This window comes from Stegostoma tigrinum, chromosome 18, assembly GCF_030684315.1.
Source record: "Stegostoma tigrinum isolate sSteTig4 chromosome 18, sSteTig4.hap1, whole genome shotgun sequence".
Classification (NCBI taxonomy): Eukaryota; Metazoa; Chordata; class Chondrichthyes; order Orectolobiformes; family Stegostomatidae; genus Stegostoma; species Stegostoma tigrinum.
Window position 1 is genome coordinate 2,314,499 of NC_081371.1, and position 144,179 is coordinate 2,458,677.

General features: G+C 43.4%; 2 protein-coding genes across 8 annotated transcripts in view; both read right to left on the reverse strand.

Annotated features, from left to right (window-relative positions):
• The window catches only part of LOC125460913 (polycystin family receptor for egg jelly-like), a 7,800-nt gene extending 2,731 nt beyond the window's left edge, over window positions 1-5,069 (reverse strand). The window contains exon 1 of the mRNA XM_048549126.2: window positions 1-5,069. This exon is cut by the window's left edge and continues 2,731 nt beyond it. Coding sequence (XP_048405083.1) covers window positions 1-5,069 — 5,069 coding nt within the window.
• Window positions 5,070-35,972: 30,903 nt separating this feature from the next.
• ddx11 (DEAD/H (Asp-Glu-Ala-Asp/His) box helicase 11) lies at window positions 35,973-108,801 on the reverse strand. 7 transcript variants are annotated; one of them, XM_048548392.2, is made up of 27 exons: window positions 108,537-108,801; window positions 107,487-107,630; window positions 105,416-105,661; window positions 101,958-102,044; window positions 101,050-101,198; window positions 100,114-100,156; window positions 98,824-98,931; window positions 97,519-97,606; window positions 90,267-90,478; window positions 88,215-88,367; window positions 81,520-81,566; window positions 78,441-78,520; window positions 74,284-74,328; window positions 72,912-72,979; window positions 69,190-69,228; window positions 66,062-66,191; window positions 61,605-61,739; window positions 58,437-58,549; window positions 56,861-56,933; window positions 51,623-51,726; window positions 49,507-49,656; window positions 48,996-49,064; window positions 48,073-48,173; window positions 40,030-40,114; window positions 37,575-37,650; window positions 36,463-36,617; window positions 35,973-36,268 (listed from the first exon to the last, which is right to left on the reverse strand). In XM_048548392.2, the coding sequence occupies exons 2-27, from the start codon at window positions 107,625-107,627 to the stop codon at window positions 36,230-36,232; spliced, it is 2,736 nt and encodes a 911-aa protein (XP_048404349.1). In that variant the 5' UTR covers window positions 107,628-107,630; window positions 108,537-108,801; the 3' UTR covers window positions 35,973-36,229. The 7 variants fall into 7 exon arrangements, 6 of the variants coding, with proteins under 6 accessions (XP_048404349.1, XP_048404348.1, XP_048404347.1 ...); XM_048548391.1 differs by lacking the exon at window positions 108,537-108,801 and adding an exon at window positions 108,396-108,475; XM_048548390.1 differs by lacking the exon at window positions 108,537-108,801 and adding an exon at window positions 108,234-108,460.
• Between the last annotated feature and the right edge of the window lie 35,378 nt (window positions 108,802-144,179).

Sequence of the window (144,179 nt, forward strand, 5' to 3'; positions counted from 1 at the left end):
GAGAACCACAAGTGTTCCCTCTCAATCTTGCTGGACGTCTCAATGAGGAAGACATCCTTCCTCCTCAGCAAGCTTTCAGGGTCCATGACGGGGTAGGTCCTGTGCAACAGTCCGTCCCCCTTGATGGTCCCTAACCACTTCCTGCAGAAGAAATGCCAGCTCTTCTTGGTTAGCACATTTTGCACTTTCACCCTGCTGAGGTACCAGGATGGTGAGATGCCCACATTGTTGTGCCAGACCCTGATGAACGTGAGCTCACCGAGGTCATCTCCGGTGGTGAGTAGGAAGGTGTCCACACTGTTTCTCCTGAAAGTCTTGTAGTCTGGATGGTAGAGGAGATGGACTTCACTCTCCACGGATGCACCGATGAGGGTGAAGAAAACATCTGCTGTGGTTCCAGCATCAAGGCGACCCCCAGTGTAAAAGGTGACCAGGTAGCAACCATTATCACAGGGGTCATTGTCGGGAAGAACAATGATCTTTTTCTTGTCACTCGCCCGTTTCCGCCAAGCCCACCAGAGCAGGATGGCATAGATGAACAAAATGATCAGAACTGTAATCAGTGTCACCAGATTGCTTGGCAGAGTCTGAATGAGTTCACCAACTTCCAGCAGGTCAATGACTTCAGGCAACACCAGAACACTGCCAGTCAGGAACCAAGGCATCTTCACATTCAGGGCCCTGCTGCGGGTGTGCTTGTCACCTCTCTTACAGACACAGTGCACTCTCTTGTTGCTGGTGAGAGACCCAACAGTACAGCTGGAAGAATCCCACTTATCAGAATTGCCTTCGAACGTCAGGCAGTTTGCAACAAAAGCTGAGACATTGAGCCCAGCCTCAATGATTAGTTGAGGGTTCGGATACTTTGTCTCAACAGCAACAGTGATGTAGGTTTTGTTGCTTAGGTCAGTCCCATTCCTCTTGAAGAGCCCGCTTGGAATCCTGATGATGTAAGGATTGTGTGCAAAGTTGCCTCTGTTGAGATCTGGCCCTGAGCTACACTCTGGGATGGTATGTTTCTGTGCGAGAGTTGCGCGAGACAGCCCCACTCCTGAGTGGATGCTAACGGTGTAGATGGGGTCTATGTCTGCAAATAACTGCAGGAAGACCACTTGAGCTGAGCTGGAGGTCATCATGACTGTGAACTGACCCTTGACCACATCACTTCTGCCGGGGTCAACAACTAACCTGATGGGTTGATGGGATACAATGTCCCTCCTGGCCATGAAAGACTCCACTTGCTTAGGGACCAAGGTGTGCATGGTTCCATTGCTGTGCTGGAGGATCATGTCGATGCTGGAGATATCTGTAGCGATGTTCGATGCCTTCCCGAGCCACGGTAAAGGATTCTCTTCAAACTTATAAACCACGGACGAGACTGGCTGAGAGGTTACTGGGACTTTTCCCAGCTCTGGGTAAATGCAGTTCGTACAATCTGGGTCAGAACGGAAGGAGTCCTCCACTTTGTCCATGTTAACCTTCTTCACGGTTATTTCCCACTGCCTGGCCTCCATCAGGGTATCCCTTTGCCCCGGTACTTTGCGCTGAGACACGGCTTCAGTCAGGATTTTCAGGATAGGGAAGATGCTGGTGGTCACTTTCTGTTGCTCTGTGGTCAGCGGGGTTCCGCTCTCAGTGCCTTTAGTCGGAAACTGGGAGGAAAAGGCAGTCATCACGTTGGAGGCTGCAGTCAAGATGCTGCAGGACAACTGCTCAGTGTGCTCCGATGGAATCTTGTCTTCACTCGTGTAGTTCAGCAGGACAGAAGCCAGTTCCAGCAGCTTGCTAGCCGAGAGGCGCTGGGCTTGCCGGTTGACCTGGACCGCTACCTCGGCCGCCTGGAAGATTATGGCTGATACCTGGTTGATGAGCTGAGACGACGTGACTGGGATACTGGCAGAGGCATTCAGCAAGATTTTCCGCAGCTTCTGGACCCTCGGGATGTCCCTGCCCACGAAGCTGTGAGAGTTCAGCTCCGAAGCGATTCCGTACAGCAGTTTGGTGGCTTCCACATAGTGTGTCTCGTGCAGCAGGGTAGTCAGAGGTGCGGCTGTCCCTTCCACATAATTGGCCAACTGGTCCACCAGAGATTTCTGGGCTGGGTCAAGCGGAAGCTCATAGACTTTGACCCTCAGGTGCACTTTTGTGTAGGCACCGCGGCTGTCAGTCACAAGGACCACGATAACCAGCTGATGGTGACCTGAGCTGCTCCCCACTGGCAGTTCAAACGGCTGGGACTTGGGACTGAATCCGAAATACACAATGGTACCCAGGACATCATTCATCAGACTGTCGATGCTGGCAGTTGGATGGTAGGTCTTTGCAATGGCTGTGTAACTGAGGGGGAGATCACTGTCCTCGAAGCTCAAACAAGCCAGGGTGAACTTTGTGTAGAGGGCCCAGCCCTGTTTCGGGCTGATAACACAATGGCCTCCTCTCGGAACAGAATTGACATAGAAGCGATGTCGGCTGAGGCTGTAAGAGCCAGTGGAAGTCGTCACTTTCAGTTCAAGGTTATACCATCCGTCATCCAAGTGTTCTAAGGACATGGGGTTCAGTGACACATAAGGCAATGAGTTACCGGTGGAGCTATCAGTTTCCCAGTTGACCAGGATCTCTGAAATGCCGCTCCCCGAAAGCAAGCTCCAGCGGTACTTCAGTTGAATGGAACTCGGGCAATTGAAACAAGTCCCATTCAAAATGAAGCGGTCGGTAGTAATCAGGTACTCCTTACAGTTCTCAATGCAGGCTATAGACATCTCAGGCACAAAGCCAGGGAGGACAGAGATGGTTTGGTCAAAGTGGTCAGTCCTCGTGTCTTTCTGGATCACCAGCCGGAAGTAGAAGTACTTTTTGACAATGAGCGTATGGGCAGGGATGGTCAAGGTGTCAGTTCTGCCAGAGTCCCACCTCAGGGCTGGCTTCCCAGGGTGGCACTGCTGGTTCTGGGACAGCGTCATGGTGCTGTAGTCAGTGAATTTCATGGTGCAGTACCAGGAGAAGTTCAGGCCGAGGTGTGGATCAGGTGAGTCTGGGTCAGTGCTCTGGGAAGCATCCAGAGTAAAGGTATCCTCCACGCTCACCATCCTGTAAGGCCCCCCAGAAATGACAGCCAGCAGCTCACTTTTAATCACCTCCACCACCACCTGCCCAGTGTTGTTGAGAGTCGGCAGGGTGGGATCAGTGGTGTACATGGTCACGTTGAACACAAAGAGGTAGTGACCATAGTCCAAGGTGAAAGCAGGCAATTGTAGAGTGGCTGTGCTCGTCCGTACACTGGCCGGGAGGGCCACCCTCTGATCCCAGTCTGGCTGAGCATTTCTGTTCGCCATGCTGTAGATCTTCCAGGAGATGCTCACTGACCTAATGCTGTCGCAGTGCAAGCCCGAGTGGCCGTAAACTGTGAGTGGGGAGCCTCGGGGGCTCCGGATGACGGTGTCAGGGGGTGGTGGGTGCTCGATGCTGGGTACAGGGTGCTGGCACCGGGCGAGCTCGCAGAAGAGGGCTGATTGGCGGGAGGTGACTCTGTAATGGCCCAGCCTGGCCCAGAGCCTGAGGACCTTCTCGCCAACGGCCGTGCAGCTGACCTTGGCCAGGAAGCCCCTGTAGCGGCCGGGGTCGAAGGGGAGCTGCACCTGAGGGATGTGGCTGGCCGCCTGTGCCACCAGCTGCCTGTAGGTGAACAGGCTGACTGTGGAGCCGTAGGCCAGCTCAAAGCCCCAAGCACAGTGAGTGGCCGGGTGCTGCTGGGGCATGAACCAAACCACATTGGCCAGGAGGCCCACTTCAGTGGGACCGCTGTTGTACAGGAAGGGGTCCACGGTCAAATCCTCCAGGGAAGTGTAGACGGTCTCCCCTAGGTTCAGGTAGAGCTGGACGGTCAGCGTGTAATGGCTGGAGCTGGTGTAATCAATCTGATAGAGATGGCTGACTTGGTTGTCCCTGTAAAAGAGAAGGTGCCTGCTCCCGCCAGCTGGGGTGCCCACCCTGAAGTAGTAGAGAGTGTTATCTGAGCTCACATAGTAGAAGCTGGTCCCAGGCACAGAGGCGTTGGGGGTGAGGGAGACCCATTGGAGGGAGTTGCGGAAGCGCACAGAGCCCTGCTGGAAGATCACAGTGTTGGACGTGGTGCCCGGAGAATGGCTGACCTTCAGCAGCAGCTGAGCCACACACATGTCACCCCGGTGCTGCGGGCACTGGCACAGCTCGATCCCAACCGCTTTCGGGTGGTAACTCAGGCTCCAGGGCTGCTGCTGTTTGGGCTGGGCGGACAGCCGGTAACCCAGGACCCCGTACTCTGCCCTCAGCTCATGGCTAATGGTCACCGTCAATGTCTGATGGATGGGGGCCGACCGGGCACTCAGGAGGTGCATGAGGTCCGGCTTAACCTCCAGGCGAGCGGTGGAGGAGGCGTTGGGGCCATTGGCAACGCTCAGGGTGCAGTTGTGCTGACCAACCTGTGGGTATATCACCCTGCTGGCATACCGGAAACTCTGGGAGCACTCAGCCTCTTTCCCCGGGGGGTAGCTGGCACTGTCGATGTGGGCCATCTGGCCGCTGACGAGGGCGGTATCGTTGGGCACGGCCCCGGGGCACGCCAGCGTGTAACCCCAGGAGGGGCTGTTCAGATTGGAGCACCAAGCCAGCTCCAGGTCCTGGAAGGTGACCAGGGCACGGTCGGGGTAGAGGGAGAAGAGGGTGAGCCTGAGTTTGGTGCCAAGGACAGTCACATTCTGGTACAGGCAGTCACGGCAGCTGGCCGAGGTGTAGCTGACAATAATGGGAGTGTCAGGGGGCACTCGGAGAAGGACCTGTCTCCCAGACCATTGGGTGCTGGTGGCCAGGAGGCGCTGGTTGAGGGACCATGTGAGTGTGGGAGGTAAGGAGCTGGTGTTAGCCTCTGGGCTGGGTCCAAAACTCACCTCGATAGAGCTCTTCCACAGGCAGGTGTAGCGGACAGCGCTGTCCCCAGCGTGGCTCACATTAGAGGGACACTCCAGCTGAAGCGGGGGAACCGGCAGAGCCAGCGCTGGGGACAGCAGACCCAAGCCCAGCCACAGAGGCAGCATCCCCGGGCGGAGGTAGCGTTGGGCCCGGGGCGGGGGGGAACACAGCGAGAATTAACCGTCACCACTAACGCCCCTGGCGGCACACACCACCCGCCCCCCGCGGGCAGAAACCGTCCAACAACAGAACCCCCACGCACCCCCCAGGGGAAAAAATCCCGGCCCGTGCCTCAGCAACACCGAGCGCATACAGCAACCCCAGCTCAGACATCGCAACCAGGTATCACACACTCACTGATTAATCACACATTCACTGGTTAAACACACACACACTGATTACACACACACTGATTAAACACACACACTGATTAAACACACTCACTGATTACACACACACAGATTACACACACATAGATTAAACACACTGATTAAACACACACACTGATTACACTCACTGATTAAACACACACACTGATTACACACACACTGATTAAACACACACTCACACATGCACACCGTTTAAACAATTATACACTGATTAAATACACACTGATTAAACTCTGTGATTAATCACATTGATTAAACACATACACTGATTAAACACACACAGATCAAACACACACACTGATCAAACACACACACACTGATTACACACACACACAGATTAAAAACACACACACTGATTACACACACAGAGATTACACACACACACACACAGATTAAACACACACAGATCAAACCCACACACACTGATTACACACACAGACAGATTACACACACACACAGCCTGATTACACACACACACACACAGATTAAACACACACACACTGATTAAACACACAGATCAAACCCACACACACTGATCAAACACACACACACTGATTACACACACACAGATTACACACACACACACAGACTGATTACACACACACACAGATTACACACACACACACACTGATTAAACACACAGATCAAACCCACACACACTGATCAAACACATACACACTGATTACACACACACACAGATTACACACACACACACAGACTGATCAAACACACACACACACTGATTAAACACACACACTGATTAAACAAACACACACTGATCAAACACAGACACACTGATTAAACATGCGCACACGCTGATTAAACACACACTGATTAAACACACACCGACTAAACGCACACTGAATAAAACATACACTGATTAAACATACACTGACTAAACACTCTCTGATTAATCACACTGATTAAATACACACACAAAATGATTAAACACACATACACTGATTAAACACACACACTGATTACACACACACTGATTAAACACACACACTGATTACACACACACACTGATTACACACACTCACTGATTAAACTCACACTCACACATGCACACAGTTTAAACAAATATACACTGATTAAACACACACACACTGATCAAACACACACACTCACTGATCAAACACACACACACTGATCAAACACACACACACACTGATCACACACACACACACACACACACACTGATCAAACACACACACACTGATTAAACACACACAGATCAAACACACACACACACTGATCACACACACATGCACACTGATCAAACACACACATACTGATTACACACACACACTGATTAAACACACACACACACTGATTAAACACACACACACTGATTAAACACACACAGATCAAACCCACACACACTGATCAAACACACACACTGATTACACACACACACAGATTACACACACACACAGACTGATTACACACACACACAGATTACACACACACACTGATTAAACAAACACACACTGATCAAACACACACACACTGACTAAACATGCGCACACGCTGATTAAACACACACTGATTAAACACACACCGACTAAACGCACACTGAATAAAACATACACTGATTAAACATACACTGACTAAACACTCTCTGATTAATCACACTGATTAAATACACACACAAAATGATTAAACACACATACACTGATTAAACACACACTGATTACACACACACACTGATTAAACACACACACTGATTACACACACACACTGATTACACACACTCACTGATTAAACTCACACTCACACATGCACACAGTTTAAACAAATATACACTGATTAAACACACACACACTGATCAAACACACACACACTGATCAAACACACACACACTGATTAAACACACACAGATCAAACACACACACACACTGATCACACACACACGCACACTGATCAAACACACACACTGATCAAACACACACTGATTACACACACACACACTGATCAAACACACACACACACTGATCACACACACACACACACACACACACACACTGATCAAACACACACACACTGATTAAACACACACAGATCAAACACACACACACTGATCACACACACATGCACACTGATCAAACACACACATACTGATTACACACACACACTGATTAAACACACACACACACTGATTAAACACACACACACTGATTAAACACACACAGATCAAACCCACACACACTGATCAAACACACACACTGATTACACACACACACAGATTACACACACACACAGACTGATTACACACACACACAGATTACACACACACACTGATTAAACAAACACACACTGATCAAACACACACACACTGACTAAACATGCGCACACGCTGATTAAACACACACTGATTAAACACACACCGACTAAACGCACACTGAATAAAACATACACTGATTAAACATACACTGACTAAACACTCTCTGATTAATCACACTGATTAAATACACACACAAAATGATTAAACACACATACACTGATTAAACACACACACTGATTACACACACACACTGATTAAACACACACACTGATTACACACACACACACTGATTACACACACTCACTGATTAAACTCACACTCACACATGCACACAGTTTAAACAAATATACACTGATTAAACACACACACACTGATCAAACACACACACACTGATCAAACACACACACACTGATTAAACACACACAGATCAAACACACACACACACTGATCACACACACACGCACACTGATCAAACACACACACTGATCTAACACACACTGATTACACACACACACACTGATTAAACACACACACACACTGATTACACACACAGAGAGTACACACACACACACATACACACACTGACGAAACACACACACACTGATTAAACACACACACACTGATTAAACACACACAGATCAAACCCACACACACTGATCACACACACACGCACACTGATCAAACACACACACTGATCGAACACACACACTGATTACACACACACACACACTGATTAAACACACACACACACTGATTACACACACAGAGAGTACACACACACACACTGACTAAACACACACACACTGATTAAACACACACACACTGATTAAACACACACAGATCAAACCCACCCACACTGATCAAACACACACACTGATTACACACACACACAGATTACACACACACACAGACTGATTACACACACGCACACAGATTAAACACACACACACTGATTAAACACACAGATCAAACCCACACACACTGATCAAACACACACACACTGATTACACACACACACAGATTACACACACACACACAGACTGATCAAACACACACACACTGAGTAAACACACACACTGATTAAACAAACACACACTGATCAAACACACACACACTGATTAAACATGCGCACATGCTGATTAAACACACACTGATTAAACACACACCGACTAAACGCACACTGAATAAAACATACACTGATTAAACATACACTGACTAAACACTCTCTGATTAATCACACTGATTAAATACACACACAAAATGATTAAACACACATACACTGATTAAACACACACACTGATTACACACACACACACACTGATTAAACACACACACTGATTACACACACACACACTGATTACACACACTCACTGATTAAACTCACACTCACACATGCACACAGTTTAAACAAATATACACTGATTAAACACACACACACTGATTAAACACACACACTGATTAAACACACTCACTGATTACACACACACAGATTACACACACATAGATTAAACACACTCACTGATTAAACACACACACTGATTAAACACACACACTGATTAAACACACACTCACACATGCACACCGTTTAAACAATTATACACTGATTAAATACACACTGATTAAACTCTGTGATTAATCACATTGATTAAACACATACACTGATTAAACACACACAGATCAAACACACACACTGATTAAACACACACACACTGATTGAACACACACACTGATCAAACACACACACACTGATTACACACACACACAGATTACACACACACACACACACACACACATACTGATTAAACACACAGATCAAACCCACACACACTGATCAAACACATACACATTGATTACACACACACACACAGATTACACACACACACACAGACTGATCAAACACACACACACACTGATTAAACACACACACTGATTAAACAAACACACACTGATCAAACACGCACACACTGATTAAACATGCGCACATGCTGATTAAACACACACTGATTAAACACACACCGACTAAACGCACACTGAATAAAACATACACTGATTAAACATACACTGACTAAACACTCTCTGATTAATCACACTGATTAAATACACACACAAAATGATTAAACACACATACACTGATTAAACACACACACTGATCACACACACACACTGATTAAACACACACACTGATTACACACACACACACTGATTACACACACTCACTGATTAAACTCACACTCACACATGCACACAGTTTAAACAAATATACACTGATTAAACACACACACACTGATCAAACACACACACTCACTGATCAAACACACACACACTGATCAAACACACACACACACTGATCACACACACACTGATCACACACACACACACTGATCAAACACACACACACTGATTAAACACACACAGATCAAACACACACACACACACACTGATCACACACACACGCACACTGATCAAACACACACACTGATCAAACACACACACACTGATTACACACACACACACTGATTAAACACACACACACACTGATTACACACACAGAGAGTACACACACACACACACACACACTGATTAAACACACACACACTGATTAAACACACACAGATCAAACCCACACACACTGATCAAACACACACACTGATTACACACACACACAGATTACACACACACACAGACTGATTACACACACACACAGATTACACACACACACTGATTAAACAAACACACACTGATCAAACACACACACACTGACTAAACATGCGCACACGCTGATTAAACACACACTGATTAAACACACACCGACTAAACGCACACTGAATAAAACATACACTGATTAAACATACACTGACTAAACACTCTCTGATTAATCACACTGATTAAATACACACACAAAATGATTAACCACACATACACTGATTAAACACACACACTGATTACACACACACACTGATTAAACACACACACTGATCAAACACACACACACTGATTACACACACACACACACTGATTAAACACACACACACACTGATTACACACACAGAGAGTACACACACACACACACACACACACACACACACTGATTAAACACACACAGATCAAACCCACACACACTGATCAAACACACACAGATCAAACACACACACACACTGATCACACACACACACACACACTGATCAAACACACACTGATCAAACACACACACTGATTACACACACACACACTGATTAAACACACACACACACTGATTACACACACAGAGAGTACACACACACACACACACACACACACTGATTAAACACACACACACTGATTAAACACACACACAGATTACACACACACACAGACTGATTACACACACACGCACACTGATTAAACACACACACTGATCAAACACACACACACTGATTACACACACACAGATCAAACACACACACACACACTGATCACACACACACGCACACTGATCAAACACACACACTGATCAAACACACACACACTGATTACACACACACACTGATTAAACACACACACACACTGATTACACACACAGAGAGTACACACACACACACACACACTGATTAAACACACACACACTGATTAAACACACACAGATCAAACCCACACACACTGATCAAACACACACACTGATTACACACACACACAGATTACACACACACACAGACTGATTACACACACACACAGATTACACACACATACTGATTAAACAAACACACACTGATCAAACACACACACACTGATTAAACATGCGCACACGCTGATTAAACACACACTGATTAAACACACACCGACTAAACGCACACTGAATAAAACATACACTGATTAAACATACACTGACTAAACACTCTCTGATTAATCACACTGATTAAATACGCACACAAAATGATTAAACACACATACACTGATTACACACACACACTGATTAAACACACACACTGATTACACACACACACACTGATTACACACACTCACTGATTAAACTCACACTCACACATGCACACAGTTTAAACAAATATACACTGATTAAACACACACACACTGATCAAACACACACACTCACTGATCAAACACACACACACTGATCAAACACACACACACTGATTAAACACACACAGATCAAACACACACACACACTGATCACACACACACGCACACTGATCAAACACACACACTGATCAAACACACACACACTGATTACACACACACACACTGATTAAACACACACACACACTGATTACACACACAGAGAGTACACACACACACACACACACACTGATTAAACACACACACACTGATTAAACACACACAGATCAAACCCACACACACTGATCAAACACACACACTGATTACACACACACACAGATTACACACACACACAGACTGATTACACACACACACAGATTACACACACACACTGATTAAACAAACACACACTGATCAAACACACACACACTGACTAAACATGCGCACACGCTGATTAAACACACACTGATTAAACACACACCGACTAAACGCACACTGAATAAAACATACACTGATTAAACATACACTGACTAAACACTCTCTGATTAATCACACTGATTAAATACACACACAAAATGATTAACCACACATACACTGATTAAACACACACACTGATTACACACACACACTGATTAAACACACACACTGATTACACACACACACACACACTGATTACACACACTCACTGATTAAACTCACACTCACACATGCACACAGTTTAAACAAATATACACTGATTAAACACACACACACTGATCAAACACACACACTCACTGATCAAACACACACACACTGATCAAACACACACACACACTGATCACACACACACACTGATCAAACACACACACACTGATTAAACACACACAGATCAAACACACACACACACACTGATCACACACACACGCACACTGATCAAACACACACACTGATCAAACACACACACACTGATTACACACACACACACACTGATTAAACACACACACACACTGATTACACACACAGAGAGTACACACACACACACACACACACACACACACACTGATTAAACACACACAGATCAAACCCACACACACTGATCAAACACACACAGATCAAACACACACACACACTGATCACACACACACACACACACTGATCAAACACACACTGATCAAACACACACACTGATTACACACACACACACTGATTAAACACACACACACACTGATTACACACACAGAGAGTACACACACACACACACACACACACACTGATTAAACACACACACACTGATTAAACACACACACAGATTACACACACACACAGACTGATTACACACACACGCACACTGATTAAACACACACACTGATCAAACACACACACACTGATTACACACACACAGATCAAACACACACACACACACTGATCACACACACACGCACACTGATCAAACACACACACTGATCAAACACACACACACTGATTACACACACACACTGATTAAACACACACACACACTGATTACACACACAGAGAGTACACACACACACACACACACTGATTAAACACACACACACTGATTAAACACACACAGATCAAACCCACACACACTGATCAAACACACACACTGATTACACACACACACAGATTACACACACACACAGACTGATTACACACACACACAGATTACACACACATACTGATTAAACAAACACACACTGATCAAACACACACACACTGATTAAACATGCGCACACGCTGATTAAACACACACTGATTAAACACACACCGACTAAACGCACACTGAATAAAACATACACTGATTAAACATACACTGACTAAACACTCTCTGATTAATCACACTGATTAAATACGCACACAAAATGATTAAACACACATACACTGATTACACACACACACTGATTAAACACACACACTGATTACACACACACACACTGATTACACACACTCACTGATTAAACTCACACTCACACATGCACACAGTTTAAACAAATATACACTGATTAAACACACACACACTGATCAAACACACACACTCACTGATCAAACACACACACACTGATCAAACACACACACACACTGATCACACACACACACACACACACACACACACACAGATCACACACACACACTGATCAAACACACACACACTGATTAAACACACACAGATCAAACACACACACACACTGATCACACACACACGCACACTGATCAAACACACACACTGATCAAACACACACACTGATTACACACACACACACTGATTAAACACACACACACACTGATTACACACACAGAGAGTACACACACACACACACACACACACTGACTAAACACACACACACTGATTAAACACACACACAGATTACACACCCACACAGACTGATTACACACACACGCACACTGATCAAACACACACACTGATCAAACACACACACACTGATTACACACACAGAGAGTACACACACACACACACTGATTAAACACACACACACTGATTACACACACACACACACACAGATTACACACACACACAGACTGATTACACACACACACAGATTACACACACACACTGATTAAACAAACACACACTGATCAAACACACACACACTGACTAAACATGCGCACACGCTGATTAAACACACACTGATTAAACACACACCGACTAAACGCACACTGAATAAAACATACACTGATTAAACATACACCGACTAAACACTTTCTGATTAATCACACTGATTAAATACACACACAAAATGATTAAACACACATACACTGATTAAACACACACACTGATTACACACACACTGATTAAACACACACACTGATTACACACACACACACACTGATTACACACACTCACTGATTAAACTCACACTCACACATGCACACAGTTTAAACAAATATACACTGATTAAACACACACACACTGATCAAACACACACACTCACTGATCAAACACACACACACTGATCAAACACACACACACTGATTAAACACACACAGATCAAACACACACACACACTGATCACACACACACGCACACTGATCAAACACACACACTGATCAAACACACACACACTGATTACACACACACACACTGATTAAACACACACACACACTGATTACACACACACACACACACACACACACACACACACTGATTAAACACACACACACTGATTAAACACACACAGATCAAACCCACACACACTGATCAAACACACACACTGATTACACACACACACACAGATTACACACACACACAGACTGATCACACACACACACAGATTACACACACACACACACACACACACACACAGATTAAACACACACACACTGATTAAACACACAGATCAAACCCACACACACTGATCAAACACACACACACTGATTACACACACACACAGATTACACACACACACAGACTGATCAAACACACACACTGATTAAACAAACACACATTGATCAAACACACACACACTGATTAAACATGCGCACACACTGATTAAACACACACTGATTAAACACACACCGACTAAACGCACACTGAATAAAACATACACTGATTAAACATACACTGACTAAACACTCTCTGATTAATCACACTGATTAAATACGCACACAAAATGATTAAACACACATACACTGATTAAACACACACACTGATTACACACACACACTGATTACACACACTGATTACACACACACACACACTGATTACACACACTCACTGATTAAACTCACACTCACACATGCACACAGTTTAAACAAATATACACTGATTAAACACACACACACTGATCAAACACACACACTCACTGATCAAACACACACACACTGATCAAACACACACACACAGATCACACACACACACAGATCAAACACACACACACACTGATCACACACACACGCACACTGATCAAACACACACACTGATTAAACACACACACACACTGATCACACACACACAGATCAAACACACACACACTGATCAAACACACACACACGCACACAGATTAAACACACACACTGTTTAAACACACATACACACTGATTAAACACGCACTGATTACACACACACACACACACACACACTGATTAAACACACACACACACTGATTAAACACACTCTGATTGAAAACACACTCTGATTAAACACACACATCCTGTTTACACATACACACTCGCAGGTTAAATGCACTGTAGACAGGGTTGTCTCCAGACTAGACTGCAAATACTCAGCAGATCTGGCTGCATCTGTGGAGAGAGAACAATGTCAACATTTCAACTCCACTGAGCCGTCTTCAGAAAGATTAACTCTGTTTCTCTCTCCACGCTTGATGGCAGACTTGCTAAGTTTCTCTCGCACTTTCTATTTTTATTTCAGATTTCTAGTTTCTGCAGCTCTGTGTTTAATTTTACAGAAACTCTTCCCTCACATAGAACGACTCCCCTCTAACAGAAACAAGGCCACACTAGGTCGAAGGCGTCATTTCTTTGACTCCATAATTCTGTAAGACTGGGCAAATATTCCCACATATATATGTGTATATGTAGGGGTGTGTATGGGGTGTGCGTGTGTGTGTGTGTGTGTGTGTGTGTGTGTGTGTGTGTGTGTGTGTGTGAGAGAGAGAGAGAGTGGCTGTGCATGTGCGTGTGTGTGTTAGTATGCCTGTGTATGTGTACGTATGTGAGTGTGAGCGTGTATGCGGGAATATGTGTGAGTATGTGTATGAGTATTTGTGAGTGTGTGTATGTGTACATGTATGTGAGTGTGAGTGTAAGAATGTGAGTGTGTGTGAGCGTGAACGTGTGTGTATGTCTGTAAGTGTGAGTGTGTGTGTGTATTAGTGTGTGTGTATGTGTGTGTGTGAAAGTTTGTGTGTTTATGTATGTGTGTGAGTGTGTGTATATGTGTGAGTATGTGTGTGTGTTAGTGCAAGTGTGTATGTGTGTGTGTGAAAGTTTGTGTGTTTATGTATGTGTGTAAGTGCAAGTGTGTATGTGTGTGTATGTGAGTGTGCATGTGAGTGTGTGTGTGTGTGTGCGTGTAAATTGCTGGCACATCATCTAAGTGTGAGATTGGTTTAAAATGAAATCATCAGTGCCAGTCTTATATGGGATTAACCATTCAGTAAGGAGCAGCTTGATAAAGTGTTTCCCTAAGTCGAACAGTTATGTAACAGCATAAATTCTCAATGCTTATTAATCACAGGCTGAGAACCCATCAATAGAACACTCTCCATTGTTCCCTGATGTCCACATTCAGCTCAAAACATGTAAGTTCCACAAGTTGCTGTCAGCTTCAGACACACTGAACATACTGACAGCTTTATCACCATCATGGTGACAAAATCCAGGAAGTACAATATTTATATATTGCAAAGGAAGCTGCGCTCAGCTGTGCGAGAGCTGTGGTCTACAGTTGTGGTCATATTGCCTGCCGAATGGATGGCTTTTAGACAGTAAATTATTTTTACTGTTGTGCCAGTAACCCCGGCCATCTTTCAACTGCCAAATCATGGCTGTGAATGTGACCAGAAAGCCAGGTGGTTTAATGAAGCATAATTCTAAGTGGGAAATGTCTCAGTTCTGAAATGAGTCAGTGATGCTTAACTTTCGACTGCAAGCTCATTTTTAATTCATCTGTTATTTGCTGATGTTAGTTATAATTCTGAAAGCTGGATGATGGAAAAGTCCATGAAGGCAAATATCACATTGTACTTTTTTTACTGTGGGGCGGGGATGGTGGGAAGGGTGTGCGATAGCCTTGAGGTATTCTGAGGGTATTGTTTAATGGTGGACTACCATGATATGGATTAATTTTAAATACACGCAGGCTTCCGAATTTTCAATTGAAAAGCAAATGCAATTTGTAAACAGCACTGAGTTTAACTTTGCCAATTGACTGTGTCACAGTGAATTCATTGTCCCTGTTTGAGCCTGTAATGATGAATTCAGTCTTGAAGTGATATAAATTACTATTTAATTCCATCCTTTCACTAAAATTTTGAACCATTTCCCAATACCAGTTTCACAGATTACTGGAAATGACCGATTAAGGGAGCTAAAATCAACCTCAGTGAGAAGTGTAACACAAAATATGATTGAGTCTCATTCAGCACATCAACTATACCCTACAAAAACAACCATATTTATGTAGCACCTTTCATATCATTAAACATCTCCATGATTCACAGGACCATTATAAAACACGAGGAGGCATTGAAGCAGATGTTGTGTGCACATTTCTGCTAAATACTCCACCTGGCATCAAACATAATGGCTTCTCAGCATGATTCAGGACAGCATGGAATCTTATGGGGCAGGCAGGCAGGAATTCCTCAGCCTCATTGGGACCTCTGTGATCTCCAGGCCCCACATTCAAAAAGCACCTGGACAGCACATCGCGCTCTGCAGCGTAGGTGTGTCGTTAAATCCCCCTTGGCCACCCCACTAGAGGTGCCTGAGAGCCAGACAGAAACTGGTCACGGCTCAGTACTGCATCCCCACCTAACAAGGTAGCCAGGAATTATGTGGTAAGGGAGGTCAGTGCCCCTGGACAGAGCGAGAAGACCTGGCTCCAGTGAACAGAACAGAAGAATCTGCTGTGCTTTGCCGGGGTATATATATAAGTGTCTACTCAACACCAAGTCACACTCCTAGAGACACAAAGCATTGAAAGGAGCATCATCATGGAAACTATGTAGTCCTTTTTGATGGGGAAGGAAGCAGTCCAGGCCACATGATCTCTTCAAAATGGCTCAAGACATCTCTGCTGTTGTTTGGAGATGACCCAATTACAGCACTGACCCTGAGGTTAATGAATAAATGAATGAATGAATGAATGAGTGAATGAATGAATGTTTTATTGTCACATATACCTTGGGGATTACAGTGAAAAGTGTTCTGTTGCCACAATCTGGTGCAGTTTTGAGCTACAAAAGGAGAAAAAGAAAGTACTTGAATTGAATTCATCTTCATCAACCCTGTTTCCAAATACTGCCCTAAGACTTTTGCAAGGTCCACACTCTGGGTCAACACCACCAGCAGCCCCTGCTCCTTCATCACTGCAGCTGCCAATATCAGGGGTCCACACATAGGGCCTACAAAGCCAGCAGACCCCACTCCGGTCACCGCTATGCCATTCCAACCTCCCCACAACATCAGATAGATGAAAAAAAGAAGAAGAAAAGGATAACAAATGATGAAAAGGAGAGCAAAGAGAAGAATTGGGGTTTGACTGATCCATTTCCTCTTCCAGAGGAATAGTACTACTGCCAATAAGATAAATACCACTTATTCTTTGCTACTACCAGTTCTGAAGAAGTGTCACTGGGCTTGAAACAATGCCTCTGTTTCTCTCTGTCTCTCTGCAGATGCTGAGTTCCTGCAGTAATTTCTGTTTTAGATTTCCAGCATCCTCAGTTTAATTCCAGTACCATTGTATGAGGTGATCACTCCTTTTGATCACATCAGGTAATGCCGGGCAACAGAAACTAGTAGCAGGGGGATGACATTCAGCTCTTTGTGCTTGCTCTGCTGTACAATATGGTCACAGCTGATCTTCTATCTCAGTGCCACATTCCTGCATTCTCTCCATGCCCCCTGATGCCTTCCAAATCTAAAAATGTACAATTTTTAAAAAAAATCTTTCTATGATTAACAGCTATCTCCTGTGCCATTGTCCTATGATCGCTGTCAGACAATGTTAAATTCCTCACGCTGTGATATTGGCGTTTATTCAACTTCAGACTTTAACCCCTTACTGCTCATGGCTGTGCTGAGACTTGGCTATTCCATCACAGAATCCCAATAGCATGGAAACAGCCCATCAATTCCACACCACACCACCCCCTAACCCATGGCTAACCCACATAGCCCATGCAATTTAGCATGTCCAATCCACCTTGCCTGCACATCTTTGGACTGTGGGAGGTAACCGGAGCACCCGGAGGAAACACACACAGACACAGAGAGAATGTGCAAACTCCACACGCCCGAAGGTGGAATTGAACCCAGGACCCTGTCACTGTCAGGCAGTAGCGCTAACTATTGAGCCACCATGCTGCCCCATTCATTTCATATGTCTGTAGGTCTTTGGAGTTTTTTGTGTTCCATTATTTTCCTGGTTAGAGAAGGTTCAATGGGAGGGAACCTGCTACACATTATGTGAAAGGCAGTGCCACATTACCTGACTATCGGACTTGGGGCTGATATATTTCTCTGTACTACCTTGCTCTGTGGCAGCGGAAAACTAGACAGATGAGGATTCAGTGGAAATGTGGTAACAATGGGGACTTTTCCCACCTTGCATTCCTTGGGGAAAGGCCAAGGTGTGCAGTGAGAGACATCTCCATGCAAAAGGAGAGGAAGTAATTATACATTTAGAAGCCTGGAAATTATAGAGGAAGACTGAGGTCCTGAGGGAGTGCCACTAGGAGAATTTTACTGAATTTGTAACAGAGAAAGATAAAATTGAAATTTTGAGAACCGTATTCAACATTTCAGCTCTGTTACTTTGCAAACAGATGGATTGAGTTTGTGGATAACATTGTGAGATAATGCATAGCTCTTTGGAAAAATTCCAGTGATTGTGTTAGTCTGATGGAGTTTTTGTTTTGTTAAATGCTTCACGATTCACTGGCGGATTGGATTGTGCTGTGAGTGATGAAGGGTAGCTGTTAAAGGATCATAGGACACTCTGAAAGGTTTAGTCTGTGCAGATTTCACATCGCGGGTAGCCCGGATTTTAAAGCATGAGGAAAACCAGAAAACATGCATGAACTGGTCTTACCCTGGAGCACTGTTATGGAGTCATAGAGTCATACAGCACAGGAACAGACCCTTCAGTCAAACCAGTCCAGCCAAACATAAACCCAAACTGAACTGGAAGGGTCTAGGCCCGAAACGTCAGCTTTTGTGCTCCTGAGATGCTGCTTGGCCTGCTGTGTTCATCCAGCCTCACATTTTATTATCTTGGTCCCACCTGCCTGTTCTTGGCCCATATCCTTCCAAGCATTTCTTATTCATGTATTTATCCAAGTGGCTTTTAAATGTTGTAACTGGGCCCGGGACCACCACTTTCTCAGGAAGTTCATTTCACACATGAGCCACCCTCTGTGTAAAACATTTTCCCCTTGTGTCTTTTTTAAATCTCTCTCCTCTCACCTTAAAATTATACCCCCTAATCATGAAATACCCTATCCTAGGGAAAAGACGCTTACCATTAACCCTATCTACACCCCTCATATACCGCTATATCTCAAACTCCTACACTCCAGTGAAAAACATCCCAGCCTATCTAGCCTCTCCTACCCAGCAACATCCTAGTAAATCCTCTACAGTTTAATAATACCTGCCAGGGCGACCAGACCTGGACACAGTACTACAGAAGAGGCCTCACCAATGTCCAATACCACCTCAACATGACATGGAGTGTACAAAGACATGTTGGACCAGAGTGTGCATTTTCAAGTTTTATCAGTTTTTCCTTCTTCATCGGTCTCAAGAAGAAGAAGTGAAGGTTGATGGGTGGAACATTGACAGTGTTGCACATAACACACAACAGCACACTGTTGTATCAACAGTTATATTTCTGACTATGTGCATCTGTCAGTCTGAGTGTGCATGTCTAAGCGTGGGGGCTTGAAGCAAACAGGAGCCAGCTGAATGTGCATCCTGCACATGAGCCTGAGGTTCTCTAGAATGAACACAACTGCACCCAGTCCAAAGCAACGTCCTTAAATCTAAGGAGTTTTTTTTGCAGTGGGTTGCATGTGTATGGCGATGTGGGGTAGGACTGATTGGGACTTTCAGTGTTTTCCAGAGTCATTAAGTACTCCTTGCAACAGACCCTCCTGGCTGCCTACCATTGAGGACCTGTCAGGAGACACCTCAGAGTTCAGTGATGTTTATTTTGGGACTTTGGGTGTAAGGCATGATTCTGTGAGTATGGCATGACAGGCTGTTTCTCGATCAGTTTCCTGATTTTGGCTCAAGCCCCCAGATGTTAGTGAGGAGGACTGTGCTGGAAAAGGCGTGTTTCCTGTGCCTGGATCAATGCTGGAAGGCCAATCGATTTAATTCCTTTCTTTAGGCTTTGTAATAATTGTTATACCTGAGCAGCTCGCTAGGGCTTATTCTGAAGACAGTTAAGGGCCAACCTCATTTGCTGTGGGTCTGGAGTCATACTTGAGTTAATCAGGGTAAGGAGAGCAGATTTCCTTCCCTATAGATGTGGGTGTATTGACAAAACAGGAGGCTCATTATCTCTGCCAACTCATGACCAGCGTTCGCTGCAAGAAGACAATTGATGGACCAAATTTCCAAGTGAATGCCTGGATTTTACACTCAGCAGTGAGGAGATGATGCTAACTTCAGCCTGACTGGTAGCTGCTCACAGAGTATGGATAATTAATTCTTGTGATTAATTACTCAGCATAGGCTTGCTCATATCAGATATCTGAGCCAGGATGACGATCTGTGATATCTGGGAACTGGACAAGGAACGTTGGGGAAAATCTTTAACTGAGCTAAGTGAGGAACAGGCATCACCACATCACAGTGGGAATGATACTAGGAATGCTGTTTTGCAGCTAGAGCAGGGAGCTAACCCAAAATTTGCAGCAATAGTTTATGGAAATGATAGCGTCCACACTCTGTCAATGGAGTGAGGTCAATCTAGAAGGACTGAGTGACTGCACTGAATCAAAACCTTTCATCGGGGAAGCAATGTGCTCTTGTCCCTACGCAACACACTCCAATGTCTTCGCCCTCCAGGATTTTCTCCCACTACCCTGAAGGTAACACGCAGCAATAAATCTGTTCATAATCAAACTGGAGCAAAAAACTAAAGCATAATAGCAAAATCTACAAGTGATACTCACCTGGAGAGAATAGCCTGAGGAAGCATAGTACAAGTGTTGAGACCATCACTTCTTTTCATTATGTTTCTAATTTTAGGTTTGGGATCATGAGCTGGAGTTGAGAGTTGAATTTTGAACTGTCAGCAGCAACTGTCTTGAAAAGGACAGCAAACAAACTGAAGCTTGTTTTATGTGAACTGGCCTGGAGAGATAATTGCAGGTTAATTATTGTTCAAAGAATGCTGTAGATATTTCTGTACCAGGATGTATAGGTTTCAAGGGCTGGCAGCTGTTTGCATGTTGAATTGGCCAGTCGAGGGGAGCGCGGTGCTGGTCAGCCAATTACAGAGAATGTGAAAAATAGAGAAATCATTCACTGAGTTGATTTTAATTACTGTTTTGGGTAGAAGCCTGTGTGCAGAGAAGCTGTGTTTGAGTTTACAGTCTCTAGTTCTATATTCAGTTAAAGATTTGTTGCATATTCTAAGAATCACCACACATGGGAAATAAGTGAATATTCCTCAGAATCTTCTGGAATCTATTTGCATTGACTGGCAACTTTGGAATTCAAGCTAGATCCAACCCTATGTGCCTGTGATACAACATGCTGTTCAAAGATTCTATAAAAACCAAGGACTATTGTTGAAATGGTTATTGAACTGGCCAGTTGCAAATCTCCCTTTTGCTTTGTTCTATCCCTTAATTGTGTCTGCCTATGTGAGAATGCGGGCTATAATTGAAGTAGATTGGCTTTTAATATAGACCTTAATTAGATTATCTTGTTGTTTAGCTTTGTTCTGCTAAAGTTACAGTATTAATAATAAATTGCTAATTCTTGTTTAAACTATAAATTAATATTTGATTAGATTAGATTAGATTCCCAACAGTGTGGAAACAGGCCCTTCGGCCCAACAAGTGCACACCGCTCATTGAAGCACCCCACCCAGATCCATCCCCCTATAACCCACACAACCTGACTCCAAACAGCAGAGTATGTTTAAACATTTTGAGAGTGACTCCAGGCCCAAAACGATGTGATTGACTCTTAACTGCCCTCTGGGCAATTAGGGATGGGCAATAAATGCTGCCTGGTCAGTGACGCCCTCATCCGTGAATGAATAAAGGAAAAAAGATGCCACATGGCCTTCATGTCTAGATTGCGAGGTAAGTAACATTCCCATGACACCACTGTCACCCATGTGTATAAACACGAGCACAGAGCAGCTGTTATGCTGTGCTGCGCCAGGAGTGTTGGCCACAAATATTCTCTCAGTTCTGGTGTGCAATTGGTAATGTCAGTATTGAGCAGCTCCTGAACTCGGCAGTGTTACTGCTGTATATTCGTTCAACTTGAGTGCCAGTGCTGTGAGTTCTCTGCACTTGATACTGCTAACGCTGTGCAATTTGGAAACTCAATAGAGTCAGCACTGTCCATTCCCTGAACCTGATAGTATCAGCGTTGTTTGAAGTCAGGAATGTTCATGCCGTTTCGTTCGCTGAAATCAACAAGTAGCTGACCTTCTATTGATAGATCAAATGGCACAATCTGGTGACTATTGTCCTCCGGCTTTTCGATGGCAAGAATATGCTTCTTTTAAAACTACACGATAGCAATGTCAGCAAACTTTATTGCACGGCCAGCAATTCCTCATTTAGTGTCAGACTGCCCACATTCACTGAATGTTGCTTTGCCCAGGTCAGTGATGACGGGGTGAAAATGTGTTACAGGTGTGTACACCCATAGCTGTGTGTGCTTATGGAGGCCATAATCTGAGAGTACCAAAACTCTGGAATCAGCAAAATTACCCAGTTGTTCCTATCCTGTGGGGACTGAGAAAGATGACCCAGCCATTTGGCACATCGAGCCCTCTACTATTCTGTGGCATAATGGCTGATCTGTCTGTGGTCTGGACCTCCAGAAACTTTTGAGTCCCTTGCGGATCCAAAATCTCAGTTAAATGGCTGGTTCTGGGGTTGTGAGCTGCTGTGTAATAGCCAAAGTCTTCAGATTTGTCATTTCTTCTGCAGCTCGATAGAGCAAGCACCAAACTTGGAACACTTAGACGCACTTGTGTCAGTTTTGGAAAGACTCCAGAGTTCACTGGGATCAACGGCAAACAGGATCAAATTTTAAGAAACTCCAGGAAAAGCCGAAGATGATAAAATCAAGGATGGTTCATGAGATAAATTTCCTCAAGCCCAACAACGTAACCTTTGTCTTACAATCATCCAGAGCCTTGCGTCTTATTCAAACAAACCCTGTTTCAATAACTTTAACGCAACAGCCCATGTGCTTCACACATGTTCAGAGGCAGACTGTCTGTAAGCTAAAGAAGCACAGCTTTGGAGGGAGGGACCAGAAACTTCTCAGACTTAGGCTTTAAGGAGGACTGTAAAGAAGGAGAGAGTCAGAGTGTAAAGGGAGCTAATTCCAGAGCATTGGACGCAGCCAGCCTGGCTGTCAATAGTGAGTTGTACGATTCCAGAATTGGACCAGCAGGAGAGTCCTTGTGAGAGGACATTGCTGTAAGTTGTTACAGAGAGGAATGAGGCAGCACATTCTTTCACACAAAAGGATGAGGGTTTTAAATTTGACACAGCATGCTTCACCTCCAGTAAGGAAGATTCAACTGATTTTCATTGAGCTGAAGAAATAACGGCCCGACCTTCAGACCTTTGGGTTGTTGGAGTGTAGTTTGAGAGAAACACATTGGGACCCGTCCAAGTTCTGATGCAGAGACGTACGGCAATTTAAAAGTTAAAAAAAACTTCTAAAGTGCTGCCTCGAACTGTCGGTGAATGTCTCCAAATGAGCTCAGGGCGGAGATTCAGGCCAGGGGTGCAGGCTTTACCTGCGATATTTATATTTATATTGTGAATATAAATCAGTTTAATGCTGGGTCAAACTCGGTGGTCAGCAGACACGACAATTGTTGATTGGCTAGATTCAAAAACTTGTTACCTTGCTAAAAACTGCTTCCAACTGTACAGCCTTTTGATACAAACATTTCAATTGTTGCAAACTTTCAAGCTGTTGCTCACAGACACCTATTTAAATCTCTAAGCACAGAAAAAAGCCCCTGATCCTTTAAAGGGACCATGTAATGCTTTCTAGCCAAGCACTTCAAAAGTCCCAAATTCTAACTTCCTGCCTATCAATCCACAAGTACTCTACCCAACTTCACAACACCTCCCCCCTTAAGAAAATATAAACAATCATGAAAATATGGCTTCACTTTTTCTTTCTTTTTTAAAACCTTAACTCCATTATATTACTGGATCCATCACTCATTAATATGGAGTTAAAGGTTTTATTTTAATTTTATATATATAACATTGAACACTGCCATTTCCATCCTATGTGAACATTTTTCTTTTAAACTTGTGAGCATCTGCAATAATATTTTCACAAGCCACATCATGTACAATACGTAAACTAAATTCTTGTAATTTGAGAGTCCAACAAAATAATATGGTGTTCTTGCCCTTATATCTTTCCATAAATGTCAAAGGATTGTGGTCAGTATACATAAACTGCCATCCTTACCTGGTCCGGACTACATCTGACTCCAGGCCTGCAGCAACTGCCCTCTGGGCAATTAGGGATGGGCAATAAATACTGCATAGTCAGTGAATCCCTCATCCCACGAATGAATAAAGAAAAAGTAAACGTCTGTCTCTGATGCATTATTTCCAATTCAAACATTAAAATGTTGTAAGGCTATTACCAAACTCAACAGCCCTTTTTCAGAGGTTGAATATATTTTCTGGTGGATTTGAGTTTTCTTGAAAAGTAACTGTTTGGCTTTCAATGCCGCAATCGTCCTCCTGTAACAACACAGCTCCAACACCTACATCACTTGCATCAATGGCAACTTTGAAGGGATTCAAAAAAGTCTGGCGCAGTTAAAACTGGCGCTGTGGTTAACTCGGCTTTTAAATTCTCAAATACCTCCTGCCATTGTTCTGTCCACCGAAATGTTGTGTTTTTTTAACAAAACCATCAACAGTGCCACTATGTTATTAATATTTGGCACAAATTTCCTGTAGAATCTGCTCAATCCTAAAATTCGTAGCTCTTCCTTCTTCGAGGATGGTCTTGGAAATTCCTCAAAGGCCTTTGTCTTCACATTCCTTGGTGTTATCCATCTGTGTCTGATGTTGTGCCCCAAGAATATCACGCCTGCCTTTGTAAATTCTGTTTTTGCCAAGTTTATGACCAACTTTGCCTCCCGTAGTCTCTCAGTGAGAACTGCCAAACACTCCATGTGATCTTTCCACGAATGGCTAAAGATCACTACGTGGTCAATGTAGATGTCTCAATTAATCAATGCTGCAACAATTCTCTTCAAAAGCCTTTGAAAAGTGGCTGGTGCATTTTTCATTCTCAAGGAGGCGTTACTTTAAATTGATAATACCCATTTGGGCTTACAAAAGCAGAAACTTTCTTCGCTCCCTCCAGCTAAAGTACTTGCCAGTAACCGTGAAGTAAGTGCAGCTTTTTGATGTAAGTGGTCCATCCTCCTTTTACCACACAATCCTCCAGCCTTGAAATTTGGTATTTGCCAGATTTGGTCACAGCGTTGACCTTCCGATAGCCTGTACAGAATTGTTGAGTACCATTGGGTTTGGGAATCAACACAATCAGCAAACTCTACGCACTTTGACTCAGCTCAATAAAGCCTTCATGGAGCATCACTTCCACTTCCTTTTGTACCTGCGCTGCTTTTGGAGGATTAAGACTGTAGGGGTGTTGTTTTTTCATGACAGCATTCCCCAAGTCAACCTCCTGTACTATTGTATTAGTCAGCCCCATTCTGTTTCTACATAGGTTCTCATAGCACTGTTACAAGCCCTTCAATTCAGTTCTTTGTTCCTGGGGCAGATAGCTCACCACCCTGTCCCATTCCTTAAGGATTTCCTCATAATTCAATTTATTCTCAGGCACATAAAAGTCTGAATCATCTGGATTTGATTCTTCACTCTGAGTGGCAGTGACTAATCCTGTTTCTCTGGTTCCCATCCCCTGTCATAGCAACATTTCAGCATGTTCACATGACACACCGATCTGGCATCTTTACCAGACAATCACTAGACTTAACTTCTCAACCTATTAGGGACCACTAACCCTTACTTTGCAGGGATCTCCTACCATTGGTAATAGCATCAATACTTTATCCCCATGGGCAAATATATAAATTTCAGATTTCTGATCTGCTTCTTGCATCATTAGGTGCTGTGCCACCTTCAAATGTTGTCTAGCTAATTCACCGTCTCTGTTTAATCTTACTCTCACCTCAGATACATAACCCAACTGAGAGATCTCTGACTTTGCACCTATCAATGTTTCCCTAATAATTTTTAAAGGCCCTCCTACTTCGTGTCTGAATATCAATTCAAATAGAGTGAACTGAGTCGATTCATCTGGGGCATCTCTAATGGCAAACAATATAAATGCAATACCTTTATCCCAATCGTTCGGGTAATCCTGGCACTAATCCCTCAACAAGGCCTTTAGGGTCTGATGCCACCTTTCCAATGCTCCCTGGGATTCAGGATGGTATGCAGTTGATGTAAAGTGTTTGGTGCTGAAACTATCAATGGTCTCCATAAACAATTTGACAGTAAAATTGAACCCTTTGTCTGACTGAACCTCCCTGGATAGTCCACAATGGGTAAAAAAAGCAAGCAACTCCTTTACAACATTTTTGCCTTGCTATTCAACAATGGAATTGCCTCTGGAAACCTGGTAGACACATCCAATACGCTTAGCAAATATTGGGTCCCACTTGGTTTTAGGGAGGGGGCCTACACAGTCAATTATAACCCATGTAAAGGGTTCTTCAAATGCAGGATCTGGCTTCCAAGGCACTGGTTTTATTACTGTCTGTGGCTTTCCTACCATCTGACAGTTACGACAGAAATGGCAACATTCAACCACATCTTTATGTAATCCAGGCCAATAAAAATACTTCTGTATCTGAGCTTCAGTCTTCCTCACTCCTAGATGACCTCCTACAGGTAATCTGTGTGCTACCCACAATATCTCCTGTCTGTATTTTATCAGCAACACAATCTGGTGAACTTCTGCCCATTTCTCATCTGCACTAACCTGCCAAGGTCTCCATTTCTGCCTTTAGATTTTATCCTTAAGTTAACAGCATTCGGGAATACATTCTGATTCCTTTTTCGATCAGGCTTTATGATATAAATCCTTTATTGTCTCATCTTTTCTTGTAGCTCCATAAATCTGTCAGAACTAAACACCTCTTTCTGATCCTTTACCATCTCATCAAACAGGCCGTCAGCTAACTGGATCTCAACTCCTTCATCTTTCTCTTTTGTTTTCCCTTCTGGTTTTCCCTTATGGCTGTGGGATCTTGTCACCACACAGCCTGGAAAAATTCCTCGATTCGCTGGTTTTCTTTTGGCTTTTCCACTACAATGGGCATCACTCTCACCTGTGTTCCAGCAATATCGTTTCCAAGAAAAGTGTATCCCTGGAAAAGCTCATTTCTCCATCACTCCCACTATCACCTCCCCAGTCTTGATGGGACTTTCTAGCCTTATCTTACACAGGGGAACACTACTCCTCTCTCCATTTATTCCACAGAATACCACTCACTCAGGCAATATTTCAGAAGGAGTGCAAATATTTTCATCTCTTACTACTAGACACAGACTAATTCCCATATTTCTCAATATTTTAACTTCTTTACCTTCTCTGCCTGTTCCACCTGAGTAAATGTTATCAATATGGGTGAAGTCTTTGAAAAGATTGGGTGCTATCTTACTATCCAGCCCATGACTAGAGTGTGCATTCTCCTGCAGCTCCTCAACTTCTCTTGGAATTTCCTTCACTAACTCAACTAATCCCACTGGTTTATCCTCTTTTATCACATCCTTTTTCCCAGTGCTTTTCTTAAACCACCAGCGCTGTGACTTGGAGACAGCAAGAACTGCAGATGCTAGAAGCCAGGGTCAATACTGCGCGGAGCTGGAGGAACACAGAATGTCAGGCAGCATCAGAGGAGCTGGGAAGTCATTTTGGGTCAGAACCCTTCATCAGGACTGGGGAGTGGGAAGGCAGCTCAGAAACAAATAGGGGTGGTGATAGGTTGGACGCAGGGGTTGTGGAGCTTGCTCAGTGGGAAGGGTCAGGCAGATAGGTGAGAAAGAAGATGGACAGTTTGTGTCAGGTCAAGGAGGTGGGAATAAGAAGGCGGGCTGGACACGGGGTGGGGCAGGGAGGGGGAGATTTTGAAGCTGGTGAATTCCATGTTGAAGCCATTCGGCTGTAAGCTCTCGAGGGGGAATATAAGGTGTTGTTCCTCGAATTTTTGCGCGGCATCATTGTAACATTGGAGGGGTCTCAGGGTGGACATGTCACCAAGGGAGTGGGAGGGGGAGTTAAAACTGCCGGCAGCTGTAAGGTGTTGGTGATTGGATTGTACGGAGTGTAGCTTCTCCATGAATCAGTCACCGAGTCTGTGCTTGGTCTCTCGGATGTAGTGGACACCACATTGGGAGCAACAGATGCAACACAGCAGGTTAGAAGATGTACAGGTGAATCCATGTTGGATACGGAAAGATTGTTTGGGGCCTGGGATGGGGGTGAGGGGGGAGGTGTAGGGGCAAGTGTAACACCTCCTGCAGTTGCAGGGAAAGGTGCTGGGGGTGGTGGAGTTATTGGGGAGTGTGGAGTGGATGAGGAAGTTGCAGAGTGAGCGGTCTCAATGGAGACCAGACAGGCATGGGGAGGGGAAAATCTCCAGTTGTGGGGTCTGAGTGCAGGTGGCGAAGTGGCAGAGGATGATGAGTTGGATTCAGAGGTTGTTGGGGTGGTCTAGGGGGACTCTACCCCTGTTGTTGCGGGGAGGGTTCTTGAGAACAGAAGTGTGGGAAATTCAGGAGATGTGGTTGAGGGAATCATGAATCATGAGAGGGATGTTATGGTCCTTGAAGTAGGAGGACAGCTGGGATGTCTGGGAGTGGAATGCTTCATCCCAGGAGCAGATGCGATGGAGGCGGAGGAATTGGGAGTAAGGGGTCACATTTTTCAGCAGGGTGGGTGAGAGGAGGTGTAGTCAAGTTATCTGTGGAAGTCGGTGAGTTTGAAATAGATGTCAGTGCTGAATCGGTTGCCAGAGATGGAGACAGAAAGATCCAGGAAGGGGAGGGAGGTGTCAGAGATGTTTAATTGCTTGAGATGGAGATGGAGATGGACAGACCGAGTACCGACTCCAATCAACACCACCTTCCAGTCGCCGGCCATTTCAACTCTCCCTCCCACTCCCTGAGTGACATGTCCATCCTGGGCCCCCTCAAATGTCACAATTAGGCCACATGAAAATTGGAGGAGCAGCACCTTATATTCCACCTTGGGAGCTTATGGCCCAAAGGCCTCAAATTGGAATTCATCAGCATCAAAATCTCCCCACCACAGCCTCATCTCGTGTCCTCGCTAGCCCTGCCTACCAACTTGGTCTGAATTAATATTACCCACACAGTCTCTGGCCAGTTCATCCGTTTAGTCAATTTTTCAAAGGAAATGAAGAAAGCTTCTACATCTTTTCCATCAAATTTTTGTAATGTTTGGATATATTTATATATATCCCTACTAAGACTTTGCCTGTGATGGGTTTGCTCATCCTTACTATCTTCCTCACTAAGTCTCGCTTCTACCTTCACATCTGCCCTTTTAAGTTGACTTTCCTGTCTAATTGCCAACTTCTGAAATTCAAATTCTTTCTCCCTTTTTTTTTTACTTTTGTCCTGCCAAGAAACTTCTTTTCCTTTCTTTATTCTCTAATTCCAGTTGTCTCATTTGCGACTTAATTTTTTCTAAGTCCACTGCACTTCAATGTTTCTCTGATATACCCAAACACTTAGCTAACTCTGTTACAATTTATTATTATCCCTAGTTAAACCCAATTTTAGCTTGTCTGCTAATTCTAAAAGTGTCACCTTTTTCTGTCTTTCTAAATTTTCTTGGCAAATTTTCAAGCATCTTGGACCCCCAGAACCTCTTTAGCAACTTTAAGAGGCATTGCCTCACTTTTGATTTAGCCAACAACACGCATCCAAAATTAAATAGATTTTCCATTTTTCACTTAAGTTTTATTTAAAGATATAGGACACTAGTCCCCAAGTCTGTTTAAATTTGCTGGGACCTTTTGTACCCTAAATCTGTCCAAATCCCAGATAGCAAGCCCCCAATGTGCTATAAAGCAGAGATGGACCCTGCCCCCAATGTGCTATAAAGCAGAGGTGGACCCTGCCCCACCCCCAAAAACTAAAACCGAAATACCCAAAGAGGAGCACCACACTCTACAGTCTAAAAGGAGGGTGAAAACTAGTGTAACCTGTTTGTCAGCAACTTCTGGTGGTTGAATAAATGAATCCCTGACACAAGTAACAATTTATTTGTTCAAATGTGAACAAAGTAACGAAACTATTAACAAACTGAACAACCCCCTTGTAACTCCTAACTATTCCTAAATAAAGCAAGATTCTAATGGCATGCTGTTCCAATAAATAGAAGTCCCACTAGTATAAAATAGAAAAAGAATTTAGTCTGTTGAAATTAGAGCTGGGTTACGTGTCTTCCTGAATGTCCTGTGCCTTCTCCGAATATTCTTCTGTCAGGAATATTAACTAGCCGTGCCATTGTTATTTAGATGGTGCTTTCTATAAGTCATAGAGGAGGCTGCTTGAGAGCTGAGTGTCGTTAGTTCTGGTGGATGGCAGCCAGCTCTGGGGCTTTGTTCAACTGCCTCCTTCTTTTTATGTCCTTGATGACAATCAATATTTCTTACAATAGGATGGTTCAGGTCAATAACCTTTCATCATGACATTGAACCTGCCTGTGGCCACTAACTGTATATTTCAAAGGATCATTAACAAACTTTGACACTGTTGTGCTTGAAAGCAAGTAACATCATTGTTGTGTTTTGATCATGGTAAAGGAAGACGAGACACTGCTGTACTCTGGCTGTTGACACCAATTTTCTCACTTACCTGCTGTGTCCATCTGAAGAGAGAAGTTACAGAATTGAAACATTAACCCTTCCTTCCCCATGGATGCTGCCAGACCTGCTTATAAGCACTGCTCGCTGTTTTTATTTCAGATTTCAAACATTTTGTTTCACTTACAAAGAACTGGAAATAGAGAAGATTCAGCTGTAACTGAAATAATATTCTTAATGGACTGAGCTTTTTCTAAGAAAAAACTTTACAAAAGCCTTTTACCTCAAACATGTTCAACGCCTCTCTGCATGCTGAGACCCAGTTTTAGGCTTGTCCTTATCAGACTGTTGCTTTGAATTTTATATCTTTGATGCTGTCGTGGATCACAGGGTGACCAAGCAACGTTATTTGGTTAAATGTAGTTAAGAGAATGTTCAATAAAAACAATTTGCTTAATTATGAACATTTATTGAATATTAATAAAAAGAATGAAAAAGATAGGAACATTTACTAAGTAAATACAAGGAACGAAAAAGAAAGGAAAAGACAAACAATAAGCCTCAAGTCCTTCTGCCCGTCAGGGACCCCCGATCAATAGTTGGTCTGCAGGCTGAGGTTGTTCCTGGCACCGTTTGCGATCCTGATCCAAGGTGAATTCCAGCAACTTGGAACAAAACTCTCTCTGATACAGTGTTACAAACAGCAAGGCACAAGAAAAAAAACAACTACAGAAAAAATTGTTGACTGTGTCCACTTCGGCACGTACAGGAATGTTCACAAAACTCATTCAAGGTCACACAGCTGTTGAATGTCATCAACATGTTTAGCCCTTCAGCCCACTTGGAGACAGTAACGACTGTACATGCTGGAAGCTAGAGTCAATAAATGTGGAGCTGGAAAAGCACAGCAGGTCAGACAGCATTTGAGGAGCAAGGTAGTCAACATTTCAGGCTGAAACTCTTTGTCAGGGCTGGGGAGGGGAGCGCAGAAATAAAGAGAGGGTTATGGTTGGGGCCGGGGAGAGGGTAGGTGGGACGGAGTTAGGTGGATGCAGATAGGGGGTTATTGTGGCTGGTCAGTGGGAAGGGTGGAGCAGATTTAGAAGTCAGAAGATGGACAGGTTGGGGGTGGAGACATTTTGAAGCTGGTGAAGTCAATGTTCAAGCCATTGGGCTGTAAGCTCCCAAAAAGCTGCCAGTGGAGGAGGCCAAGGATGGACATGTCACCAGGGGAGTTAAAGTGGATGGCAACCAGGTCAGGTTGGTTGGTGTGTGCAGAGCGCAGGTGCTGTGAACCAGTCCCCAAGTCTGCGTTTGGTCTCCCAATATAGAGGACACCACATCGGGAGCAACAGATACAGAAGATGAGGTTAGATGAAATACATGGGAATCTCTGCCAGATTTGGAAGAATTGTTTGGGGGCCTGGAATGAAGGTGAGGGAAGGTGTAAGGGCAGATATAATAACTCCAACAGTTGCAGGGAAATGTACCGGGTGCGATGGAACAGACAAGGGAGTCTCAGATTGCATAGTCCCTGCAGGAAGTGGACAGGGGTGGGGAAATGAAATATCTTTTTGGTGGTGGGGTCTGATTGTAGGTAGTGGAAACGTCAGGGGATGATGTGTTGGATTCAGAGGGTGGTGAGATAGTATGCGAGGGCTAAGGGGATGCTATCCTTATTGTTGCTAGAGGGAAGAGAGTTTGAGGGCAGAAATGTGAGAAATAGGGGAGATGCAGTTGAGGGCATCCTTAATAACAGAGGAGGGGAAACTACAGTCCTTAAAGTGGGTAGATATCTGGGAAGGTCTTATCCTGGCAGTGGAGGCAGAGGAATTGGGAGTAGGGGATACTGGGAGGAGCGGGTGTAGCTGAGGTAATCGTGGGTTTGAAATGAATGTCAGTGGCGAGTTGGTTACTGGATATGGACAGGTCCAGGAAGGGGAGGGAGGTGTCATAGATGGTTCAGGTGAATTCGAGGGGGTGCTGGAAGGTGATGATAAAGTTGATGATGAAGTTGATGAACCGTTGGAGCATCTTGTGGGAGCACGAGGTAGCACCAATACAGAGATCAATATAGCAGAGGAAGAGGTGAGAGATGGTGCCGGTGTGGTTGTTGAATAGGGGCTCTTCCATGAATCCTACAAAGAAGTGGGCATAGCTCAGACCCATGCAGATGTCCAACACCATCCCTTTGGTTTGCAGGAAGTGGGAGGAATCGAAGGTAAAATTGTTGAGGGTGAGGACCAATTCCACCAAGTGAATGATTGTCAGTGAAGGGGGACAGTTTGGGTTTATGGGAGAGGAAGAAGTGGAAGGCTTTTATGCTATTTTCATGGGGGATAGAGGGACTGTGCGTCCGTGGTGAAGATGAGGCATTGGGGGCTAGGGAACTGTAAGTTTTGGAAAAGGTGGAGGGCGTGGGTTGTGTCCCAAATCTAGATAGGGAGTTTCTGGAACAAAGGCGAAAGAACGGAGTCAAGGTAGGAGGAGATGAGCAGGAGCAGGCAGAGACAATGGGTCAACAGCAGCAGGTGGATTTATGGATCGTGGGTTGGAGATAGAATCAGGCGGTATCAGGTTGGGAAACTATCAGGTTAAAGGCTGTGGACAAGAGCTCTCCAGAGGTGATGAGTTTGTTGATGGTCTGGAGATGTTGGCTTGGCGATCAGAGGTGGGTTCGTGATCGAGGGGATGGTAGGAGGTGGTGTCAGATTTGGCACCTAGCCTCAGTGATGTAGAAGTCAGTTTGCCATAGTACCACCGCACCCCACCCCTTGTCGGTAGGTTTAATGGTGAGGTTTGGGTTGGAGCAAAGGGATTTGCGTTCCGATGGGGAGAGGGTGGAGTGATCCAAACGAGTGACGTCATGGGGCAGTTGGAGATGAAGTGGGCAAGGGAGAGTAGGAGGTTGAGAGGGGGTGTCTAGGACGATGGAATTTGCTGGATGCGGGAGGTGGGGTCGTCAGAAGGTGGGTTGCATTCTCGTTCAAAGAAATAGGTGTGGAGGCGGAAGCAGTGGAAAAAGAGCTCAACAAGGAGGCATGCATGGAATCCGTTCACGTGTGGGCCCACGGGAATGAAGGAGAGCCCTTTGCTAAGGACTGGCCTTTCAGTTTCAGTGAGGGAGAGGTCTGGTGAATATCCTGCAGGGCTTGGGGGCCATGGCTGTTTGTTGAGCTGGAGCTAGGAGCAGGGATGGAGGTGACAGCTACAGCGAGTGTGTACATAGGAGCAGGCACACGTGCAGAAGAAGTAATGACTTGGTCAGCAGCTGTCACATGGTTGTCCCATCGCTACAGATGTACAGCCCATCGTATCCAGATGTTCTCTCTGCGCTTGTGTTTTTATTCACATATGCTATCACAGTTTGGCATTCGGTATATTGCGAGGTACCTTCAGGCTATACTCCAATGGACTGTATAAACATTCAGGGAGAAAGGAAGAAACAGAAGTACCACACAAACAAGGCCACCTCTCCCTTTATTATTGAGGTTTAGCAAAAAAATACAAACATTCTAACATATTTGGTAAACATCACTTAATAGATAAATATAAAACAGTCACATGAGAACTAGCAGCAGCAAAAAGGGATTTGAAATCAACTTCGTCTTTATACAATTAGGCAAGAATTTCATAACTAAGGGAGTGACTTGTAACAGATGGAGGGCCCCAGTAAGACTGCTGTGAACGGTGTCTCAGCCCAGCAATGGTCTCTTGTAGCTACTTAGCATCTCCACAGGTCTTCTTGACTCTGAAGAACTGTAACCCAAAGCATAAGAAATGGAAACTTGTTAAACATTTCACGTAATACTCTTATTCAAACCAAGTGATTGTATTAAAGGACTATCATTTTTGAGATTAATGTGACATCATTCACTCTCTTCACAGTTCACTGGGAGTGATAATCTCACTGTCCCAATGTAAGTTGACTGGCGTTAAATGTAACATCTCACCTTTGCAATGGCTGCAAGGGCAGGTCCAAATGAAGCTTCTGCCTGTGTGCGTGCTCTGATCCAAGTCGGCAGCTTGCTAAGTATGTTGGGCCGGGTGTAGCGATGATCCAAAAGGACAATAGCGGCATAGTCCTCGCGGTGGCGTATGGCTCGCCCTACAAACAGCACAGTGCTTAAACAACAGGAATCTTTGCTCTCGGGGGCAATTAGGGATGGGCAGTAAATGCTGGCCTGGCCAGCTACATCTCTCCAACTGAATTAAAAAAGGCTTCTTACAACCGTACTACACAACTTGCTCCACAAGCCATACATTCTGGGAACTGCGAGACAGCACAAAGCACTAAACCCTCCACAGATGAATTCTGCTCCTTTCAAGCCTGTAAACCATTTCAATTCGGCCGTTTCTAATAGTAATAGACTGCAATAGTGACTGATAAGAATCAAAAGTCAATAGATTCACTCTTCCCAATGCTTTTTTGAAGGAAAATGGGGCTATTTTTCAGGCCTAGATTGGAGAAAGTCACGATAGTACAGGGGCTGTAAAAGAGTTGAGAATGGTGGAGTAAGACTGGTAGATACAAGTATGGTCAATGCACACTTTGAAATATACCTGCCCATGCCCCACCACCCAATGGCTGCTGATGAAGGAGGAAAGCAAGAACAGATCTTCAGGGGATAGTGAATGTAACACCGCAGGGATCTGAGGCCAGGCTGGGAATCTCCTGGATAAGATCAATTATATAGTCGACAAAGGAAAGCCTGTCTTCAGAAGCTACACAGTGGATGGATGGTACTCGAGGAGGAGAGTGTGGGTCACCAGGGTGATGGTTAAAGAGGATATGAAAAGGATAAAGGAGGGGTTCAGCACTAATGTCGCAGTTAATATATCAGGATGTGTACTTAAAAATTACCATAACCCCACCGCTCCCTTTACTCAGTCTCACTGTGAACTCAATATTCCCCTCAGTCTCACCATGACCTCTCTGCACCTGTTGCTCAGTCTAAAAATTACCACAAAGTTTCATGTCTATCACCTTCACAGCAATATGGTGGTGTAAGTAACTTCTGAACTACAATCCTTAACCCTGTGTGGATGTTGCACAGACACCTACCTATTGACTGGTTAACAGCTTTCATGCAGAGGTTTTCCACGAGGAGTTTTCCTGGGGTTTTCCCATCAGTTTTTGGCTGGGGAATTAAAATACAAAAAAGTGAACAAGAAAGATACCTCACATGTTCACAGCCCTAGAGCAAATTACAAGCCATTTACCCAGTTCATAAATCATATTACAAAGTCCTGGTCTCGTCCACTCTCCACAAGCACCACTCCTGGGAGTAACCCACATTATTCCTTTCTCCTAAATCTGGATTACATTACAAGCACCAACTGAAGGCTGCCAATGTTCTAGATGGAAAACAACTGGCTGCTAAAGAAAATCCAAGATAAAGTTAGACGGTGTTATTAAATCGAAGGACAAAAGTCTGTGTTGTTACATTTGTTAAACAGAGAAAAACTGCAGTCTGCTGCTTTCAAAGAGAATTGATTATTTACAATTTGGAAAGTTATGTTGCATTTATATTGTGCCTTTCATGGCCAACTGAATCCCAAAGCCTTTTACGACAATGTGAAGAACACAGCAGTTAATGTGAGCAAGGTCTGGGAAACAAAAGTGAGATAACTAGATATTGCGCTTTATGATGTTGATGTCGGAATAGAGACGGGCCAGGACAACTAGGAAAGACTCCCTTATCCTACTTCAAAACTCAAGACCTCATTTGTCCTCTTGCATGAACATAAGACTCATGCATCTTTGACAGTCATCTCCCCAGCAGGGCCAGGCACACTTAGCTGAACTGATCGAACCAAGATAATAAAGTGTGAAGCTGGATGAACGCAGCAGGCCAAGCGGCATCTCAGTACCATAAAGCTGACGTTTCGGGACTAAATCCTTCATCAGAGCTCTGTCCAAAACGTCAGCTTTTGTGCTCCTGAGATGCTGCTTGGCCTGCTGTGTTCATCCAGCTTCACACTTTATTATCTTGGATTCTCCAGCTTCTGCAGTTCCCATTATCTCTGATCGAACAAAGACATTCCTTTTATTCTCTTGCTCCCTGTACAGTAAAGGAATGTATAGAATTCTCATAGAACTGGGAAATCCAGCAGCTTTTAAAGGGCTGCTGCAATATGAGATATACAGCAACACCCAAGGAACAAAAAAATCCACTCTCTCAGCAAATTGGAAAGGAAGTGGTGTTGTCCACGTTTGAGGATATTCCACTAACTCTCTGCCTTGCCCTGAAAGAAGGCAAGAAAGATTTGTATTGCACTGAGGATGGTTAACACTTCCACATTTACTACAAAAGCAAAATTCAGCAGATGCTGATAATGTGAAAGATAAAATGAAAATGCTGAAAATTAGCATCGCTCCATAGATGCTGCCTGACCAATTGGGAATGCTATAATTTTCAACTGTCATTCCGCATTTAATGGAGATTTTCAGAAGACCCTGTTTCGGAAGGTACATTTCCTGCAATTCCTATTCACACAGATCAAAGCAGCATGTGGATAGGCATCAGGGACAGAGTTAACAGAGCAGTGATTAGTTCCACCAGGGCTGACAAACTGAGCCGTCACATAAACATGCTTATTTGTTTTGCAAAAGGTTAGCCAGATGTCACCATTCTCCTACTGCCTCCAAAGGGATTTAATCAATCCTTTAGTCAAAGGGAATTTGCATCACAGAAGCTGCAAGACACAATGATATTTTGCACACAGCCATTTCAAATTCAATTCTCACCCACCTATCACTGGCACAAACAACAACAAGAGAAGGTAGGAATGATTCTGAATCCTAAAGGAGCCTGGCATCTAGGATGGTGTGAGTAAATGCGTTCTTCCTACAGATAGCAACAATGGAGGTACTCTAACCATGGAGTCACAGGAACTAGAGATAAAAAGAGTTTGAAGGTGGCTCTCTCTGTTACTTGTTGTTGGTGTAAGTGAACAGGCTGGTGGGAGAGTGGAGGGAATGGAAAGGGGAACACGTAGTTGAATGAAGTATTACAATAGATTTAACTCAAATGACGACTGTGGGAATGTATAAACATTGGGAGGAGAGACATAGTAGCATGTTGAGTTTCCCCGTCACAGGCCATCTTTTTAACAGGGTCCATGCTTCTAACTGAAAACACAAGTTAATGTATCAAAGTAAGATCTTGTCACATGTGCTACACCCAAAGGTCAGTCTCACTGGCTGCTAATGCTTCATCCTGGACTGTTTCTGTGCCAGTTATTAATCCATGCTGATTTGTCAGCAATTCTACTCTGAGGCAGGGTGAGGACACATGTCCCCAAAGCACCTCAGCTGGAACAGGAATAGAGCCTGTGCTCTTCATGTGATTCTGAATCATACATTAGACATTTACAGAAACACTGGGCCACACAGGTAACAAATGCAGGGCAAGACTGGATCTGTAAAAACTGAGGACATGTACAGTGTGTAGATGTCAATGTATGTAGTATCTGGATTATGAAGCAAGTTAAATACAGGGGCAGCCACAACATACCAGGGTCTTGTCCAGATAAGCCATTTTCTCCTGGAGCTCTGGCGAATTGATGTTGGGAAACGGCATTCCGACCATTACCACACACCTGTAACAAAACATAGCCGAGACATGATGGACAAAGACTGGTTCGAGGTAAATACAGATCAAGGAAACTGCTGGGAGCCTGCCATTTCCAACCTGTGTAAATAATCTTGGACGCTAAAACAATTCCAAATTGGTATTCCAAAGGGAACTAAAGTAAGATCAACAAACTTGATCAAGTGCTGCTCCTTGATCAAGGAATCCTGCAACATTTACGCACCAAATCCCATTCACCCATGGCATTTATGCTCATTCAGCTACACTGGCATTTCTCACCAGCATTTTTATGCACTTCCCCAGTCTCGCCCCTGGCCGTACCTGGAACCTCCATTAGCTTGCCAGATCTTTGTTCCTATCATTTGTTCCGATATCTTTCTGGCATGTTGCCAAATTTTGTCCAATAATATTTCTGTGAAATGGCGACATTAAGTGCACTGTAAATTCATAAGTAACTGTTTAAGACAAAATTAACAAATAGCAATGATAATTTCTAATAATAAATGTAGAGAATGATACTTTGGCAGTAAATTCCACATAGTCACTTGATAACAAGTCTGGAGTTATGCCTGAACCTGATGAGGCATTAATTAGATAGCTCTCCACACCACTGAGTTCTGATCACGCCACATTATGTCAAGGCTGTAAATGCTGGGAAACAAATGGCATGAGTTTTTCCAAGCGTTAAGGGGATTTAAGAGGCGTCAGTTAGTCTGGATCAACAGTGTACAGGAGGTGAGGAAATGGCTAATTATCCAAGAACCCCGAATTTTACTTCAAGTCATATCAGCTGGACCAAGGGACATTTATTAAATGGAGCAAAAGTCAATTTAAAGCAGATTTTCTCAGTGAGAAATGTGATTAAAACTTTCCTGGACAAGGTAGGGAAGACAGATGCATCAGGCAGACATCTGGGCAATAAGGAAGGGAATATGGGAGCAGGGTTCTCAGCCCCTCCAGTTTGTGACATTATTCAAGCGGACTATGCCTGATCTGCATCCTAGCTCCAACAACTTGCCTTGGCTTCATTTCTTTAATACCCTTGTCTAACAAACATCTATAAATCTTGGTTTGTAATTTTTATTTGGCCCCTGTTGTTGCCAGTCAGAATTCCAGAGAAGTGTTTCCTGAAACAATACTGAATGGGCTAGGTCTGAATTAAATTTATACAAACATAAGCTCAAGGAGCACAAACAGGCCACTCGGCCCTTCCAGCCTGCCCCCCACAACTCAATAAGATCATGGCTGATCTGATTTTAATCTCAACTCTATATTCCTGCATATTCCCGATAATCTTTCATGCGTTTAAAGTTTCAGCAAAGGCCTGTAGCTCGGGTTGCGGGTGAAGTTGTTGACTTGCTCACCGAGCGGTCTTGTTTTTGTTCAGATGTTTAGTCACCGTGCTAGGTGACATCATCAATGAAGCCTCCAATGAAGTGATGTTGTTCTATTCCACTTGGAATTGATACTGTCTGGTCCATTATGGTAAGTACTGTCATTTCTGGTCCTGGTCTATATGCGTTTGTATATGGGGTCCAATTCTATATGTTTGTTGATTGAAGTATGGATTGAGAACCATGCCTCCAGGAATTCCTGTGCGTGTCTATGTTTGGTTTGGATTACTATGGCTACCTTGTCCCAGTTAAACTGATGGCCCTCATTGTCTGACTGTACCGATATTAAGGAGAGTTTGTCGTGCCATTTTGCTGCTAGTTGATGTTCATGAATTCTGATGGCTATTTTTCCTTCCTGTCTGTCCAATGTAGTGTTTGTGGTAGTCGTTGCATGAAATTTTGTAAACCACGTTGGTTCTGCATATTGTGGGAATGGGGTCTTTAATCCTTGTGAGTGTTTGTTGCAGAGTGGTCGTGGGCTTGTGGACCACCATGATTCCTAGTGGTCTTAGGAACGCTGTCAGGAACTGACAAGACAACTTTGACCCTTCTAAACACCAGAGGATACAGACCTAGTCTGTCTAGCCTCTGACATCAGGCAATGTGCACATTCCAGGGATTAATCTAGTAAACCTTCTCTGAACTGTTGCTAACACATTAACATTCTCCAGAAGCAGTGGCCAGTAGTCTATAGAATACTCCAGGTGCAGTCTCACCATGCCCTAGATAACTGAAGCATTACCTCCCTATTCTTGTATTCAATCCCCCACACAATAAACCATAACATTCTATTAGCTTTCCTGGTTAACTGCTGTGCTTGCACACCAACCTTCTGTGATTCATTCACTGATCTAAGTCACCTAGATCTCACGGCATCGCAGAAGTCTGCAACTTCTAACTATTTAGATAATATACTTTATTTTCCTTCCTGCCAAAATGGACAATTTCACACTACCCTACATTGTACTGCATTTGTAGAACTTTGCCTGCTCATTTAACCTATCTGTATTCCTTTGCAGGGTCCTTATGCCCTCTGCACAATTCAGTTTCCTACCTATCTTTGTGTCATCAGCAAACTTGATTTTCATATTCTTGATCTCTTCACCCAAATCATTTACATAATTTATAAAAAAAACAGTCCAGGTCCCAGCACTGAGCCTGGTGGCACACCACACTTCACTCTTGCCAGCCTGAAAAAGACCAGCTTATCCCTACTCTCTGCTTCACGTTACCGGGCAAATCTCTATCCAAGCCAATTTGCCTACATCATGAGCTTTTATTGTCTGCAATAGCCTTTGATGTGGCACCTTACTAAATTACTTCTGGATATCAAGAAGTACAGTACTCACTTTGGAATTTACATGACCAACCAGCTTGTTTTTAGCCATTCTTCATAATCTTTTAGATCACATTAAAGACATCAATTAGATCACTCTGTAATGTTGTATACTGAAGGGAATATTGCAAGCTGGTTTTTGATGATTGGTCCATTCAGATCGATCACCCTACCCCATCTCTGTACCCTGCATTTCCCACAGCTAACCCACCCAGTCTACACATACCTGGACACTACGGGCAATTTACTATGGCCATTCCACCTAGGGAATGCGGGAGGAAACCGGAGCATCTGAAGGAAACTCATGCAGAAACAGGGAGAATGTACAAACTCCACAAAATTGCCCAAGGCTGGAATTGAACGGAAGTCCCTGACGCTGTGAGGCAGCAGTGATAACCACTAAGCCACTGTGCTGTCCTATTTAATGCTGCATCCTCTCAAAGGCTTTTTAATTTTTATTCTACTGTCCAGAAACAAATGGGAGGCGAATCAGAGCTTTATGTAACTAACATAATCATGAACATTTTCAATTCCAGTCCTCTTGAGATATTATCTTGTTTTTTAAAATCAAATTCACATTGTTCCACTAGGGCAATGGAGATTGGGACTGGCTGGGTTGCTCTTTTGGGAGCCAACACAGACACAATGGGCCAAATGGCCTTTCTGTTTTATAAAGTTCTGTGATTGTACTTTCACTTCCAACTCCCTCTTTTCATCCAGCTTCTCACCGATTAGAAAATACTCTAAGATGGCATGCTGTGCGTCAAATTAGAGCACTTCACAATTCTCCACAAGTAATTTTTGTCTGAAGACCCTTCTGAGGAAGGGTCACCGGACCCGAAATGTTAACTCCGTTTTCTCCTCCACAGATGCTGCCAGACCTGCTGAGCTTTTCCAGCAACTTTGTTTTCGTTCCTGATTTACAGCATCCACAATTCTTTTGGTTTTTATTTAGCGAGTAAATTCTGTCATTGTTTCACCAACTCAACTTGCCCCATGACAACTTTCTGACCTTTTTACGTGTCTTATTGAGTCACCCCAGGTAAATGACAGAACAGGAGATCCAAGTCTGTTGACCAACAAGTCATTTATAAACACAATGATGATGGTCAACAGAAGAGTCCGGGACTAGACAGGAGCATCCATAGAATAAAGAACAAAGAAAATTGCAGCGCAGGAACAGGCCCTTTGGCCCTCTAAGCCTGCACCGATCTAGATCCTCTATCTAAACCTGTCGCCTATTTTCCAAGGATCTGTATCCCTCTGCTCCCTGCCCATTCATGTATCTGTCTAGATACATCTTAAATGATGTTGTCGTGCCCACCTCTACACCTCCGCTGGCAACGCATTCCAGGCACCCACCACCCTCTGCGGTCTTTCTAATGCAAATAATCCTAACCTACTCAACCTCTCTTCATAGCTAGCGCCCTACATAGCAGGCAACATCCTGGTGAACCTCCTCTGCACCCTCCCCAAAGCATCCACATCCTTTTGGTAATGTGGTGACCAGAACTGTACACAGTACTCCAAATATGGTCAAACCAAAGTCCTATACAACTGTAACATGACCTGCCAACTCTTGTACTCAATACACCCTCCGACGAATGAAAGCATGCCGTACGCCTTCTTGACCACTTTATCAACCTGCGTTGCCACCTTCAGGGTACAATGGACCTGAACACCCAGATCTCTCTGTGCATCAATTTTTCCCAGGGCTTTTCCATTTACCATATAGTTCACTCATGAATCAAATCTTCCAAAATGCATCGCCTCAGTGGACAGGAAAATGTATATGAGTATTATTTGCATGGTGTTCCAGGAGGCATTTGATTAAATCCCTCACAGGGAATTAAGGAATTGGAGGGTCAGATTTCAGTCGCACATGTGATGGGAGAGTGGAACTTCAATAACAGAAACTGGACTCTACAGGGCTGAATTACTTACTTCCTTTGAAAATATGTGCAACTTGGTCTTAATATCTTAGTGGAACTATCACTGGGCTATTAATGCAGAGACCCAGGAAACATTCTGATGTCCCAGGTTCAAATCCTGCCACAGCAGATGTTGGAATTTGTTGTTCTATGTTCTATGTTCTATGAATTCAATAAACATTTGGAATTAAGAGTCTAATGATGACCATGAAACCATTTTCAGTTGTTGGAAACAAACCCATCTGGTTCACTAATGTCCTTTAGAGAAGGAAAATGCTATCCTTACCTGGTCTGGCCGACATGTGACTCCAGACCCACAGCAATGTGGTTGACTCTGAACTGCCCTCTGGGATTATGAATGGACAATAGCCAATAACACCCTCATCCCATGAATCAATTTTAAAAAATCGCGATATCAATTATCCAGAACTAAACCAATTTTATTTTACAAAGCCTTCATGAGTTTTGAGTGGGAGCCAATGCTAGTCAGTGAGCCGATGGGTGAACAGTTAAGAATAAGTATGAAGTTTTGGATGGTCTTAGGTTTCCAAAATGGAATGTGGGCGCGGCAGCCAAGAATTACTGCTGAGGCAAGGGCCAAGTTAGGTGAGGTAATGAAGCTGGAAATAGGCAATCGTCGTGATGGAACGGTGGCTCAGTGGTTAGCACTGCAGCCTCACAGCACCAGGGACCTGTGTTCGATTCCAGCCTCAGGTGACTGTCTGTGCAGAGTTTGCACATTCTCCCCGTGTCTGCATGGGTTTCCTCTGGGTGCTCCGGTTTCCTCCCACAGTCCAAAGATGTGCAGGCTAGGTGGATCGGCCATTCTAAATTACCCGTAGTGTTCAGGGGTGTGTGGGTTATAGGGGGATGGATCTGGGTGGGATATATCAAGGGGTGGTGTGGACTTGTTGGGCCGAAGGGCCTGTTTCCAAACTGTAGGTAACCTAATCTAAGCTAAACTGATTGGAAATATAAGACTGCGCACTCTTTCATGGACTTTAAAGCGTAAACATTTATTCAAACTTCAGAATTATGCAGAAGACTTTTTTCTGGTAAAACTAAAGCAGTGAATGCTGTGGGTGTTTTTCCTTGCCCGTCCCACAGATTGGACACTTTTAAGGAAACAAACTCAAGAATGTCGAGATCGGGAGAATGTCACTGGATTGCAAAAGTTTATGTATAGTGGCTAACAGAAAGATGACCTTTTATCTCATGGCTTACGCAAAGAATCCAAATATTTTCAGGGAGGCGATGACCTTGTGGTATTATTGCTGCACTGTTAATCCAGAGACCCAGGCAGTGTTTCTGGGACCCCGGTTCGAATCCCGCCACGGCAGCTGGTACAATTTGAATTCAACAAAATATCTGGAATTAAGAATCTAATGATGATCATGAATCCATTGTCGATTGTCAGAAAAACCCATCTGGTTCACTGATGTCCTTTAGAGAACGAAAACGCCATCCTTACCTGGTGTGGCCTACACATGTGACTCCAGACCCACAGCAATGTGGTTGACTCTTCATTGCCCTCCGGGAAATTAGGGATGTGCAATAACTGCTGCCTGGCCAGTAACGCCCTCATCCCATGAATGAATAAAGAAGAGAAAAATACGAAGTCTTTGCTTAAGCTTAAATTGAAGAGGCAGACCCGTGCTAATTTTATGTGTATTCCAGAATTACCATGAGACAGTGTCTGTCAATTGCTGAGTTTTACATCAAAGAATGTCATTACAGAAATTCTTGTCTCAAATTGTCCATGTTTCTGAATTCCAGACACCAAGTAAAACCTTGCAAAACTTACCTTAATCTTAAACAGGACATCAAGTGGTAGGGATGGACCAAAATGAACACACGCAAAATAATAATGATATAAATAATGGCACCAGAGACTAACCCCCATGCCCAGAAATCCATTATTGCAGGATTTAAAGATGGGTAGAGAACAATGCAGATGCCTAAAGTTGTCTCCACCTGGCGACCATTCCTTTCAATTAGACACTTACAAAGAATAGGTTTATCACACCTGATATATTTGGTGACTAAAGTGGTGGACAGGAAAATGTCTATGAATATTATTTGTATGGCCTTCCAGGAGACATTTGATTAACTCCCTCAAAAAAAAAAGCTCCTTGTTAAAAGTTGCAGCTTGTTGAAGTGAAGGCAAATTAGCTGAGTGGCAGGAGACCAAGATTAAGGTTAATAGGAACATAATCTATTGGTAGCATGGGACTGTAATTAAATGATAAAAGATGGGATAGAAAGACTCATGTGCAAGTTTATCGTTCACACAAAGGGGCATTGGGAGAATAGCTGCTAAGATTCTCTTAAGTAGTACTAATAGATAAGTGAATAGAAAGAAACTGTGATAAATGAATTTCAATATAGGCCAGTGAGTTCATCCATTTCAGACTCTAACAAGGATAAATCATACACATTCCTAATTTTTGGGAAGACAACAGTTCCTGGGTTTATGTTCTTAATTCTTGAATAACATGCCTGCTAAAGAAATGCATGTTGCACTGTTACTGAGCAAGTACAGGACTGGACTTGGCGATAACAAACTCTTTGATTAAACAACTAATTGAGTGGAAAGCTCATACCTAGTTAGTGGCTGTGTTCATGGAAGCAGCAGGTTGGGTTGGTAAAGAGTGGATTGGGGGAAGAAAGCAGGGTCTGGCCATTTCCAGGGAGATTGGCCCATCATACAGTGAGTGCTCCCTGCTGGTCACACGGTAGGGAGCACCTTCTATTAGCACTCCTTGAGATTTGTAATGAAAATACAGCAGCAGCAAGGTGACAGGTTCCTGGCCTTTCGCAGTCTGCATTAGTGTTGATCCTGATTTTAGAGGAATAACCATGATTCCTCGATGAGATGTGTGACTAAGTCTATTCTTCCCTAGCACCAAACATTGGAATAGTCAGGGTCTCATTTATAAACTCTGAGGTCAGGAAGATCTGTTGTAAAGCACTTTACGAAAAGTACGGTCTTCCCATCAGTCTCTGTAACAGACTGTCAGACCTGGTATTGTCCTGGATTCAGGCAAGTCTGTCATGATACCTCAGAGACACTAACTCTGACTGACAAGTCACTTTCTAGAGACACTTGGCAAGCCTGCTAATCTATTGCTTCACACACCAACATTCATATTAAATCCCACAATGGTTGGTCCATTCAAGCCCATTTTGGTTCACTCAGGCAGGAGGGAGGCAAAGTCCAACGCTGTACCAGCAACATTTCAAAGTGGTCTAGATAAAACCCAACTCAGAGGAACTTTGGAGCAATCAAATTATGAATTCCTACCTGCCCAGGTCATCTGAGAAGTTGATGCCTTCATTCATTTTTCCCCCAACCACAGAGAAGAGCAGGCCCCCAGTGACCAGGCCTGACGAGCGACTTGAATACTGCAGGACACCAGAAAATAAAGTAACTACTGCAGCCAAAGTTCCAAATATTAACCCCTTATCATCAATAACATGGGTCAATCTGCTTCTTCTCAGTCTTTGTTCCTGTCCAACAATATCAATGACCTGGAACCCTATTGTTATATGTGTATTGAGGGTGTTGCTCCTTTAAGAGAGCTGGTCAGGTGACCTGATAGAGGACAAGAGCTTGGGCTGTCTACAACAGGCTTTGGAACTATGAGCATCATGAATAGGGATGTTCCTGTTTAGATCTACCATTTGTCTATCTGGTATATAAAACCTGGTTCCAAAGGAAGCACCAATATAGCACTTATCACCTCAAGCAACTTGAATCATGACTGACTTTGGGACAGGTGATGGCCTAGCGTTATTATCTATTAATCCAGAAGCACAGATGGTGAGATCTGAACTCAAGAAAGAAAAGAAATCCTGAAATTAAAAGTTTAATGGTCACCATGAAACCATTGCTCATTGTTGACAAAACCCATCTGGTTCACTAATGTTCTTCAGGGAAGGAAATTTGCAACCTACCTGGACAGCTACATGTCACTCCAACCCACAGCAATGCAGTTGATGCTTAAGCAATTAGGGATGGGCAATAAATGCTGGCCCAGCCTGTGATTCCCACATCCAGTGAATGAATCTTGCCAAACAAGAATACAGACTTTTTTTTGTTTGTGCTGATTCTCACTGTGGGGTATAGATCAGCCCACTGGTACCTTGCTGAGATTGTCCAATTGTGAGTGTAAGAGTTACTGCCCAGTCTTGTCCTCAAACAGCATCTGCACTCCTGCTACACACCTGGATACATCTAGAGTATTCGGACAGCACCTGCTCCACTTGACTGGCATTTTTCGGTTCCTGGAATATCTACAGCGTCAAATTAAAGCATAAAAGTAGGTTAGGTAACAGAAATCACTTCCCAAGTCAAATATTGATCCAGCCAGAATCACAGTAATTCACATAGCAACAAGTACAGAGCAGGTCTGGTGTGATTACAAGCTAAACAATAGGTTTGAGATTCGCATTCGGTAAAGAAATTGGGGAAGTTGCTGGTCATGTTGGTGGGGGTGTGGGCTGGGGTAAAAAAAAGAGAGGAGAAATGCAGTTAAAAATCTGAGGACTGAACAATGCAAGCATGTGACACAAGGAATCATACACAAGATGCGAGGGGAGGGACATTTGTTTTCAGAAATAAAGACTTTCAAACACCCTATAAAATTCTTATCAAAAGAAAGAGATGTGGTTCCGAAATATCATCTCTCAGTTGATTAAAGCTGAAGGAACCATAAAAATGAAAGAACTGAGTTACCTTCTTTTTGGCTTCCAGCTGTGTCAGGAGACCTGTTGTTTCCCAGTGCGTGTACGCTTGTTTTTCATACTCATAGGATGGAAAGAAGCATACAATACCGCCAGGGACCACTTTACATAGATTGACCAGCACCCGGCCACATTCATCCAGCTACAAAAGAGAAGAGTTGGCATTAAAAGCAGAAGAATAATGAAGTATGGTCAACATCGTAGAGGGCAGACAAATGAATTCCAGAACTTGTCACGGAGAACAAGCTAAGCAGTATAGATCAGGGCTGTGCAGACATCCATTTAAACCAGGAACTTCAAGAAAATGCTGGGAGGCAGAACAGCCAAATCTACTAATGATGATGAACCCTGCACTGGCAGTGCCTCACCATGCCCTGGTACTCTCACACTTGCCACAGTTCTTGGGTTTGGTCAGTCGAAAGTAATCATTAAAACTGAATCTTTCTATGAGCTTTTGAAAGTGCCATCTAATTAGTCACACATTTCTACTCCTTCCCATTAGCCCTGCAAATATTTTTTTCTTCTAGTCTATATACCATATCCTTTTGAAAGTCACTATTGAATCATTAAAGGAGTTTCCAACTTATGAAAATATGATTTATGAACATTTTTACTTCTGAACAACATCTATTATTAATTTTAAGGACCCAGCACTCACTCATTCTTACAAATTGGCATTTAATACTGTCCTGTATCATGTTGAAATTTGCGTACAAATTGACTTAAAATCGTACTCAGGAATGGAAATGATACATAACCCAGGGGCTGCCTGTATACTAAATTACAGAATCCCTACGGTGTAGAAGCAGGCCACCTCAGCCCATCGGGTCCACAGTGACCCTCTGAAGAGCAGCCTACCCAGACCCACCCTTACCCTATTCCTATAAGCCATTTCCACCCAACCTACACAGTTGTAGACACTATGGGCGATTTAGCATTCCAATGACGTCCCAGTAATGTGTCTCCCAATCAGTTTCAAACACACAACTAAATTTGGAAAAGATGGTTAACCACCAATTCAAGCAACATCAGAACTTTAGGCAGAAATATAAAGAAGACTAATAAGAATTAAATTTTCAGATTCGTTTTATTCCATATTCACTGAATTAGCTAACAAGGCTTTCCAGAAATCCAGCAATCTTGTAAAGCTATTGAGAAACTGAGTGTGCCCTTACAAATTACAATGTATAACAATTAAATGACAGCTTTTACCAGTAACCATAGCAATGTACTTGGAATGCCAGCTGAGAAACAGATGATTAAGTGAAACTTCAGTTATACAAATGTATAATCAAAGAACTGACAACGTTCAGGCTTTAAATTCACAGTATTATTTGATATATGAGTTAGGAAGTCCTAAAACCTTCTAATAAACTTAACACATAGATTTATGACTTGCCTTATGGCAGCATGGAATCTGACACCAAGCCATTTACGATCAGGTAAACATACAATGGCCAATTTTCCAAAACTTGATTAAAACAAATTCAAAACTAATATTTATATAAAGTTTTACAAATGTTAAAAGTTGTGAATGTAAATCAGATTCAGGGGATATTTACTGAACAGTGTGCTATTCTATTGTCACAAACATCTTCCCAAATGTCTGAAGCTCCAGGCAGTAATTTCTGAGATCTAATTTGGCCCATCACTGAATTACAGCAGACCAAGTCTCACATGGGTGAGGGTCACAAAGAAATATATATCTGAGATGAGCTTGTCGCTACTTTGTATCACTAACCATTTACTGGAGGACCCCAAAATGAGAATCTCATCAAATTTACTGAAGGTACAAGGTGTTCAAAGTTTTCTTCTGCTTAGACACGTCGAAAATCATAAAGGCCTGTTGTTGCAATGAGTATAACCTTTCTTCACTTTGTTTTCTCTTACTTTAGCTCCTTCTTAACAGTAGTATATTACTGGTTTGCCACAACATCACACACCATGATTATAATTAATTGGGTCATTTACAGACATTGGTGAATTGGAGTTACTACAAATTGAACAAGTTCGCATTGAATATATCACAACTTTACAACACAATGCTTTACTGAGATATGCTGACTTATTTCAGATTTTGGAGACAGCTTCAGGTCTGAAATACTCACCAGCTGTGCCTTGTCCCTCTTCTGGAAAGTGAATTCAAGCTGCTGTCCTGATGGGCCACTACACAGGATTATTGGCAAAATGTTCTCTGGGGGAATCACGTGACCTAAGAGGTTTGGGAAAGAACTGTTAACTAGTAATTCTGCACTAAACATTTCAGGAAACACCAACTTGTAGATAGAGGCTGGGTGTTCATTTTGGGCAGGGGTAGCTGAGGTAACCAACCCATGACAGGCAATCAGCATCACTGAGAGGAGCAGACAGTCTGAGGAAACAGTGATAGGTGAGTTTCAGTGACAGGAGAGGACACAGTGATAAGTGTCAAAGCTCGGTTCTGGTATATACGTATTATTCTTTAAGCCGGAGGAAGTAAATGGAAAGAGTGTAATTCAATAGTAAGGCAGCACAGTCAGGTGTACTGCACCTCTTGTGGGACATGAGAAGTCAGGACACCTCATGTCCAAGGTGACCACATGTGCAGGACATGTATCTAACTGCAACTACTAGAAATTATCCTATCAGATACAGAGCGGTAGCTGGACTGATTGTCGATTACCTACAAGGCTGAGGTTGTTGTAGATAGAATGTGCAGCAAGGTGATCACAGCGTGGGTCGAGATTGCTGAGGTAAGAAGGGATTGTGTGATCACTAGGCACAGCAGAAGCACAAAGCAAACAGTGCAGGAGTTTCTGCAGACATTTCCGTGGCTGTAGGACATTCTGAAGGGGGAAGGAGAATCAGAAGTTGTGGACCAAATTGGTTCCAACGTTACAGGTTTAAAAAGAAAGGCATGGAGTCCTGAGAGCAGGGTATAGGGGGGCTACGGAATGAATAAAAAGCCAGGGCCTTAACAGTGGAGATCTCGAGCTTATTCCTCGTGTTACATGGTAGTGAGATCAGGAGCGTAGAGTAAACGAATGTGCGGCTGGACTGATCGTGTAGGAGGGAGGGATTTAGATTCTTAACATAGAAACACAGAAGATAGGGACATGAGTAGGCCATTTAACTTCTTAAGCCTGCTCCAGTATTCATCACAGATCCTCAGAGATCATCAAGCTCAATACCCTAATCCCACCACACCCCTACTCTTTTATCCTTTTCCCCACAACAGCTATATCTACCGTCGCATTGAAAATACAACGTTTTGGCCTCAAGGACTGTCATAGTGAATTCCACAGGTTCAAGAAATTCTTCCTTATCTCAGTCCTAAGAAGTTTACCTCTTATCTCTAAATTAACCCCAGTCCTGGGCTCCACCACCGTCGGGAACGTCCTTCCTGCATTCACCCACCATTCTTCTGAACTTCAGAGAATACAATCCTAACCAACTCAATTTCTCCTCATTGGTCAGTCCTGCCACCCCAGGAGTCAATTTGTGCAACCTTCACTGCACTCCCTCTGCAGCAAGGGCATCCTTCCTCAGAAAAGGAGGCCTAAGCTGCACACAACATTCCAGGTATGGCCTCACCAATGCCCTACATCACTGTAACAAACATCCTTGTTACTGCACTTGAATCCTCTTGCAATGAAGGCCAACATACCATTTGCCTTCTTTACTGCCAGCTGCACCTGCATGCTTGCTTTCAGGGCTGGTGCACAAGGACAAGCAAGTCTCATTCAACATTCACCGCTCTCAAAAAATTTACAGCCATTCAAATAATAACCTACCTTCCTTATTTGCTACCAATGTAATAACCTCATGCTTATCCACATAATCCTGCATCTGCCATGCATTTGCCCACCATCTCAGCCTGTCCAAATCAGACTACAACATCTCTGCATCCTTCTCACAGCTCACCCTTCCATCCAGCTTTGTATCATCTGCAAATATTGAGTTATTGCATTGCGTTCCCTCATCTAAACCATTAACATTGCTGAGGTTCCAGTACCAACCCCTGCATCACTCCAGTAGTCACTGTCTGCCATTTCAGAAGACTTTATTCCTACCCTTTGTTTCCTGTCTGCTAACCAATTTTCTACCTTCTGAATACACTACCCTCAATCCCTTGTGCTTTAATTTTAAACAATAATCTCTTATGAGGGCCTTCTGTCAAAAGCATTCTTAAAGTCCAAACAAACCATACCCACTTGCTCCCTATGATGGACTCTACTAGTTACATCTTCAAATAACTCCAGTAGATTTGTCAAGCATAGTTTCCCTTTTGTAATTGCATGCTGACTGTGTCTACTGTTCTACTATTGTTTTCTAAGCACTCTGCGATAAAACCCTTGAAAACACTCTAGCATCTTCCTCACTATTGACATCTGACTCACTTGTCTATAATTCATTGTTTACTCTCCATATTCCTTTTTAAATAGTGAGGTTACACTAGCTGCTCTCCAATCTGTAGGAACAGTTCCTATAGAATCTTGGAAGATTTTGCATCCATTATTTCTAAAGCCATTTCCATAAGTACTCTGGAATGTAAATTACTAGGCCCTGGATTTACTGGCCTTCAAACCCATCCATTTCTCCAAAATCTTTTTTCTACTATATAGTGTTTCAGTTCCTCCCACTCACTAAACCTCATACTCCACTATTTCTGATATGGTATTCACGTCCTCTTTTGTGAGGACAGAAGCAAAGTTCAATTTAGGTTGTCAGCCATTTCTTTGTTCCTAATGATAAATTCCCCTGCCTCTGACTGTAAGGACTTACATTAGCTTCCACCAATCTTTTTTCTCTTTACATACTTATAGAAACTTTTACAGTCAGTTTCCTGCAAGGTTACTCCCATTCCCTATTTTCCCCCTTCTTAATCCATCCATTGGCCCTTCTTTAGAGACCTTTAACCTGTTCACCATCCTCAGGTCTTCTGTATTTTTTTTGTCAATGTGTATGCCTCTTTACGCATTTAATATCAACTTCCCTGGCAGCCATGGTTTTGCCACTTTGCAATCTTTTATTCTCTTTGCAGTCTTGGGCCAGACAGGAATAAACTATGTTTTTAATTCACCCATTCATTCTTTCAATGTTTGCCATTACCTATCCACTGTGATTCCTTTCAGTAACATTTCCCAATCCATCACAGCTTGCTTACAACTCAAATTATCATAGTTTCCTTTATCAAGATTCAGGAGCCTAGTCTCAGAATCAACCTCACTTTCCAACTGGAAGAAAAATGTTATCATATTGTGGTCGCTCTTCACCAAGAGGTCTCTCACAACGACATTACCAATTATTCCTTTCTCATTGCATAAGGCCCAGTCTAAGAAGGCATTTTTTCTAGTTGGTTCTTCACCGTATTGGTCCAGATAACCATCCTGTATTACAGTCTGGGAATTCCTCCTCTATGGTGTTGAGACTCCGGTTAAGTCAATCAAGTATTTGGAGATTAAAGTCATCCATAATTACAGATGCTCCTTTACCACATCCATTTTAATTTCCTGTTTGATGCCATTCCCAACATCACCACTATAGTTTGCTGGGCTATATACCAGCACCAAAAATGTTTTTTGCCCCTTGGTATTTCTCAATTCTACCCCACAGATTCAACAGTGAGGTAAGATATGGGTTCAGGCAATCTTTTGTGTGTATCCTCTTCAGCAGTAATGCAACTCCACCGCCTTTTCCTTTTGTCTATCCCTCCCAAATACCAAGTATCCCTGGATTTTCAGTTCCCATCCCTGGTCATCCTGCAGCTATGTCTCCCTAATCCCAACTATACCATACACCTTTATTTTCAATGCTCCGTGCGTACAGCCACAAAGCTTCAAGGATTGCCTTTTTAATGCTTCTTGTCCCATTGCCACTGTCTTTTATTGTGTCCTGTTTGAGTCTGACCTTTTATTCCTCCAACTAACACTTATCTTACTCCTTTTTCTGTCTTTGTTCCTATCCTTGATCCCCTTTCCTCTGACTCCTTGCATAAGTCCTCACTCCCAACCAATTTAGTTTTCTCTCCCCTACCACTCTAGCTAAAAGCAATTCATGAGGCATTGGGGCTGATTCTGGTGAAGGTGGGTCTTATACAAACTGGACAGGTTGCATTTCAACAGAACTGGGACTGATATCCTCACAGAGGCATTCACTAGTTCAGCGGGGGAGGGTTTAAACTAGAGTGGCTAGGGATAGGAATCTGAGTGAGGAGATTAGAGTAAGGGAAGCAATGGATAGCAGCAAGTACTACAATAAAGTGTAAAATGTCAAAAAGACAAGTCTAAAGGCCTTTTCTGAAGAAGGGTCCTGACCAGAAACATCAGCTTTCCTGTTCCTTTGATGCTGACTGGCCTGTTGTGTTGCTCCAGCTCCACACATTGTTACGTCTAAAGATACTATATCTGAATGCATGGAGCATTAGTATTAAGGTAGGCAAATTAATTGTGCAAATAGTTGTGCACGGTACGGTATGATTCTGATTAGAGAGACATGGCTGTAGTGTAATCAAGATTGGAACTGAGCATTCAAGGGCATTCAATCTTTAGCAAGGATAGCCAAAAGGAAAAGGACATAAGGTGCTGTAACTAGTTAAAGGAGGAATCAGGGCAATTGTGGGGAAAAAAACGAATCGGCTCAGGAAATTTGGATGTGGAGGGCAGTGAAAATTCACCAGACTGACTCTGGGTTGGCCTGCATTTGCTGGAATATGAAGGATGAGAGGGAAACTCATTCAAACAAAAACAATTCTGACAGGGCTGGACAGGTCAAATACAAGTACGATGCTTCCCCAGGCTTGGGAATCCATAACAAGGGGTCACAGCCTCAGGGCAGAGAGGAGGCCATGTCATATGGAGGGAAGGAGAAATTTCTTTACTCAGTGGTGAGCCTGTGGAATTCTCTGTGGTAGAAGTCGCCGAACATAATGAAGAAAGAAATAGACTTCTAGAAGGAAAAGGTGTCAATGCTATGGGGAACGAGAAGGAGGATGGCACTGAGTTAAACAATCAGCCACAATCATGTTAAATACAGCATGTGTTTAAAGGGCCAAATGGCCTCCATCTGCTCTTATTTTTTGATAGTTACCCACTTTCTCTTCAAAAACCTCTATTGGGGACATTGACAGCTCAATTCCACACTTAGTTAAGATAACCCAATTAAACATAATAAAAGCATCAATTTTTGGAGTTCCACTCATATCTGAATAAGTCGTGAAACATTTGAATGAAACTGTGAAAACCATGAAGTGGAAGCTCAGAAGGTCTGGATGATGTGTCTGAACTAGCAACTGAATATATAGGTGCCGCCCTGCGAGAATGCCACTGATTAGTCACTGGTATAAAGTTGATAACGAATGAACTCACCACATGAAAACTCGAACAGCCGGTCTGCAGAAACACCCGATGCTAACAGCAGCTGGTCTTTGAATTCTTCCACCTAGCAATAATAATCAGAAACATTTGTGCATTATATGATGAGTAAGTGCTTGCCTCGCTCTACGGCTATACAAATGTCACAAAGCTCTATTAACTACTTTTGCTCATACTTTTGCAACCCCTAATACTGTGCAAATTCTCAGTCTGTCCTGAATCCTATACCCCTCAGGTGGTTTTATTAAACTATACTTTGGCTTTTCCTAGTTATCCTGCTCATTGCAGCTTTAGACGAGTTTAACACTGTATATTTTTCATGCTTTACAAAAATTCAGATAAAAATACTGGGATCAACCCTGCCTCAAATTCTTCTGCGTATCTTTTCAGTTATGCTATCATAACATTTAAAATGCTGCGATGTTGTTTCTAGTCAGATGATCCAAATTTAAATGACAGTCCTGAGCTATAAAACAGCCCAATGATTATTGCAGTAGGCTTCAGTTCATACGGAGGTGTGTGAACTTGCCCTTTGGTATAACTAAACTATTATCCATCCAAACTGTAGGCTTTTACTGTTCCAGAATATCAACTGGAAGGCCTAATACTCATTAGCTACATTTTTAAAAAATCAAAATACTTATCCTATCCTCGGTGACCATGGGAACCCCTTTTAGCTACTGCTCAATTCTATAAAATCAAACACTCTCTCCCTAACCTCTACAACTCCATAAATAATTTAAGAACTGTCTAAAACACCTTCTTGGGACAACTCAGTGGATCTGTCTAACTTTGGACTTAAAGGTCAATTTTGTCCTTGCTTCAATGTTACATAGGCTCGCAAATCAGAAACTTAAGTCAGATGTGCAGTGAGCAATATTTGATTTGATTTACTGTTGTCACATATACCAAAGTACAGTGAAAAGTTTTATTTTGTGTATAGTACAGGTAGATCATAACATACAAGGGCATGCAGATCATAGGATGATTGAGGCATACAGAGTTACCCCTGCACAGGTGTACAAAAGCAAGATCAACATTAGATTTGAAATTTGAGTCCACTCAGCAGTCTAATTTCAGTTACAATTACAGCTAATTACTGTTGCGATCAGCTAGAATGGTTTCCTTGGTGGTCTGAAACCCCTGTCTGTAGACTCTGCACAACAGTCAGTCGTGCTCAACTCACTACAGCAGTGACACAGATGTCTGAAAGGTCTTTGCACAGCAGTTTTGAAGGATTTTTCTTTAAGTAATGAAGTGTGAGGATTAAAAGAGAACGGCACACATTTCTAAAGCTGTTTTCTCCCTTGCTTCCTGAAGTTGAAAGGATATTTGCTTTATTCTTTCATGAGATCTAGGTGTTACTTTCGAGAAGGCTCCATTGGCATTTCAGCCAGGATGCTATGTTGCATATATACGACCAGAGGTGGACAACACACAAACATGATGATCAGACTTGAAGTCCACGTGTGCTCACATACACAAATGGAACAGGGTTTCTAGCAGCAATCACTGGATACCAGCCTTCTACTAATTTAAACATTACTCATTTGCATGAGGAAGCACTTACCGGTTGCATTGTGCCACCAGCGATGACCACTGCTCGACATTCCTTCACTACCTCAGCAAAGTGGATTGCTGGGTTCAACAGTAAGAACTTCAGGCTACTCTGGGACACTGTACCTACAGGACACAGACCCAAGTTCAAACATGACCCCGGCTCAAAAGAACAGTGAATCAATCAGCTCAAGCCACTAGTCCTTCACATCTGCCATCTGATTCTGTTGAAGAGGCCCCTTACACATGTTGACTTGCCTTTTCTCTATCAGTTGGTATGAACACAGCCAATGATTCCCTGCTCTGCTATCGTGAGGCAAAAGTCCTGGAAAGTGGAGAACTGGGGAAGGAAACCATGGAGAAACTGAGGATATCACACCAAGTGCACGGCCTTCTGACAGATAACATTTGAAACACATGAATCTAAAAGGCAATTGAAAAATATAGCCAAGTATTTCATGAACAGACAACCCGACTGGTGATGTTAGACAGACAGATGTAGTAGACATTTTCATGATGCAGATTACCAGAGTTTAAGATGAATGACCAGTCAAATTGCTTTTGTTGTGCTGGATGAGGTAGAGTTACAGATAAAACACCAAATCATGCCAGTGAACAGGCAGAAGTCTTCTCAATAGTGAAGCAGCACTCCCTCAGTTGTGTGCTGGTATGCAAATCTAGAACATCCTCAGAGCCTGGCTGTGGAGTTAACTTAAGTGAATCTTTGTTGGGTAAAAGTCTCGACTAAACCAATAGATGGGGTAGTACTGCCAGCTGTGGATCTCTGAGGAAAAATGTACAAAAATCCCCCAACCTATTAGACAGAATGATGAGTGTATGTTAACAGAAACATTTCATCAGCACCACACACAGTAAGAACCATTAGGAAGACAAGTGTCTTTGTGAAGGATACCAGTACAAACTAAGCAGCATCACTCAGGATTTGGAATGTCAAATATGGCTCTGTAAGTGGACTGGAGGAGAAATTGATGTGAGAAGCTGCTTGCTTTTGTGGTGCTGGGAAGGACAGGAGAAAGAAAAAGAGAATATTTTTAAAAAGGGGAATAGTGAGGAGAAAGGAGGCATGAGGAAGCAGGCTTGCAATCGTGGATTAAACGAAAAGAGAGAGTTTAGAGAGCCAAGAATTATAGTAACATTACTGTAAGTGGGATAAGAAGAAGTACAAGAAAGAGGAGCATTCAGTGAAAAAAAAATTCCCCACTGGATGACAGGCTTTCCTTTAGCTCATCTAGCAAGATGGAAGATGTTAGAGGAACCTCGCTAGAGAATGCAACATGGCAGTAATTTTGGAAACACTTGTGTTTTATACAGAGTTAAGAGTTTTTGATGTGAAAGAGTGCTTGCGCAAATAAGAAGTTCTTGGAGGCAGCTTTAGCAACGGCGAGGTGATTAGGGAAGATAGTGAGACTGTCAGCATCAAACAATAAAATTATAAAGACATCAGGCAGAAAACTGAGAATAGAATAGCAGTTAATGTCAAAAGGAAACCTAAAAGATCTATAGTTGTGAAAACTATAAACTATTATTAATGTAAAAGGTGATCCTAAGAATTTTAACCAACCTGCTCAGACATATTAATGACAACTCTGGGGCAGGTGGGAGTGGATGCTGGACTAGCCAGCAAAGCCCACCTGGAGTGAATAAATACAAAACCTGGAGAAAGGGACTCATTAGACTGCTCTGCAGAGCTAGTCAAGACTCAGTGGGCAGAATGGCCTCCTTCAGTGTTGTAATGACTCAAAGGTTATTTAGAGAATGTACTCAGTGAGGGCTAACCTAAGCAATTTCATTTCTGACCTTCAGGAATGGAAGTAATCAATATGTAATTGCTGAGAAGCCACACGAGGAATTGAGAACAGTAGTATTGAGCAATCACAATTTGCTCATGGGATGTGGGTGTCATTGGCTGGACCAGCATTTATTGCCCATCCCTAGTTGCCCTTGAGAAGTAGTGAGCTGCCTTCTTAAATTGCTGCAGTTCATGTGATGTAGACTGACCCACAATATCCTTAAGGAGGAAATTCCAGGATTTTGACCAGTAACAGTGAAGGAGCAGCAATATATTTTCAATTCAGGATGGGGAGTGGTTTGGAGGGGAACTTGTAGGTAGAGGTGTTCCAATCCTTTTTGCTGCCCTTTTCCTTCTAGATGAAAGTGGTCATGACTTTGGAAGGTGCTGTCCAAGGATGTTTGGTGAATTTCTGCGGTGCATCTTGTAGAAGATGCAGACTGTTACTACTGGATATTGGTGTTGGAGGGAGGAGCGAGTGCTTGTGGATGTGATGCCAATCATTCCGGCTGCTATGTCCTGGATGGTGAAGAACTTCTTGAGTGTTACTGGAGCTGCACACATCTATTTTCACCACACCCTGACTTGTGCCTGGTAGATGGCAGGCAGACTTTGGGGAATCTGAAAATGGAATGTAGTTTGGACAAAAAAAGGGGCTTGCAGTTACAACCACAGGAAATGCAAAAGCACCTTAACAGCCAATGCACTTTTAAATTATAATCACTACTGTTTGTAGGAAATTTAGCAGTTAATATAACAAGCCCCATGAACAGGAATGCAATTATGGCTGGACAATCTATCTCTTTGATGATTGAAGGGTAAATATTGTCCAGGATACCCAGAATAATTGCCTTGAAAACAAATGCTGGAGGTCACACCAGGTCAGGCAGCATCCACGAAGCGAGAGCAAGCTGAAGCTTCACGTCTAGATGACTTCATCAGAGCTGACGTGAAGTGTGGAGGGAGCAGCTAATCGTCGCCTCGTTCCTCTTTAAAGTGGTGTTACAGTAGGTTTTATATCCACCTGCAAGAGGCCAGAATTGAACCTCTCATCTGACAGGTGTCATATCCAATAGTGCAGCATGTCATCAGTACAGTACTAAAGCGTCAGTCTAGGATTCTTGCTCAAGTCTTGACTTTAGACTTGGATTCACGATACCGTAATCCAAGGTGAGAATACAGGTAGTGGGTCATGGCTGCAATAGGACGGACAGACAGCGGATGAGCTCCAAAATGGAGCAGAGGTGAAGTGTACTGAGCAGAAGGTAACTGAACAGTAAAAGGCAAATAACATGACTGTCTTCTCACACAGTCGAAATAAACCAAACAACGAAAGATGAGGAATTTGTAGGAGACACATCTCATGCCTACCTTGTTTCTGAATGACCACTCGTCCATCTTTGTTAGCGCTGGTGAGAGCAAAAAGAAACCCTTCAACTTGCATCATCGGAGACGCCATGACAGGCTGCTCCTGCTTGATGTCCTCTTCCCGCTCATGGAGTGTAACTACCAAATAAACAGTGGATCAAATAAATGGTCAGAAATACAAAACAGAAACTGAGCACTTTGATCCAGTTAGCAGCAGAGGCAGACATTGATTCACAGATATATTTGCCAGGATCCATCCCAACTTAATAAACTGGTTTCTCTAATCTGGATTTTAGTTTTGCCTTTCACATACCCAAACGGTTTCTTTCCTCCTGTTCTGAAGGTGCTGACTGGCATGGGGTAATTTCCACAAGACAGCTACTTTCATGTCGGGGTCTGACCCTGAAGCAGAAATCTGCTCTCAGGACTCCATACACATATACAAGGCTATAAAATATAGGAGCAGAATTCAGCCATTCAGCCCATCAAGTCGGTTCTGCCATGCGATCATGGCTAATACCACTCTATCCAGGCCTCTCGGTGTTCTATAAGTTTTACTGAGATCCTCCTTCATCCTTTAAAACTACAAATGCAGACCCCCAGAGACATAAAATCACTCCTCATGTGACAAACCCTTGACACACCCCCTGCCCGCCAAGTGAACCTGCATGATAATCTTAAGAGAATCCTGAACTAGGACTCCCAAGTCCCTTTGTGCTTCAGGTTTCTGAAGCCTTTCCCATTTAGAAAATAGTCCATGCCTCTATTGTTCCTACAACAGTGCACAACCTCACACTTTCCCACATCGCGTTCCATCTGCCACTTCTGCGCCCACTCTCCTAATCTGTTCAAGTTCTTCCACAGCTCCCCGCCTCCTCAACATTACTTGACCCTCCACCTATCTTTGTGTCATCTGCAAATTTAGCAACAATGCTCTCAGTTCCTTTGGCTGCTTCCAAGACACAATCAGACACCACAATATGATGATAGGTGACTAAAAGTTGGTTAAGCAATAAATTTCAGTGAAGCGGGGCTCAGTCGGAACAGGGAGACAAAGGAACAGGAAATAGGTGTCCAGGATCAGATGAACTTAAAAGACATCACTACAGGAAACAGGACAAACTAAATAAAGAGGCAAACTTAAGACTAGAGCAAGAGGACAGGAATCTCAAGGATTCTTTTAGTGCCAGAAGCAAAGGCAGCTAAACAGAAGACTTTAAACTTAATAACAATAAATGAACTCCTCATACTAGAGAGGGAAGCTGTGTAAAGAAGACTCTAAAAGGGTGCCAGGACTGTATTCCAGGATGGTCCTGGTGTTTTTAAAATTCACTCAGAAATAATGTTCACCTCATTGGCATTTATAGCCCTCGAGAAGGTGGTGGTGAACTGCCTTCTTGAAGCCCTACAATTCATTTGGTTTAGACACCCCCATACCCCATGTGAGGGAGGGAGTCCCAGAGTTTTGCTTCAGCAACACTGAAGGAAGGCGATCTATTTCAAAGTCAGGACGGCGAGTGGTATTGTTGCTAAGTGTCTTGTCGACAGTGCCCATTGATGCTACAGTTCGTCAGTATTTGTGGACATGCCCAAACAAGTGAGCTGCTTCATCCTGATAGTGCCAAGCCTCTGAATGTCATTGGAGCTGCATTTTCCAAGCAAGTGGGAAACATTTCATTTTACATCTGACCCGAGCCTTGCAGATTGCGGACAGGCTTTGGGGAGACGGAAGGCATGATACTTGCTGCAGGATTCCTAGCCTCTAACCCACTCTTGTAACTACTGTATTTCTGTCTAGTTCAGTTTTGTCTCTGCTTCAAGGTAACCCTCAAGATGTTGACAGTGGGGGATTCAGCCATAGCAATACCACTGAGCATCAAGGAGAAATAGTTAGAATCTCTCTTGCTGGGGATGGTAATCGTAACTAGTTAACGTAACTGCATTAGTGATCGAAAGCATGATTCTTATTTTGGGAATATGTAGATAGCACGAAAAATCCCAGGTTCAAATCCTGGATGAGACTTCCAGATCTTTATTGAAAAAGAGTTAGATATATAAATCCCCAGGGCCTGACGGGATCCATCCCAAGATACTGAAGGAGGTAAAGGAGAAGATTGCTGGGGCCTTGACAGAGACCATCATATCCTCTTTAGCCAGAGTGGAGGTCCCAGAAGACTGAAAAATAGTTCAAGTTGTCCATTTGTTTAAGAAGGGCAACAAGAATTATCCAGGAAATTATAGGTCAGTGATCCTTATATCAGTGGTAGGTAGGGAAATTATTGAGCAAGATTCTTAGGGACAGGATCTACTTGCATTTGGGGAAGAGTGGACTTATTAGGGATAGTCAGCATGGCTTTATGTGGAGGAGATCTTGTTTTACAAAACTGAGTTTTTTGAGAAAGTGATTAAGGATAGTTGATGAGGGTAAGGCAGTGAACGCTGCATACTTGGACTCTATTAAAGCATTCGACAAGGTCCCTCATAATAGGCTGGTCCAACAGCTCAAACAGCATGGAATCCATAGTGAGTGAGCAAACTGGATACAAAATTGGCTTGGTCATGGAAGACAGCGGGTAGTTGTGGAGAGGCGTTTTTCTGACTGGAGATCTTTGACCAGTGATATTCCATAAGGATCAGTACCGGGACCTATATGATTTGGATGACAATTGCAGGTGGTCTCCTTAATAAGCCTGCAGACAACATGAGAATTGGTGGAGTTGTGAATAGTGAGAATGGTTATCAAAGGATACAGCAGAATATAGATCAGCTAGAAGGATGGGCAGAAGAAACGGCAGATGCAGTTTAATCTAGGCAAGTGTGAAGTGATGTGTTTTGGGAAATCAAACGCAAGAGGAAAAGTAGACAGTAATTGGCCATTAGGGGCACTGATGCACAAAGGGATCTTGAGGTCCAGTCCGTAGCTCCCTGAAAGTTGCGACACAAGTGAACAAGGTGGTAAAGAAGGTGTATGACATGTTTGCCTTCATCAGTCCAGGCACTGAATATAAAAGCTTCTAAGTCATGTTGTAGCTGTACAAGATTTTGGTTAGGTCACATCTGGAGTATTGTATGCATTTCTGGCAACGATACATTAGGAAGAATGGGGAGGCTTTGGAGAGAGTTCAAAAAAGGTTTACCAGGATGTTGCCTGGTTTGGAGTGTATAAGCTAAAAAAGGAGAAGTTGGGCAAACTTGGATTGTTCTTTGCTACAGTATTAGAGACTGTGGGGTGACCTGATAGAAGTATATAAAATAATGAGATGAATAAATGTGGTGGATAGTCAGACTCAATTTCCCAGGGTGGAAATGTGAAATACGAGGGAGCACAGGTTCTGAGAGGGGAGAAGTTTTTTTTTTACATAGTGGGTAGTAGGTGCCTGGACTATGTTGCCAGAAGCAGTTCCAACGGCAAAGTTTAAGAGGCATTTAGACTGACATGCAGACAGGCAGGTAATAGAGGAATACAGGTAGATGGGATTAATTTAAAATGGCTTCATGGCTGGCACAGACATGATGGGCCGAAAGGTCTGTTCTGTGCTGTACTGTTCTATGTTCCATATGTGATTGCCAGTATGATCAAAAATTGGGCAGAGTGGCTACATGAGGTGCCCTGGGCCAGAAATGCATCTTGTAAATATGGGTAGGTAATATTGAAGGGCGGTATCAAAACACAACAGTAAGCTCAGAGAACAGACAATACAAGTTTGGATCCAGGTTGAAACCAGAGGATGAGAAGTTTGTTGGTGCAAAGGCTGAAGGAAGAAATCAGTGAGAAACATTCTGTTCGACTTGCGAATCCTGTAAAAATATTCATTTGATGGGAGAGAGGGCATGAATCAAGGTGAGGTACTCACAGGAGGAGAAAGTGTTAAAGGAGAAAGGGGAATACCTAGATACAAATTGGTGGTGAGGGTTACAATGTCACACCAGGGGTGGGGATGGTGGTTGGCACAGCCAGAGATGAAACTTCAGAAAGGAGCAAGACGGTGTCAGAGGGGCTTCTGTCAAAGTTAATGCAATCATCAACAATAAAAGGTCAGAGATGATTAGGAAGCCTCATTTGTTAGTGAACAGATATTCCGGAGGGTTGATTTAATATTGGTGCTACAAGATATGATTTTGGCTGAATCAGACAAGATGATCCACTTACAACAGACCGGAAGTTCATTCACAAAACAGTCACTGATAATTTCAGTTCTCAATAGTATCCAGTCAAATTTAATACATCAACAAGTATTTTTGTCATTTTTGACTGCAGTAGCTTGAATTTTAACAAACTATTGACTCAAGTCTTCTGTGGTCCTTTACTCACAGTGTATTGTAACACATAGCCTAAACTGCAAAGCATATGTAGATTGTGCATAGGAACAAACTAGTTTCAGGGCTGGAGATAAATGGCTTAGCACATCTCACTGAGAATAGAAACACCATAACCAGACACTGCAAAGTTACACACAGACCTTGTCCAGTGGGTTTCTCATTGAGCTTCTGAAGAAAATTCTCAAGAGCTGCTGTTTTGGATGCCTTTTGATCTTGTGTGTTGTTTGGTTTTGACACTGAAACCTGGTACTTCTCCACAAACCCAAAGAGCTGTGGAATGAAGGTAGCCAGTAAAATATCTGTGGTACAAACAGTGGTGCATATGGAAAAAAATACTGGAAATATAGAAACAAGTTTGTTATCTAAACGAACATCCAACACTGCTCACAACAATCTCAGAACTTCTCATGTATAGAAGGACATTTAGTGACGTTGTGGTCAAAGAGTTCAGAGGACTGGCACCCCATATAATGGCCTAATCTCTAATCTCTTTGAATACAGCACTTGCTGAATTGACCCATTTGTGATTACTATTAAGTTTAATTTATCATAGGCCAGAGATGGCACCGACTTGTACACATTTAGATCACTGAGCAGATATTGTAAAATACATTCTACCTAACACACCCAGAACAGGTTAGATATAGACAGGAAAACTCTCATGAACAGCACAAAACATGATTTCTGAATTTCAGTCATGATTCATTGCAGGGCTTTCTAATTTGACCACTTGATTTCTTTCCTAAACACAAGCAAGTGCTCACTAAAGAGGCCAAGGATTTTTCCAAAGTTGATCAGGATTGTAATAGTGAGTTTTGAGAAGATTTGTAGCTCAGGTTGAGTTTCTGGATGCGAGTTTGCTCACTGAGCTGGAAGGTTAGCTTTCAGACGTTTCATCACCATTCTAGGTAACATCATCACTGAACCTCCAATGAAGCGCTGGTGTTATGTCCCGCTTTCTATTTATCTGTTTAGGTTTCCTTGGGATAGTGATGTCATTTCCTGTTCTTTTTCTCAGGGGATGGTAGATTGGCTCCAAATCAATGTGTTTGTTGATGGAGTTCCGGTTGGAATGTCATACTTCTAGGAATTCTCGTGCATGTCTCTGTTTGGCTTGTCCTAGGATGCATGTGTTGTCCCAAATCAAAGTGGTGTCCTTCCTTATCTGTAAGGATACTAGTGATAGTGGGTCATATCTTTTTGTGGCTAGTTGATGTTCAAGTATCCTGGTGGCTAACTTTCTGCCTGTTTGTCAGTTCTTGCAAGGTATTTTGCAGATGATGTTCGTTTTGCTTGTTGTCTGTATAGAGTCTTTTAAGTTCATTAGCTGCTGTTTTAGCCCACAAACCCACTAACACACTAAAACAGCAGCTAATGAATGGTTTAGAGTCTGTCCTGCACAAGTAACTGACAAGCTGTCCAACTCTTAAGCACCCAAAAAAACTTGACCTTCTTCATGGTGGAAGCAGGGAATTGCATAATTTCTCGTGGAGGGGAGAAAAGCTTCTCTTAAAAAAACACTTCACAAAATGTGGGCTGGGTCACTAGCTGAATTTTCCTGTAGGCAGTGAACTACTTCCCTGAACTGTTGCAGTCCGTGGAGGGGTGGTAAACCCACAGTATTGTTACAATTCTGGATGGCACTGCCTGGGACTGTGGTGGAAGCAGCTTCAATCAAGGCAAAATTGAGAGCAATGGATGATTATGTAAATAGAAACAATATCCATCGGTATGGAGAAACGATAGGTGGATGACACTAAGTCACTATCCTCTTTCGGTCAGCCGGTACAGATATGATGGGCCAAATAGAATGCATTCAGTTTGGACTCAAAGTACTTTTACAACAATGCCTGGCTTGCTGAGCGTTTCAGCACTTTTTGTTTGGCTAATCTCTGTTTGGTTCCTGTAATTGTGGAAAAGCTGCTGGTTGAACTTGCTGGAATTTTGAAAATTCCTTTATGATTAAATAATACTGCAAACTGGGCTGTGTTTGCACAGGCATGTAAGCCAAGGAAGGATGGAATGTTTATGCGACTTTTACAAAATAATATTTTGCTTTTAGTTTGTTAAACATCAAAACATGGAACAACTGCCCTGTTAATTTTGCAACCACACTGATATTTTATTTCTACTTTGTCTCGTCTGTCTGATCACAGTCTGCATCAATGAATTAACCACAATTTACTATTTCAAGCAACTGTCCGTTCTCTTAAAAACATTGTAAAATATAAATTTACATGGAATACCTTGAGAAATATGCATCCTATGGTATTTTAATTCAGTTTGGAAGCTGTCAGTGGTTACTAATTCATTTAAAAACTGTTCTTCAACCAAAGAAAGGTTTGAGCACTGGTATTCATGATCAGTCCTGCATGGGCTTTTACCACTGTAAAATTTCTAAGGTTTTATTGATGTGGAGATGCCAGTGTTGGACTGGGTTGGACAAAGTCAGACGTCACACACACCAGGATCTAGTTCAACAGGTTTATTTGAAATCACAAGCTTTTGGAATGCTGCTCCTTCATCAGGTCAAGATCGCCTGACTTCCCCTGATTAAGGAGCAGCATTCCAAAAGCTTGTAATTTCAAATAAACCTGTTGGACTAGAATCGGGTCTTGTATGAAATCTGATTAAGATTTTATTCACCTACTCCCAATTGTTTATATTTCACTAGAGGAGAACAGCAAAAGATTTGCATGGCTCATAGCAGCCTTTACAGGAGAAACTACTTATGGGTTTTGCAGACAGCAGTCTGTCCAGTTCCAAATGTGTTTTTCTTTTCAGTTCAGTGCAATTGCCAGTGGATCACTGAACCAGGATTCTGTTTATATTTCAGTTTAGATATTGCTTCGATTTCTATATTTCATTTTCCCTTGAAGGCTAGTAAGGTGACAACACCATTAACATTTGACAGGTGATTATTTTATGTTGGACAACTCTGTATCACTTCCCAGTTTTATTTCCAAATTGCTTTAAGTTTAGAAAAGTACCAGCTTGTAACTACTTGTATACAAAAATCACTTGCTTTTAAAATATTTGACTTAATTCACATTGGTGGGGCTGGCTTTACTGGATAGAGAAAAGCTCCCCCTGTACTCTTCAGAGCAGGTACAGCACAAGTTAGATATAGCTGACATGAGATAATCTAGCCTAGGACCGTAAGTAAAGGATTCTAAGAAAGTGCTACGTCTGACTTTAGCAGGACTAGAGAGATGTTTAAAAAGAGACACTCCAAACTCTAAGAGCTAGGCAATAAACAGGCACTGACCTTTCGACTGAGCATGCTCTTCATATAATAGCGTTGCACCTGGTTAACAAAGAGAGCAAACTGAACAAATACGCAGCAAATTCACATGAACAGCATGTCCAAGATTCATAACAAGGGAGAGGAATGATCTTCAGTTCAGGCAGAGACCTTAGACTCAGCCACCATAAACACACAACGAACCCCCATCCAGCGACTATTTTTTCCTTCCTCACCCAAAACGGCCAATATCTTAGAATCTAACAGGGCAGGAGACCATTTGACCCTTCTCTGAAAGAGGCATCCAATTAATCCAGCCCCCCTGTTCTTTCCCAACAGCAATTCAAACACATGACCAACTCCCTTTCAATACTTTAGGAAGTTTCAAGAAGCATAGAAATTACAGGAGTGAAGTGAAAAAGGAAACTGGCAAAGAAAAAAAAGAGAAGGTAGGAAAAACAAAACTGTCTGATAAAATTAAAAGAAAATCCAAAGATGCTTTATCATACATCAAGTTGGGCCTATCAGGTCTGCAAGATAATGTGTATGAATGTAGAAGAGGTAAGCAGGGATCATGATGAGTATTTATCCTTGTCTTCACAAAGAAGAGGGATGATGCAGACATTACAGTTAAACAGGAGGAGAGTGAACTACTAGATACAATAAGCATAATGAGAAGTACATGAAGGATTGATGTACCCAAAAGAATAAATCAACAAATTTGGAAGAATTGCACCCTCGGCTGTTAAATGAAGCCAGGTACAAAACAGCAGACGCTCTGTGAATCACTTTCCGATTCTCACTAGACACCAGAGGACTGAAGTTTTGCAAACCTTGTATGACTTCAAAATAGATGTGAGGGACTAGCCAAATAATCACAGGCCAGTCAGCCTGACAATGGTGAGCAGATTACTGGAATTAGTATTGAGGCGGAACTAACTATTATTCCGAGATGGTCAGCATGGTTTTGTTAAGAGATGATTGTGTCATACTGACATAATTAAAATTTTTGAAGAAGTAACATGGAGGCTTGTTGAGGTTAGTGCAGTGAATGTTGTCTACATGGATCCATGTAAGGCATCTGACAAGGTTCCACACAGCAGACTTAAGAAAAATTAAAGCCCACAGGATATAAATGGAAATGGGAAGATGGATGCAAATTTGGTTCAGTAATAGAAAACAAAAGATAATGGTCAACAGAAAATTTTGTGCATCATAGAATCCCTGCAGGCCATTCAGCCCATCAAGTCCACATTGACTCTCCAAAGAGCAGCCTAACCAGACCCAACCGCCTTCCCTTTCCGTGTAACTCCACATTTCCTTCAGCTAATCCACCTAGCCTGCATATTATTGAACTGTGGGAGGAAATCAGAGCACCCGACAAAATCAATGACGACACAAGAATATGAATGGAAAGCAGTTTCTGGTCATGTTCCACAGGTTTCAGTTCCTTGTCTCTTGTGATATACATAATGTTTTATACTTCAGTGTGGAGGTATGATTGGGAAATTTTCAAACAACACAAAAACTGGCCAAACACTTGATAGTAAAAAGGATGGCTGTCAATTACAGGATTATATCAACAGTTTACTTGAATAAGTGGCAAAGTGGCAAATAGAATTAAATCCAGGGAAATGAACTTACGTATTTGGAAAGGGCAAACAAAGCAAGGGAATGCATGGTAAACGGGAGGATACTGGCAGGAGTACAGCAAGTGAAACAGCTTAGAATACCTGTCCATAAGTTCCAAAATGGGTAGGGTAAGGTGATAAAGGCAGCTCATGGGATACTTTAGGAGGAGGAATTGAATACAAAAGCAGGGATCTAATGCTGGATGAAGGATAATGCTAATAATGAAGGGTCTAGGCCCGAAACATCAGCTTTTGTGCTCCCGAGATGCTGCTTGGCCTGCTGTGTTCATCCAGCTTCACACTTTATTATCTAATGCTGGAATTAGTTAAGATACTGGTTAGGCCACAGATGGAGTTATGTACAGTTTTGATCAGCACATTAAAGGAAGTACACAATTGCTCTGAAGACAGTATACAGGAGGGTACAAGAACGTTGCTAGAGCATGAAAACTCCAACTATTACCAAAGACTGGATAGGCTTGGGTTGATTTGATTTCCTTACCACAGAAGAAGCTGAGGGATGAATTAATTGAGGCACAGAAATACTGAGGGCTTTGGATAGAGTGGACAGGAAGACTTTTTCTGCTGATGGAGGGGTCAGGTACCAAGGAACACAGATTTAAGGTGATGGGGAAAAGGATTAAATATTCATGAGGAGAAGTTTTTCACCCAAAGGGTGGTGAGTGTCTGGAATTCACTGCCCACTTTGGTGGTTGAGGCAGAAACCTTCAAATTATTTAAAAGGAATCTGGATCGGCACCTCAAGCACTATAACTTGTAAAGGCCAAGGATCAGGTCCTGGAAAGTGGAGTTAGAATGGGTGGCTAGTTCGTTTAGCTGCTGCAGGGTTTAAGAGCCTCTTTCCGTGGTTTCAAGGTATTACTGAATCTGCTTCTATTACTCTGTAAATCTGTAAGCTTTGTAATGTCATTTAAATGGATAAGCAGACAAACTGGAAGTGGGGACAGCTGAGGAATATGGTTCTGTGAGGGAGAAATTCCAACCAATACTGAGAGATGAGGTCCATTTTCAGATCTGATGGACAACAGAAGACCAGCTGATCCACACAGCTCATCTCATACACAGTTGGTGCTGGAGAGAGTTGGCTGTGCCTTCCTACTCAGCAGGTGTATGATAATTTGGGAGGAAAATTTTAGGAGTGAGCAAATTAGATCAATTCAAACAACACTCTGAAACCTAAACAGACCCCCAAGATCAAAGCTAGTCACATCTGGTCAGGATTAGATCCCAACTGATGGTGACAACAAACAAAATCAATCCCAAAGTAAAACGTGACTTGAAAGATGGTAAGATTAATTTTTGCAGTTTGTTACTGTGGTGGTTAATTGCTAAACGTATGAGCTGCCAATGTTCTTTAACAAAAGAGTGCAAGTTTGTTCCACAAAAGGAAGACAGAACAAAGTAAGCAGTAGTTTAGAAAGACCTCATCACCAGCAAAAAGAACAAATCAACCTTTTTCTCCACAAATATGCTTTCTAGATACTCAAACCATGGTAGGGTCACTTCTGTTTTAACTTCAATTTCTTAATTAACTGACTCTTCCCGGCTTTAATGGCCTAAAGACTTCTTTCTAGCTGCAATGATCCAATTTCTTTACAATTCTGACGCCTTGAAACGTCAACAAGAAATACTCTCACAAGCCAAAACCCACTGTGGTTTGCCGGAAATCTCTACGAATTGAAAAAATTCAATTTTCTGAACTGAACTCAATCATTAATGGCCCCTGGCCTGTTTCTTCTTGTCTGACCAAATTTTCACTTGGTAAAGACTTCATCAATTAAGACCGCGGCTATCTGGCTCGAAGCTCACGAGGTCGCACGCTTTCTTGGAAATGATGTTTTAGGTCACTTTTCCAAATTACTTTCTAACCACTTAAAAGATTGTCATTTTCAGAGAACTGAAACTAGAATCCATCTGCCTTCACATTAAAAATCTAAATTCCCAAATTATAAGAATATAATCTTTATCACACCAGTCTCAGGCAGGTTAACAGCAGGGGGCAATTGTCAATATCATCACGAGCAATAAATATGGGGCAGGAGGCACTACATTAAACTGGACCTCCATACTTCAACACACATAAAAGTGACTTACTTTAAATAGGTTGATGTTGTCAAACTGTGCACGAAAGAGGAAATCATTGATTGATTGTAACTCAGTGCCTTTGAAAAATAGACAGAAAAGCAAAAAGGATATTGAAGTCAAGGTGTATTTTCAAAAGAAAAATCAGTAATCTTATGGACTGTCCTACATGTAGAGCTGTAAACAGTACTGTTAAGGTTAAGCTGTCTAATACATATACAAAGAGGAGCCTAACTCTGATAATAAAATGGATCTGCAGCTCAATTTCATTTCTCCATATTTCCTTATTTAATAAGAAATGATCAATCTCTACCTTGGAAGCTCCCTGAACATCTACCCCTGCATTGGGCTAACAGAGTTCCAGATTTCCACACCCTTTACAATGTGGACAAAAGGGTGTTTCCTTATTTCACTCCTAATTGAAATGTTAAATAGGTATATCTTGTTCTGGATTCCTCTAATATATACCCTTTGAAATCAGTTAATCAATCATTTAAAATACCCTTTTCGTAGAATATTCTTTCACAGGAAGGGTGTTGTATGATTTTGATCCAGTTGGACCAAAGGCATGGTAAGATAATTCCAAGTCAGGATTGTGCGCGGCTTGGATGGCAACTTGCAGATAGTGGTGTCCCCACACACCCACTGCTCCTGACCTTCTACTTGGGACAGTTTGTGGATTTGGAAATTTGGTGTCAAATGGAACCTTGATCAGTTGCTCCAGCATGCTTGCTGCTGCCACTGTGCATTGGAGGTGAAGTGAACATTTAATACATGGGTACAGTTCTGATGAAGTGGTCGCCTTAATCCTGGATGTCATCAAGCTTCTCAAGTGTTGCTGGAGCTGAATTCATCTAAGAGGGAAGAATTCCACCATACTCCTGACTTAAGCCTTGGAGATGGTGGACAGTCAATGCAGAGTGAGGGGGTGAGTTACTTGCAGCAGAATTCCTAGATTTTGCCCTGCTCTTGAAACCACTGCATATAAAATGGCTGACCTAGTTCAGTCAATGGTAACCCCCAAGATGTTGATAGGGGTATCCAGTGATGGTAATTCCACTGGATGTCATGGTAATATGTTTAGACTCAGTCTTGGGCACTGCTCAACATTTCAGTGGCTTAAATTTAATACACCTATAGAACATCACTCAGCCTTCTAAACTAAGAAATGCATTGCTCAGATCTTAACAGTTTCCCCAGATAAGGTTGACCAACATTCTGGATCAAATCAAAGTCACCTTTGAGAAAAGCAATTGGCCAGAAGTAGTGATCTGCCTTAAAGCAAGACCAGAAGCACTGTATAACTGAAGGAAGGGCAGACTTTTTATATTCAAAATAAGCAGTTTAGAAAATTCCGTTGTGTTCAAAGTGGTCAGTCACCTACCACCCTGAAAAATCTTCTGCGTGTTCGGATTTTGTCCAACCTTCCCTGATTAATCACAAAATAAGAGAATTACTAAAAAGATCAAGCCCATAAAGGAAATACAAACATTTAAAAAGTGGACTATAAAGGCAGGAACCCAAATATTCAGTGGTTGGGATTCTGGGTAAATTATAAAGCTAACGGAGTGTAGGTCTCCTTCCCTGTTGGCTGGGGGGCCTTATGTAAAGTGAGTTTGGATAATCCCAACCCAAAAACTAGAAGGCATAGGCTCAAACTGACTACTATACCTTAAATTAAGCCTAACTAGTGATAAAAATCTATTATATTTCTAACGTTTATGCGATTTCTCTCTGCACAGATGGTACCAGACCTGCTGAGTTTCTCCAACATTTTCTGTTTCTATTTCAACAGCAAACAGCAGCATTTTTCTCTGGAACTGGCCTAGGATCCCCGAAGACGGCAATATTGCAGGAGGGAGCATACAGACATTCATACAAACTAAGAGCAAGAGGCCATTCACAAAGAACATGGCTGATCTGACTGTCATCGCAAGTTCACATCTCACCTGTTCTTGAGAACCTTTCAACCCCTTGTTTAATTTTAACAAGAATCTACCTTCCTCTGCCTTAAAAATATCCAAGGACTCTGCTTCCAGCACCTCTTCAAGAAGAGAGCTGCAAAGGCTCATGTCCTTCAGAAAAAGTCCAATTTTTAATGTTTTAAATGGGTAACTGATTTTCAAACAGTGACTCCTAGCTCTAGATTCTTGCATAAAAGGGAATATTCTCTCCACGTTTAACCTTCTAAACTCCAGTGGAGACAATCTTTTCACATGAGATAAACCTCCTGTTCCAGGTATGAGTTTGGCAAACCTTCTCTTGTTTGTTTCCAGTACACTTACATCCTTTCGTAAATCAGGAGGCCAATATTGTGCACTGTACTCCAGATGTAATCTCATTAGTACCCTGTATAACTGAAGCATAACCTTGTTACTTTTGTAGTCAATTCTCATGTTAAGCAATAACATTCCACCAGCAGTCTTATTACTGCCACTACTTCATAGCAGCTTTTTACGGTTCATGCACAAGGGCATCCAGATTCCTCTTCATCTCAAGTGTGTACAACCTCTCACCATTTAGATGTTCTTTGTCATTCTTCCTCCCAAAATGGATACTCAATTTGCCACACACTTGCCTGATCACATTACCCATTCATATTTTCATCAGCTCCTTATGTCCTCTTCGAACTTAATTTGCTGTCTTTGTGTCCTCACCAAATTTGACAATTATACTTTCTGTCACTTCCTCTAAGTTGTTTGCATAAGTTGTAAACAGTTGAGATCCCAGCACTGATCTTTATGGCACACTACTCATTACATGTTGCCAACCTACAAAAGATCCATTGTGTGAACTCTCTGCTTCCTGTTAGCCAGTCAATTTTGTAACTATGTCCACATGCCACATCTATGAGCTTTTATTTTCCATCTCAAAAGCTTTCTGGATATCTAAGGACAGTAATCCACTAGTTACTCTTTAGCCACAGTACATGTTACCTCCTCAAATAGCTCCAATAGAGTGGTCAAACATCATTTGGCTTTCACAAAATCATGCTGACTCTGGCTGATCACCTTATCCAAATGCCCTACTGCATCTTCTTTAACAAGTGGTTCTACCATCTTCCCTGTGATAGATGTCAAGCTAACTGGCCTGTTCTTTGCTGCTTTCTGTCTCACTCCCCTTTTGAATAAAGAATTACATTTGCTACCTTCCAATTTAACGGGATCACCTTAAAACCAAGGGAGTTTTGGAAAATCAAAACTGAAAGGACTGTAGATGCTGGAAATCAGAAACAAGAACTGAAATTGATGAAAAAACTGCCAGCAAGTCTTGCAGCATCTGTGGAGAGAAAGCAGATTTAATGTTTTGGGTCAAGCATCTCACTAGTCACTTCTTTTAAGACCCTTGGATTCAGTTCACGAAGACCCAGGCACTTGTCAGCTGCAGTTCCAACGATTTACATAGCATCACGTCTATGGTCGCAGAATCGTACAGGACTATAGAGGCTCTTCAACTGGTCCTTCAACTCTGCACTGTCCAATCTACTCCATCCCACTTTCCAGCACTTGTCCACAAACATTTTAAAGGTTATCAAGTTTCCTGTCTCTACTACTCTTCCAGACAGTGCATTCTAGATTCCCACCACTCACCAGATGAGATTATTTTTCCTCAAATCCTCTCTGAAACTCCTGCCTATCACTTTAACATTATTCCCTCTTGTTACTGACCCTTCACTATGGGGAATAGATGCTTCATATCCACCCTGACCAAACTGTCAATGTTATACAATCATGTTCCCCCCTCTGCTCGAAAGAAAACAACCCAAGCTCATCCAGTTTCTTTTAAGCTCCAACGTAATCTATCTGTTCTTATAATCAGTGTCACAACTAATGAAGGCAGACGTCCCATAATGACCCCAATAATCTGTCTTACTACTATCTAGGATCTATGAACAAACACACAATGATCCCTCCAATCCTGAGCTTCCTAGTCTTCTGCCATTCATTGAGTACTCCCTTGTCTTGTTACTTCTTCCAAAGCACATCACCTCACAGTTATCAGGGTTAAATTCCATCTGCCACTGAACTGACTGTGATGTGAATTTTTTTTTTGAGCTCCTTACTCCCTTCTATTATTATCAGTTTTATTTCTGATTCTCGGGAATGTTACTTGTGTTTTCTGTAAAATACCTGCTAAATTCATCTGCCTTTAACTTATTTCCCTTATTAATTCTCCAGTCTCACTTTCTATGGGACCAACCTCACTTTGCAACTCCTCTTCTTTAAATAGAACATAGAATAGCACAGCACAGTACAGGCCATTCGGCCCACAATGTTGTGCCAAACTTTTACCCTAAACCTAAGGCCTATCTAATCTCCACCACTACCTTATACTAATCATCCATATGCCTACCTAATTGCCACTTAAATGCCCCTAATGAGGCCATCTCCACTACCCTCTCCAGCAATGCATTCCATGTCCCGACCACACTCTGAGTAAAGAACCTATCTCTGACATTGCCTCTATATCTACCTCCACTCACTTTAAAACTATGCCCTCTAGTAATAGCTACTTCCACACTAGGAAAAAGTTGCTGGCTGTCTCCTCTATCTATACCTCTAATCATTTTGTACACTTCTCTCAAATCACCTCTCATCCTTCGTTGTTCTAAAGAGAAAAGCCCTAGCGCTCTCAACCTTTCCTCGTAAGACCTTCCCTCCATTCCAGGCAATATCCTGGTAAATCTCCTTTGCACCTTTTCCAATGCTTCCACATCTTTGCTGTAATGAGGTGGCCAGAACTGGACACAATACTCCAGATGTGAACGAACCAGGTTTTTGTATAACTGGAGCATAACTTCATGGCTCCTGAACCTAATCCCTCTATTAATGAAAGCTAACACACCATACGCATTCTTAACAACTCTATCGACCTGGGCGGCAGCTCTCAGGGAACCGTGAACATGAACCCCAAGATCCCTCTGCTCCTTCACACTGCCAAGAATCTTTCTGTTAACCCTGTATTCTGCTTTCAAGTTTGTCCTTCCAAAATGAATCATCTCACACTTTGCAGGGTTAAACTCCATCTGCCACTTCTCAGCCCAGCTCTGCATTCTATCAACGTCCCTTTGTAACCTAGAACAGCCCTCTGCACTGTCCACAATGTGATCCACCTTCGTATCATAAATATTTTTTAATATTCTGTCCTATCTCTTGACGTGCAACCTGTCTTTGCACAATTATATATATTTTTCTTTCATTCTGATTGTAATCTTTAGCATCCCTAGTTAACCACAGATGATGGGTCCATCCCTTGAAATGCTTCTTAGTCTCCTTAGTTGGACAGGTTCTTAAACAGTGCAGTGGGAGCTTTAATCTGTATCTAGCCCCATGCTGTGATTGCTCTGGGCAGAGTACATGGCTTTTTTTCCCCTGATGTGTCAATGTGTACTTTATTTGCCTTCACTATCCTGAATTATCACCCTGGGAGGCTGAAATAGAAAATGATCCAGTCCCCAGGAGTAATTTCCCTCATACTGATGTGTGCAAATCCAACAAAAGAAAATGTTTAAACCAAAGAAAAAGTACACAGAATGCTCACCTCCTAAAATGTGGACAAGTTTAGCAAGGATGTAAAGGATCTGTTTGACGTACATCAGATTTTTTGCTTTCAGTCTACTTCTGTGTGTCAGAAGAAAAACATGTTGTCAGGGCCAGAACAGTATTTCACAATGATTCCCAAGGACTAATTTCACTGGAGACAACAGGATGCTGGAACCATAATGTGAAAAGTATCTCTATTGAAAATAACTGAAAGGGATAAATACTTGTTAGGCTAGAATGTTCATGGGGCGTTGGATAGAAACTGGGTGAAAACAGTCCAGGCAGCAGTGCTACAGTCCCTATTCATCCCGATGACAATAGACAGAAAACTAAAGCAGAGTAGACACTAAATTTGCTGGGAAAAGAGAGTATAAAGACTTCAACATGAAGGGAGTTAGGCGCATCCAAAGCTAAGCAAATCAGGAAAGAATGCTGGAAAGCACAGCACACCACAGAAGGTATAAAAACAGGTAAAAGTGAAAAGAAGGACAACAAACAGCAGAGGCTAAAACAGAAGTTGCTGGAAAATCTCAGTATGACTGGAAGCATCTGTAAAGAGAAATCAAAGTTAGCATTCCAGGTCCGGTAAACCTTCCTCAAAACTCCGAAGGGACACCCGACCTGGAATGTTAACTTTGATTTCTCTTCACAGATGCTCCCAGACCTGCTGAGCTAATCTAGCAACTTCTGTTTTTGTTTCTGATTTACAGCAATCACAGCTCTTTTGGTTTTTAACCAGCAGAGGCTGTCATTTTTGTGTTTTTAGCCTCTTCTCTTAGAAATCAAAGAGAAGCAGCAGGAAGAAATAGGTTGTCAGGTCACATTACCAGCATCCAACACCCACATGATATTCGGCCCATTGAGTCCACACTGACCCTTCGAACAGCATCCCACCCAGGCCCACACCCAACCCTATCACGATTACCCCACATTTCCTGTGGCTAATCACCTAACCTACACAATCCTGGACATTATGAGCAATTTAGCATGGCCAAGCCACTTAGCCTGCACATCTTTGGACTGTGGGAGGAAGCTGGAGCACCCGGAGGAAACCCATGCAGATACAGGAAAAATATGCAAACTCCACACAGACAGACAGTCGCTTGAGGGGGGAATTGAACCTGGGTTCCTGGCACTGAGGCAGCAGTGCTAACCACTGAGCCACCATAACACTCCTGGGCTGTGGAGCCATATCCCTTAGAATCAAGAATTCTGAACATTCATCCAGAATTCAGATTTTGAGCCCTTATATTTACCAACAGTTTTTTGGAGTTGGGTTTAAACACTTTCATTCCTGGCACAGATACAGCAATGCTACTCCTCTGTAAAGTCCTCATTAGGTTGGAACTGGTGCATAACAGCAAAGTAGATCTCACGCTAAAACTGCACAATACCCTGGTCAGCTACTAGCTTGGAGGCCAAACATGAACTCAGCAAGAAAGTCATATTCAGGGCTGAGGCTTCCACCAACACGACATTAGCTTCAAATGAAACTTTCAAATGTTATGAAGTCAGTTTTAAAGAAACACTCTACGCCTCTCTTTCTAAGGGTCATTCCACAAGGTCAGATAATGTGTAGTGAAACAAGTGGCCACTCGTTCATGTGAATGCAAAAATTGAGTCATCAGTGGCCTACCTTTCACCAGCAAGTCTAACTTGTCTTTCCATTCTGCCCCCACTGACCCCATCCACAAACAGATGGCAGTGGACAGTTAACTACAAACTGGATAAGTTGGCTGCTTTCTGTCCCCTCCTCTCTGTGCAAGGAGAGACCAGTTAAGGTGGTCAACTAATTCAGCAGAGAGCAAGGATCAAACTGGGAGCCTCAGTGTGACCATAAAATGAAGGAGAAGTATGCCATTCAACCCATTGAGTTGCTCTGTCATTCAATGAGGCTGTGGTTGATCTGATAATCCTCAACTCCACTTTCCCATGACTTTACTGATTCAAAATCTGTTCATCTTAGCTTTGAATACATTTAATGACCCAGCCTCAAATGCCCTCTGTGGTAACAAACTCCACATTTACAATGCACTGAGAGAAGAAATTTTAGTTGGAGTGGACTGGAAAAGGTTTAGCAGCAAAGACAGCTGAGGAACAAATGCAGAAATTTAAGAAAACTGTCTTGGTGCACAGTAAAGATATGTGTCAAGTGTCAAGGAAGGATTCTAGAATAAGCTAACCACAGCTATCCAGAAAAGTTAAGGATAGCATCAAATTTAAAGATAAAAAAGCATGCAATATGGCAAAGATTAGTAGTCAGCCAGAGGGTTGACAAAGTCTAGAAATCCAACAAACAAAAAGTGAGATAGTAAAATTTGAGGGTGAATTTGCAGGTAATATCAAGATGGGTGGGTGGCTCTATCAATATGCATTTAGTAAGTACAGTTATACAGCATGGAAACCGGCTCTTCAGTACAACCAGTCCACACTGGGCATATTCTCAAACTAAACTAGTCCCACTTGTCTGTGTTTGGCCTATATCCCTCCCAGCATTTCCTATTCATGCACTTATCCAAACATCTTTTAAACATTGCAAATATACCTGCATCCACCATTTCATCTGGAAGTTCATTTCACACACAAACCACTCTGTTCAAACAAAAAGTTGCCCCTTGTGTATTTTAAAAAAAAACTTTCCCCTCGCACCTTAAAAATATGCTCCCTAGTTTTCCCCACACCCCAGGGAAAAGACCCTTGTCATTCACTTTTACCTATGCCCCTCACAATTTTATAAGCCTCTATAAGGTCAGCCCTCAACCTCCTATGGTTTGCTAAAACAAGTCCCAGCCTACTTTATATCTCAAACCCTCCAATCACGGCAACATCCTGACAAATCTTTTCTGGACCCTCTCCAGTTTAATAATATCCTTCCTATAACAGGGAGGTCAAAACTGTACACAATACTCCAGAAGAGGCCTTACCAATGTCCTGTACAACCTCAACATGACATCCCAAATCCTATGCTCAAAAGGTCTGAGCAATGAAGGCCAGCATACTAGACTGTCACCATCCTTCGACACTATTCACAGGCCATAATGGAGGAGACAGAGCTGTCGCTGGTAAAAGGGCCTTACCTGTACCGCTCCATGTACTGAGAGAGTTGAGAGTGAGCACAACACAGCTGAAAAGCAAAAAGACAGAACAAAACTTAATGAACAAAGATCCCACACCCACATTTATTAAACCCCTCTTCAATGACATTTACAAACAAAACAGCCAGGCACCAAGCGTAGGTTACAAGCTCCTGCACAGGGTTGAAGTGGAATCTGATTAATAGGTGTCTGTCACAGCTCGACTGGGGGTGTAGGGGTGGATCTCTCACCTCAGGAGGCTGCATTCACTCAAAACCAGAGCATGTCATTTAAGCCGATATTCTCAGGGTAGTATAGTACTGCCATTTATTGTCCGACGTACCCAAAGACCAGGTTCCCTTCGAGGATAAATGTAAAATGCCTGTCAGTCAGATTGCTCTTCTGAACAGTGATCCTCTGAACTTTCCTCCACTTTCCTGCTGTCCCTTCCCCCTGTGGTTAAGCCAAGAAATTAGAACAACTCATATTCTTACATTTTAGAAATAGTAAACCCACAGATTGTTGCAATCTTCATTATCTCTTCATTCTTTGCAGTCTTTCAAGCATTGTATCCATAGAACCACCCTCCCCAAAACTTCATTCCCTATTCCTGGACATGTCCTATCCTACTGCAAGACAGACTCACCACAGGCAGGTGCACTGCAGCAGCTGCGTATTGTAATGCAGTTGAGAGGGAGTGGTTCTCGGAGCCCTCAGCACTGACATCAGACCCCAGAGGTCTCACGACAGGAGGTCAAATAAAAGCAAGGAAGCCACCTGCTGATTACCACCTAGCACCCTGTCAGTAGATGAATCAGCACTTCTCCATGTTGAAAAGGTCACCTAGGATCCCCAGCCAGGCCACCAAGAATAACTTGGTCACAGCACTACTGAACGAGTTGGTCAAGTCCTAGAGGGCATAGTTGCTAGATGGGCCTGTGACAGGTGGTGAGGGAACAAGGAGGGAAAAACAGACTGCTGAGGGCACTGTCAGGTATATCTGTTGCAGGTCATTCTGCTTGCTTCTCCTGCCAGTAACTATCACAAAGCACACAGAATACTTTCCATCATCCTGTGTGGTATAAACCACACTAAATGGAATAAGTTCAGATCAAATCGAGCAGCTTAAAAATGGGCATCCATGTGGCACTGTGGGTCATCAGCAGCAGAATTTTATTCAACCACGATATGTAACCTCATAGACTGGCATATCCCCTAAGTTTACTGATTCATTAATGAATGCAAAGTGTAACAGAAGCAGCATCGGGCATATCTGAAAATGGCTGCCAACCTGATATTGTTACAAAGAACAGCAGAAACAGCATGTGATAGACAAAGCTAAACAATCCCACAATAACAAATCTAAGTCCTGCAGTCCCAGCAGATGTAATCATGAATGACGGTGTACAATTAAACATGAACCAGAGAAATCCCTGAATGATCGTGGGAGCTAGCATGCTGTGCAAAAAACAAGGTTGAAGCATTTGTGTCAACCTTCAGTCAGAAATGTGGAGTGGTTGATCCACCTTGGCCTCTTTCTAAGGCACCCAGCATCACAGATGCCAGTCTTCAGCCAATTCAAATCATTCTGCGAGGTATCGAGAAACACTCGGGAGGCACTAGATACTCCAAAAGCCACGGGCCCTGACGGCATTCTGGCAATCGTCCTTATGGCATGTGCCAAGGACAAGCTACTGCCCTATCCAATGCAGCCACAACACTGGTGATTACCCACCAATGCAGAATATTGACCAGGTATAACTGGTGCACAAAGAACAAATCCGTAAGACCATAAAACATAGGAGTGGAAATAAGGCCATTCGGCCCATCAAGTCCACTCCACCATTTAAATCGTTGCTGATGGGCATTTCAACTCCACTTCCCTGCACTCTCCCCCGTAGCCCTTGATTCCTTGTGAGATCAAAAATTTATCGATCTCTGCCTTGAAGGCATTTAACGTCCTGGCCTCCACTGCACTCCGTGGCAATGAATTCCACAAGCCCACCACTCTGGCTGAAGAAATGTCTCCTTATTTCTGTTTTAAATTTACCCCCTCTAATTTTAAGGCTGCGCCCACGGGCCCTAGTCTCCCCACATAACAGAAACAACTTCCCAGCGTCCGCCCTTTCTAAGCCATATATTATCTTGTAAGTTTCTGTTAGATCGCCCCTTAACCTTCTAAACTCTAATGAGCACAATCCCAGGATCCTTAGCCGTTCATCATACGTTAAACCTACCATTCCAGGGATCATCCGTGTGAATCTCCGCTGGACACACTTCAGGGCCCAGTACATCCTTCCTGAGGTGTGGAGCCCAAAATTGGACACAGTATTCTAAATGGGGCCTAACTAGAGCCTTTTAAAGCCTCAGAAGCACATCGCTGCTTTTATATTCCAACCCTCTTGAGATAAACAACAACATTACATTCACTTTCTTAATCACGGACTCTACCTGCAAGTTAACTTTTAGAGAATCCTGGACCAACACTCCCAGATCCCTTTGTACTTCTGCTTTACGAATTTTCTCACCGTTTAGAAAATAGTCCATGCCTGTATTCTTTTTTCCAAAGTGCAAAACCTCACATTTGCAGCATGGCTAATTACAGTCCCATAAGTTTATTCTCAATCATTAGCAAAGTGATGGTTGGATCAAATAGCGTTTAATCACCAGGAACTTGCTCAACGATTCTCAATTTGGTTCCGTCAGGGTGACTCAATTCCAGGCCTCATTACAACTTTGGTCCAGTAACGGACAAAAACAAACTTAATTTACAAGCCACACTGTCAAGATTTATGATAGTGCCTCCAAGATCCATGACCTCTGCCACTAAGAAGAAGATGGATAACAAGTATGTGGGACCATCACTATTGGCCTGTTCCCCTCCAATCCACATACCACACTCACTTGGAAAATACATACGGCACAGACTACATCAGTTCAAGGCAGCAGTTTATCATCATCTCCTCAAGGAAGTCTACAGCTTTGTAATAAATGCTAGCCTTGTCAGCACTGTCCATATCCCATGCATGAATTAAAACGATTTCCGTATTCTCTATAAACTATAAATGTTAAAGCATGAGATTGTCATGCCCTAATTATAGTTTAATCTATATTATTCTTCTTAGATACTAATGAATCACGCACTCAGAAGTTTAATAAAAGGTTACAGTCTTAAACTGCTGCATTGCTGCTGCCTGTTCCAAAAGGCTAATACCTCCCCCTGCTGGCTCAAATCTCAAATTCTATTCCTTGAACACATCCGAGTACAACAAACGACTAAAATATGGGAATCTGCAACACAACCTTTTGCTTAGGTAGAGTATGAAGTCTTTGCAAAGGGCATCAGATAGCTGTTTAGGAAAGGATGCAGGGAGTCCTGTTGAGGTTGTACAGGGCATTAGTGAGGTCTCTTCTAGAGTACCTTGGACAGTTTTGGTCACCTTGTCATAGGAAGCATATTATTAAATTGGAAAGGGTTCAGAAAAGATTTACCAGAATGTTGCCAGGAATAGAAGGTTTGAGTTATAAAAACAGACTGGATAGGCTGAAACTTTTTTCCACTGGAGCGTAGGAGGTTGAGGGGTGATCTTATTAAGGTTTATAAAATAATGACAAACATGGATAAGTTGAATAGCAAGGTCTTTTCACTAGAGTGGAGGAGTTCAAATTAGCGGTGAGAGGAGCTAGTTTTGAAACGGACATGAGGGGCAACTTTTTTTCAAAACAGTGTGGTTCATGTATGAAGTGAGCTGCCGGAGTAAGTGGTGCAACATTACCGTTACACTGTGTAAAAGGCATTTGGATAAATACTTGAATAGGAAAAGTTTGGGGGGGGGGGATTATGGGCCAAATCCAGGCAACTGGGACTAGTTCAGTTTGGGAACATGGTATGGACTGTTGGGCAGAAGGGACTGTTTCCATGTTGAATGACTCTATAAAAGGCACTAAATAGATGCATTTCCATCCCTAATGGGCTTCGTCATAAAATAAATAAAATGGGCAGCTGCTTTCTGCTCATGGTTAAAACATGTTCGCCTCAAGGGCTCAGTCAGCAAAGACACCGTCCTGTTCTGCAGTCACTCAGATAGTAATCCAAGACTCAGGGCAATGCCTGACCTATGCCAATTTCAGCGATCTCAACCAGACCAGCATTGGGACCTCATACGGAGTCTCAGCAACACAGGAGACAGGCAAGTAGCAGCAGTGTCAAAGTATTCATATTCAAGAGGCCCAGGATAAAGTTCTAGGTACATGGGTTTGAATACCATCACAGCAGATACTGGAAATGAAGTGTACGAATAGCAGGAGCCAGATGTAAGGGATCAAAGATTCGAGGTAGATAGCAGGAGGACTGGCCACGATCATATCGAATTGTAGAGCAGGCTCGAAGGGACAAATGATCTGCAAAGCTGTTATTTTCTGTTTCTATACTTCTAGTGAATATTAAATTCAATCCACCCAACAAGTACTTAAAAATAACATAACTTTATGGGGAGTAATTAATCCTGTACAGGAAGGGGTTTGTTTTGGGGATTGTTGTCAGGGGTATAAATAGCCTTCTGCGTAGCTATAACTGGGAATTTGGTCAACTGTGTTTCCTGGCCAGTACAAGAGTTAAAGATACCCCTTGAAGATGAAGAGCAATTTCAATACCAAATGTTTGCGGGGGGAGGATACAGTCCAGAATTGTGGTCCATATAGGAATAGTGACATGGATAAAATGACGTTCTGTTGAGGGTTTTTGAGTCCCGATTGATGAGCAGAACCTTAAGAATGCCTGGACTACTTCCTTAACTGCACAAATTGCAAGAGTCAAAGAACTAAGATGTTGAGTGCATTGCCGCAGAGAGAGGGGCTTCTATTCATGGGGAGCTGGCACTTTAACCAGGTGAAGATGGAGTTGTTCTACTGCGATAGACTCGACTTAAACCAGGCAGCAAATTAATAGCGCTTATAAGGCTTTAAAGGAAAAACGTAGGAGAAAACAAATTTCTAAGTCTAAAGGAAAAGGCCATATAAGTGTAGTAAATTTGGTGAACATAAACAGTGTGACAGGAAGAGGCAAAGTGTTTAACCATAACAGTGCAGTAAATAAGATCAAAACAGGGAAAATGAGCAAAATATGGAACATTAAAAGGTGCTTTATCAGAATGCATCTGAAAGTATTTTGTAACAAGATTGATGGCACAAAAAAGATAATTGAGATTTGTCTAACAGCCACCACAGAGGTTATAGTAACCAAATTTGGGAATTACATACTGCAGAGTGCTTGACACTTCAAAAAGACAGACAAAATAGAAACAGTGGAATGGGAGGCACTGACGGTAGGACCAAGTAATGGTTGTCTCAAGAGAATATGAAGTAGGATGAATGAGTGAAGATAAAGAGGAAGAAGTGGTTTATCATGCCCCCCGCCCCCATACGTCTCAACTTTAAAATTATCTTTTTTTATTTTTCAAATCCTCCATGGCCTCCTTCCTACATCCCTAGACACATAAGCAGTATGGTGTACAGCATTGGTCTCCTCAGTAAAGGAAGGATATAAATGCATTATAAAGAATTCAGAACGTTTACCAGACTAACACTGGAATGTACAGGATATTTTTAAGAAAAATTAAACAGGTTAAGCTTGTATCAACTGAAGTTCAGAAGATTAAGAAACAACTTGGCTGGAACATGCAAAATTGAGGGGTCTTGACATGCTACGTTGGGAAGGGACGATTCATCTCAGGAGAACTAGGGAATCACTGCCCCAAAATAAGGGGCTGCCTATTTAACACAGGAGCAGCAATTCTCTCTCAAAGGATCATACGTTTTTGGAATTTTTCCTCAAAAGGTAGTTGAAGCAGCATTCTTGAATCTTTTTAAGGCAGAGAGAGGAACCCACAATGGTAACATTATTGAATGTCAAGGGACGATTCACACGTGTTGGATTTGATCTTTTCCCAGCTTTTGTGTGGCACAAATATTATTTGCCACTCGTCAAACCAAATCTATAAATTGTTCAGGTTTTGCAGTGTTCGGATACGGCCTGCTTCAATATCTGAAAAGTTGCAAACAGTGCTGAACATTCGGTGAACATGCGCACTTCTGACCCTATGATGGAGGGAAGGTGGTCATCAAGGATGGGTGGGAATGTGAAGTAATTAGACCAGCCATTCTCTTATTTACTAGCAGAGCAAATAAGAGGGGTTAATGGCCTACTTTCTGCTCCTAATTCATCTATTAGTATGTAGATTGAAAGCTTAAAATTACAAAGCAGAATCTCAAGATAAATGCTCGCTCATTTATAACTGAGGAGAAGATTTCTTTTTAAACATAGAGGGTCATGAAATTTTAGCATTCTTTCACAAATAGCTGTGAATGCCCATCTGCGTGTATTCAAGTCGAAGATCAGCAATGTTAGGTCTCTAAGAGAATCAGGGAATATGGGAATTAGCTGTGCAAATGAAGTCAGGTGGATGGTTAGGTATGATCTTCCTGAACATGGAACAAATGCAAAGCGTTGCACAGCACATTCCTGCTCTTAACTATGATGTTAAAAAATTGCAGAACAAAGGAGATTGAAATTATTTGCATGACCCTTCCAAAAACAGCACAGGTACAGTGGGGTGAGAGGTCTGGTTCATAAAATAAATGATTCCGCTATACATCATGCTACAAACAACTTTATATGACCACAATGACGTGGTACCCACCTGTGACCCCGTCACCTTGTAGCTGTGAATGCCAGTGATGGTATCGATCAGGTTGTGTGCCTCGTCAATCACCAACACTTGCCCCCTTAGTTTGATGCCAGATGCCTGCCTGGTCGAACTGTGCAGCAGCGTCTGATATGGCATCACCACCAGCTGTCAGGAGTAGAGGGAACCCATGAAAACCAGCACGAGGGGAAAGGCAGAACCATGTTCATTCAGTTTACAGTGCAATCCCTGCAAAGTACAGGGGATCCAATCATCTTTACACAGCCTGTAAAATCCAAAGGAAACACATTCCTGATTCACAGCAAAGTATTCCTTTGTACATTAACATGGGGGATGTCCTTAGAATGGTGAAAACTGAAGTTTTGTGGTATCAGATTTATCAAGGTGAAGAAATATTCTCCTAAACACCAGTCATACCACTCTCACCATCAACAAATAACATGGCCCTTCTCAGTATTGAGCACCAGTAGGAGGCAGCCACTGTTGACAGCACAGAATTCCTTCTGGGCGGAAAACTCAGACATATATCATTATCTTGGTAGTACCACAACTGACTGGCCAAATCATAAGATACAGCCTGACAAGGGCTGTGGCAAGCAATTGGAAACCATTACAAGGAAGAAATCTGTTTGCCCTCATTCTTACCAACTCACATCTGGCTCAAACCACGACACAACTTCTGTGGAGACAAACCCTCCTCTCCAACAGTAGCAATAAGCTGAGCAGGATAAACTAAAGGCGAAATCCAGGGGCAGAAAACTGAACATTTATGAAGTGCGCAAAGGCATCGTACATAAGAAAAAAAAATAGAAGAATAAGAATGAAAACTCTCCTGGCACTATGTCGAATTATTCGATTTATAATCATCTTCAGTTGCTTTATCAATGACCGTTCGTCCATCATAAGATCAGAACACGGACTACGGTGTTCAACTCCAATTACAAAGCCCCAGACAACAGATTAAAAACCACATCCATCAACAAACTCACGCTTAGGCAGACAAGCAGTCGACAATATTTGCACGTATTTGACATTCATCACAAATTGAAAAATGCCCAGCAATCTGCTTCTTTTTAGACTCTTAAGCATGAATGTTTTGAGCATAACTAGAACTGCCTGGTGGATAGTGTGGATATATGAACAGATGAGGAGCTGGATGGTGCTCGAGGAACAACTCAGCTCCTGAATCCGCCCAAAGTCTGTCCACCAGCTACAGTTCAGAGCTGGAATTCTTGGTATTAATTAACCTGAGCAGTGCAGGGTTCTTCAAAACGCGAGGCGTGACATTACTCAAAAGCAGCCGGTGCTTCAACCATTGGGCTTCACGTGCACCTTTCAAACAGGAGGAAAGGGAGCTGTAACATGTTTACACTGCACCAACTCAACTTGCCACAACCTCTACCAAATGAAGATCTGATGAAGAGTCATCTAGATTCGGAAATGTTAGCTTGCTCTCTCTCCATGGAAGCTGCCTGACCTGCTAGGATTTCCAGCATTTTTTGTTTCCAGTACAGATTCCAGCATCTGAAGTAATTTGCAAATCTACCAAGAAACAAAGTTGTGGCTCTTTGAGTTTGCACTTTCTTCCTGTGTCTGTGTGGGTTTTCTCCGGGGGCTCCGGTTTCCTCCCACAGCCCAACGATGTGCAGGCTAGGTGGATTGGCCTTGGGAAATATAGGGTTACAGGGACGGGGTATGTCTGGGTGAGATGTTCTTTGGAAGGCTGGTATGGACTTGGTGGGCCGAATGGCCTGCTCCCACACTGTAGGGATTCTATGATCTATAAAACCTTCAAATTTGTCCCCAAGTCACATACTGTCCCAAATTGGATTTATACCACTATAATCTCATTGTTGCCGGATTCAGATCATGCACCTCCCTATGCAATGCATTGTCAGTATTTTCACCGCAGCTTCAAGCAAATGACCCATGCACATTTATTTATTTTTAAAAGGATGACCATAAATGCCCTCAACTCAAATTTTTTTTTTAAAAAACAAATCTAAAGTTGATTTTTGCTACTGAACAAGATGAACTTTCCCATACCTGTGCTGGTGGAATGGCAAAGCGGCTGGCATAGTACGGACATGCCTTCATCTCCTTCCCCAACAACACCAGCTGCTCAATGTCCTTCACCTCCACCAGCAGCTCATCACGCAAGGAATGCATCTGCTCGTGACTGTAGAACGGGCACGTGACTCGACTCTTGCGTCTCCGTTTCAGAGTTTCCACCTCATCCTCGTGGAGTTTTCTGTCGGCTTTCAGAAAATGTCATATGTACATCTGCTCTCGCCATGAGCCTGACAGTGCATTCCCACTCAAAGAAGTGTTAGACCATTATATCAGTGGAAGAAAAACCTCTCTCAGCACCCTGTTCCTCAATGATTAGTAAATCAGAATCCTCATTAGATGTGATGATACAAAGGCTTTAAGAGGCGTATTTTGTCCTAGTGTTTTTATGAACAGAGCTTGAGGCAGAGGTGCTGAAAAATCTGTTCCGAGCCAAGAAAGTAAACAGCTTGTGTGGCCTTGGGTTTTTTTTAAAAAAGTTGGAACAAGAGCAGCAGCTTGAACTCCCACAGAATCAGGATTTTAGTTCAGCTTTCAGTAGCTATTGGGAGTTTGGAGGCTGCCATACATCTCTCCCTGCAACAGCAAAACTCTCAAGTTCTCTTTCTCCCTCCCTCCGTCCCAAGTTTTCTCTTGATGTTCCTTCCTCCTGGACTGGAGGACTGCATGTGAGATAATTTCTTTTACTGATTCTGCCATTACCAAGCATATGTTTATGGGATGTTATTATAACGAAACACAATTAGTAGTTTAAATAATCTATTTTTAGTAGTAGTTAAATAATCTATTATTTTGTTAAGTTTTCCAATAAAGTTGTTGTTCCAATGCTTTTTTTTGTTTGTATTTTAACTATAACTGTATGAATAAAGTGTGTTTTACTTCAAACCTGGTAGTTCACTGACGAGAGCATTATCAATATTGTTTATATAGAAACAAACATAGAAGATTAGATATAGATAAAAGACTCGTGAATATTTACAGTTGGTTCACTGGTAATTCACCTCATTTATTCTTGTTCAGCCTGAATTGGCCATACCATTTCCTATTCTACAGTGACTATGCTGCATAAGTATCTTACTAGTGATGAAGCATTTTGGCAATTACATGTCAAAAGTGCCCGATAAATGAAGGAACTTCTTTCCTCCAACTCTAACCTGTTTCAAAATGTTTGTTAATGGAATTAACCAATTCCCTCAACTGGATTGCTAAAGCTCTGCATTCACTTTAGTGTGAACATCAAAATAGGAGTCAGCAATTTACACTTTGAACACACTCCACCATTCAATGAAATCTACAATGTAACCCCACATACCCAGCTTTCAGCCCTGGCCAAAATACCTTTAGTTAATTAAATCACTCCAATTTCAGACTCAAAAATTAATAAATGACAGAGCATCAACTTCTATTTGCAGAAATGTTCCAAACCTCTACCAGTGTGTGTGTGTGTGAGAGAGAGAGAGAGAGATAGAAAATGATTCCTAATTATACTCCTAAGGGGTCTCACTCTAAAAATTTCTAACCATACTTCTGAGACATAGACTTCCCAACAACTGGATGAGATTCCTTTTGTCTATCTAACCTCATCTACTTAATGTGTTCAGTTAAATCATTGTAATGCTGCCCAAATAAAAAAATGCTGTAACTGTTCACCAATAGATTTAAGAGTGGGGCACTGCCTGAAATGAATTTTTTTTTAAAGTTAACAAGGAACAGGAGGTCAAAGTTTAAGTCCTGTGCCACATTGAGTCAGTAGATCTCAGCAGCAGGTCATGGTGCAACATTGATCATTGAACTAGAGGGGCCGAGGGAAATGTCGGGGACGACGTACCAAGTCCTGCCAGTGAATGCTCCATATGATACACATGAAAGTGAGGATTATCAATGGGTGGCCAGGTTTGAGCCTCACTCTCAATACCAGGAGAACAACAATGTCTAAAGTACCTGTTCTCCCATAGAAGGCCGAATAGCTATGTCAGAGTCTGCAGTTCTTTGAAACTTCCCTACCTCAGAACTAGGAAGAGTGGAAAAATCCTGAGTCCAAAGCAGTGATACTGTTAGACATGTGGCAGGGTCATTTTGATTAGCTCTGAAATAGACCTCAACGTAGAAAACGATTTTACCATTTCTCCCTAACTCAGTAGGGGTATGCTGTAGTTGCAACTCATTTCCTGTTACTTCCTGTTTAATGGGAGGATAGGAATCTATGAGACTGTAACAAAGCAGAGTGGCACTGAGCCTGATATGCAGGCAGGCCAGGTCTTGGAACAAAAAACAAAGGGAAGTCTAGCACAGAACAGGCCCTTCGGCCCTCCAAGCCTGCGCCATAACTAATGCCCTAACTAATCTAAAAAAACAAACCTTCTGTCCCTTTTCCGTCTGCTTCCCTCTATTCCCTCCCTATTCACTTAACCATCCAGATGCCTCTTAAATGTTGTAAAAGTGCCTGTTTCCACCATCTCTTCTGGCAGTCCGTTCCAGGCTCCTACCACTGAGTGTGTGAAAACCTTCCCTCACACTTCTCCCTTAACTTTCCTCCTCTCACTTTGAACCTGTGCCCCCTTGTAATTGAAACTTCAACCCTGGGAAAAAGTCTCTGCCTATCCACCCTATCTATGCCTCTCATAATTTTGGAGACCTCTATCAGGGCTCTTCTCAGTCATCGTTTTTCGAGTGAAAACAATCCTAGTCTTTTTAACCTTTCCTCACAGCCAATGTCCATGGGACCAGGTAACAACCTGGTGAATCTTCTCTGCACTCTCTTCAAAGCTTCCATGTCCTTCCCATAATGTGGCAACCAAAACTGCACACAATACTCCAAATGTGGCCTAACAACGGTTTTATACAGCTGCAACATGGTTTGCCAACTCTTGTACTCCATGCCCTGGCCGATGAAGGTAAGCATGCCATATGCCTTCTTAATCACTTCGGCTACCTGTGCTGCCACGTTTAGGGAACTGTGGATCTGCACGCCCAAATCTGTCTGTATGTTAACGTTCCTAAGGGTTCTGCCATTTACAGTACAATTACACCTAAATTTGATCCTCCAAAATGTATTTGTCTGGATTAAACTCCACCTGCCATTTCTGTGCATAAGTCACCAATCGATCTATATCCTGCTGCATTCTTTCACTATCGTCAGCACTATCAGCAACTCCACCTGTCTTCGTATCATCTGCAAACTTACTCATCAGACGATCAACATTTTCCTCCAGGTCATTTACATACACTACAAACAGGCCTCAAGACTGATGCCTGTGGAACACCACTAGTTACTGGTCTCCATTTTGAAAAACATACTTCCACCGTTATCTTCTGACTTCTGTGGCCAACCAGCCAGCCCACCCGAAATCCCATGTGATTTTAGTTTTTGTACCAATCTGCCATGTTGGACTTTATCAAATTCCTTACTGAAGTCTATATAAGCTACATTCACAGCCCTTCCTTCATCAATTATCTTTGTTGCTTCTTCAAAAAATTCAATCAGGTTGGTGACAGACAACCGTCGTAGTACAAAACCATGCTGCCTGACACTAACTAGTCTATTTTCTTCCAAATGTGCAGATATCTTGTCCCAAAATATCTTCTCCAAGAGCTTCCGCACCACAGACACCAGGCTCCCCAGCCTTACTTTCTAGCTTGTTAGCAACTTACAAGTTGATGTAAAGTTGCTCAGTAACTAGAATATCCAATAGCTGGGTAGTGAGCATACATTCATCTCATTATTAAGGTGCCCATCTCCACACTTCTGTTGCTGAGAAACTCATCTATGCCTTTCTTTTGTCTACACTTAAAATGTCCCTCCTTTTTAAAACCCCACAATGGCCATGCCCCCTTTCTGTGTACTCTTCTCCAGCCCTACATCCCTCCAGTATATCTGCTCTCAGCTAATTCCCAATCTTTCCTTCAACATGCCGGAATTCAATCACTTCACCACTACTCGACTGTGCCTTCAGTTTATGTCAGCTCAGAAATTCACTCCCTACATCTGCAGCTTCTTGATCACACTTTCTTCCTTTAACAAGCACTTTAAAAGGCTCTCTTTTTGAACTTCCAGTCATCTGACCTAAAGTTTCGTTCTGTTGGTTTGTGTCCTATTTTGTCTTATAATGCTCAGACATAAAATACGGCCAAAGATATTTCCATCATTAGTCTCTCAATCTGAAAAAAAATACTGTGCTAGGGAAATGGTCTCATGTACAGGAATTTGTTAAATCCCTAGAACTATCGCAGGTGAAGTAACTAGCCTCAACCTGGAGAGGTCTGGCACCTGTTGGTGAGAACAGCTTCATCCAAAAGACTGAACCAAACAATACAAAGGCAAGCCAATCCACAAAAGTCTAGCCATCAGCCAAGAGAACACATCACAGCCCTGTTCCACCACCACTGCAGAGTAAAGTTCAACCTTTAGAAGTAAAAAAGACAGAATAATGTTGCCGACATAAATAATTGTGGCATACCTGCAAAAGTAAACTATGGAGCATTTGAACTTTACAATGGGCCCAATAGCTCACAGCCAATTTTCCAGGATTTCTACAAATCTTGGCTTCAACCTGCTAAGGATGGGAGGACAAAGAGAATATGTGACAATGTGACTGCAGCTTAGGACGATCAAGGGAGGAAAATTTTAATGTCCAAAAGAATATATTTGATGAGAGGACAGCAAAAACTTCGAAGGAGGAGCAGGGGAGTTACAGTTTAGCACTAACTTTATAAAATGGACTATTTGGACAGAGGTAAAACCATGAATAATAATTGGAGATAGCAAGGTGCACAGCTGGATGAACACAGCTGGCCAAGCAGCATCAGAGGAACAGGAATGCTGATGCTTCAGGTCTGGACCCTTCTTCAGAAATGGGGGAGGTGCAGGGGATACTGAAATAAATTGGGGGGGGGGGGGTGCAGATGGAAGATGGATAAATCAACAGATAGGTGGAGAGGAGACAGGGTTGGAGCCAGTAAAAGGTGAAGTAGGGAGGGGAAAGGTCAGTCCAGGGAGGACAGACAGGTCAAGGAGGTGGGATGAGGTGGGGCTTGAGGTGGAAGGAGAGGTTAGGGAGGCGGGTATGAGCTGGGCTGATTTTGGGATGCAGTGGTGGAAGGGGAGATTTTGAAGCTTGTGAAGTCCACATTGATACCATTGGACAGCAGGGCTGCCAAGCGAAATATGAGATGCTGTTCTTGCAGCTTTCGAGTGGCATCATTGTGGCACTGCAGAAGGCCCATGATGGACATGTCATTTAAGGAGTGGAGGGGGAGTTGAAATGGTTCATGACTGGGAGGTGCAGTTGTTTGTTGCGATCCGTTCGTAGGTGTTCCACAAAGTGGGCCCCAAGCTTCCGTTTGATTTCCCCGATGTAGAGGAGGCCACAACGGGAATAGCAGATACAATATACCTCATTAGCAGATGTGGAGGTGAACATCTGCTTGAAGTGGAGGGTTTTCTTGGGGGCTGGGAATGAGGGTGAGGGGGTGATGTGGGGCAGGTGTAGCACTTCCTGTGGTTGAATGGAAAAGTGCCGGCTGTGGTGAGGCTGGCGGGGAATGTGGAGCGGACAAGGGAGTCACAGAGAGAGTGTTCCCTCCAGAAAGCAGATAAGGGTAGAGAGGGAAAAATGTCTTTGGTAGTGGAGTCAGATTGCAGATGGTGGAAGTGTCGCAGGATGATGCATTGGATCTGGCGGTTGGTGGGGTGGTAAACGAGGATGAGGGGGATTCTGTTTGGGTTGTTACTGTGGGTAGGGGCTGTGAGGGATGAGTTCTAGGAAATGTGAGAGATACAGTCAAGGGCATTTTTGACCACTGTGGAGGAGAAGGTGCGGTCCTTGAAAAACGAGGACATTTGGGATGTCTGGGAGTGGAATGCCTCATCTCAGGAGCAGATGCGGTGGAGGTGAAGGAACTGGGAAGAGGGGATGGCCTTTTTGTAGGAAGTTGGGTGGGAGGAGGTGTATTCTAGGTAGCTGTGGGAGTCGGTAGGCTTGAAATGGATATCGGTTTCCAGATGGTTGCCAGAGATGGAGACAGAGAGGTCCAGGAAGGAGAGAGAGAGGTATTAGAGATGGCCCAGGTGAACTTACGGTTGGGGTGAAGGTAGTGGTGAAGTGGATGAACTGTTCAAGCTCCTTGTGGGAGCATGAGGTAGCGTCGATACAGTCATCGATGTAACGGAGGAAGAGGTGGGGGATAGGGCCAGTGTAGCTTTGGAAGAGGGATTGTTCCACGTAACCTATAAAGAGACAGGCATAGCTTGCGCCCTTGCGGGTACCGATGGCCACCCCCTTTGTCTGTAGGAAGTGGGAGGAATTGAAGAAGTTGTTAAGGGTGAGGACGAGTTCAGCTAAGCAGATGAGGGCGTCAGTGGAGGGGGACAGGAAGAAACGGAGGCCCTGTAGGCCATCTATATGGGGAATGCAAGTGTATAGGGACTGGATGTCCATGGTAGAGATGAGTCTTGGGGACTGCTTTGTGCAACACCTACGATCCGTTCGCAACAAACAACTGCACCTCGCGGTCACGAACCATTTCAGCTCCCCCTCCCACTCCTTGAACATGTCCATCCTGGGCCTCTTGCATTGCCACAAGGATGCCACCAACGTAGGTGCAGGAACAGCATCTCATATTCCGCTTGGGAACCCTGCGGCCGAACGGTATCAATGCGGACTTCACAAGCTTCAAAATCTCCCCTCCCCCTACTGCATCCCAAAACCAGCCCAGGTCATACCCGCCTCCCTAACCTGTCCTCCCAACTATCCACTCCTCCAACCTCAAGTTCCACCCCCATCTCCTCCCTACTAGCTGCATCCCGTCTGTCCTCCCTGGACCGACCTATTCCCACCCTATCTCCCCAACTACACTCACCTTTACTGGCTCCATCCCCACCTCCTTGACCTGTCTGTCTCCTCTCCCCCAACTTCTCCTTTATCCAGCTTCTATCTGCCTCTCCCTTTCTCCCTATTTATTTCAGAATCCCCTTCCCCTCCCCCATTTTTGAAGAAGGGTCTAGACCTGAGACATCAGCTTTCCTGCTCCTCTGATGCTGCTTGGCCTGCTGTGTTCATCCAGTTCTGCACCTTGATGTCTCAGATTCTCTAGCATTGACAGTTCCTACTACCTCTGTAACAATAATAATTGGAAGCAGTTCCATTTCTGACAGAATCAGAAATCCCCTCAAGTTCAGACTGAATGACACGACAGATTTTCACAGGAGAGAAATACAGGCTCCACTCACCACGTTTGTTTTTCTGCATTTCCAGGCACCTATCGTTGATCAGTTGGAGCGATCGGAGGCGCCTCACCTCATCATTTACACACATATTCTTCGTGGAGGAGGGAGAAGAGAAAGAGGAGACCAAAAAAAGGAACACGCTCTGCCATTTGGTTACTGTCACACATTAACAACTAAATAGAGCATACATGCTAGAAATGTACAGCACAGAAACAGTCCCTTCGGTCCAACTTGTCCATACTGACTAAATATCCTAAATTAATCTAATTCCATTTGCTAGTATTTGGCCCATATCCCTCTAAATTGCAGTAAAGTCCAGACACAGAGATGGAGCACCATGTGGCAGACTTTATTTTTACCAAAACCAGGTAACACAGGGTGACTCCCAGGGGTTCAGGTTCAAATGTCTTTTGGCTGGGGTCTGGTATTGAGTGATCTGAACTGATAGATCATCATCATCCGTTACTATAGTCAATGTTAGGGGAGATTCCAGTAAATTGGTCTTTGTAGGCTTACAGGTATCAAAAATAAAACCACCAAAAGGTTAAAGTCAACTTAAAGAAAAAGCTCCATTAATGATTAAACAGGTAAAGAAATCACCTGTAATTCAGAGCTTTACGTTAGGGAGGAGATATAAAAGACCAGTAAGCATTTGGGTACCTTCAGTCCTGCCCATAGCTATTGGGAGGTACGTGTTTACATCAGGTTAACAGGTTCTGGTTTAGTGCTGTCAATGGTGGAAGACACTGCCGGCATCCACGATTCTTGACTTAACAAGAGGTAGCAAAAAGCCTTGGGCCTTTCCTGCTCTTGGCTGTAGATTCACCGGAAAGGAAGTGTGTGATCCAACAAAGTTGGTACAGACTACGTTGGTCAATACAAGTTCTTTGCTTTCCTTTCAACTTAGACTCCTGTTGCTGCCAAGAATCAAGATCTTTGAATGTTCAAGTTAAAATTCTCAGCAATATGACAAACTCACTCGCTCCCAGGACCTGGATACCAATCAGCTCCTAGAATCCCTAAGTTTTCCCGTCCTTCTACAATCTTCAGATCTTTGAAATCAACACAAGAGAGTCACTGTATTTTGATTCATCCTATTTCCTTTCCATTTTTTCTTAGTCCCTGTGTCCTGTACGCATTCTTCAGCCTTTCAAGTTGATTTTCCAATTAAAGAATGAGCCATCTGTGTGGCCTGTTCCAATTTCCAGTCTGGTTAAGTGACACCAATGTGATTCAAAGGCACACCAAGCAATGATAAGAGCTATGGGGATCCTCAAAAGGTGCAGATCAGCCCCCTCCATGACCTACCTGCCGGGATCCAAGTGACACCAGCCTGATATCCTTGCCAAACGGACTTTTCTGGACTTCGTGTATGAACTGAGCAAGCTGCGAGTGTGTACGACTGCAGTAATAGATCTGGGAGTGGAAAAACTGTATTAGATCAGCTCATGTAAAGAGGGTGGTCACATCCAAATGCTCTAGGCATTCACTGTCATTCCCTTAGTTCATGGCAGCACAATCAACCCAAGTAACCTGGTCTTTGACCCCAAGGTGGTCATGGCGGGATAACCTCATACCCTCTGGAGATTGAGGTAAACCTGCTCCATCAACTTCCTTTAAAAAGTGAGATTCAAAAACCCAAATGGAGACCATTCGCAGATGGTGTGGTACAAAGCCCTGTAAAGTGAAAGACATTGTATTCAGTACCCACTTCCTGTTGCCTGCAAGAAACAGCAGGGGATATTACAACTGAGCTCAGTGTTTCTATGGTAGGTTGGGTTAACAAGCAATAGTAGTCAATGTCCTTCTGATTGCTGAAGCATTTCGTAAACCAATGGAATTAGGCTCACCCTAAAGCTCCAGCCCTCTTATCAAATACATTTTCTTTTTATTTATTCTTTCATGGGATGTGAGCATTACTGGCAAGTCCCGTATTTGTTGCCCATCTCTAATTGTCTGTAAACTGAGTAGTTTCCCAGACCATTTCAGAGGGCAGTTAAGAGTCAAGCAAATTGCTAAGGGTCTGGAGCCACATGCAGACCAGGCCAGATAAAGGTAGCAGACTTCCTTAACTAATTTATTCTCTAAAAGGCATTAGTGACCAGATTGATTCTTGTAAATAAAAACCTATCTTAGTTTCAATCACTATTACAAAGACAAACTTTCAATTCCAGATTTACTACTTAAATCTAATTTCCACGAGCTATTAGCAGTTGAATGGATGTCATCGCAGCACTAGCCTGGGCCTCCAGTTTACTAGTTCATTGATATTATCTCAAAGCCATCATCACCAATTCACTTAATTTACTCTAACACATCAATGAACTGCAGCCTGGCCTAATTCCAAGTGTCCACTGCATTCTATATGAAAGGAAGAGGTGCAGTTATATTTAATGGAAGATCAACTACAGTTGAAAGAGATGATTTTGGTGAATTTGCAGCTGCTGATGCTATTAGGATTCAATTTGGCTCAAGAGAATAACAACAAATCAAATCACTGGCACTTGTTTTAGGACTCCAGGACTGGCAGGCCTTTGTGATATCTATTGGGTACAATTCATTAAAATGACTGAGTTAGAGAACTTCTATCCTCCAAACCTTTGTCACATGCTCTTCCTCCAAATCTTCCTCATCAGACAGGCTGGAAAAAAAACATTAAAAAAGTAAGAACCACTTGTAAAGCATAGAGACCTTGCTTCACACTTTGCAACACACCATTTGTGAATTATCACCACACTTTCATAAGTTGATTCCCTCAGTGAATAGAGGAGTCCACAGCCTAAATAATTCTACAATTAAACAAGTATCTCAGCTTGCTTCTTCTCCCCTCACTACACAGGTACAGGCCGGGGAGATCAGAAGCCATTTTCACATGAAGATAAACTTGTTGTTGTTCGATATTTCCAAGACAGAATGGCCTAGGGATAAATGGGTGGAGGTCAGAAACTCATTTGCCTTCTCAAGCCTAAAACAACATGGTCAATTGTCTGGCATATTCTCAAACTTAAGGCTTTGTAACCATCAGCTTATTAATTTTTCACTCACAATGACACTGGGGAAACCAGTGAACCTAATTATTATAGCAATTGGAATTTTAAAGTTACACTGACATCATGAAATTCAGGTCATTAGGATATTCACACAGAACGATGGGGGAAATCCATTTGGCACAAGATCTGAAAATCACAACAGCATCAAAATCAATCTGACTGGATGAGGCTCAGGGACAACACTTTGACATTAGGCAGAAAGTTTTGGGTTCAAGTGCCATCTCCAACATTTGTTCTGGGCTGACACTTTTGCATGGCCCCAGCTGCCTGCTCAGGTGGATGACCCAGGGCAGTGGCATTCTCAGCCAAAATTTAATGGTCAATCTTTCTGGGAAAATAGTGTCACTTTGCTACCTGTGAGATTGTACTGTGCACACATTTGGCCACTTTTCACTACAACAATGCACTTTGAGATTTACTGAGGTCATGAAATGCAGCGAGTCTTTCTTTCTTTCTTTCCCCGACAGACCAGGACTTCACCTACTTCAAATCTTGTGGTTTCTTTTCATCGTCACTCTCATAATCTGCCAGAATAAAGCTGTCATCCTCCCCATCCAGAGCCTCAGCGTGTTCAGAAGTCACCACTTCTCCACTCATCTGAATGAGTCGCTCAGTTTCATTGTCATCATCTCTCTGGGACCAAGCATAGGTAAAACAGTGACAATTCTGGCAACTGCTTGACAAAGATAGCAAATGCTTACCACATCCCACAGAAATGCGAAAAATGGATTATTCCTTGATCACACTGAAACAGTCCCCTTTTACAAAACAAATCATCCAGGCTTATGATCAGAAAAATTCATAACAGATGCCATGAGCCCCTTCATTGCACCACAAATTAAATGCTGAGACAGGATGACAGAAAGTATTATGGTTGAGACACTAAACCAAGTCCACCACCATACATCTATAATCATTGACAGGCATTCTTGTACACTCGGTCAATATTTGTCAAGATCACTCAAGAAGAAACAGATTTGTCTCCTATCAGATTTTTACCTCCCATTTTAAAATGACAAATCATAGTGTATAAATTGACTGCTGTATTTCCTACATTACAAAAAAAAATTATTTTACATCTAAAAGTATGCTGATGGCTGTGAGATGTTTTGGGACATGTTGAGGTTGTGAAAAATCACCACAACTGCAACATTTTCCTTCTCTGCATACAGCAGAATGATTCTTACACAAGTGGCATATGTAGGTCATGTGAAAATCAAGGTTAAAATAAATAAGATTGCGCAAAGGGAAGGCAGTAGAGAATATAGGATCATCTTGCACCATAGCCCTGAGTGAGCAATATTACAGCTGAAAATAAAATATGAACACCCAGTCATTCCTTCCGTCTCGATCACCTCCCTCCACACTTCAACCTTAATGAAAAATTCATACCTTGCGTTTTAAAGCATATTTAAGTTGCACATTGTTACGTATTTTCTCCAGTCGCTCTTCTCTCCTCTTTCTTTTTAATTCTTCATCCTGAAAAACGCAAGTTGGAGATACCCACGCACTTTAAGGTCAACTCAATCTTTACACAGCTATTTACTTCTCATAAATACCTTGAGACTAAGGGGAGCAGCTCAGATTCTCTGCAACCATTCACAAGGTGAGAACATTTCCTGACCTTCTTCACAGAGAGATCAAACTCTCAGTCCCTGTTTACTACATTTAGGAAAATGGGAATATAACGTGGGAAAACTTAATTCTTTACTGCGATCAAATTTGGTCTCCCTGCTAGAAAAAGATGTTGTGAAACTTGAAAGGGTCCGGAAAAGATTTATAAGCATGTTGCCAGGGTTGGAGGGTTTGAGCTATAGGGAGAGGCTGAATAGGATGGGGCTATTTTCCTTGAGCATCACAGACTGTAGGGCAACCTTAAGAGGTTTATAAAATGATGAGGAGTATGGATAGGGTGAATGCACAAGGTGTTTTTTCCCAGGATAGTGGAGTCCAAAACCAGACAGTATAGGTTTAAGGTAAGAGGAGCAGGATTCAAAAGAGAAAGATCTGTGGGGCAACTCTTTCTTGCAAGGAATGAGCTGCTGCAGGTGCCGGTAGAGGCTGGTACAATTAGAACATTTAAAAGGTATCCAGATGGGTATATGAATAGGAAGGGTTTAGAGGGATATGGGCCAAATACTGGCAAATGGGACTAGGTTAATGTCGAATAACTGGTCAGCATGGACGTGTTGGACCGAAGGGTTTGTTTCTGTGCTGTACATCTCTATGACTCTATGAGTTTTCATCATCAAATGAGCGGATTCAGCAAGAAGTTAGTATGAGACACTGCCTGAACTTCCTTCAACACTTCCGAAGCCATTGCTATAGCTGTGTTTGAATCAACATTTTGCCCTCTCACTCTCATATATTGTTTCTTCCTCAGGTCGTTGACCTTCACTGATCAATTATCCAATAACTTGGAGATGATTCCCTTTTATCATAATCAGCATCTTGCCATTTTGATTTATTTCTTCCATGACCTCTGTAGGGAAATTATTGGACAAGATTCTCAGGGGCAAGATCTATAAGCATTTAGATGCAAATGGACTGATTCACAATAAACAGCATGGTTTTGTGCAGGGGTGGTCATGCCTCACTAACTTCATCGAGTTTATTGAGGTGATGAAAATGATTGACAAGGGAAAAGCGTGCGATGCTGTCTACGTGGACTTCAGAAAAGGCTTTGACCAGGTACCTCGTGGTACAAAAGATGAAGTCACATGGTATCAGGGGTGAAGTGCTTTATTTATAGGATACAGAGGGTAGTGGTGTTCCACAGGGATCAGTCCTGGGACCTCTGCTGTTCGTGATTTACACAAACGATTTGCAAGAAAATGTAGCTGGTATAATTACTAAGTTTGCAGATGATATAAAGATTGGTGGAGTTGCAGATAGTGAGGAGGATTGTCTGGGGGTACAGCAGGATATAGATCAGTTGGAGGCACGGGGAGAAAAATGGCAGATGGAGTTTAATCCAGACAAACAAAGTGATGCATTTTGCTATGTCAAGTACAAGTGGAAATTATACAGGGAATGGCAGATCCCTTAGAAGTATTGATATGTAGAGAGATCTGAGTGTGCAGGTTTCTTTATTCATTCATGGGATGAGGGTGTCGCTGACCAGGCAGCATTTATTGTCGTGAGATAATGGGAACTGTTATCTCCGATTCTCCAGCATCTGCAAAGCGTGGAGCTGGATGAACACAGCAGGCCAAGCAGCATCTCAGGAGCACAAAAGCTGACGTTTCGGGCCTAGACCGGCCCAAAACGTCAGCTTTTGTGTTCCTAAGATGCTGCTTGGCCTGCTGTGTTTATCCAGCTCCACACTTTGTTATCTAGCATTTATTGTCCACCCCTGCTTGCCCAGAGGGCAGTTTTTTTTAAAAAAAAAAAGAGTCAACCACATTGCTGTGGGTCTGGCGTCACATGGAGGCCAGACCTGGTAAGGATGGCAGTTTCCTTCCCTAAAGGACCTTAGTGAACCAGATGGGTTTTGTGGCTCTTTCCGACAATAGACAATGGGTTTATGGTGATCAGTAGATTCTTAATTCCATATATTTTATTGAATTCAATTCCATCATCTGCCACGGTGGGATTTGACCCTGGGTCCCCAGAACATAGTGGGTCTCTGGATTAAGAGTCCAGTGATAATAGCACTAGGCCACTGTCTCCCCACAGATCACTGCAAGTAGATAAGGTAGTTTAAAAAAGAAAGGCCTATGGCGTGCTTGCCTTCATTGGAAGGGCCATTAAGTAAAAGGATAGATCAGTTATGCTGCAGATTTTCAGAACTTTAGTCAGGCCACACTTGGAATATTGCGTGCAGTTCTGGTCACATGACCAGCAGGATGTGGATGCTTTGGAGAGGGTACAGAAAAGGTTTACCAGGGCATTGCCTAGTATGGGGGATTTTAGCGATGAAGAAAGGTTGAATGGACTGGGTTTGTTTTCACTGGAACACAGGAGGTTGAGGGGCAACCTCTTGGAAGTTTATAAAATTATGAATAGCATGGATGGATTGGTAAGTAGGAGGCTTTTTCCCAGGGTGGAGAGGTCAATTACTAGGGGACACAGGGTCAAGGTGCAAGAGGCAGAAACTTAAAAGAGATGCATGAGGCACGTTTTTCACGCAAAAGGTGGTGAGTGTCTGGAACGTGCTGCCTGAGGAGGTGGTGGAAGCAAACACAACAGCAGCATTCAAGAAGCACCTGGACAAATACATGAAAAGGAAGGGAATAGAGGGATACGGATCCTGTCAGTGAAGGCAGCTTTAGTATGAAAGGGGAAAATAAGTCAGCACAGACTTGGAAAGCCAAAGGGCCTATTCCAGTGCTGTATTTTTCTTTCTTCTTTGTAGCCTTTAATGAAATTTTGACAATGATATTATTCTGCTGGTTTGGTAATGCTGAGTGGTGCTAACAGCGAGGATTCATTTCCTGCTCTGGCTGAGGTTACCACAACGGCTCCACCTTTTCATCCTCACTGCTCACCTGCAATGTGGTGACCCTCAGGTTAAACTCAGCACTCAGTCATCTCTCTCTTCAAGTGAGAGAGCAGCCTACAGTCCTTTGGGACCATGGTGACTATACCATTTCCTGTTTCCCAATTCTGCAACACAGTCTTCAAGCCAAAACACCAGCTCCCACCTGTAATGAACTCATGTTCTGACATTCGTCAATCCAACAATCCCAAATATCCATATAGCAAACAAACTTCATTGGATCGAGTAAACCCATCATTTGAAAAACATTAACTTTGATAAGCTAGAAAATTTAAATGGCATGGCTGGCATTAGCAAATAAATATCATCACATGTTGAAGGCACCAAAGAATTTATGCATAAAACTGACCTTTAACTTATCGACCAGATCACGCTCAGCCTTCTTCTGTACAAAATCAGTGATCCAGTCTAATTCAGCCCCCAAGACCTTAGCTTCTGGCCCCTTACCATCAACATCAGAGGCATTCTGGGTATGATGTGATAGACCTTGCTGTGGCACATGATCTTCCAAAAGCTGGGCTGCTTCCACCTTTTTCTTTTCTTCAAAGTCTCTGAGCCAAGTGAGTGCTCCGCAGATCAGACTCAGTGACTTTCCCTGAGGGAGCGATGGCAGCCACAGTTAACATGTCAGAGGCCATTGTGAGAAAATATCCAGTAAAAAGTGTCTGCTTTTATGGAATACATCCACCTCCTGTAACACTTACCCTCTCACAGAGAACTTCTATCATTAAAAAAAAACATGTCTTTGAACTGTGAGCAATGCCACAGGAGATCAAAGCAAGCACAGTCACTCTAGCAGCCCTCCAGCAATGAAACCAATCCTCAGACTGAGGATAACCTGTACTGAAGTCATGGGCTAACATGCCATGTACAGCACAATGCTTTTTCAGAGGCTCTAATTTAAAGTCACAGTGATTGAATTTCATTATTCTGCCTGTAATTGGGAGATAACTCAATGCCAGTGACTATTATTATGGTGAATTCCTTACATTATTTCTTCCTTTTCCGGCGCTCCCTAAAAAATATTGAACTATTTGCCTTAATATCTCCTTATGAAGCTGTCTGTTGCACATAGGCTGATAACACTCCTGTGCATTGCTAATAAATGCAAATTCCTGTTACAATGCTCCTGATTTACAGTGCCTCAGAGCCTCTGACATGTGAGGAGCAAAGCCATTAGCTTCTGCTAGTTCCTAAGCAAACAGCACAACACACAGAAGATAGGGAATACAAGTAATACAAATTACAGTCAATATGTACAACTGTACTCAGGTCAGTATGATCTAAATGAACGGTAGAACGGATTGCAGGGACTGAATAGCCTACTCTCATCCAGAGTTTAGGAAAGGAGTTTTCCAACTCGCTTCCTCTTTAAGCGAGCCCTGGGTTTTGCACTGTATTTCAGAGGAAATCACGCAACAGATGGTGGGTGAAGAGAGCTGAAAATCACAGTGCTTAAGGTAACACACCCAAACAGAACAAATCCAATCAACCAACTGGTCTGCTCCATCATCTTTTGTCAGTACTATCACGATGAGAAACCTGTGGACATGCACCCCATGTTCACCAAGCCCCCTTGCTGTCATCTGCCATTCTCTTTACGATCAAACACCTAGCCAATTTTGGGTATTCTGCAAATTTCCTAATAATAAGAGCCACATCTAAATCATTAATATTTACAACAAACAACAAGGGATCCAAACTGAGCTCTGAGGAAATATCACTGTAAACTAATTGCTATTTGCCTTTGTTTCCTGAAACTGAGCTAATTCACCACATTCTCCAATATCCAATGGGCTTTAATTATTCTGACCACTTTACCATGTGGGACATTGTTAATTCCCTCATTAAGATTATTCATACGGACAACATCCACTGCATTAGCCTCATCAATCCTCCTTGTTACTTGCTCAAAAACAGTTAGTAAGTTGGTAAGAGGTGATCTTCCTTTAACAAAACAATGCCGACTATCCCTGAATAATCTGCACCTCCCCAACTAACAATTGATCGCCTCTCTCAATACTGATCCAGTGATTTTCCCACCACCAGACTAATCAATCAACGTATGTGCGATGCCGTGCATTCATTTAGAATAATGTTTGCAGACACCATTCTTCTTGTACCACAGCTGCATCGTGTGAGGATTGGAAGGTAATCCTCAGGGGAACTGTTTCCTCCCTGACTTCCATTAACAGCCTAGCAAACAACACATCTAGCCCTAGACAACAAAGTGTGAAGCTGGATGAACACAGCAGGCCAAGCAGCATCTTAGGAGCACAACATCTAGCCCTAGTGACTTATTCATCTTCCAAGCGTTCAGATCCTCCAGCACCTCCCTTCTCGTTAGGTTACGGAATGGAAAGCAACACAATTTGAATGGGGATAACGCTATCTGTGACAGATAGTAGGTTAAAACATACCGTTCCAGTAGGACTCTCAAATATTCCAATCTTTCCTGCTTCAAGCACATCATACAGCGCACTCATGAACTCCTCCTGGATTGAGTAGGGCTTGAAGGGGAAAAGGAATCTGGAGGAAGCTTCAGAGTTCTCCTCAGCCATATCCTGCAAAAAATGCAGATTGAGAAGGAATTGTCAAGCAACTGTTGACTTCAGTCTGGCTGCAATAACTCTGTTGTTCCCCCTTCTGAAACTGATGCTCAACCAGGGTGGCACGGTGGCTCAGTGGTTAGCACAGCAGCCTCACAGCGCCAGAGACCCAAGTTCAATTCCAGCCTCGAGTGACTGTCTGTGTGGAGTTTGCACATTCTCTCCATGTCTATGTGGGTTTTCTTCAGGTGCTCTGGTTTCCTCCCACAGTCCAGAGATGTGCAGGTTAGGTGGATCGGCCATGCTAAATTACCTATAGTGTCTAGGGGTGTGTGGGTTATTGGGGGATGGGTCTAGGTGGGACGCTCCAAGGGGTGGTGTGGACTTGTTGGGCCGTAGGCCCTGTTTCCACACTGTAGGGAATCTAATCTAATCAATTCAAACCTAGTTCATTCACCCTCACATTAAGTGGGAGATTTCCACCCCCTCAATGTGATCCATTGGCTGGGATCCGCCCTGAGATGATGCACCAAATGGATCGCCACAATTAGACCATCCACCCAATATCCAACCGCCTCTCGACCAGGATGATCTAACCCAAATAATAAAGATCCGCACCTGATCGGGAGATCCACCCGCCCTGGGGATCCGGGACAGGCCCACTGCTGTCCCTAAGGCTCTGGTTCACCTCACAGATGACGCTGGGCCCGGGGTCAGTGCCGGGCCCCGGTCAGAGGTGTACCCGGGGCCCGGTATCTGTACCCGGACTCAGTGCTGTACCTGGGCCTGGGGGTCTGTGACTCGCGTTCGAAGGTCGCGCCGAGAACAGCCGCCTGAGACGCGGGTGTTCCTCGGAAAGGATTGACAGCGTCTCAGGACCAATCACATTCTGATTGGGGCGGGCCACATTACATCACTTACCAATCAGTGGAGAGGCATCGGAATCAGCCATTTGAAAGCATCAACTGTAACCTGCAACTGACCAATCAGAAGGAGAGAAATGTCATCGGTGGAGACCAATGGGAGAGAAGGGCCTGACCACAGCAGCCAATGGGAGAGTGGAGCCTGACTGCAGCAACCAATGGGTGAGCGAAGCCTGACTAGCAGCCAATAGGAGTGGAAACAAACAGAAATTGTTGGAAAAAGTCAACAGGTCGAGCAGTATCTGTGGACAGAATCAGAGTTACTGTTTCGAGTCTAGTGTTCCCTCCTCAGCCAACAGGAGTGAGGGGTGGTTATCTGTAGCAGCCAATGGCGGATTCTGTCAATTGTAACCAATAAGACAGCAACACCGTCATCCGCAGCACCCAATGGAAGAGCAAGGGTATCCGCAACACCCTATGGGAGAGTGAGGCGGGTCTGCAACGCCCAATCGGAGAGCACGGGTGTCCACAACACCCAATGGGAGAGCGAGGCGGGTCCATAATACCCAATGGGAGAGCGAGGCGGGTGCACAGCTCTCAATGGCGGAGCGAGGCGGGTCCATAACACCCAATGGGAGAGCGAGGCAGGTCCACAACACCCAATGGGAGAGCGAGGCCTGCCTGCCGCAGGACCATGCATGCCCCGCCAGTCACACTACCCTCCCTCACTGTTGACTAGTGACTTGGAGGTGAACTTGAAGGAGATGGTGTCCCCTGTATTTGTTGCCTCTGGCCTAGATGGAAGTGGTCGTGGGTTTGGGAGGTGCTGTCTGAGGATCTTTGGTGAATTTCTGCAGTGTATCTTGTAGATAGTACACACTGCTGCTACTGAGCACTATTCATTCGCCTTTCTGTTGATTCCCTTTATTGCTGGTTTGCCTCATGATTCACTCCCCTCACTGCCGGCTCTCTGTACTATTCACTCCTTTCACTGCTAGTTTCCCTTATCACTGACTTCTTCACCATTGACTTATAGAGTCATAGAGCTGTACAGCATGAAAACAGATTGTTCGGTCTGAGATAACAAAGTGTGAAGCTGGATGAACACACAGGCCAAGCAGCATCTCAGGGGCACAAAAGCTGACGTTTCGGGCCTAGACCCTTCATCTGAGAGGATTGTTCAGCCTAGTTTGTCCACGTCGACCAGTTATCCTAAATTAATCTAGTCCCATTTGGCCCATATCCTTCTAAACCCTTCATACACTCGTCCAGATGGCTATTAAATGTTGTATTTCTGCCCACCTCCACTGCTTCCTCTGGCAATTCGTTCCACACAAGTAGCACCGGCTGCGTGAAAACGTCAGACCCCTTTCAAATCTTGCCAACTCGCCTTAAACCTTTACCTCTAGTTCTGGACTTCCTTGCCCTAGGAATAATACCTTGGCTATTCACCCTATCCATGCCCTTCATGATTTTATAAGCCTCTATAAGGTGACCCCTCAGTCTCCGACACTCCAGGGAAAATAGCCCCATACTATTCAGCTTCTCCCTATAGCTCAAATCTCCAGCCCTGGCAACAACCTTGTATATCTTTTTTGAAGCCTTTCAAGTTTAACAACATGTTTCTTATAGCAAGAGCCCAGAATTGAATGCAGTATTCCAAAAGTGTCCTAATCAGTGTGCTGTACAGTCACAACATGACCTCCCAACTCCCATGGTCAATAGACTGATTGCCCTCACTCCTGATCCTCATGCCAACTCTCCTCACTGCTGACGCCTCTTACTGCTAACTCTCCTCACTGCCGACTCCCATCACTGCTGACTCCCCTCATTGCCGACTCCCATCACTGCTGACTCCCCTCACGTTGACTCCCCACCACAAGCTGACATAGTGAAGCCAGACAGCTTTCAGCTCTGCCAGTGACTGCACATTGTCTGAACTTACTAGATTGTAGATACATCTACAGCATTGCTGTTATATATTCTCTTTTACCTCTACCAATTGGGTTGATCAAACAAGATTATCTGTTTTGAAATCTGTGTAGATTCTTTTTCTTTAGTTATTCATTTGCTCTCTCTTTTAGTAGTGATTGTTTTATTTTCTTGCCACTAATGTGAAGTTGATTGGTCTCTACATCTCTGGGCATGTGCTGAACTCTTTTATAAATGTAGAATTGCATCTGCTAATTGCCTGTTTTCTGGCAATAATGCTTTTACTAACAAATTATTAAGTATGTGTAGTCAAGTCTCTGTTATCTCTTTTCGAGATACGTAAAAAAATACATAGATGTAACCTACACAGACAGCAGCATTGTTGTCGCCGAATTTAATGAATTTATTCAAAATCTTATTGAATTTTTTACAGCAGAATATAGATAGACTGGAGAGTTGGGCAGATAAATGGCAGATGGAGTTCAATCTGGGCAAATGCGAGGTGATGCATTTTGGAAGATCTAATTCAAGAGTGAACTATACAGTAAATGGAAAAGACGTGAGAAAATTGATGTACGGAGAAATCTGGGTGTTCACCTTGAAGGTGGCAACGGAGGTCAATAGAGTGGTCAAGAAGGCATATGGCATACTTTCCTTCATCAGACGAGGTATTGAGCACAAGAGTTGGCAGGTCATGTTACAGTTGTATAAGACTTTGGTTCGGCCGCATTAGAGTACTGTGTACAGTTCTGGTCGCCACATTACGAAAAGGACATGGATGCTTTGGAGAGGGTGCAGAGGAGGCTCACAAGGATGTTGCCTGGTATGGAGGGCACCAGCTGTGAAGAAAGGTTGAGTAGATTAGGATTATTTACATTAGAAAGACGGAGATTGAGGGGGGACCTGATTGAGATCTACAAAATCATGAGGGGTATAGACAAGGTGGATAGCAAGAAGCTTTTTCCCAGAGTCGGGGACTCAATTACTAGGGGTCATAAGGAGGAAAGTTTATGGGAGATATGTGTGGAAAGTTCTTTACGCAGAGGGTGCTGGCCAGCAGAGGTGGTAGACGCAGACACGATAGTGTCTTTTAAGATGTATCTTGACAGGTACATGGATGGACAGGGAGCAGAGGGATACAGACCCTTGGAAAATAGATGACAGGTTTAGACAGAGGATCTCAATCGGCACAGGCTTGGAGGGCCGAAGGGCCTGTTTCTGTGCTATAATTTTCTTTGTTCTTTGTATCTTCTCTATTTCCTTTCAAATCCACATCTCCATGCTTATTTCATCATTTAATATTGTGTCTGTCAGTTGCCTGATTAATCCTGAAATGAAATAATTATTTATTTTCCTGCCATCTCTCTGTTCCTACCTGTGGTAGTAGCCTCTCTATCCCTTGTATTTCTATTAATATGGAGTAAGTTATTCCTGTCAGCATGGCAACCATTTTATACACATCCCACAAGGCAGTGAGGTGATAAAGCCGATGACCTGAGTTTATTGGCGGTGATTGAAAGCTGCTGACAACTTTCTTAAGTCCCATCTAAATATTTTGGGTCCTATGACAGAATTGTTGTGGGTTGGGAAGAGGATAAAGTGTTCTCCTGGGTCCCTTCCTGCACGGGAGCAGTATCTTTAATGGAGTGGGAAAGGCAGAGATAGATGTCTTGGGCGAGCTACCAAGAAAGAAGGAACAGAACGAGGTAGTTCACAGCTGATGATGAAAAGTGTCCGTAAGTTATAAACTGGGGTAATATATTGACACTGAAGTGTCACCCATCGCACCCTCAGAAGATCTTTTCTCTTTCCCTCCCACTATGTCTGATGTAGGTCCAGGATCTGCAACTTTGGGTAGAGGAAGCCTGCCCTACAATAGAGTCTGTTGACCTTGAGAGTTTGGTCAGGCAACCCCAGGGGCATTTGTATCGAAAGCACACAGTCATTATAGAGTGTGTCCTGCCCAAACTCAGGTGTATCCTCTTCAGCTTGAACGCTCACAGGAAATCTCTGTTTTTAATAAACAGATTTTAAAAACTGCCATAAAAACCCAGAACTGAGCTTGAAAAGTAAATTTCAATTTCCATCACAACAAGTAGAGGGTTCAGAAACGATTTAGCAGGATGTTGCCAGAAATGGAAGGTTTGAGTTATAAAAATAGGCTGGAATGGTTTTCACTGGAGTAGAGGATTTTGAGGGGTGACCTTATAGAGGTTTATAAAATGCACCGTTTAAAAAATATTAGGATAAGTACATAACTGGAAAGGTTTGGAGGGAAATGGGCCAAATATCGTCAGGTGGGACCAGTTTAATTTGGGATTATGGTCGGTCTGGATGGGTTGGGCCAAACAGTCTGTTTTCTGTGCTGCATAACCCTATGACTCTTTGACTGAGAGTGACAGGAAGGGTGGAGGTCGGAGGCCTGGCCATTATTGGATTGTGCTGACCGAGTGACCTCTGGGGAGCATCTGTATATGGTTCTTCCTCTTCTGACTCTGCCATACCTGTTTTTGAGGAAGGGGCAACCGGAGTGAGCTCAATGTCTGTTGTTACCCCCCACCCACCCTGTAGCCCTGTCATTGGTGCTGGACATCAGTGGCCTGGATGATGGAGCTCTGAGCTGTGTGATCTGAGACTGCTGGGCCTGGTCTCCAGCAGCCCTTTGAGTAAACTGCTGGGGTTTCCAACTTCGCCACAATGACGTGGCAGTGATGTGCTCACCAGCAGATCCTCCCAACTGCACTACAACTAATGCACCCACTAGTGTTAGTATCTGAGCTGAGGGGGAGTGTAGGAGGCAGTGGACATCTGTGTCCCCTCCCTCCAGAGGCAGCAGAGGTAGTGTTTTGAACATGCTGGAGACAGAAGACAGACATCCAAGGGCTGAGGTTTGGGCACATCAAGAGTACATTCACAGCGATGATAATAATGGCAGAGCAGCACAGCAGTAGACAAGGCTACTTACTCAGGTGGAGAGATATGGAGTTTTCAGCCTCTTCACTGGACTCGAAAAAGCATGCCTGACCTGTTTTTCAAATTTGAGATACTTCCACTCTCCAGGTCTAAGATGGAGATATTTAGCTGATACAAGGTTGAAGCTAAGTTGCAAACAATGATCTGACCAGAGTAGCCATTGCCCTGCAGAATAGCTTTAAGGTGTGGGCAAAGCTAGGGCCCTGTTTATGAGATAGCTGACAAAGTCATTGTTTATAATGTATGGAGTTGTAAGAGTGTGTATATTGCACTGTGACGATAAGCAAGGCATGCATTGTATTAACAGACGCAGAACACCGAAGAAATTCAGCAGATCTGATAGCATCTTCACGTCTGATATGACTCTTCTTTAGAACTGAGTTTCTCCAGCATTCTGTGTGTGTTTCAGGTTTCCAGCATGCGCAGTATTTTGCTTTTATGCAGTGTGCGAGGAAATCCTTACACGTGACATTCAAATGGGCTTTTCATCAAGTATCAGGTCTATTTTAAGAGGCGGGAGGTTGGGGCTCACGCCATTGCAAATGTGCTTCTCATGGAACAAAATCAGAAATTGCTCCAGCATCTGCAGTTCTTTGTTTCATGATTGTGCTTGCCATGGAATTGACAAAGATGCTCATTGAGCACTGGACTTGAAGTAAATCCATGGGTACACCATTTATCTCAGCCCACATGGTGTCATTAAAACTGAACACAAATGTGTGGGTTGCTAAATTTATAACTTCAATGATCATGAGATGAATGCCTCATTGATTGTGGTGGATATCTGCGATTTTAGTGGAATCTGAGACTTGTGGGGGCAAGCAGAATTCATATCTGATTCTTTGTTGTGCACACACCCTAACACACACACACTGACACTCGCACGTCCCAAAACCAGTGTCTTACTTGAAAACAAAGCAGAAGCTAACTATGAGAAGGTGTTGCAGTCGATATTAAAGATAGAACATTGCGTCATGTCTAATAGGAAAATCCTAACAGGTTAGCTTCGACAGTTAGAAAAAACTGAGTGAGCGAGAGTTGGGAATCTAAAGGGCCAAACTAGATGAAGCTGTAGATCACAGGCCTGGGGTTATCTGCAAAGTAATCTCTCTGAAAGTGGCCACGCAAATAGATAAGGTGGTAAAGAAGGCATACGGCATGCTTGCCTTTATCGGTCGAGGAATCAAGTACAAGAGACAGGATATCATGTTGCAACTTTATAAGACATGGTTAGGCCACGCTTAGAGTTTTGCGTTCAATTCTGGTCGCCACATCACAGGAAGGATGTGGAGGCTTTGGAGAGGGTACAGAAGAGGTTTACCACGATGCTGCCTGGATTAAGGATGTAACCTATAAGTACAGGCTAGAAAAGTTTTTTTTACCCTATTCATTTTTTGTGGGGTGTGAGTATCATTGGCTGGCCAACATTATTTTCTGTCCCTAGTTGCCCTTGAGAAAGTGGGGGTGGTGAGCTGCCTTCTTGAACCGCTGCAGTCCACCTGTTTCCTCTGGAGTGGCAGAAGCTGAGGGAAGACTAGTTAGAAGTCTATAAAATTATGAAATTCATTGATGGGGTTGACGGTCAGAATCTTTTTCCCACAGTTGGAATATCTAATGCTAGGGAGCATGCATTTAGGGTGAGAGGAGGAAAGTTCAAAGGAGATGTGTGGTGTACGCAAAGAGTGGTAGGAGTCTGAAACATGCTGCCGGGGGTGGTGGGTGGAGGCAGATATGATCGGGGCGTTTAATAGATTTTAGATAAGCACATGAATATGCAAGGAATGGAGAGATATGGACCAAGAGCAGGCAGAAAGGATGAGTTTAATTTGGCATCATGTTCATACACAAAGTCAAGGGGCAAAGAACCCATTCCTGTGCTGCACTGTTCTGTGTTCTACATTCTAATCTCATGATCTGCATTGGGTGTACAGCAAATGGCAGAATCAAAGGTTTGAAAGAAATACCTATCAAATTGCTGCCCCACTGGAAGTGCTGGGCCCTCCGTGGGCCATCATGTGGGAGGAAGTTAAAGGCTGTAATCACTAACTCAATCACAACTCTGCTGCCCACATCCTGTCTTAAGAAAAGTTCTGAGGTGACGAGGTGTAGAGCTGGATGAACACAGCAGGCCAAGCAACGTCCTAGGAGCAGGAAAGCCGACGCTTCGGGCCTAGACCCTTCATCAGAAAAGTTCTCCATGCCCATCCACTGAGCCACGCCAACCTCTATTCCTTTCCTTCCCTGTCCGCCAACTCATTGAACTTTTGTTTGAAGATGTTGTCTGGAAATGCCCCATGACCTCACCCAGCAACGTCTCCATTGTTCTGTTTCTTCACATTTCGTTCACGTTCTCTGGGGTTTTGATAAACTCCTGCCCACTGTTCCATCAGAGGTGTCAGTCTTGTCTGCCTTCACAACTCTTCATCTATATCTCCTCCTCTCTAAAATTCTTCTCCTCAGCTTCAGAAGTCTTCCATTAATTTAATTTTTTTAATTCTTGTATCTATCTGTCTTTTATTCATTCATGGAATGTGGGTTAGCCAGGGTTTATTGCCCATCTCCCCCAGTAATACTAATTACCTCTTCTTTGCTCCTCTGTGAGACACTCTGAGTAGTTTCGACCTTAAAGACTCCTAAAATGCAACCTCTTGTTCTCTGGTCCACATGTCTATAAAGAATGATTTCTTGCAAAAGGTATGGGAGGAGAGGTTCCCATCTCTGACTTCATTCCATGACTTAACTAGCATTTTTAGGAGGGGAGACTATCAGCCATGTGAGTATCCTAGTTTGCTACAGAATATCATTCTGTTGTTGTTATATCAGCAAGGAAGTCTAGATCTATAAATTGGATAATGACAGAATTCCAATCCTGCCCATGGATCATTACGGGTGGCATGGTGGCTGAGTGATTAGCACTGTTGCCTCAGGGACCAAGGTTCAATTCCACCCTCGGATGACTGCCTGAGTGGAGCTTGCACATTATCCCCGTGTCTGTGTGGGTTTCTTCCAGGTGCTCTGGTTTCCTCTCACAGTCTAAAGATGTGCAGGTTAGGTGACTTGGCCATGCTAAATTGCCCACAGTGCCCAGGGGTGTGTAAATTAGGTGAATTAGCCACAGGAAGCGCAGGGTTACAGGAAGAGGGTAGGGGGATGTGCCTGCGTGGGATGCTGTTCGGAGGTGCAGTGTGGACTTGCTGGGCCAAATGGTCTGTTTCCACAAGGTAAGAATTCTATGATTGTTCTTTTTCACTGAGGAGTTTTGTCTGTTCAAATCGTAGAACCAGTTTTAATTCCACACTAATGGTGAGCGAGCATTTACCATTTTTCAATTTACTTAAGAACATAAAGAGGTGTAATTCAGCCCATCGAGCCTGTTCCATCATTCAATTTTGCTGATCTTCAGCTTTAATTCTACTTTCCCGTCCCTGCCTTATGACCCTTGATTTACAGAGAGGCTAAAACTCTGTCTATCTCAGTCTTCCATGTGTTCAATGATGTGGCATCCATGACCAACTGGAGTACAGAATTCCAAAGATTCACATACCTTTCAATGAGACATTTCTCCTCATTTCAGTTCTAAATAATTTGTTCTTAATCCTAAATCTGACTCCCCTTGTTCTAGTTTCCAAGGGAAACAACCTGTTCGTGTAAAGCCCCTGACAGGTCCCTTCAGAATCTTGAATGTTTCAAACAATCACCCTTCATAAACTCCAGAGGATGTCAACCCAATTAACCCAGTCTCTCATCATTAGACAACCTTCTCATCACAGAAACCAATCCAATCAACTTTCGCTGTATCTCCTCCAATTCAAGTATACCTATTTTCTTTCATGGAATATGTGCTTTTCTGGATAAGTTCTCAGTTGTTCCCCATCGTAATTGCCATTGAGTTGAGTGGCTTGCTAGATCTTTTCAGAGGGAAGTTAAGAGTTGGCTGTGGGCAGGGAGTCAGGTGGAGACAAGACTTGATCATTTCCTTCCCTGAAGGACTTTAATGAACCAACAGTTGATGATAGCTGTCACGGCCACCATTTCTGAGACTGGAATTCTTAACCAAATTTAAATTCCAGTAGGTGCTCTGTATAGATTTGGAATCATGCCCTCAGACCGTTTGCATGGGCCTACTGGATTACTCATCTAGTGTTATCACTACAACACTGCCTTAAATATACCCTTACTTAAGGGTGAAGGCAAGAACTGCACACAGTATTTCAGGTATGGACTCACCAATATCCTGTACAATTACAGCACATCGATTCACTCCATGTGAAATAAGAAATGGTTGGAGACACTGGAAAATGCAAAGGCTGTGGGCTCTGACAACACTCCAGCAACAATGCCGAAAACTTGTGCTCCAGAACTTGCTGCTCCTCTAGCAGTACAGTTACAACAGTGGGACTCGACCTGACAATGTGTGAAATTGCCTAGGTAAGTCCTGTACACAAAAGGCAGAGCAAGTCCAAACCACTTAATTACTACATCATCAGTCTACTTTTGATCGTTAGCTGGGTGATGGAAGATGTCATCAACTGTGCTATCAACCTCTTAGAATAAAGGTCAATAAAGCTGTTTGCCTTCCTAATTGTTTATGCACCTGCTTGAAAGCTGCCTGAAAGTTGTTTATGTGAGTTTTTACCTGGTGGGTAAGGGATAAGGAGATCTAATCACAGCCACCGATGTTCTTTTTGCAGATCTTTTAAGTTCTGATCCCATCTGATCCCAACAAAGTGCTGCCAATGACAGGCTTCTTTTCCAGGTGCCCATTCCTTATCAGGAGACAGGCAGTGCAAGGAGGCATCAGTTGGACATTGGCCCACACCTACAGGTCCTTCAGAAGTCTTCACACTGGACGCTGCAGAGATGGCTGGACCCTGCATCTTCAAGGGCAGCACAGTGGCTCATTGGTTAGCACTGCAGCCTCACAGCGTCAGGGACGTGGATTTGATCCCAGTGTTAGGCTTGAGCGTGGAGTTTGCATATTTTCCCCATGTCTGTGTGTGTCCCCTCTGAGTGCTCCAGTTTCCTCCCACAGTCCAAAGATGTGCGGATTAAGTAACGTTAATGTTGATGGGGAAAATTGGGCTATCATTAGAGAAATCAGTGATCAGAAGAACTTGGAATAATCAAAAGGGACATCTCACCAGCTCCTGTGGACAGGTGCTTTTGAAGCGTGTTTCTCCAATATTATTTCCTTCACACTTAACATCCATCATTGTTTGTTTGTCTACATCCATTTGAATGTGTGATTAGGAGCATAAGAAAGGTTTATAGCTTCAGCATGTATGTTGATGATTTATATTTTATTTGCCTGTGGGCTTGAATTAATTTATTTGCAATCGTCATCCATGAAACGTAATCAATGTTTTCAGTTAGCTGGAATCCATCAAGTAGGTAAGTTGGAGGCTTTGATTAAATCTTGAAGTTTTGTGACGTTCCTGGGAGTAGTGGGGCTGTCCATCATCGCACTTTCCCGACCCAGACCCTATTTGAAGTCTAGCTCAACATCCATCTAAAGTCAGCAAGATGCCTCAGAGTGTGTAATTGTCCACCATTTCCCATCTGGAGTTAAACTCAAATCAGAGCCAACTCTCATTCATATTTCGATTCCATTCATCATAGGTTACAGAGTTTCCCCTTAAAGAATGGAACTTTGCATAATTTATTTTTCAGTGGAGAGATCAGGAATGCTTGTGTGCACCTGTGCATGCTGAATTATTTACCCTGATTACTTTATTGGCTCCCTCTCTCCTGTCCAATGCTCCTCCTTGTTACCAGCACCTCAAAATATATTTAATATTTCTCAAATTTATCAATGTCACAGCCATTCAGAACTGATTTCATTGAACATGAGGTAGCTTGGGCTATCTTAAGGGTACAGTGTAGGTGCTAGATAAATGTAGATTCTTTCCTCTTTCATAAAAAGAGGCAGCATGAAGCTGAATGAACAGCGTAGGTTTATAATTGAGTGCCTGCTTTAACTTCCAAGGACTAAGATTCACTTTGCTGGACATGGTGAAGATGAACAGACTCCACTTCATCAAGCAGTCTTTCATAATCTGTGCAGAGTTCTGTCACAGAACTTTCTGTCTGTGGTTGTCCAAATTACCACATTGATAAGGAGCCATAGTCCAGAGAGGCCATAGCATTCTGTGACTGTCTTCATTAGAGACTGACAGGAGATTGTCTTTAGCTTGAGGACAACCACTCCACCAGTGTGGGGTAAGGTGAGGAGGCAAAGTCTCCATGAAATACCACAGCCAGGACAGGGCTTGAGCCCATGTAATTGGCTACACTGTTAGTCATTTTGTCAACTGAGTGAACAAACTCCTCAGTTACCTGAGTACATTTACAATAATAACCATGGGCCCACAACAAGCATTGCTGAACAGATTGACAATGTTCTGCTGCCTTAGTCCTTTTGGAAGCTGGATTGAATCGCATTATCATCATACAGATTTGATAATATTTCATCATAGAGTTCCCACACTGTGGAAACAGGCCCTTCAGCCCAAAAAGTCCACACTGATCCTTGGGGCAACCCAGACCCATTCCCCTATAACCACACACCCCTGAGCACTGCAGGTAATTTTGCCTGGCCAAGCCACCTATGCTGCACATCTTTGGACTGTGGGAGGAAACCCACACAGACACGGGGAGAATGTGCAAACTCCACACAGACATTTGACCAAGATTGGAATCAAACCCAGGTCCCCGGCACTGTGACACAGCAGTGCTAACCCGCTGAACCACCAGCCTGCCCAGCAACATGTTTAAACATTTATTCTTCTATAGGGTGTGAGTGTCCCTGTCTTGTTATAATTCATTCATGAGATGTGAGTGTTGCTAATTGTGCCAACATTTGTTACCCCTCCCTAATCTCAGCACCAACCACATACCTATGTGCCTGGAGTTACATGTAAGGATGGCAGATTTCCTTCCTTAAAATGAACCAGATTGGTTTTTACAGCAATTGACAGTGGTTAAATGGGCCAGCTCTTAGTTAAATTCAAATTTCACAACCTGCCTGGTGGGACCACTGTCCTAGGGTTCTGAATTAGGAACCTCGTTACATTACCAGGCCACCATTGCCACTCTGGGCCATCCTTATCGTCCATCCTTAACATCCATGCCAGAGATACTGGGCTTAAAAATATGCTTCACTTTCGATTGAAAGACTGAAGGAGTTGATTGAGCAATTGCACAGGGAACACCAGATTAGTGGAAGTGATGGAATAGCCATGGCATAACTGGATTGGGATATATTGATCTCTGTCATCTACCAACATACACGCTCCCTCAACTAATACCCAGACTGGTGCCAATCAGCCCATTGGGCCAGTCTGCAGCTGTATCCTCTCAGGCCAGAGAACCCAGCACTTGTCAATCACTAACATCTCCTGGGTCTTCATAAGGATCACTGTAGCCTGCGTCCAGCTGTGCTAAGGCCCCTTGCCAAGACATGGCAGACTGAGGCAGACTGTTGGCTTGAGCCCCTAGGTATCAAGGCTGTTCAGTCTTCTGTTTGTGAATACATTCTTCATGTTTTCATATCTGCTCCGTCTGTTCGCTGCAGTTAGCCAGGCTGCATTCTCAGAGCATCCCATCATTCAGCAAATTCAAACTCCCAGGGGCTGAGTCTTAGTTTGTGGAAGGCATACTCCTCAGAAATGTTTGTGACCCTCCCCAAGAGCCCCAGGGGTCTGCAGAGTGACCTTGCAGATATCAAAGTTGTTTAAATGTACATCAGACACTACCACCATTCACACCGCTCACAGAGACAACTACTCTGTTGCTCACCTGTTTTGTTGAAGTTTAGCAAATCTAGACCTGCTGTTCTTACATAATCAGGAATGCAGGAACTGACAAATACTGAGGTTTGCTGCTGACATTTCACAATCCAACTCAGCCAGTGAGTGTTGATTTATAAAGAGCCAAACTACAAAGGTAAACCAATGTCATTCCTTGCCCCACCGAACTATCGTGACTCCATTTTCTCCCCCTTGGCCCAGGAACTCCCTACCTATGTCCATGACAAAACCCACGCCCTCCACCTCCAAACCTTCCAAATCCCTGGTCCCCAACACGTCATCTTTACCATGGATGTCCAGTCCCTAAACACCTGCATTCCCCATGCAGATGGCCTAAAGGCTCTCCGCTTCTTCCTGTCCCGCAGGCCTGACCCGTCCCACTCCGCTGATACCCTCATCCACTTGGCCGAACTCGTCCTCACCCTCAACAACTTCTCTTTCAATTCCTCCCACTTCCTACAGACAAAGAGGGTGGCCATGGGCACCCGCATGGCCCAAAGCTATGCCTGCCTCTTTGTAGGTTACGTGGAACAATCCCTCTTCCAAAGCTACACTGGCCCTATCCCCCACCTCTTCCTTTGTTACATCAATGACTGTATCAGTGCCACCTCGTACTCCCACAAGGAGCTCAAACAGTTCATCCACTTCACCAACACCATTCCCCCCAAACTTAAGTTCACCTGGATCACCTCTGATACCTCTCTGTCCTTCCTGGACCTCTCTGTTTCCATCTCTGGCATCCATCTGGAAACCGAAATCCATTTCAAGCCTACCAACTCTCACGGCTACCTAGAGTACACCTCCTCCCACCCAACTTCCTGCAAAAGACCATCCCCTATTCCCAGTTCCTTCAACTCCACCGCATCTGCTCCCGAGATAAGGCGTTCCACACCCGGACATCCCAGAGATCCTAGTTTCTCAAGGGCCGCAAGTTCCCCTCCACAGTGGTCGAAAATGCCCTCGACCATGTCTCTCGCATTTCCCGCAACTCATCCCTCACACTCCCTACCCACAATAACACCCCAAACAGAATCTCCCTCGTTCTTGTGTACCACCCCACCAACCTCCAGATTCAATGCATCATCCTCCTACACTTCCGCCATCTGCAACCCAACCCCAAGACATTTTTACCTCCCCACCCTTACCTGCTTTATGGAGGGACCACTCTCTCCATGATTCCCTTGTCCGCTCCACATTCCCCACCAGCCCCACCACAGCCGGCACTTTTCCCAGCAACCACAGGAAGTGCTGCACCTGCCCTTACACCTCCCCCCTCACTCCCACCCCAGGCTCTAAGAAGACTTTCCACATCAAGCTGATGTTCACCTGCACATCTGCCAATGTGGTATACTGCATCTGCTGTTCCCACTGTGGCGTCCTCTATGTCGGAGAAACCAAGTGGAGGCTAGGGGACTGCTTTGCAGAACAGCTATGCTGGGTTCGCAACAAACAAGTGCACCTCCCAGTCGCGAACCATTTCAACTCCTGGGCCTCCTGCATTGCCACAGTGCTGCCACCTGAAAGCTGCAGGAACAGCATCTCAAATTCCGCTTGGGAACCCTGCAGCCCAAGGGTATCAATGTGGACTTCACAAGCTTCAAAATCTCCCCATCCCCAACCGCATCCCAAAACCAGCCCAGCTCGACCCTGCCTCCCTAACCTGTCCTTCCTCCCATCTCAAGCCACACCCCCATCTCCTACCCACTAACTTCATCCCGCCTCTTCGATCTGTCTGTCCTCCCTTCTATCCCCTTCCTAACTCCCCACCTACATTCACCTTTACTGGCTCCAAATCCGCCTCTTTGACTTGTCTGTCTTCTCTCCACCTATCTTCTCCTTTATCCATCTTCTATCCACTTCCCCCTCACTCCCTACTTCTTTCAGAACCCCCTTCCCCTCCCCCATTCCTGAAGAAGAGTCTTGGCCCGAAATGTCAGCTTTCCTGCTCCTCTGATGCTGCTTGGCCTGCTGTGTTCATCCAGCTCTACAGATTCTCCAGCATCGGCAGTTCCTACTACCCCATTCCCTACTGTTAAAGGGAGCATTTTGAGTTTATTGTTCTGTGCTGAGGAGATGTTGTGGGCTGTTGCTGATTGATATCTGCTGTCTGTACACTGAAAATCATATTCTCCAGTTTCCAGACAGTGTTACATCTTCGGAGCTGCCTGCGCTGAATAGAATAGAAACACATGGTAGGACTCTCTGACAGTCAGTGGCCCCCAGACAATGAGGATAAGCTGCCTAACTAACTGCATGCTGTTCACATTCTGCTACATCTTATGAGTGAATGAGGTCCCTTTTTCCTTCTTTTCCTTTGACTCCACCAATTTTCCCTCTGCTCCCTTGGCTATTCTTCACATTGAACCAGGATACAAATGCTGTTTGACCTTGGGGAGCATCACAGGGCCACCATGATTGGAGCAAGATTCCTACAGTTGACCTCCACTGCAGTCCCCTTATGGTTTCTGAGCACACACTGTGCCATGATACCACAACAGGGCAAGGTGATGAGATCAGTCCCAGATCAGCAGGAATTGAACCTGTTCTGTCAACAGGAGTCCTCTAGGATTGGCTGGGAGTCCACCAGATCGCAGTCAATCTCCCAGTGGCCAAGGTAAGTGCCTCAGGTGGCTTGGAAACCAAATTTTGAGCTAGCTGAGGTTCGATGAAGTCAGGGTCAGACTTCACCGTGATACTTCCAATCTCTGCTCGTCACGGGCTTTTGAATTCCCTTGTACCTGGTGTGGACTGCAGCTGGATGTAGATGAGACTCCACCGCTGATTGGCCCAATGATGCATGCTTCCTGCCCAGGGCCCATTGCCATTTCAACTGCCTCCATTTCAGAGCCCATTGCGACTCCCGTTACAAACAGGAGAGCACTGTGGTTGTCAAACGGCTCCTCAATACTCTTATCATGGCGGAAACAACCTTTAGGATGAAGAACAATAACAGAAGTTGCTGGAAAAGCTCAGCGGGTCTGGCAGCATCTGTGGAGAAAAAAGTCAAGAGTTAACATTTCAGGTCTGGTGACCCTTCCTCAGAGCTGATCCAGGCTGGGAAAACATCAGTTGATATGCAGAAAATAGGGAAGGGGGTCGGGTAGGGCGTAAACAATAGGATAAAGAATAGAGCCCAAGGAGAGAGAAGAGCAGTTGGATAGACAGAGGAGTTGATAACAGTCAGGCTAGGAGAGTGAATAGCTGTTAATGGGGACTGTTAGTAACTGACCACAGGTAGCACATTATGGCAGGCTATGTGATAAATGGCAGGCTATCTGCAGCTGCCCCTATCCCCATATCCAGTCCTGAAGAAGAGTAATACCCAAAACATTGACTGCTGCTTTCCTACAGGGAATTTAGGAAGAATACAGAGATATGTCATGGCAAGTCTTTGAGCTGGCAATCCCATCTATAAACCAAAGAAGAACACACTATCATTAGTGTAACTGATTGATTTGTTTTTAACCAAGAGGATTTCTGGGTTACAACCTCTGACTTCCTCTTGCAGCTGCCTGTCAGTCACTTGCAGAAGGGAATCAGTCTTCCACTGCTTTTAGAGCCCAGAAACAGCAGTAAGCACAGAGCCCATTTCCTCCTCAACAACTCTGCAGCCTTTGGCATGGTTGAGCACACCATTACCTTAGAGCTCTCAGCTCAGTCAAACTGCCTTTGCTTATTTCCATTCTTAACAATCCAACTGCGACATATTCAGACATTGGGTGAAATCTTACAGGGGCCTGAGTGATGTTTTGTGACAGAATCAGACCCATCTCAACATCGGGAGCAGCTCACTCCATGTTTCTGAAATGTGCTGTGGTGACATTGTCACAAGGCAACAGTGATTGAGGGTGATTATTGTTTGTTAGTGCTTTCTTGATGTCCCAATTGGCCTCATTAGTATTCAGCTTCCTACCTCACCAAACAGGCCACTGTCTGTATCAATGGTGCTGAGCTTCAAGTTCCTGGGAATAAATATCACCAACATTCAATCCTGTTCCAAACATATCAACATTACAGTCAAGAAAGCAAACCAACACCTCTATTTCCTTGCGAGGCTAAGGAAATTCGGCATGTCCACAAGGACTTGTACCCAATTTTTATCAATGCACCATGGAAATCTTCCTTTCCAGGTGCATCACAGCTTGGTATGTTAACTGCTCTGCCCAAGAACTCAAGAAATTACAGAGTAGTGAACACAGCCCATCACACAAACTAATCTTCCATCCATCAACTCCTTCTACACTTCCCACTGCCTCAAGAAAGCAGCCAACATAATCAGAGACCCCTCCCACCCCTCTCCCATCAGGCAGAAGATAAAAAAGTTTGAAAACATGCACCAACAGATTCAAGAACAGCTTCTTCCTCGTTGTTGTCAGACTTATGAATGGACCTCTCATATAATGGGTGGTACAGTGGCCCAATGGTTAGCACTGCTGCCTCACAGTCAGGGACCAGGGTTCAATCCCAGCCTCAGGTGACTGTCTGTGTGGAGTCTGCACATTCTCCCCATGCCTGCATAGGTTTCACCAGGTGCTCCAGTTTCCTCCCGCAGCGCAAAGATGTGCAGGTTAAGTAGATTAGCCACGCTAAATTGCCCATAGTGTCCAGACTAGGTGGGTTAGCCATAGGAACGGGTGGGTCCAGTTGGGCTACTCTTTGGAGAGTCAGTGTGAACTCACCTGGCCAAATTGCCTGCTTCCACATTGAAGGGGCTCCATGATTATTCCTCCAACATGGTACATGTGACTGTAAGCTGCTTTGATCCTAATCTTCCGAATTCAGTCCCTAATCCTCTTTCTTTACCTCTTTTTGGTGGCTGCTCCTTAGTCCCAAACTCTTTTGTCCATGTATTTCATCCCTGTCCGCATATGTCCTTATGTACCTCAGTGTCAAATTTCACATGATACCACACCTATGAAGTGTGTTTGCTGTTATTATAAGTAAAAAGCTGCTGCAGGCTTCAACTTGGTTGTTGTTCATGATTTCCACTTGCTCTCAATGAGAAACTCTGCCATTGCTTTTGCTGTGTTAAAGAATTGAAGCAGACTTGCTTGGTATCTTGCTCACATCTCTTTACTTGGGTAAGAAAGCTGGTTGTTCTAAATATTTCCCATTCACATGCAGTTACAATAGTGTCCGTTTGTCCCAGTGTACTTTGTTTTGGAGGTCAGACCAAAACATTGATAAATAGGGGCTGAGGAATGATATTCCTGGGCTATCACAGCTAACCTTGACTAAACTTCCATGCATCTACTTCACATTTATATTTATTATTCTGTTGAATTGTTTTAAAAGCTGTTACCTTTATTACGTTTTATTTTATTTCCCAATCTATCATTCGTTGAATTGAATTAGCTTTATTGCCACATGTGTTCAAATGAGTACAGTGAAAAGTTTAGAAGTTGCCACTCCTTGACCGGTCCGTCTTCCCTGGACTGACCTATCCCCTCCCTACCTCCCCACCTACACTCTCTCCACCTATCTTCTTTACTCTCCATCTTCGGTCCGCCTCCCCCTCTCTCCCTATTTATTCCAGTTCCCTCCCCCCATCCCCCTCTCTGATGAAGGGTCTAGGCCCGAAACGTCAGCTTTTGTGCTCCTGAGATGCTGCTTGGCCTGCTGTGTTCATCCAGCCTCACATTTTATTATCTTGGAATCTCCAGCATCTGCAGTTCCCATTATCACTCGTAGCACCATCTTAGGTACAATCCTCAGTTACAGAATCAAGAAATGAAGAAAAAAGGTTACATAAGTGTCTAGTAAATTAAAAACATGGTTGTTTAGCACACTTGCCTTTATCACTCAGACCATTGAGTATAGGAGTTGGGACGTCTTTTTGAGGTAGTACAGGACATTGGTGAGGCTGTTACTGTAGCACTGTGCCCAGTTCTGGTCGTCCTGTTATAGGAAAGATATTATTAAATTGTAGAGGGTGCAGAAAGGGTTTAGAAGGATATTTCTGGGAATGGAGGATTTGAGTTGTAAGTAGAGGCTGGATAAGCTGGGACTTTTTTCACTGGAGCGTAGGAGGTTGTGGGCTGACCTGTTAGGGGTTAATAAAAATCATACAAGGCATAGATAAGGTGAATATGGGAAGTCTTTTCCCAAGGGTGGGTAGGTTCAAAAATAGTGGGCATATTTTAAAGGGATTTAAAGATTTAAAAGGGACCTGAGGGGCAGTGTTTTCACGCAGAGGGTGATTTATATGTGGAATAAATTGCCAGAGGAAGTGGTAGATGCAGGTACAGATACAATATTAATAAGACATGTGGACAAGTACATGAATAGGAGAGGTCTAGAGGGATATGGGCCAAATGCAGACAGATGGGACTCGTTTAGTTTGGGAAACCTGGTCAGTATGGACGAATTGGATTGAAGGGCCCGTTTCCATGCTGAGTGTCTCTATAATCATTTTCATCAGTGACAAAAGACATGACTTTTTTTCAGAGATAGTAGGAACTGCAGATGCTGGAGAATCTGAGATAACAAGGTGTAGAGCTGGATGAACACTGCAGGCCAAGCCGCATCAGAGGAGCAGGAAGGCTGATGTTTCGGGCCTAGACCCGTCTTCAGCCCGAAACGTCAGCCTTCCTGCTCCTCTGATGCTGCTTGGCCCGCAGTGTTCATCCAGCTCTACACCTTGTTATCTCATTGACAGATGGGGGTTTGTCCCCAGAAACTTGCTAATGACTTCCCTCGTTTCCCACTCTTCTGCTGGTGTATCCTACTGAAGAGGGGGCTGTGATGAAAGGCAGGTTGTAGCGAAGTTGAGCAGGTCATCATGGAGTGGTGGGGGAAGGTGGAGAACAGATTGAAACAACTCCTGGGTTATTGTCAGTGAGTGGTTGTATGGAAGGAGTGATGTTTGTGAAGACAAGATGCCCAGGGGTGTGTCTGGTGAATTGGGATACATGTTGTCCAGTTTAATTGAGTGTTTTACTATGTTGTGTTGTGCCCCTTTGCCTGACAGTGTGCTGTGCTCTGCTGCAGAATCTGATTGGGCAAGCTTCTTGGGTCAAGAACATACCTTATTCAGAAATTATCTGGAAAATAAATACAGCAAGTTTAAAATAAATACAGTTTGCAGAAGATACAGTGAAATTTTGACATTTCTCATTAGATCTTCAATCCAGTTTGAACAAAAAAGTGTTTATTTTGAGTGCTGAGATCTAAAATGCCATATTCTCAGTTGTGTATAAACAATAAGCTCCAGCCTTGCTTCCTCCACATTGTTGTTCATCTGAACCCTTTACTTTGGCTCACTGACAGGGATTGAAAGTGATAGGTCCATTGAAGGGAGGCTCCTCAGTAATGTGCAGCACTGAACCGTGCTGGTTCACCCAATCCTACACACTCCCCAGTAATGATGTTCATCCATTCATCTGGCTTTGCTTCAGAACATGGAAATTCTCTCTCCTCCCTGACCATCAGGGAAAATGGGAATGCCGTCTACATTGTTGGGTGGAATTTAAATCCAGATGAGCTCGCATACTAGTTGGATGAGATTATTCTGCTTCTCAAGCCTGTTCAGTTGGTTTGTGTCAGATTCAGTATCTTATTCTGTTTACTGACTTTTGGTTCTGCAAACCTTAACCCCAATCCAATAAAACCTACCGGTCTTGGCCTTGACAGATTCAGTTATCTCTGAACAGCTGGTGGGGAGAGCTGGGATGTCCATCATACTTTGCCTGAGGTCACCCCTGGTCAATTAAGGATGTACTCCCTGATTCTGGACTTCCCCAACAGAGGAAATCATTTCTTTCCATTTATGCCATCAATTTCTTGGTTGGTCTTAAGTCTCTTATTCAGGTCACCCTAATTTTCAACGTGCAGGAGGATGTGGGTGGGCTCTGTGCATCCTTGCTGACCTGGAGTTCCTGATTAATACGATTTAATAATAGACGGTATTCCATTCTATGTTGCACCATTTACAGCAGACAGGAAAATGCACTTTTCCAGGTGTTCTGTTTTCACTCAGTTGGCTTGACTATGGACGTCTTTAAAAATCGTGGCCCGGGCCTGGATGAGGAAGCCCTGCCATCATTTCAGGGTGGCACAGTGGCGCAGTGGTTAGCACTGCTGTCTCACAGCTCCAGGGACTTGGGTTCGATTCCAGCCTCGGGTGACTGTCTGTGTGGAGTTTGCACATTCTCCCCGTATCTGTGTGGCTTTTCTTCAGGTGCTCCGGGTTTCCTCCCATAGTCCAAAGATTTGCAGGTTAGGTGGATCGCCCATGGGAAATTGCCCCTTAGCATTGAGGAATGTGCGCAGTAGGTGGACTAGCCATGATGAAAACTTTGGAAGCTTTCAGTCATAGTTAAAAAGCAGGTGTTTGTGTCTGGAGCGCATTGAATTACAGGTCAGCTAGTTTGGAAAACAAATTAACAGTCCATCCGCAGTTCTTTCGGTTTTTAAATTAATAGTCCATTCCTGTGCTTTCAAAGGGCTTCGATGTTGATATTTCCTAAGGCTTATTATTATCACTGAATCCATTCTGAACATTTTTTAAAATTTCATTCATGGTATATGGGAGTCACTGACTGGACCAGAGTTTATTGTCCTTGAACTGAATGGCATGTTAGGCCATATCAGAGAGCAGCTGAGAATCATCCACATTCCTGTCTAAGTCTGGAGTCACATGTGGACCAGACCAGGTAAAAATGGCAGATTTCTCTTCCCAAAACGCATTAGTGAGTTAGTACTTACAACAATCAACAGTGATTACATCATTATCATCAGGCCAGATTCTAATTCCAGATTTCACCTTGTGCCGTAGTGAGATTCGAACCCATAATGTTAGTTTCGTGCTCTGGATTACTACACTAGTGCCATTATCTTAGGCTACAGCCTCCTTTTATAAAGCTAATGACCCATTTATCTGAACAAAGTTCACAGTTTGATTGTCAGTTTTAAGAAGCTATTAAAGGATTAGTTATCTTTAATGTGGTTAGTGAATAGAAGTTTACTTTGTATTCACAGCAGATTGGTCATTTGAAGGATTTGCACTTTTTAAATGTGTTTGATGAATGAAAGTTTTCTCTTCAGTATCAGTCTTCTATGTTGTTAGAAGGATTTTTTTTCCCAGCTCCAAGTGGCTCCTGAAGTTTGCCCACAGTGGATATTGAGTGAATGGCTATGAAAGGGCATGGATGGCATTGAGGTTTCGATTTGGCATGGCAGTGGCAGTGAGGAATGAGGGATGAAAGCTAGAGGGCATAAAAGCTTTTTTGGAACTTGGCCAAAGTTTCAGACCACCAAGGCAAACCTTTTAATCAGCCCATTTGCCTCCATAGCCATCTCTAAACTGTCTCTTAAGGCAGTGTGTCCACCTCCATCCTGCTCCAGCCTCTTCAGTGCATTTCTATGCTGCATAGGGGACTTTATAATGGGTCCACTGCATCAGGAAATTCGCCAAGTCAAGTCTCCCACCTCTCTATGGGCAAAGTCCAGCCCTAGCCACCTTACCAGATGTCAGCTGGGAGAGCAATTCAGCGCATAGAGTCATAGAGACATACAGCACAGGAACAGAGCTTTTGGTCCAACTGGTCCATAGCGAACATAACCCCAAATTAAACTGGTTCCACCTGCCTGCTCCAAACCTTTCCTATTCATGGACTTATCCAAATGTCTTTTAAACGTTGTAATTGTACTCACATCCTCAGGAAGTTCATTCCACACATGAATCACCCTCTACGTAAGATAGTTGTCCCCCCCCCCCCACCCATATCTTTTTCAAATCTCTCTCGTCTCACCTTAAAAATGTTCCCTCTAGTTTTGAAATCCCCCACTCTAAGAAAATGACAACTACCATTAACTCTACCTGTACCCCTCATTATTTTATAAACCTCTATAAGGTCGCCTCTCAACCTCCTACAGTGGAAAAAGTCCCAAACTATCCAGCCTCTCCTTATATATCAAACCTTCCATACCCAGCAACAGCCTGGTAAATCTCTTCCAAAGCTTCTCCAGTTTAATACTATATTTCCTACAACAAGGCAACCGGAACTGGCATCAGTACTCCAGAAGGGGCCTCACTGATGCCCAGCCTCAACAAGGTGTCCCAATTCCACATGCCTCACACTGTCTGCCAGCAAAACTCTTCATTCTCTCTCTCTGTCTCGTTCCCTCCCAACACTGAGGTGCCAGTGGCTGCTTGTTCTTCCAAAATGTCAGGACAAAGGGAGGAGGATGTGCAAGCAGCCATCAGATTTTTAATGTGTGATGAGTGACCTAGCTTTTCTGCTGTCTTCTGTACAGGTAGCAAGTGGGCTGGAGATAGCTGTGGGCATTTATATAAAGTCTGCTTCTGAGGGAGGTAAGCCTTCAATAAAGAATGAGCAAAGCTTTAGGCTTGATCCCGATTGCTCTTTAACAGAAATATGTTACTTCCTCCAAATACTCCCTATGGTAACATTTACATTTCTCTACTGCTGCTGAACACGATTTCGGTAAGTGATCCATAAATGCTCTTGGTCTTTATAAATTCCAAATGCTGTAAAAACATTCTTTCACTGCCCTTCATTTGCAATTAAAGAGTGGATTTTCTTATTCATTTTGGAAAGAGCCCATTCTTATATAATGTGCTGTCTTCAATGGAAGGAAAAGATGGAGAGTATTGAGGTGATGCTGGATTGCACCACTCAGTTAGCTCACTTACAGGTTAGATCCTGCCTCCCCAGCTCTCTTTTGTCCTCTGGGCAATTCTTAAAATCCATCTCTTTCAGCAAGTTTTGGGTGTCTGTCCCAATATGTCTTTACATGATTCACAGTGAAATAGTATTCACTAGCTTGTTATCAGCCTGCCCTTCTTCCCCACCCTTACACTCATCCCCAACATCTATTACCTTTAACTTGTTCAACCCTGCAATGCTCACATCTATAACCCCTCCAGAAATGCTGTGTGACCCTGTTTCCAGCCTTAGAGGCAATCCACCCTTATCCTTCACCCTTAGTTCAATGGCAGAGTCTTCAATTTATAGCACGTAACTCACCTCCTGACTCCCCAAAGCCTGTCCATCACCTACAAGGCACAGGTCAGGAGTGTGATGGAATACTCCCCACTTGCCTGGATGAGTGCAGCCCCAACGATACTCAAGAAGCTTGACACCATCCAGGACAAAGCAACCTGCTTGATTGGCACCACATCCACAAGCATCGACTGCCTCCACCACCGACACTCAGTAGCAGCAGGGTGTACTGACTACAAGATATACTTCAGACATTCACCAAAGATCCTCAGACAGTACCTTCTAAACCCAAGACCACTTCCATCTAGAAGGACAAAGGCAGAAAATAAATAGGAACACAACAGCCTGCAAAGTCCCCTCCAAGCCACTTACCATCCTGACTTGGAAATATATAACTACTACTTCACTGTTGCTGGGTCAAAATCCTGGAATTCCCTCTGCAAGGGCATTGTGGATCTACCTACAGTACATGGACTGTAGCGGTTCAAGAAGGCAGCTCGCCACCACTTTCTCAAGGGGCAAATAGGGACTGGCAATAAATGCCAGCACAGCCATTGATGACTGTGCCCCATGAGTGATTAAGAAAAGATTTCCTTTGCTGTCAGAGATGGTTTTTAGACCTCTTTTCTTCTCTACGCACTTTGAATATCTTCTCAGAACTTCGTAGTGAAGTCTTCCATCATATCACCTACCCTCTCTATCTCTCTCTCAATTGGGGCACTCTAGCAAACTCAAGATTCTGTTTTTTTGTAAGGGACATGACTGAGGCAGGTATGTTGTTTTGTAACAGAGCAATGTCGATTTGGTATCCGAGCACCCACCACTGGCAGTATGCGGTTAGGGAGTGTTTGCTGGTGCCTTGCTAAATCATGGATAGCAAGCTCCTACAAACAGCATGGTGCTAATGACCAGATGATTTGTCTTTATGATGTTAATTGTGAGAATGACCCTATTCTTCTGACATAGTACCTTGAAATCTTTCATACCCACTTGAGAGGTAGGCTGGGACTATAATTAAAGTCTTATCTGAAAGCTAGTGCAGCACTCCATCAGGACTGTACTGCATGTCATCCTTGGTATATACTCAGGTCCTTAGGTAAGGAACTTTTCAAAACTTTTAACTCCAAAACAAGAAAGTTACATGTAACCAAAGTGAATATCAAAAACTTCTGGCATCAATGCTTACCCCTCCACCCTAAGCTTTTATTCATAAATTGTAGTGAACCACAGGAATCACTCTGCCTTTGAGCGCTCTCAAGCCTGGCTATTTCACAAGTTTTATTTATTTGTAGATTTTAACATCTCCCATCTACCAATCTTATTTCTCAGCCCTTTACTGCAGTCACCTTCCTCCCTCGCTGCAACCCCAAATCTTCATTGTCACTTCTCCATTGACCCTTCCCCGCCCCCCCAACTAATTTTTTTACAATTGCCTGTGATTTCACCTCATTCTGAGAATCAGTGGGCAATCTGAGATAAACCTGTCATTGAATCAGGCAGGAGTAGATCAGGTGGATTGTGTATTTTAGCTAGAATCTGGATATACCAGGTCCTGGCCTTTGTTCATTATTGTTGGGCTTATTTTGTACATCAAAATTAAATATAGTCTCTCCCTTCTGTTAGACCTGTGATGGAGGGGTGTGCTGACAGTGTGCATGATTCTAATGCAATACACTGATATGAAAGAGGAATCCCAGCCTCCTGGGCAATGGACATGGGAAGCTCAGCTTTTGTTCCTAGCTTGCACCCATGAAGGGCACAGACAGCATAAGCAAATAAGTGGTCCTCTTTGCAAATTGCACCTTGCTAATTGCGAGCAGTTAGCCAGACGCCGGTCCAGCCCTCGTGGTGGATGGCTGAGCTTCACCAACATTGGCAAGTTCTGAGGAAGGGTCACTCCACCCAAAACATGAACTCTGAATTCGCTTCACAGATGCTGCCAGATCTGCTGAGCTTTCTGAAAAAAAACTTTCTATTTCAGTAAATCAGAGAGCTTTCCTTGGATTCCTCTCTTGGCAGATTCGTAGTGGTTGTTCCTATTAGTTCTTATGTTGACATGGATGGATTGTTATACATTGATAAATTGTATTCTGTGCCTCTGATTAGCCTGTTATCTCAAAACTGATATGATACCTCTCACTGATGTGTGCATAGCCCATAAATTTCAATGACATCCAAGTTGGATTATTCTTTTGTAATTTTCTGAGTCGTAGAGAAAAACAGCATGGCCCAACTCGTCCATGGTGACTAGCTACCCTAAATTAATCTAGTCCCGCTTGCCAGCATTTGGCCCAAAATCCCCCTCAACCCTTCCTATTCATGTACCCATCTGGATGCATGGCCGATCCAACTAACCTGCACATCTTTGGACTGTGGGAGGAAACTAGAGCACCCGGAGGAAACTCACACAGACATGGGGAGAACGTGCTAACTCCACACAGGCAATCGCCCGGGTAGAAGAGAACCTGGATCCCTGGTGCTGTGAGCCTGCGGTGCTAACTGCTGAGCCACTGTGCCACCCCAAATTTAAGCTGTGAGAAATCATTGAAACCTATATGTAATTTGGAGCAGGTTTATGCTTTTCAATGACCAGCTTTTTCAAACAGTAGACCATTAAATTCCAAGTACGAAGGGCCTAATATCCTCCTGAACTAGACCTAAATTTGGGCCTCGAGCGTACAAGAATTGATATTGCAGAGTTTAATAATTTCAGCTCTTGCTGGTCTGCACTGTATAAACTGAGACTTGTGTGTTTTTATTGACAGTTTATGGACTCCCTCCTGCTCATTCTGCTGCTTCAGATAATAGGTGCTGTACTTGACTTTGTATTCTCTGAAAAGGTAAGTTGAAAATTTGTTTTAAAAACCAAAAGAACTGCAGACGCTGTAAATCAGGAACAAAGACAGAAGTTGGTAGAAAGCCTCACAGGCCTAGCAGCGTCTGTGAAGAAAATAAATCAGAATTAACGTTTTGGATCTGGTGACCCATCCTCAGAATTTCGGCTTGCCAGCGACCTGAGGAAGCAGTGCTAATCACTGAGCCACCATATCTCCCAGTTTACAGGAAGTTTACAGGGATTTGGGAGTGAGAGAGAGCAGGGGAATGGAACTAACTGGCATGCACTAAGCCTTCAATTCTTTGGCCTTGGCTGATGATAGATGAGAGCCCTTGATGTCATGTAAAAGCTTAATGTGATTGTATAAATAAGATAGCTCGCGTTATGAGGGGGAAGTGATGTAACATCCATGATTACCAGGCAATGGACCTCTCTAGCAGTCCTCACGGACGAGGGAATGTCCCATATATAGTTTGTGTTTACAATGCTAAAATAGAAAGGTCACCTTTGACCGTATATTGAAAGATCTCCGCAATGTTTACTAACCTCTCTTCTGGACCCAACCATAGAGTAGGCTCCAGTACACAGCCTCCATCTGCTTATAATGTGGACGTGCCGGTGATGGACTGGGGTGGGCAGGGTCAGAAGTCACACCACACCAGGTTATAGTCTAACAGATTTATTTGAAAACACAAGCTTTTGGAGCCTCAGTCCTTCTTCGAGTATTAGTGAAAAAGTATCAGACCCAGAATGTATAAGTAAAAGGTCAAAGGGTCACGCCATTGATGAGGATGTACTAATCAAACCTGAGATGCTGTTCAATCTTTAACCAGTTAGCACGTTTTAATAGATTAATATGTACATGGAAATCCCCGAATTTCTTTCAAGTCACGGTCCTGAGAGAACTAAAGGTTTTATCAATGTAAAGAAGAGGTGACATTTCAGGTCAGACAATGCATTTTAGCTGTGAGGCCTTGTTTAGAATCTGTTTGTGTTTTAGTCTGGAGTCAGATTGGATTTATTTCTAAAGTAAGAATTTATAAAATGCCACATTGACTTACTGTTTATAAATTGTGTGCTTTTGAACAAAATAAAGTGTGTTAGCAAATACAAACTCACCCCATAAATTCACGTGTGTGTGTGTGTGTGTGTGTGTGTGTGTGTGAGTGTGAGAGAGAGATAACAAGGTGTAGAGCTGGATGAACAGAGCAGGCCAAGCAGCATCAGGGGAGTAGTGTGCTAACTTGTTTTTGTTTTCGTTTTACTTATAAATTCTGTGTCTGATACTGCCTCTCTCTCTAACAGCCGAAGAATGACTGCGGCTCTGAAAGCTTGTGTTTACAAACAAACCTGTTGGTCTATAACCTGGTTAATAAAATGTGAGGCTGGATGAACACAGCAGGCCCAGCAGCATCTCAGGAGCACAAAAGCTGACGTTTTGGGCCTAGACCCTTCATCAGAGAGCGGGATGGGGAGAGGGTTCTGGAATAAATAGGGAGAGGGGGGAGGCGGACCGAAGATGGAGAGAAAAGAAGATAGGTGGAGAGGAGAGTATAGGTGGGGAGGTAGGGAGGGGATAGGTCAGTCCAGGGAAGACGGACAGGCCAAGGAGGTGGGATGAGGTTAGCAGGTAGGAAATGGAGGTACGGCTTGAGGTGGGAGGAGGGGATGGGTGAGAAGAAGAACAGCTTAGGGAGGCAGAGACAGGCTGGGCTGCTTGTGTGAAGCAGTGGGTGGAGGGGATGAGCTGGGCTGGTTGTGTGATGCAGTGGGGGGAGGGGAAGAACTGGGCTGGTTTTGCGAAGTGGTGGGGGAAGGGGAGATTTTGAAGTTGGTGAAGTCCACATTGATACCATTGGGCTGCAGGGTTCCCAAGCGGAATATGAGTTGCTGTTCCTACAACCTTCGGGTGGCATCATTGTGGCACTGCAGGAGGCCCATGATGGACATGTCATCTAAAGAATGGGAGGGGGAGTTAAAATGGTTCTCGACTGGGAGGTGCAGTTGTTTGTTGCGAACTGAGCGGAGGTGTTCTGTTAAGCGGTCCCCAAGCCTCCGCTTGGTTTCCCCAATGTAGAGGAAGCCACACCGGGTACAATGGATACAGTATACCACATTGGCAGATGTGCAGGTGAACCTCTGCTTAATATGGAAAGTCATCTTGGGGCCTGGGATGGGGGTGAGGGAAGAGGTGTGGGGGCAAGTGTAGCACTTCCTGCGGTTGCAGGGGAAGGTGCCGGGTGTGGTGGGGTTGGAGGGGAGTGTGGAGCGAACAAGGGAGTCACGGAGAGAGTGGTCCCTCCGGAAGGCAGACAAGGGTGGGGCTGGAAAAATGTCTCGGGTGGTGGGGTTGGATTGTAGATGGCGGAAGTGTCAAAGGATGATGCGTTGTATCTGGAGGTTGGTGGGGTGGTGTGTGAGAACGAGGGGGATCCTCTTGGGGCGGTTGTGGCGGAGGCGGGGTGTGAGGGATGTGTTGCGGGAGACGCGGCCAAGGGCGTTCTCGACCGCTGCAGGGGGAAAGTGATTTCATGATTTCTGACTTTGTCCGTCTGCTGAAACATTCAGGAACACGGTTGCCATTGGCATCGGTAAATTTCCCAATTGAGTAAGCTTCCTGTCTGTCAGAGTTCTGAGCTGCAAAAGAACATCTCAAAGCTCTCAAATACAGCAATGAACTGCTGGAAGTCTGAAACAAAGACAGAAATTGCTGGAGCAACTCAGCAGGTCTGGCAGCATCAGTGGGTAGAGAACACAGAGTTAACATTTCCGGTCCAGTGACCCTTCTCCAGAACTGAGTTCGCTGCATTTTCTCTCCATAGATGCTGCCAGACCTGCTGAGTTTCTCCAGCAAATTTCCATTTTTATCTCAAAGCTCTCGCTGTTTTGAAATTATATTTCATTCTATTTGTTCACTTCAGGTCGAAATGAAGAGCATGACATTGTTCAAGAAAGGGATAGTCAGATACAGGGATGACCTTGACCTGCAAAATCTCATCAATTTCATCCAAAAAAAGGTATTGATGCTGCCGTGTCAGTGTAGCCTGTTCTGGTTATACATAATCTGTCACTTAATCATCAGTTTTAATTCAGAGTAAACGTTGACATGCGGCATTCTCTCATAATGCATTATAATAGAGATGTCTTAATGCTGAAGCAAATTCAAGGAGAGTTCACATCTGTCCATTCCCTTCCCATTTCATGTGTCAGTTATTAAAATTAACTTTTCTGACAAAAATATTAAATCATTAACTGACTCTTGAGGCAGCTGCCTGGAACTTTGGCAATGGGATGGATGAACTGAAATAGCAAGAATGCAGATGCTAGAGACAGAGAAAACACAGTGTGAAGCTGGATGAACACAGCAGCCCAGGCAGCATCAGAGGAGCAGGAAAGCTGATGTTTCGGGTCGGGAAATTTCTGAAGAAGGGTCCCTCTGCTCCTCTAATGCTGCCTGGCCTGCTGTGTTCCTCCAACTCCACACTATTTTATCTTTAGGATGGATGAATAGCTATCTTCGATTACAGGAGAGCAGTCGCCCTGTCAGATATTTTTACTAATTTGGTGAGGAAAGGGTGAACAGTTAAGAAGGTTCGGCAGGGAATGTGAAGTAGCCTTGCAGAATGAGAAAGCATGTTCAAGGTCGTGGCCTACTTATGTTCCTAACGCATTTGTTTGAACATTATCCTCAGGAAACTGTTGACACAGGGGTAATCCCTCATGATCTGATTAATCTTCGGAGGACATCGCTTCAAATGCATCCACAGCTCCTAGTATAACTTAAAATGTTTATAATCTGGAATTGAAAGCGAGCCTCAGGAATGTGGACCACAAAACTACCATTGATAGGTGTAACAACCCATCTGGTTTGTGACCGTCTGTCAGGCAGGGAAAGCTGGTTTGGCGTCCATGTGACTCCAGACCTGCAGCAATATGGTTGTTGTCAGAAATGGCTAAGTCGATAAGGCTATTCAGATCAAGGGGCAAGTAGGATGGGGCCATAAATGCTGGCCTTCCTGGCAATCCCACATCCCTTAAAATCCCAATTTAAAAAGAAGTTTTGTTCAGCTTTTAATGAAGAAACATGAAACATTGTGCTTCAATGTGCTGCTCCCTCACACCTGTACTTTCTCCTTGTAAATTTTTGTCGCAAGTTTCAAATCCAAAATCAGAAAACAGAGCCCTATATGCCACCTAGCATTGTCAGAGACCTCTACCAAAAATCCTGTTGTCTACTTTTCATCCCTGATGGTAAAATTGAGCTTCTTGATTTATCAGAATACCAGATGCAGCCAATAGCTTCCTGACAGGTTACCTGGAAACTGCTGTTCTGCTGTACTCAGTTCTCCACTAACCTGAGCACAGCAATGAGTGGGGACCTCTCAGTGGTGCTCACATGTGTTAGTGCAACCTTCCCTTGTCAAGAACCAGGTCTAAGATGGAGAACTGCTCAGGATGAACTTATGGATAGGCCTCTGATCCTGTCTGAATTCCTCGGGCCAGAGGAATTGGCGCATGTGCCCTCCTCAGCTGGGTCATGGAAGAGTCTGTCTGCAGATGGAGTCTGGCCTTCTTGTTTTTAGGAGACCAGCCTTTTAGAAACGTACCTTTTCAAACTGAAACTCTGCATCCTGGACCATAAGCAACAGGAGCTATCTGGAAATGCAGCCCCCTCCCCTCCCCCACTCTGACTCACTCGATGTGAAATACTATTCCATCCCTACATTCCTAGCAGAAGGCAGAAAGAGGTAAGGGCTCCCTCCAAATTGTGCTGTCATTACAACGTTTAAAAGACATTTGAAAAAGTGCATGAATAGGAAAGATTTGGAGGGATATCGGCCAGGAGCAGGCAGGTGGGACTAGTTTAGTTTGGGATTATGTTCAGCATAGACTGGTTGGACCAAATGGTCTGTTTCCATGCTGCGTAACTCCATGACTATATGATGATGAATTTGCATCCCCGTGGTAGTGATATTTGATTGGTTAACAAAAGTTAAGATAAGACCCAGAGTCGTTGTGCATAAGTCTTTTGATCATGAAAAGTGGGCATCACAGGCTAGGCTAACATTTATTACCCATCCCTAATTGCCTGGAGGGGCAGTTAAGAGTCAACCACAAGTAGGCCAGGCTAGGCAAGGATGGCAGATTTCCCTTCCCTTAAAGGTATTAGTGAACTAGTGACAACACAGTATGAAGCTGGAGGGACAGCAGGCCAGGCAGCATTAGAGGGCAGGAAAATTGACATTTCAGGTTGGGACCCTTCGTCAGAAATGGTTCATTAGTGAACTAGATGGATTTTTACAGCAATCGACAGTGGTTGTATTAAGCTAGTTCTTAATTCCAGATTTCTACTGAATTCAAAGTTCACTACCTGCCATGGTGGGATTTGAACCCAGATCCCAAGAATGTTAACTTAGAGTTTGGCATTACTAGTCCATCACACCACTGCACCCCCCCCCCCCCCCACCCCCCCGAGGTGAAACAACTTGAAGCCTGAGGGGAAGGTGTCCAGGGAGATGCTTTTCACTTTAGGACACCCTCTCCTTAGGGGAGTAATGAAAAGCTCAGGAAAGAGGCTCAGCAAGGGGTGTGGAAGGCACAACTGACTGATACTACGGACCCATTACAAGGCCCATGCATACGTTTTCAGGGGTGAACATGTCTACACCCATGCCCCTGTTGAACCCACAGTCTGTTTCACTGACTGTACGTGGTCAATGCCAGAAAATGTAAGTATGAGGGCACCAAGTTCCCATGGTATGACCGAACCTACCTTGAATCTCTCCTTTCCCATTACGCCCACCAAATAAAGATTACTGGTAAGGTGGAGTAAGTGCAGAACATGTTTTCTATTTGATCAATGCATCATAGTTAGACAAAAGAATATAAAAGAATCAGGAAATTAATTAATCAGAGATTAAGGAGGGCTAAAAGGGGCCATTAAATGCATTTCCCAAGTAGGATTAAGGAGAATTCCAAGGCATTTTATGTCCATAAGTATAGCTAGGGAAAGGGTAGATCCAACTCAAGCACAAAGGAGGAAATTTATGCATTGAGCCAGAGAAAATGAGTGAGATCCTTCATGAGTATTTCACAATAATATTTACCAAGGAGAAGTACATGAATGATGGTAAGACTAGGGAGGAGTATTTTGATATTCTGGGCAATGTCAATGGAAAAATTGAGAAACGTCATGTAAGATAAATCCCCAGGGCATGATGGAATCTATCCAAAGATACTGAAGGAGGCAAGGGAGGAGATTGCTGAGGCTTGACAGAAATCTTCATATCCTCCTTAGCCATAGGCGAGCTCCCAGAAGTCTGGAGAATAGCCACTAGTTTTCCTATGTTTAAGAAGGACAACAGGGAAAATCCAGGAAATTGCAGGCCAGTGAGCCTGATTTCAGTGGTAGGGAAATTATTAGAGAAGATTCTGAGTTCAGAATTGAGTAAAATTGGAGAAGAATAAACTTATGAAGGATAGTCAGCGTGACATTGTACAGGGGAAGTCTTGTTTCACAGACTAGATTGAGGTTTTTGAGGAAGTGACAAAGGTGATTAATGAGTGTAAGGCTGTTGATAATGACTACATAGACTCTACTAAACCATTTGACAAGGTCCCTCATAGTAGGCTGGCCTGGAAGATCAAATCAAATGGATTCCATTATCAGTTGGCAAATTAGATACAAAATTGGCTTCATCATAGGAGACAGAGGGCAATTGTGGAATATGATCCAGGAATGGCCCATGCCTGCTGTGTTCATCCAGCTTCACACCGCATTACCTCAGATTCTCCAGTATCGGCAGTTCCTACTATCTCTCTCCCAAATCAGTTCCCTGGGTAAGGGCCCATAGCCCCAACTACAGAGGAAATCCCATCCAGAGATGGTTCAAGGTCTTAGCTATCAGCAAGAGTCATATGTTCTGAAGTAGGGGCTGAAGTATGTTGATGGGTGAAGATGGAGTATGTGTGTTGGTACTTACCCAATTCTATGCCTTAACTGAGGTCACTTGCTGAGATAAAGTGCCATAATTATCAAAGTATAGGTCAACACTAAGCCGCAAAAATCATTCCAAAAACGGAGTCGACTGATATGCTGAGTATCAGATATAAGTGGCTGAAATGGGCATGAGCTGTCATCATTTCAGAATGTGAAAAAATGACACAACACTGGTATTTCATATTAAATTACTGTAACACTCTTTACTGAATGTATTAATTGGAGTTGAGATTCCTGGAACCACAATGAACGGATTTTGAAACCCATCAAATTCAGCATTCCTATAAATTGAATTCATTCTCAGCCACTTTGGTTCTAGTAAGATTGTGACGTTCTGAATCTGGATCAAATGTGTTGTTTTCAGTTTTACAATCATCCTTCCACAGTAAGTCAGCTTCCTCTCCAACTATTGACTCAGACATCCTGGAGTCTCTGATCAATCTGATGACAGTTTCTGCATAAGCAATTTCCTAAGTTTTGTTGATGAAACCACATGAAATGGGTAGCACTCCTTGAGAAGGTTTATTCCCCATCGACCACACCCCAATTCCATTCCAAGTGAATACAATCCGGGAATGGCCCATTGAGGCATAGATCCAAAGGCTGAACTACCGGCATCAGATCCCCTGCATTGTGAGTGTTATTTCTTCACAAGCTACAATTATATTGGGTCTAAACATGTCCCATCTTAATAAGTTACATTCCTCACACTAGAATGCCTACTCAAGTTATTTTTGAACTATAACTTCATTCCATCTTCAACCATACAACTGTTATCGTGGAATGTACAAATACTCCTGTGGGAAACTTGGTTTTTGGCGAGGTGTTGGTTTCAGAAATTCCCAAAGGCTTAGACCTTGCCTGATCATCCCTGTAGGCTAGCACCATCAAACCTTATCTTCTACCCCCTCCCGCTTGGCCAAAACAGCCTTCGAACAGTTCCATTCCACAGTTTGGCTGCTGGGCATCTCGATGCTCCTCGGTTTGTGATTCAGGTTACTGATTTGGTAGACCAGGTACTCATGACTTTGATGTTGGATGATGCCGAATCACTGGAAACTAGTCATTTTGGTATTCAGGCCTTTTGGTAATCTATGGGAGATCTATGGGAGGCGATGGCCTAGTGGTATTATCGCTGGACTGTTCATCCAGAGACCTGGATAACATTCTGGTGACATGGGTTCAAATCCCAACATGGCAGATGGTGGAATTTGAATTCAATAAATATCTGGAATTAAGAATCTAATGATGACTGTGAATCCATTATCGATTGTCAGGAAAAGCCCATCTGGTTCACTAATGTTCTTGCCCGAAACGTCAGCTTTTGTGCTCCTGAAATGCTGCTTGGCCTGCTGTGTTCATCCAGCTTCACACTTTGTTATCCTGCCATCCTCACCTTGTCTGGCCTACATGTGACTCCAGACCCACAGCAATGTGGTTGACTCTTAACTGCCCTCTGGGCAATTAGGGATGGGCAATAAATGCTGTCTAGCCAGCAATGCCCACATTCTGGTGAATGAATAAAGAAAAAATTCCTCATCCTCTGTTACAACCCGAAATAGTTTTGTCACATAAAGTGACTATGCCAAGGAACTTCTGCTGTGAAATCTTTGCTGGTCTCAGGGGTTTGATTTGGCCCATTTACAGCTTGTATCCCTGGTGATGACATAACCATTTCTGACAATTTTCGAGGAGCATTCTGATATATGTTTCACAAGTTCAGGCCAGTGGCTGGTCCCAGTCCTCACAGTTAGGCTGTAAAAGGGGTATATACCCTTTGTCTAATCCGGAATTTAATGTTAATAGAGATTATTTGAAAAGTGGTATTGTCTTTTCCTGAGCTCAGGAGCCGTGAATTGAACTAAGATGGACTTTGTCTTAATTTTAAAAATTATTTTCTTGCCTGTACCATCTGTTATTAATGTAGGTGCCATGGTATGGCAATTTAAATATTTCTCACTGTATTTTCTTTGTAAACATACAACCAAGACTAAATTGATATTGTTTTACAGTATTTCCTGGCATTAATGCATTTTAATAATCATTACTGATAAATTGACAAAGGATACATGAGCCCGATGAACAATTTTGATTTCTTTCCCCCTTTTTCTTTCTTTCTGTTCAAATGTTGTGGGGTGTCCAGCTATGCAAATTAGTCTGCGAATGCATACTTCCATTGTCAGGA

Bases quoted from the DNA above. Each gene is read 5' to 3' on its own strand.
- ddx11 (XM_048548392.2), bottom strand. From the start codon at position 107,627: ATGGCTGAGGAGAACTCTGAAGCTTCCTCCAGATTCCTTTTCCCCTTC. The intron at 49,657-51,622 runs GTGAGTATTTCA...TCTCTTTTGTAG, and splicing joins AGAGGGACAAGGCACAGCTG to CTGGATGAATGTGGCCGGGT. The intron at 36,269-36,462 runs GTGAGATGTTAC...TTTGGGTTACAG, and splicing joins CCCTTGCAGCCATTGCAAAG to TTCTTCAGAGTCAAGAAGAC.